Below are 129,119 nucleotides of genomic sequence, written 5' to 3' on the forward strand. Positions count from 1 at the left end.
TGTACATAACTGTATCAAATAGGATCAGTTTGGGCTGAGATTAAAAAAGAAGAGCATATCCGAAAGGACAGGAGCTTCAACAGAAGTTAATTTGTCTTTCCTGTGACTGGACGCCGAGGCAAGACCCTCCGAGCTGGTAAGCGGTCCTTCCGGGCTGCTCCAACCTTCTCAGCTGGCAGCTGCCACTTTGTTATCCGAGGCTGTTGCTCATGGCCAAGCCATCCTGTTCACATTCTGGGCAGCAAGGAAAACGAGAGGAAGGATCACATGCCCCTCCAGGAGGACACATCCTGGAAATTGTACTGTCCACATTTAGCATTCACTTGGCATGTCGTCATAGGACTTCAGCTAGCTGCAAAGGATCCTAGGAAATGTAGTGTCTTCTGGGAGACCGTGTGCCTATTAGAGAATGCTACTGAAGGAAGTATGGACCCTGGGGTGCAAAAATGAGTGCACCTGTTAGGGGCATAATCAAATCTGGGGCTTTTGGGATAGAGTTCAAAGACCACTGCTATGGATTATATACCCTAGAAGTACATATAATTGATTGACGGTAGGAATGAAGGATTTTTTTTCCTCCCAACAACTTGCATCCATCCATCCTCCTACTGGCAAAACAGTATGGAGAATTTTGTGTGTGGGCTCTTCCCTCCCCCGTTCTCAGCCATGCAGTTGTGAGGGGGTTGGCTCACCAACTTCTCACACACCCTCGGCCAATAGGACTGATGCAGGTTGCTGGGAGTCAGGTCCAAGATTTCCATTCAACTCTTAGAAGGGAGGCAGTGGACATAAGGCTATTAGCACATGAGGTCTGGAGCCACCCAAACCCTCCTAGCACCCAGATGAGAGAGCACGGCCCCCATCTAGAGGAGAGGGGAGCCACGCCAGGAGAGGACCAAGGCTTGGTGACACCATTTTAGCTCCTATATCAAGCTCCATCTAAACACAACACGACTGTGACGAGGAGCCATCTTAGACCAGGTGCATGAGGTCAACCCCCTAGAACTGGCAGAGTAACTAGGTGGAAAGAGCCCAGGACAGGTGACTTCCTGGGGCAGAGGCCACAGTCTCTGGCTGGACATTTATGTGAAAGAGAAATCGATTTCCATCTTGTCACAGTGATTGTTCACTTAAGAGTCATTGTTTTAGCAGCCAGACTATAACCCAACTGGTACACATGTGTTATTTCACTTAATTTATTTTTAATGATCTTATTTAATCACCCAAGGAGCGGGTGTAGGGCGAGGATTTGGGCCCAGGACTGCCTGACTCAGGAGCCCAGGCTGCCAGTCATCACTTCAGTATTATTTGCTCTTGCAGCCACTCGGCTAACTCTCTTCCTTCCATGCTGAGCAGAGTCACAGCCCTTTACCCTGTGCAGCCATTGTCTCTTGCGTGTGGCTGCTTTGGAGCCAGAAGCCATGCTGTGCCCACTCACATCGCCCAGGTCTGGCTGCGCCCTGGTGCTCCATAAATGTAGATCCAGTAAATAGTAAATGGTGTTAGTGAGCTTCAGAACATATCTAGCAGGCTATTGGAGGATGAAATGAGATAAGGTTTGAGAAGAGGTTTTGAAAACTGCCCAGCAGCTGTAGTTAGCCCTTTTGTTAGGAAATCCCCCGTATCAGGGGCAGGAATGTGGCTGTTTCTGGTTCTGCCTTTTGGTGCCTTCCTCTGAGAAACAGGCCTTGGGGTCATGTCACTCTTAAGACTGCTCATATGCAGCTCCTGGTGCCCCCACCCCCATCCCAGGCGGGATTGCCCTCCTCGATGGCTTGACCAAGGGGTCAATTGGTCAGTGGTCCTTCCCAACAGCTGGGCACCATGGTCAAAATATGACTCGACAGTGTAGGCGAGGGGGCACGTTCTGTTCTACTTCCCAGATGGAGCCATGAGTTCTCTCCTTTTTGCCTCTGCACATGCTCTTCTCTCCCCAGTAGTCCAAAGTCCTCTCTCTTTTTTTTTTTTTAAGTTAATTTATTTATTTTGAGAGAGAGGGAGAGACAGAGAACCCCAAGCAGGCTCCACACAGTCAGTGGCAGAGCCCAACACGGGACTCGAACTCACAAACTGTGCGATCATGACCTCAGCCGAAACCAGGAGTCAGATGCTTAACCATCTGAGCCATCCAGGTGCCCCCAGAGTCCTCTCTCAAGGTCAGGCTCAAAGTCACCGGCTCTGTAGAAGTCTTCCAAGTTTGGCAGGGGCATTTAGGTGGTCTCTTCTCTTTCTTGCTGTGTCATTTTGTACTTAACTGTATTACAAGACATATCAAAATTTTTTTATTTTTTAAAATATTTTATTTATTTCTGAGAGAGAGAGATGGCGTGAGCAGGGGAGGGTCAGAAAGAGAGAGGGAGACAGAGACTCTGAAGCAGGCTCTAGGCTCTGAGCTAGCTGTCAGCACAGAGCCCGATGTGGGGCTCGAACCTACTAACCTACTAACTGTGAGATCATGACCTGAGCTGAAGTCAGACGCTTAACCAACTGAGCCACCCAGGCATCCTAAGTCATACCAAATTATATTGAAATTTGTACTTTTTTATAAACACACTTCATCATCCTTCCAAACTACCACCACTACCCCTCTTCAGTGAGATTTTCAAGGACGGAGACTTGTCTTACTCTCTTGATTCTCCAGCACCTACCTCAGTACCTGGCACCTGTTGATAATTTAATGAACACTTATTGAAAGGATTAGTGAGTAAACATGTGTCAGGGGGCTGAAAACCTGGTCCCTGGCATTAGACAAACTCATGTCCAAATCCCATTGACTAATTATACTCATTCATTCATACATGCTACCCATTCACTCATTTGAATTTTTATTGAGTACATATTATATTCCAGCCACCCTGCTCAACATTACCATAGAGGAGTCGGGAGGGACAGGGTCCCCACCTCACAAGCTTATATCTGAGGGAATGGTAGAGACTGAAAATAAAAAAGCACATCAGTAAGTAAACAAGTCTCTAATATATCCTTTGAAGGCAATGAACAGGGGGATTGTGAGTCCTGAAGAGTGGGAAGGAGATGGCCCTTTGGAGAGCTAGGGAGAACACGAGGAACAGCCACCAACAGAAAAAAGCTTCTGCTCTATCTAAGGCTTAGTTTCCTCATCTGGACATTGAGATAATAATAGGATCTGCTACATGGCTTTTGAGAAGCTTAAGTGCATTGAAACACTCAGCACAGAGCCAGGCACACAGGAAGCACTCAATTTCTTTTAGCTCTTATTGTCAGTTATGGGTCATGCGACAGAAGGGAAATGAGGGTGAGGCCGTGTGGCCCTCTGTAATTGCCACTTCCTTTCCCGAGTTCCCAAGCCATCTGTTAAATAACCCACATAAGAATGTTCCAGGGCACCAACGTCCATCTCTCCAGTCTACGGTCCCTAGAATCTCTTTAAAATGTGTGTACATTCCATTATTTAGAGAAAATAAACCAAAAGTAAAAACGTATGTGAGAGCCCTAGACAAAGGTAGTTCTTACTACTGTGTCGTTTCTCCATAATTTCCCCATGGTCTCTGGACACCTCGTGTTCTGGCTGGCAGCACACCCTCTGGTTTGCCAAGGACCTTCTTACAACAGGGCCCCCGAAACTAAGTGTGGAACTTGAAGCAAGCTCTGGGGCCAGGCCTGAGCCCCGCATACCCAGCCCCGCCTTACAACGAGGTAGTAAGTTCGTAGCAGAGGCAAGAGTAGAGGCAAGCAGACTGCCTCTCCTTCAGAACAGCCAGATTCACCTCCAGCGTCCTAGGTTCTGGCAGGCGAGCAAGGTTTTGCCGTGACTCCAGAACCAAGGCTGTCTTGCAAGGAAATTTCAAGACACTCACAAGGCTAGTCTTCCCGACCGGGCAGATGGGAGGATCTTGCATTTGTAACAGCAGCAGAGTTCTAGGAATCTCAGAGGCAAAAGGTTTCCTTGCAGTTCAAATTTTTCTGAACCTGTGATTTCTCTGATAAGAGGTTCATGTGTGTGTTTGTGTGTGTGTGTGTGTGTGTGTTGTGTACGCACATAGGTGTGTGTGCAAGAGAAGCAAAGAGTGCTGGCTTTATACTCTAAAGCCACTGACTTTTGGGGTGCCTGGGTGGCTCAGTCGGTTAGGCACCCGACTTCGGCTCAGGTCACGATCTCACAGTGTGTGAGTTCAAGTCCCGCATCAGGGTCGGTGCTGACAGCTTGGAGCCTGGAGCCTGCTTTGGATTCTCTCCCTCTCTCTGCCCTTCCCCTGCTCATGCTCTGTCTCTCTCAAAGATAAACATTAAAGAATAATAATAAGCCCACTGACTCTTGTAGATATGGTTATGTTATGTATACATGTTTTCAAGGCTGCCCTTAAATGGCAACATAAGCAGAAAGATAGATGCCAAGGAGTGTGGCGGCACAAGGGCTTAATTACAGGGACCTTTGTCCAACTAACATGCCAATAATTTGCCCAGCTGAATGATTCAGCAGTAATCCTGCCAGGTTCCCAAAAAAAGCTCATATCTGGGATGACGTAATGTCTCTCCAGCCCAATACAGCCATCGCTCCACGCCCACCGCCACACATTTACCGTCTCCTCTTAGGAGCCACAGTTCCATCTGTGGGCTCTTCACTCACCATCTGCATTGTGACAAATCTGTATTTTATTATTTAAATGGTATTACAATGTACAGCAATGCTAATCTAGCCCTTCGTGTTTAAAAATGCAATAGAAAAATGAAAACCGAACAGAATCCTAGCCTCTGGTGAGTTCTGTATCAGCAACTCGTGCCTCTAGAATGCCTCCCAGTATTTCAGATTGGATATTTGATCTGTGTATCCCATGAATATTTATACTTTAAGGCTAAGGGATTGGTTTAATTTATCGCTGGAAATTGAGGTGACTGTCTAGATTTGCTAAGTGGTACACGTTGCAGAGACCATGAAGGGCGAGAGACTCTGGTCCTACCCCAATGCACTTCGTGTGGGGCTGGAAGATACTTGTGCTTGCCTCCCTCAGATCCATCAATCTCCCCCTTCTTCCTGACCAGACAGGTGCTCAGAGAAGGCGCTCTTACCCTCATCTAAATTAATTTTGGTTTTCCTTGCTACTCCTGGCTAGGCATTGCATTCATTTTATTTCAACAAGAAATTAAAGGAGTCCTGCGGGGCGTGGCCGGGTGAGGGGTTGTGGGGTTCTGAGAAAGATTTCTTTCCAGATAAAAAAGATCCAATGAATAAGTAGCTTCCTTTGTTTTTGGCCCCTGGATGTTGTTATGATGCAAGGAACTCCTGCAGCCATCTTGCAGACGTGAGGGGAGGTAGCTGGAAAGATGACAGAAATGGTAAAAATCTGGATCCTTGATGATGTTGATAAGTCGATGATAAACCAACCCAGAGCTGCCTCCACTTTTAGACTTCTCGTTATATAAGATAATAAATCCTTTGTTATTTAAGCTGGTTGAATCAACGCTTTCTGTTACATAGAAGCTGAAAATGTCTTAACTATGTGAGGCAGTGACTTTCAAGCTTTTTGGTCATTAACCAAAGTGAGAAATATGTTTACGTGTAATGCATTCTAAAAGTTCCATTTTTTTTTTCTATTTAATTTTTAAAAATTCAGGTCATGACCCACTAAAGTAATTTCAAAACTCACTAGTGGGTCATGATTTCTGAGAACATTACAGACATAGGGCACATAGGCTAGTGTGATATAATGACGGCATCATGTGGTTAAGTGTCATAAAAGACCTACTAATACAGTGCTGATCACTTTGAACTCGGGGAAACAGGGAAGCTTTCGTGGAAGGACTAGACCTTGAAAAATACCTACACTTGAGGGTTTGAGGAATGACATGAGAGAAGACAAGTCAGTGAGAAGTGCAGACATGTTCCAACACCAGTGTGTCAGTGTGGGCAGAAGTTGATGTATGTGATTTGGAGAGTAGTGAGAAGTTAGGTCTGATTCTAGTTAGACAATGTGCAGCCTTGAATGGCAAGCACATGAGAGGCTGGATGAAGGTGTTCAGAAAGGGCGAGGTCTAAGGAAATCTAAAATGCTGGCAGTTGCAGCCTGGGTTGGGTCTGAAGCTCAAACTGGTGGAGTTTAAAGCTTGAGGCAAGTGACAAGGGCCTCCGCTGAGGGAGGTGAACCCCTGCTCTGTCACTTCATTCTGCCTGTACTCTCTAAAAACCCATTTTACGTGCTCTGTCTGTGAGCTGCTTTTGGTGATGCGCAAACAGTGAGCTGGCCTTTCTAAGAATTCAGCAGCCCCCACTTGGAACCGACAGTGTCCATATTGTGATTCTTCTAAAGAAAACCAACAGAGTGAGAAAGAGTGGTCCGTTTTCCATTTCAGAAAGGCCAACAACCCCCAACTTCTCATTGTTCTTCTGTGCCCACCTACTTGTCTTCTGATGAGTTCACATTTTGTTAGATCCCACCCCAGGTATTGGGGTGAGACTTGCTACTTGGCCCCTCTAGTGGAAAAAAAAAAATCACTGAAGGAGGATTGAAGGTGTTGGTTAAATTGGATGTTTGTGCTCTCTGTGAATTTTAATTACCTATGTCATTCCTTCCCCACTCTTTCCCTGAAAATCAAGAGTTGATTCTCATGATGGAAATTAATCAGAACTAGTCTGTGACTTCTCTTTTATTATACCCATAGACCTAAGGGATGGGCAAATCAGGGTGGAATTTTACCAGAAACCCAAATACTGTAGAATAGAACGAGATTATGGTAAATCTAAAGCAGAGTCAAGTTTATTCTTATCTTCCCACTTTTATATTAGTGATTGTTTTATAATGTATAAATCAAAAGGATCAGATTTCTAGAGCACTGTTTCTGTCTTGATATTTGACACTCTTCATGATTTGGGCAAAGACCCCTACATTTCTGCCCCAACTGGCTCCATACAAAAAATCACAACGAATACATACCCTTTGGGAGCACAAGGCAAGTTAACTGCTTCATTTGGAGTGAAGGACATTTTGATGATGAAAAGCACTAGCTTAGCTGCATTTGACCCCAGAGCATATGAAATTAAGTGATGAGTTAGCCTAATTACATTGATTAATTATCTTATCAACATCTTCAAGTGGTTATTCGGGCTTTTCTTTGTTGAACCTTTCAACACTTCATGTGTTAGAACTTCAAAATGGAGTTAATACGGTGAATAAATGTGTGAAGGAAAGAGAAGACAGGCGGAAGCTTTCCTCTCAAGTCCAAAACCACACTATCCATCTCCTCCTATCCAGTCCTGCTTGTGCTCCTGGCTTTCCTGCTTGTGCGCTGACACCTCCATCTTCTGGGGACCTAGGACCTTCGTGTCATCCCCGGTGCTGCCGGGCCTCACCGCCACTTGCAGCTGATCACCAGATTCTTTAACTTGTCTTGCTCCTCTCTGCTTTGACTGCTCTCACACTTAATTCAAGCGCTCAGCACTGAAATCTGCACTGGACAACTGGGCCAGCCTCTCGGAGTGGCCTTTCTGCTCCATTCCTCTCCCGTCTCAGTCTACCCCTTACTTGGCTACTGGGCTAACGTCCCAAATCCCGACTTCAAACTGGCTGCTCACTCCCTTGCACCACATTCCTCAGTGACTCCCCACCCAAGTCCAAACCTATTAACACAACATTCAAGACCCTTCAATACTGAGCCCCAGCACCTCATCGCAGGTTTTCTCCCACTATGTCTGGTTCACGGCCCAGAGTGAAGGGTAGAGGAGAAGCACCTTGTATTTCATCATGAAGAATTTATCATATTGTATTATAATTCCTTGGAGTCGGAAACTTCTTCTACACTCTAACCTTCAAGACTCTAACCCAGGGGCTGGGTTTTCACTATCAATGTCTACCATAGTGCCATGTACATGATCTGTATACAGTAAATATTAGTTGAATGAATCCAGATGTAATAAATACCTCAGGGTTTCTCATTTTAAACGGAATTTGCTTATCAATACCCTTTTAACTTTCTACTAACATCCTATTCAGGATGCACAAAACAGTAAGAGCTCATAATTCTACTGTAAGTCAAGACAATTGGAAAATCTACTGCCTGAATTTGGAGGAAATTTAGGGTAATTCTAAGTCTTACACGGCTGACTTGAGACTCAAAGTCAAGTACGGTACATACTCCATGACCTCAAATGATGCAGGCCTGTAATGCCAAAGATAGAAGCTAGACATTTTATTTCTCATTAGATTTTTGTCCTTTGGCTTAGAGGTCTAACATCTGGATTGCCCAAAATGTCAGAAATCCATTCTTCAATTACTTGGGCTCTTTGTTTCAAGACAGACCTTCATCCTTTCTTCCCAAGCTTACTAACAATTAGCTCTCACTTTCTGTATTTATTTAGACATTGCAAATCCCAGCTTAATAAATAAATTCCCAGAAAACAATAGATGGAAAGTTGTATATGTGTGTACATGATGGTAATGGGTGGTTGGGTATAGTCTGATGGTAGTTGTGCACTGGAAGAGTATAGTCCAACACATAGGGTGCCTTTGGGGATGACACATATAGGAAAAGTTCCGGTAACAGTATATTCTGGGGACTATGGTTTTATGTGTGTGTATGTGTGTGTGTGTGTGTGTGTGTGTACATGCATGCACATTTCATGTATTCCGAATGTCAACAATCCAGATACTAGATGTAAGAGAACATTCTGACTCAATCCTATAAAGCTGGACTAAAGGAGTAACTACTTTCTGGATATTAGAAATTGTACCAAGCTGTGCACATTATACTCTCTTCTAGTTGAAGACCTGAGAAAAGGATTCCACAAATGTCCAAATGGGCAGTGAAGGGGGTCAAGAGAAAGCCACGCTGTACCTCTTGACAACCAGTAGATCTGGACAGATCACTCTTCGTTGCAGGGTAAGTTCTAGAATACCTCAGATAAAGGAAATGCACTGTCATCCTGAAATCTTGAGGAGGAGCATAGCATTTCTGAAAACAATGTACTACAGGAACCAAAAGAGAATTTTAGAAAACTATTTTTGCATCTTTGTGAGGACAGAAGAAGACATGGCCTTTTTAAGCAGAAGATGATGAGGAAAGAGCAGGTTTAAATGAAATGAGGACAAAATTGAACCCAGGGCCACTGTGGGAAGACTGAAAATGCAAGGGCACGTGGTGAATGTGATGAGAGCAAAGTTAGTAGTGGGTCAGAGAGCACCTACTAGCTCCTGGGAGAAACAGAGGCAAGTTGAACAGATACAGTAAGCAGAGACTTCTCTCAAGGCTCCAGTTACCAGGTCACCATAAAAATCAAATGGACACAGAGCTTGCCTTCCTCAATGGTCCCTTCTGCCCCTTTTCCCCTTTTGCCTGATTCTCCTTTGGCACCTTTAACATTCCGTTGTTTGGAACTGCCGATGTAGCTGCCCCCCCCCACAGGAAGGTGGCATTCTCAGGGACAGGATTATGACCTCTTCATCTCTGGACGCCCAGAATCTAGCATAAATAATGTTTCTTGAGATGAATAATCAAGTGAATGAATGAAATGTGGCCAGACTGACCAACAACAAAAGTTGTTCTCCTTGGATTTGTCTGACAGTAACAGCTCAGCATCAAGGCCTCGAGAATCATCTGGTGTTGGTTTTCTGACCACACCTTCTAAGGTCTCCTTGGAGCCCGAAGTCCACTGTTACTGCAGATCTGGAATTACCTGGTATTTCCTGTTCACGTTTTTTTTCTTCGTGGACATTTATTGAAAAATGATTTCTAATAACTGACTTTAATAGCCTTTCCCCTGATTTAAAATCCCCTTTTTATATTAAAAAACACACACACACACAAAGAAAAAAGATGTCCTCTATAAGAGGTAGCTGCTGAGGCTCATCCCACTCCATGTTGATCTCAGCCACACCTATCCTGAGCACTTGGAACAGTGTTTGACATGGAACAGTATTTGTTCCATGGTAATCAGTATTTGTCAAATGGATGGTCATGAGCAAGTCCCACGGCCTCCACCGTGCTCAGCTGCCTCGGGCTGAGGGCAGGTGCTGTCCTGGTGATCACAAGCCCCCTCAGCAGCCCTCTGGGCTCACGGTCGGTCGTGGCTGTGTAACTCCAGGGAGCTACTACTGTGTTTCCACTCTCAGTACTGCCAGCACCCCGGGGCCTGTGGCCACGGGGGCACCTTCTGTAGCTGGAGTGGCCCCTAGGCCCTTAGGCCTGCAGGGCGTATACCATCTCCGAGCTTGAGAGTCCTGGTTTTCTGGAGTTCTCCATGCAGTGATGCTGAACCGCGCACCCTTTAGGAATGGAAAGAAAGCACCCCCCATTTTTTCTCATAAAGCATAGAAAGCAGATGGCTTTACCTACCTATGGCTTGGTTTCATGAAATTTTTAANAGCGCAGAGCCTGATGTGGGGCTGGAATCCACAAATTCTGAAATCATGACCTGAGCTGAAATCGAGTCATCCCTTAACCGACTGAGCCACGGCCTCCCAGGTGCTTTTAATATTTTGATTGGTGTTTGTTTTAAATGCTCTCCCACTGCCCATTTAATTGTGGTTTCACCTGAGGTGGTTGTCCGCTTCACTTTTTAAAATTTTTTTTAATGTTTATTTATTTCTGAGGGGGGAGGGGCAGAGAAATAGGGAAACACAGAATCCGAAGCAGGCTCCAGGCTCTGAGCTGTCAGCACAGAGCCTGACGCGGGACTCAAACCCACAAATGGTGAGATCATGACTTCAGCCGAAGTCAGATGCTTAACTGACTGAGCCACCCAGGTGCCCCTCTGCTTCACTTTAAAGGTGCAAAAGCGGAATGATTTGGAAAGAAGCTGAGCAGGAAGTCCCGCCCGCAGCAGGACACAAACCCCTGGGTTTCTTGTCTCTTCAGTGAATATAGCAGGTCTTTCCTGATGGCACCTGCGGGGGGAGAGTCCCTGAGTGGGAGCTTGTGTGGCGTTGGCGCCCTCTCCCATTCCCAGGGAAGAACTGGGTTTCATAGCCTGCACCCTGACACTCAGAGAATCTAAAGCCGTGAGGGGCCCCCAGTATCCAGTGGAAGCCCTGCCACCAGAAGGAACTCGTGGAAAGGCAGGTGGCTGTCTCTGCGTGCCCCAATCCCAGCCCCCAACCAGGGCACCCCCGTTTACTTGGCTCTGCCCACTGGGCCCCATGTGGCATTTCATTAGCTCACAGGTCACGGAGTCAGCACAAGCTAGAAAGCCACCCGAGGGCAGTCAAGGTGACAGTGCCCAGCAGTGGTCTTTCTCCCCGGCCTCCCCCCCCATTGCCATTCCCATAATGCCACTTTGTCACCACACCCAGAATCCGCAAGTTTTGCAGCCCTGCGTGGATTTAACCAAATTCATAGGAAATGATGCGTCGATCAGAATGGCAGTGTATTTGTCCTAACGGAGGGTGCTCCTTCTTGGGGACCAGGACCCTAGTCACCAGCATGGGGAGCCACCCCTGCCAATTCTTCCCAGTGTCCCAGCAGCCAGGAGGCCACGGGGGTCACCAGAAGGTTGCTGGGTGACACTGGTCTCGAAGGCAGGACAGCTGGGTTTGGTCAGTGGGATGTGGGCCAAGCTGAGATGAAGCCGGGGACTGGGATCTTCCTCCACAACAGAGGCCTCTCTCCGCCGCCTGGCTGCCAAACCCAGCCTGCTTCCTCTCCCCAATGGCGCCAACCAGGAGCTGCCCTGCGCCCACGGCCTGCTTCCTGCTCCATGGCCCAATTCCACTTCTTCCTTCCCGAAGGGACCTGACTTTGTCCGGGTTCTGCCCTCCTCCATGGAGGCCCAGGCGTCAAGGAGGTGAGTCCCGGGGCGCCTGGGTGGCTTAGTCGGTTAAGCGTCCAACTTTCACTTGGGTCATGATCTTGCGGTTCGTGGGTTCGAGCCCCACGTCAGGCTCTGTGCTGACTGCCAGCTCAGAGCCTGGAGCCTGTTTCAGATTCTGTATCTCCCTCTCTCTCTGACCCTCCCCTGCTCACGCTGTCTCTCTCTCTCTCCTAAAAATAAATAAAACATTTAAAAAAAAAAAAAGGAGGCGAGTCCCATTCTTGGCCCCACATGTGAATCTTGACCATCTAAAGAGCGGCTCTCATTCTGGTAGATCTGACACCCTCTTTTTATGGCAAACATTTTTACAACTTCCTCTTTACTACCCTGAAATGAAATCTGTAGGTAATATAGTCTATGTATAATTTCAGAAAATTCAATAACCAAATTATGAAGTGTTATGGATTAAAGGTGCCCCCCCAAATTCCTGTGTTGAAACCCTAGCCCCTAACCTAATGGAGTTAGGAGGTGGGGCCTTTGGAGGTGATTGGATCGTAAGGGTGGAGCTCTCTGGGATGGGATTAGTGCCCCTATAAAAGACACCCTGGAGAGTTCACTGTCCCTCTCTGCTTTGTAGGGATACAAAGAGAAAATGACCATCCCCCTCATCAGAACCTGATCTTGGTGCCTCCCTCATCTTGGGCTTCTAGCCTCCAGAGCTGGGAGAAATAAATCTCTCTTGTTGATAAGCCAACTGCCTGACCTAAATTGCAAAGTAGAATTTAAAAGGAAAATCACTGAAGCTGGGGGCGCCTGGGTGGCTCAGTCAATTGAGCGCTCTTGATTTTGGCTCAGGTCATGATCTCACAGTTAGTGGGATTGAGCCCAGCATTGGGCTCTGTGCTGACAGCATGGAGCCTGCTTGGGATTCTCTCCCTTTCTCTCTCTCTTCCTCTCTCCCTCTACCCCTTCCCCATTTACTCTTGCAGTCTCTCACTCAAAATAAATAAATACATTTTTAAAAAAGAAAGAAAGGAAAGGAAAAGATTTAGGGCACCCAGGTGGCTTGGTTGGTTAAGCATCTGATTCTTGATTTCAGCTCAGGTCATGATCTCACAGTTCATGAGATTGAGCCCCGAGACTGGTTGTGTGCTAACAGCTTGGAGCCTGCTTGGGATTCTCTCTCTCCCTCTTTCTCTGCACCACCCCCCCCAAACTGCCCATTCCTCTTTCTCAAAATACATAAACAAGCATTTTTTTAAAAAAGGAAAGTAATTGAGAATAAAACAGGATGTATTTCAACACACAAGTACACAGCAGGACCACACTAGAAGAAATAAATAACGGCTTTCTAGGGGCTGGGGTCCATCCCCAGAATCCTTCTGGATCTGACGGCTCCCCGTGCAGGACCACACAGGTTTCTTGTAGTGGAGACTCAAATTCCATGAATGGTGCTGGCATTGCTCATGTGATTTTCTAAGACAGTGAACAACTCTTGGAAAAGTTCTGAATAAAACAAAGCGCGGTGTTCCTTTGATGTACTCAGTAGCTGCTTTCCTGGAAAATACAATGTATTTTTAAAATGCTTTGGGTTTATAGATAAGAGAGGTTAGGTTTTAGCTCAGATAAGTTTGGACAGTTTTTTCCCCTGTGGGGAACGTTCAATGAGATGTTCAGAAATCATGTAGCTCACAAGCATGGGCTTGTCGCACGCACTGCAGGTCATTCACCACCTCTGGCCTGTACGTCTCCACGTGCTAATGGTCATGGCCCTCCCTGAATCATCATGACCATTGAAAATGCATGCCCCCCCCCCCATTGCTTCAACACCCCAGCTGAGAACCGCAGATCCAGGCACATCCTGATGCCCCCATTCCCCTTCCCTGTAATGAAGCAGGAGACAAATTCCACTGGGGGCCGCTGATACAAGGTGTTTCTACCTGATAAGAGAGACAGCAGTGCATAAATAGCCTGCAACCATCAGCGAGTTTGAGGAGAGTCAGCTTGAGGAAGAGGCCATCACACAGAGCAAAGCAGAGCAGAAAGGTGGAGAGAGGTGGGGTAGCCTGATGGCTTAAAATGAGCCACTCCATCAGCCAACCTCAGAACTGCACCGTCTCCATTCCTTTGGTATGTTCAGTAATTGTGCGAGCCGGTACAGTTGGGGTTTTCTATTATGACAACCAAATGCTTCTTTCTGATAAAAGCATTCATATGCTGGCTTTTTGAAGACCCCTTTTCTGGGCCCTATGTAGAGAATCTTGCTCCTTTCTTGGTTCTACCTTGAAGTGTGGTGGTTACGGAAGCTTCTGGATTCGCATTCCACCTTTGTTTTTATAGGCTGTGTAAATTTAGGCAAATCACTTCGTATTTTGAGGTCTCATTTCCTCGTCTGTAAAATAGAGACAATAGTTTTCTAACTCTGGGGACATAGGGATTAAATTAAATGAGTTAATATAAGAAAAGCATTTCAAACTGCCTCACACATCATTGATGCTGAATAGATGTTACTTATGATGAGAGTCTTTTTAGTATTTCCCTTAGATCTCTTTTGGCCAAGAAGGATAGAAATTCAATTCCAACTAATTCAAGCAAACAAAGAAAAGTTACTGGCAGCTGAGGGCACCGAGATGTCGTACAGAATCAGGAAGAACTGTTGAATCAAGACCCTGACGATGGAATGTGGAGCTTCTTCTAGAAGAGACAAGGCAGCTTCTGGTTGCTTGTAAGAATCACCCAGAGGGTTTTTAAAAGTCTCAAGGCCTAGGCTGCACTCAGACCAATTAACTAAAAATTTCTGGGGCTGGACCCAGACATCAGCGGGTGTAGAGCTCAGGTGATCCCAGTGTGTAGATTATTTCTTCATCGAACTTGCTGCTTCTCTCTGCCGGGTTCCATTTTACAGCAAGCTCTTCCCGCCATGGCCTCAGATGTCTACCCTCCCCTAATAGTCACGATAGAAAAAAGTAATTAAGGGGCGCCTGGGTGGCTTAGTCGGTTAAGCGTCCGACTTTCGCTTAGGTCATGATCTTGCGGTTCGTGGGTTCGAGCCCCGCGTCGGGCTCTGTGCTGACTGCCAGCTCAGAGCCTGGAGCCTATTTCAGAGTCTGTGTCTCCCTCTCTCTCTGACCCTCCCCTACTCACGCTGTCTCTCTCTCTCCTAGAAATAAATAAAAATAAATAAATAAATAAAAAGAAAAAGTAATTAACAAAGGTTCTTTCAGCATCTGCAGTGGATTTGTCCTGCTTTGCCCTCTTTTCCTTTTTTTCTTTTTTTCAATGTTTATTTATTTATTTTTGAGAGAAAGAGAAAGAGAGATCTTTCTCTCAAAGATGGCAGAGAGAGAGAGAGANGAAAAAAGTAATTAACAAAGGTTCTTTCTTTCAGCATCTGCAGTGGATTTGTCCTGCTTTGCTCTCTTTTCCTTTTTTTCTTTTTTTCAATGTATATTTATTTATTTTTGAGAGAAAGAGAAAGAGAGATCTTTCTCTCAAAGATGGCAGAGAGAGAGAGAGAGAGAGGGAGAGGGAATCTTGAGCTGTCAGCTCGGAGCCCAATTCCAGGCTCAAACTCACAAAGTGTGAGATCATGACCTGAGCTGACCTTAGATGAAATCAAGAGTCAGATAATTAACTGACTGAGACACCCAGGCGCTCCCCCCACCCCCACCCCCACTCATTCTGATCACTGTCACAGACGGCTGGGGTACAAGCCACCCCAGTGACCAGGAATCTTGATCGACAACACACCAGACGCATTTGGGATGAGACAGAGCAATTCCCTCAAAGATCTAAGAGAATCGAACAGGGGAAAATCGTATACACCATCTAATTAACTACAACTGGTTACACTTATCTTGGTTGATACAATGAATTGTCTGCATGTGTTGCTTCAGCCATTTTCCCTAATGGATAGGATTTGGGCTTGATGGGGTCTTTTCTTGCGTTGTCTTAGCCACTGCAAGTGACAGGTTATTGCATCACAGGGTCAACACCTGCTGGTCTCTTGGCTGCCTGGACAGGATTACAGGTCTCCCATTCCCTGGAGCCTCTTCACTGACTCCTTGTCACACCCACAGATGACTGATTTCATAGGTCACCTCTTGAATTCACTCAGGATAATCTTCTAACAATGCTGTCATAAACAGGTACTGACTACACAGTATTTCTATTCAAACTGAAAGTCAAATTTCCATTTCCTCCAACTTTTGACCCCTCCTTTCCTTTCCTTATCTTCAGGTTGAGGAGCTCTTGTGGGAAGGGACTTTTTTTTTTTTAACCGATTGGAAGGACACAAAATCTTCACTTCTGCTTATCAACTTGTTCTGAGTAGCACTTAGCAAATTCCCTTTTCTAAACTGGATGTCATTGGGAACAACAGAACATTCCCAACCTTCCAGTAAGTGAAGTGTTTAATCAGTCTGGGTGTAGTGTATTCGAGGAGAGAAACCACAGTAAATACCTGTGCGTTGGAAAATTAAAAAAAAAATTTTTTTACATTCATTTATTTTTGAGAGACAGAGTAAGACAGCATGAGCGGGGGAGGGGCAGAGGGAGGGAGACACAAAATCTGAAGCAGGCTCCAGACTCTGAGCTGTCAGCACAGAGCCTGATGTGGGGCTCGAACCCATGAGCAGTGAGATCATGACCTGAGCACCAGTCAGACACTCAACGGATTGAGCCACCCAGGTGCCCCAAGGAGAATTTTTAAACCAGTCTGAGTGTGGTGCATCTGAGGAGAGAAGCTACAGTAAATACCTATGTGTAATTAGCATAAACATCCCCTGTCGCACATATCTGCCTCTCCGGGGGTCTCCAGTGATTGGGGTTGATTTCTGTCCCCCAGCTGTTGCACACTTTCTGAATTCAGCTTTACTTTGGGTTTCACAAGGTTTTGGTTACACTCTGAGCTGTTAATTTTGATGGCTGTGTTTCCCAACCAGCTAAAGTCATTGCTGCAAAGTGACAGATGGATGATAGAGAAACGGCTGCAAGGTGGATGCAGGGGGAGCGAGGGACAGAGGGCCTTTGCCATTGCGTGCACTGCCTCTGGGGGCTTTTCTTATAAAGGGAATTTTGATCTCTTGGTTACTAAGTAGATGCCTCACTACTGATTATGTAGATACGTATTACGAAACCATTCTCTCCTGTTCGCACTTTGCATAGTTTCAGATGAAGCGAAAAGGGCCCCCAAGGGGGCTTTGCTCCACCACTAGATGGAGGAGCACCTTCACCCCTGCAGTTCTGGAGACCAGGGCCCAGGGAACAGGAAAAAGATCCTCCCCGCACTGGGCAGGAAGCCACCTGCCCCCAGCAGCAACGGTCACTGGTGGGGTCACACTCATTGTGTGCTTTACATTTTGAGATCTGATTCCTGTGTGAAGCCACAGCATCCTCTTTGGTGTTCTTTGAAAGTTCTGTGTTTTCCCAGCTGTTCCACAAACCTTTGTTGGCCAGGGCAGCCTTGCACATAGCTTTCCAAAATTACCAAGGCCATCGACATTCTTTCCACCCACAGTATCCGCACTGACCCCTCCACCATTTGTTAATGCAAATCCTTCCCCTTCGAACCAGTTTGTCTCACTTCCGCATATCACAAAGGCTGTGCGCACCACTCAGAGCACGAGTGGCACTGGAAAGGGGTCACCGGGCGCAGCCAGGATTAGTTTTCTCTATTCTTGAATTTCATATAAATAGAATCACACAATATGTGCTTTTCGTGTGTGGCTTCTTTTGATCAACACGTCGTCTGTGAGATCCAGCCGTGTTAAGCCCTTTTTATTCCATTATATAAATAGACCACAGTTTGTCAGTTCCCTTCTTGATGGATATTTGGGTTGTTTCCGGTTTTTGACTATTATAAATAAGGCTGCTATGAACATTTTTGTCCAAGGCCATTTCTGGATGTATGTACTGTACTCATTCTCTTGTATATATACGTAGGGGTAGATAGAATTGCTGGTCCTCGTAAGTGTGGGCTTAGCTTCATTAGAGACCTCCAGCTTTCCAAAGAGGTGGTTTTAATATGTTTATTCCTCACAACAACCTTAAGTGTTCGTCAGTCAGTTCACTGTTGCTTTTTGAGCACCTACTATGTGGCAAGCACTGTTCTAGATGCTGGGATATAGCTATGAGTAGACAGGCAAGGTCCCTGTCATTGAGACACATTCTCACGGGGTGGGGGGTAGTCAGGCAAGGTAACAGAAATAAACAAAGAAGGTAACTTCAGGTGCTTGAGAAATAGGGTGAGGTGATGGAGCACTAGGGAGGAGGGGCTGCTTCTGCTAAGGTATCAGGAAAGTTCTCTCTGAAGAGCTGAATCTGGGTCAATACCTGACCCATGGGTAGGGGTGCGGTGGGGTGTGGCCATGCAGACTTGGGGAAGAGTGCTAGAAGTAGAAGGAACAGCAAATACAGCTGCTCTGGGACAGGAAGAAGTGTGGTGGGTTTGAGGGAGAGAAAGGTCCGTGAGGCTGGCATGCAGACATTCATTCATCCAACAAGTCAATATATATTAAGCTTCTGTTCTGTGGCAGGCAGTGTTCTAGGCCCTGGAAATGTGGCAGTGACTAACTAAAAAAACAGACTGCTGTCATAGGACAAGAAGAAAAGAGCAGGAGGGAGGGTCTGGAGGAGAAAGCAGAGGCCAGGTTAAGTAGGAACTGGATAGATCATGGAGATGGTTTTATCTTGAAGCAGTAGAAAGCCACAGAAGAGTTGTAAGCAAGACATGATATGATCTAATGTTCAGGGATGGAGTAAGGGAAGTTTGTTAGAAGGCTGTGTGATCCGGGCAAAGACTGGGCTAAAACTCTGTCTGGGACAGTGGAAGCCATGAAACTGACCAGAATTCGGGATATGTTTGGGAGGTGGTGCCAGCAGGACTTAATGGAAGGTTGTTAGGGGGTGAGCCGAAAGAGGAATACAAGTTTCTAGACTCTTAGCCTCAGCAACAGGGTAGATGGTGGTACCATGCGCCGAAACTGTGAGGACTGGGGAAGGAAGGGATTTGATGAGGAAAAGCAAGAGTTCTGTTTTGCTAAATTTGAGATGCCAATGAAGGTTCAAGCGGAAATGTTCAAGAGGCAGGCGTTCACGAGATATAGTCTGAAGATCTAACTTTGAGAATCTTCAGTGTGTAGATGACTTTCAAAGGTCCAAGACTGAATGACAGCCCTACGAGGAGAATGTAGGCCAAGAAGGGGACTGAGAAAGAGTCTTGGAACCCATTTTACAGATGAAGTAACTGAGGCTCAGAGAAGTGAAGCAAATTGCCCAAGGTCACACAGTATGACAAAGTTAGTCTTATTTCAGAGTCTGCATACTTACCCACTTCCCTTTAATGCCTGAGGTTTCTCACTTCTGCCACTTAGATGCCACGTGACTTAACGTGAATCAGCCTTTCAGTGCCCCTGCTAGCTCATCTATAAGGTGGGGATAACAGTAATTATACATACCACCTAGGGCAGTATGAGTATCCAATAAATGAATAGAATGAAATCGCTTAGAACAATGGTTGGCACACAGTGGAGTTCGCTTGTATCGTTATGTAAGCCACAGCTAGGCACATGCAGGCCTGAGAGGTGCAAGAAGGTAACACGTTCCGAATCTGCTTGGCCAAGGGAAGCTGGCTCAAGACGCCATGGCCAGGAGGGCGTCAGGCTGGGTCAGAGGCAGGTAGAGCCGCCTCAGGTGGAAGGAACTCTTTTATACTTGGTCCAACAATCGGTCCCTGGGCAAGGATGGTCCCAGGCCATCTCCCTGGTGCAGGTGAGACAAGTTACTTTGGGGATCAGGTCAGTAACTTCGTGGGGGCAGGGCTGCAGGCAGAGGTCACAGTGACCCCTTTTAGGAGTAAAACCAAGCCTAAAGAATAGCCTTAGCCCCAAAAGTGTACAGAAGTGTATGCAGTAGCCCATCTTCATGCCTTCTATTCGGTCCTTGCTACCATTTGATGTCTAACCACATGTGGTGTAATAAATATATTTCATCTTTGTACTCAGTTCTTGGCACAAAGATCTTAAGACTCTTGGGATTTCCAGAGTGACAGGAATATCTCTGGGGCCCCTTTGGAGTACACCTGAGTTTATGCTAATGAGGTGGTTTAGCTTGGGGATGCTAGATCCCCTCGGGATGGGGAAGGTCTCCAGCAAGGCCCAGTGATTAGAATGTTGAACCTTCCAGCCCCACCCATGACCTCTGGGAAGAGGAGGGAAGGGGAGGGAAGGGGGTGTTGGTGGCTGCAGATTAAACTCTACTCAAGCTCTTGAGTAACAAGATTTGATGAGCTTCTGGTTGGTAAACACATCCATGTGCCAGAGGGGTGGCACACCCTACTTCCATGGGGACAGAAGCTCTGTGCTCCAGACCCTTCTAGGCCTCACCCTACAGACATCTCATCTGGCTGTTTATTTATATCCTTTATAATAAGTTGGTAAATGTAAGTAAGTGTTTCTCTGAGTTCTGCAAGCCACTCTAACAAATCAAACCTGAGGAGGATGTTGTGGGAGCCCCCCAATTTATAGCCAGTCAGAAGCCCAGGTGACACCTTGGACTAGCAAGTGACATCTGAAGCAGGGAGGAGTGAGCCCTTCACCTGAGGGATCTGACGCTCCCCACACTGTGGGGAGTGTCAGGATTGAGCCGGGTTGTAGGCACCTACTCAGTGTCCGCTGAAAATTGTAGAATTGCTTGGTAGTGTTGGAAAACATGCATTAGACCATGACTCAGGATTCCTCCAATAAGCACCTAGGCTGTAAAGGCTGAATCTGAAGGCAGGGGAAGAGAAAGACCTAGTGAATGTTGAATGTATTTTATGCGCATGGGGCAAACACCTGTTTTTTACCATCAACAGCGTCCCATGCCCCTACTCTTGGTAATGGCAGCCCTCTCTTCCTTGGAATTACCATCCCATCCCCCACCCAGTGTCATTCGTAGATCCCATTCCCTTGTCCTCAATGGTTGCCTAAAGGTTTAATGCATGATCCCAGGCACACTGATTGGAAAACTGTCCTTTGGCTTTACAGATATTGGGAGAGTAACCTTTCTTTCTCAGGGGATTCTGAGCTGCGATAACATAAGAATGGAACTGTCTGTACCCATACCTCCCTTTGCCCATCAGCCATTAGGAGAGAACAAAACCAGGTGAGAGCTTTTGGGGCTTTAAGTGAGCCTCTGGCTCAGGATGGGAGTCAACGCTTCACCTTCTGTTTGCTTAAGCTAGTTGGGTTCCTCACAACCATATAGGACCAACTAATTCATGTCCAGTTCCACTGGTGCTAATTTTCACAGTCTTAGCTGCGACTCTCCTGAAAGTAATTCAGCATTGTCATTTGGTTTCATTAATGACGAACCTAGAAGGTTGAAAGGTCCAGCCCAAGGTCTTATGGCATTAAACAAACTGACTTGTGGCGCACCTGGGTGGCTCAGTCGGTTAAGCAGCAGACTTCAGCTCAGGTCATGATCTCATGGTTTGTGGATTCAAGCACCGTGTCAGCTCCGACAGCATGGAGCCTGCTTCGGATCCTTTGTCTCCCTCTCTCTCTCCCTGCCCCTCCCCAGCTTCACACGCACATGCTCTCTCTCTCTAATAAACATTTATAAAACATTTTTAAAAAGTCTTGTGACTTAGAGTGTATGTGGTCTATTTTTAGTTTATCACCTGCCCTATAGACCTATCCATTTGCCCATATGGAGTCTAAAGTCCTCAGGGGGTTCCCGTAAGAAAGGAGGGTGATCAGACAGAGTGTTTAGAGACAAGAGAACACCAGACAGGCAGTGCTTTGCTTAGGGACCAGGACATCTGTAAACAAGGATATTGGGGCAAAGGAATCAAGTAACTCTCGGTTGATATCCTACTGGATGGGATCAGAGCAAACCATTGGATTTGGGTTTCTACAATTCTGGCCCCAGTAAAAGGGTCCAGTTGAATTATGGGACCCTGAAGGGTTTAGCAGATTTCCAGAATCTTATGGATTCCAATCTTCCTGGAGAGAGTAGATTACTGGTATTTGCTTCATTCATACATATGTATGTGTGTCCATAGGTATGTATGTACACACACACACACACACACACACACACACACACACACACACACACACGTTCCAGCCTCACATATTTCTCCAGAAAGGAAGATTTAAGGAAATGGTAAAAAACATCAGAGTTCCTTAAAGCCTTCTGGGGAATCATCTTCTGGACTTGGCCCCCTTTCCTCCTGTGAGATTTGCCTCTCAAAGCTCGAAATTCTTTTCACAGCTCCTGAGAAGGTGAAAGCCACCGGAGAACAGTCTTGTATTGTCTTGCTTGCCTTTGGGAGGCAAGGTGGGAAGATTGAGGAGCTGGAAGGCTGGGAAGGGGGGCCGGAGGGAGGGGGTCCATCCTCCCTGCACCGCCAATCTGGCAGGCCCAGGTTTTAAAAGCTCCAGAAAATGTAGCACTTGAAAATGTAGCCAGGAGAGAGTAGACCCAGGAGGCCCAGAACTAGAAGCAAATGTGGGTTTTCGGTGTTATTCTTGTCTTTGCTAGGCCAATCACTCCTCCTCTTGTTCTTGCTGCCTGGAGCGGAGATTTTAAAGGGTAACTCTCTCCTTGCTGAAGCCGAGCTATTGTCTGCCCAGGACTTCCTGTATGAAGGAGGGAATCAGGAGAGAGGACCAGGTCCCTATCTAGCCACCTCCCTACCAGAGCAGGCTCAGATTGAGTGTGTCCCCGGCGGGTGAGTGGCCCTTTCTCCACCACAGTTTCGCTGGTGGCACAATCAGCCTCTTAGAAGATGCTAATGAGATTCTGGTAGAGAGCTACAGAATCATCTGTGGCAGATGGTAGAAGGTTAGGTTTTGATTTCTCCTGTTCCACTGTTGTTTTTCTCTAAAAATGTGCTAACCAACGTGCAGCTTGCTTGTGCTTGATTTTGACAAAGCCACAAATTAATTTCTTCATCCCTTTCATCCATCCTTCCTCTAATCATAAATATCTTTTTAGAAATGAACGCAAATCACTCAGCTTCTTCCTGCTGCCCCTCCCCTGAAGTCTGTTTTTTTTTTTTTTACACCGAAGAAATCATTTAAATTCTCTCTGAACCTATGATGATAATATACACCAATGCTTTGAATGCCCCCTGGTAATATATAATTTCATTTTCTCACTGACTGGGGCAAGGCTCGGTTATCATGTTTGGGTTAATTTACACTCCCTCTATGGACAGATATAAAATCAAAAAACATCATAGGAGCCAACAAAGGGAATGCTACCATTTATTGAATACCTTCAATATTCCAGGCACCATGCTAAGTATTATATGGACAATATTTTAGCTACTCGTCACATTAATCCTATAAGGAGGCACTATTCTCATCCCCATTTTATAGGAGAGGAGACTGAGACTTGGAGAAAGAGACTTGTCCAAGATGGGATGGCCAGGAAGTGACAGAACTGGAATTCGAAGTCAGGGAGTGTCATCCAAAGCCAGTCCTTCCACTACCTTCTTCTGTTTGCCATGATGAATTTCAGTTGCACCAGTGCCGATGTTCTCTAGGACTCAGGGGCACTTTTCCTGATTTCAAACCCTTGTTTGGAGACCAGACATCAAGAGGTTTATTTACGGTGAGAGAGGCTGACATGACTTACAGAGGCATTGGCTTGGCCTCAAAGATGGAAGATGGACCCACCATTTTGCAAATGAGGAAATTAAGGTCCAGAGAGTATAATGTTTCCGTTATCTATTGCTATGTGACAAAGCACTCTAAAACTGAGCAGTTTAAGCCCTGAAACGATTTTATTGCTCCCAAATCTGTGGCCCAGGACTTTGGGCAGAGCTCAGCTGTGTGTCTCAGGACTGTCCCGTGTGGTGTCAGCCAGGCTGAGCAGACACCCGAGGGGCCTTGAAGCTGGCTGCTGGCTCCCTGCCCAGCTGGGTGGCCTGGACCTTACCTGGTGGCTCCAGCTCAGAGAATACAAGGCCTCAGGCCAGAACCAGAACAGCAATCCTTCTGTCTCCTCCCATTGGTCAAAGCCAGTCCCAGGGCCAGCACAGACCCAAGGGCATGGACTCTACCTTTGGATGAGAGGAGCAGCACATGCAAATAGAGATGGCCTGTGCATGGTGGCCTTTACAGACAACACCACACATGGTGACTTGTCAGTGGCAAATATCCAAGGGCGAGGCCAATATTATAGAAAATCTCACTGTGGCAGCTTTCCTGGAGGGGAAAAGATTCCCTTCAGAATCTGCATTCTATTTGGACCCCTTCAGCCTGAACAGGTAAATGTGAAAGGTATTTTAGTGGGGATGGGGGTTGTGACACTCATCGAATTCTGCGGGTGATGATGTTCTTGTGGGCCCGTGTTGAGTCCAGTGCCCACATCGTGCACTGGGGGGAAGGGAGTGGCACCTCCCCTGATCTGGGCAAAAGAAAGGGGATGGGGGTGTTTGCCCTACCAAGGCCACAGAAGTGATGTGTCCAAAGATGTTGCGGCGACTGCCAAGATGATCAGAGAAGAGAAAGCCCAGAATGTTCACCCAGTGAGCCTCTAACAAAAACCAGATGGGGGCACCTGGGTGGCTCAGTCGGTTAAGTGACCAACTCTTGATTTCGGCTCAAGTCATGATCTCAAAGTTCATGGGATTGAGCCCCTCGTCCGGCTCTTTGCTGACAGTGTAAAGCCTGCCTGGGATTCTCTCCTTCCCTCTCTGCTCTGTCTCTGTCTCTCTCTCTGCCCCTCCTCTGCTTGCACACACCCTTTCTCTTTCAAAACAAATACACATTAAAAAAACAAACAGACAGAAGGCCTAACCAAGAAGAATTGAATGAGAAAATAAAGGACTTTCAGGCCTTAACTAGCAGGGCATTTGCGATCATTTTGTAAAGCTCATCTACCCAGTTGAGGAAGGAGAAAACATAAAATCAAGGTCAAGTGTAGGCATATGTACCTGGGAAGGAAAAATAAAGTGGATTATGACCAGACGAAGAATAATTCAAACATAGCGACTGTTAGAGCAAGAGGGAACCTAAGAGATCAAAGTTCGTCCTAACCCCACTTTATGCATAACAAAATTGAGGCCCAAGAGAAAACAGAACTGAAGCGCCTATCTGGTCTCCCACAGCTTAGTCATCCTTGCATTGATAATGAGCACTTAGCAGGCACTGATTAAGCGGCAGGCGTTTTGCTGGGTGATGGAAACTGAGGGTCTAGGGGAGAAGGAGGTCAGGAAAAGCGATGATCACGGAATAATGCAGGGAACACTGGGCCAGCAATGCTCAGGGTGGACCGTGGGGGCCCCACACCTCAGCTCCAGGCTCCTTGCTCCCTTGATTCCCCCGGGCTCTGTGTAGAAGAAAGCTTGTTTTTAAAACTCCAGCCTACTGAGCTGCCTGCCCATTGGAGGTACGTCAGAGCCCTGCGCTTTAAAAGAAAGCGCCATTTTCCAATCTCATGTGCTTTAAGGAGAGAGCGTCCTAAATGTGCCTTGTACTTGGGCAGCTCCTAAGAGAGCACTCGCACATGTCGGGAATAGCACAAGGACACTGTCTGTGGTCACCACCACCAGTCCTGAGGGAGGCCATGAGATTTAATCCAGAGCCTCTGACTTCCGATGCCACACGAGACATGTTCTGGCTGGAGCCCCCCACCAGCATGCATGGAGGGCCCTTCACCAAGTCATAAAGTTGGTTTAAACAGGCTGTTTGACCTGATGGGAACCCAAGAGGTTTGGGAGGAAATGGCAAGTTGCTGGTGGCTTCTACCTTCCACAGACTTCAGTGTCCCCTCTCTTCCTCCAGAGGTTCCCAAAGGTTGCTGCCCCTTGGAGTCGTCCAAGGAGCTTGAAAAATCCCTGCGTGATTGTTTTCCACCTGTGTGATGGAGTGAGGGGAGCACAGACGTGGGTGTTCCTTTACTCTGCAAGCCTCTGGCTGCCCATCTCTGTCTCCAGTGGGAGAAATCACAATACCAAACACCTTCGGAGGGCAACAGCTGATCAGAGGGCTTTACAGAATTGCCTTCCTTAGTTCTCATGACCATCCTTTGAGCTAGCGATTATAACTCCATTTTACAGATGAAGAAACTGAGGCAGCGAGTTTAAGTCCGGGTGCCCGAGGTCACATGACTAGCAACAGGCTACAGCCTCGCACCGCCTCCAGGGAAAGCCTGCACACTTAACTCTGCCCAGCGGCAAGGAGACAGGGGGAAGTTCCCCAGGTATAGTCGTCTTCTCTCCTGGGTCCATCCCATTCCCACTCTGTCTCCTGGGATCCTGACCCTTGACGGCCACTGCTCTCCAGCCTTCTGTGACTCTCACCACCTGCTCAGATCACTCTTCCTGCTACCGCAAGCGTCTGCCTCCAGCAGGACTATTCTCCCAGGGACCCGGGGCTCTCATGGGGACCCTCCTTATCTCCTGTCCCTCCATCCCAGCCCCCTTCCTTTCTGCTCCCCACCCCCACCCGACGGAGGAGTTTTGGCTTCAGCCCAGCAGTCTTCCAATAAGGGCCCAGAGCAGGGAAGAGGGAGCCTGGAAGGTTCCTTCCTTTACTTGTCATTTCCTGGATGATTCTAACACGAGGGCCGACGGAGAGCTCAGCCATCCTCATAGAGCTGACCTTCCCTGACAGCTACCGGAGTGCCAGGTGCCTTCCATACATCATCTCATATCAAGCTTGCCAGCAACTTCCAAGGTCACCATCACACACCCCCATCTCAGGAGTAAAGAACTGGGGTCCATCTTCGCCAAGCTAGAGAGTGGCAGAGGTGAGATTTCAACCCCTGTCCATCTGCTCCACAGGCCACAATTTCACAAGAGAAAGGTAAAGGGACAAGGGGCGTTTACAGAAGTGTCTCGCAGCCCCAGACGTACCCCCCAGAGCGGCAGCCTCAGCATTACTGGGGAGCCTGTTAAAAATGCAGGCTCTCGGGCCCCACCCCACACCTACTGAATCCAAGCCTGCATTTTAACAAGATGCCAGGTGATTTCAATGCCTATTAAAGTTTGAGAAGCCCGCGCGTCTGGGCCCGTGGTCCGCCCTCCGCAGCCCTGGCTGAACACTAGAACCACCTGGGGAGCTTTGCAAAACGCTCCGGTCCCACCCCCGCGGTTCAGCTTTCCTAGGGCTGGGTGCAACTGAGGCATCAGAGGGCTTCGCGTCCATTTTATTCTGTGTTGAGCTCCCCAGGTGCTTCTAAGGGGCAGCAAACTTTGAGACGCCCGTCAGTAAGAAGGGAAAGGCTGAAGGCTGTGCAAGGTGGAAGCCACCGGCGACTCGCCGTCCCCTCCCAAACCACAGCGACGCAGTGAGGGAGGGGTGAGTGGTGGGCGGCCGGGGAGACCCAGTGCCGGGACAGGGACAATCTGGGTTTCCTTCCCGCCGGTGCGTGCGGCCGGGCAGACCCCGGCTGCGGAAGGACGAGGGATAGGAGACTCCTTCTCAAGAACCCGGACTGTCTGGACGCGGGGAGGCCGCTTCGGGTGAGTTTGTGGGGCCCCGGTCTGCGCCGAGAGCCCAGCGCCGGGCGAGCGGGGGGCAGTGAGCAGCGCGCGCAGGCGCAGAGCCTCGAGGCGCGGGACTGGGCGGCGGCTCCGGCTCCGCTGCGGCTGGGCGGGGACAAGTCNTGTCCGGCGCAGCCCGGGGCCTGGGCGCTAGCCTGCCAAAGCTGAGTCACGGCCGACTGCTGGGTGCTGGCCGCACGGCCCCCTCCCGGAAGAATGCGTTTCTTTCCTGAAGCTGGCTCCCCTAATGAGACCGAAGGGACAAAAGCCAGAGAGGTGGCTTCTCTTCTACAAAGCCCTTCACTCGCCCTGTCCAAGTCCATAACCAAGGTCACACCCCCATCCCCCTCAGCCCCGCAGCTCTCACACAGCCCCGAGCAGGATGCTCTCTCACACTGCCCCTGAGGATGCCGCCTCTAAGGGGATCATGACTTAGAAGCTCAGGGCAAAGCTTCTCGACAGATCTGTAGCGTCGTGGTTCAGGAAGGTTTCTCTGCGGCTGCTCCATGTCCCCACACCTGCCTGGGGTGTGGGGTCCAGGCTGAGTGGGTTGGCCGGGAGCCGTTTGGAGGACCTGTCAGAAATGCGCATCCCCCAGTCTTGTTTGCGGAGGATGAGATGAGTAGAACTGGGGAAAGTCATAGAAACTGCATTTTTGACAAGTACCCTAAATTCTTTTTAAAGCATGTGGTCGGTAGATTTCACTTGAGAGTGGCTGAGTTTGTAGAAGTTCCCCAGAACATAGATGTGTCAACCACAAATGGGCGTTGTTGAATAACGAAGTGCAGTTTGCCTGGGGAGATACAATTCGTGGTTGGCAGAGGTGGGAGTCAGGCCAGGGTCACAGAGCCCCCAAGCTTGTGTTTAGTTTCTAAGCCCAGGTCAAACCTAGCCAGCAGGGATTCCCAGGGAGCTTCTCAAGAACCTCCTTTCTTCTTTTGTGGGCTTGAATACCCTGAAATAAAAGGTTAGCTGGCAGTTTTACACCTCTTAGCTTTATCACGATGTCTTTCCAATTTGGTATGTGGATTTGGGAATACTGGAGCTTAAGTCCCCATCAGCCACTAACGCCACTAGCCCCCCGAAGAATCTGTTATGTCTAGACAGATGTCAGCTCAAATGGATTGTTAGATGATCTCTACTTTAAAGCTGCTAGTCTATCACAAAAAGATGAAAAATTTACAGAAAATTAGGCTGAGGAATAAATTTATCCCCTTGGTGGGCAAATGTTATCCTGTTAACAGCTCATAATGTNTGTATTTTCTAAAGTGAAGGCAGATGACCTTGGCTCAAATCTCAGCTTTCCCACTTATTAGCTGGTAATCTTGAGTAAGTTTCTAACTTCTTTGTGCCTCAGTTTCCTTAACTGCAAAATGTAGTTGTGAATATTTATTTAATACTTCCCGCTTCCAGGTATAAGATTTGCAAGTGTTATCTTGTGTATTTCCCATTTTACAAATGAGGAAACTGAAGCTCAGAAAGGTTAGATACCAAAGTCACCCCCTCTTGACATGTATTTTCTTCCTCCCTGTTGACCACATCTCTTCATTGCCTCCTTGCTCCTGACTGGCTGTCAGACAATAACTGTTCATGTTCTCATGGGTGCACTATAATGGCTAACACTTTTAAAAATTATTTTTATTTAACTTATTTTTTAAATTTACATCCAAGTTAGCATATAGTGCAACAATGACCTCAGGAGTAGATTCCTTAGGGCCCCTTACCCATTTAGCCCATCCCCCTCCCACAACCCCTCCAGTAACCCTCTGTTTGTTCTCCATATTTAAGAGTCTCTTATGTTTTTTCCCCTTTCTGTTTTTCAGTTATTTTGCTTCCCTTCCCTTATGTTCATCTGTTTTGTGTCTTAAAGTCCTCATGAGTGAAGTCATATGTTATTTGTCTTTCTCTAATTTTGCTTAGCATAATACCCTCTGGTTCCGTCCACATAGTTGCAAATGGCAAGATTTCATTCTTTTTGATTGCTGAGTAATACTCCATTGCATGTGTATACCACAGCTTCTTTATCTATTCATCCATTGATGGACAATTGGGCTCTTTCCATACTTTGGCTATTGTCGATAGCACTGCTATAAACATTGGGGTGCATGTGCTCCTTTGAACCAGCACACCCGTATCCCTTGGGTAAATACCTAGTAGTGCATTTGCTGGGTCAGAGCATAGTTCTATTTTTAATTTTTGGAGGAACCTCCATACTGCTTTCCAGAGAGGCCGCACCAGTTTGCATTCCCACCAGCTGGGCAGAAGAGATCCTCTTTCTCTGCATCCTCGCCAACATCTGTTGTTGCCTGAGTTGTTAATGTTAGCCATTCTGTCAGATGTGAAGTGGTATCGCATTGTGGTTTTGATTTGCATTTCCCTGATAATGAGTGATGTAGAGCATTTTTTCGTGTGTCAGTTGGCCATCTGGATGTCTTCTTTGAAGAAGTGTCTATTCATGTCTTTTGCCCATTTCTTAACTGGATTATTTGTGTTTTGGGTGTTGAGTTCAATAAGTTCTTTATAGATTTTGAATACTAACCCTTTATCTGATATGTCATTTGCAAATATCTTCTCCCATTCGCTGGTTGCCTTTTGGTTTTGCTGATTGTTTCCTTTACTGTGCAGAACCTCTTATTTTGAGGAGGTCCCAATAGTTCATTTTTGCTTTTGTTTCCCTTGCCTCCAGAGATGTGTTGAGTAAGAAGTTGCTCTGGCCAAGGTCAGAGAGGTTTTTGCCTGCTTTTTCCTCGAGGATTTTGATGGCTTCCTGTCTTATATTTAGGTCTTTCATCCATTTTGAGTTTATTTTTGTGTACGGTGTATGAAAGTGGTCCAGGTTCATTTTCCTGCATGTCACGGTCTAGTTTTCCCAGCACCACTTGCTGAAAAGACTGTCTTTATTCCATTGGATATTCTTTCCTGCTTTGTCAAAGATTAGTTGGCCATACCTTCGTGGGTCCATTTCTGGGTTCTCTATTCTGTTCCATTGATCTGAGTGTCTGTTTTTGTGCCAGTACCATACTGTCTTGATGATTACAGCTTTGTAATAAAGCTTGAAGTCTGGGATTGTGATGCATCCTGCTTTGGTTTTCTTTTTCGAGATTGCTTTGGCTGTTCGGGGTCTATTCTAGTTCCATATAAATTTTAGGATTGTTTGTTGTAGCTCTGTGAAGAATGCTGGTGTTATTTTGATAGTTATTGCATTGAACATGTAGATTGCTTTGGGTAGTGTTGACATTTTAACAAAATTTCTTCTTCCTATCCAGGAGCATGGAATGTTTTTCCTTTGTTGTGTGTCTTCTTTAATTTCTTTCATAAGCTTTCTATAGTTTTCAGTGTATGAATTTTTCACCTCTTGGGTTAGATTTATTCCTAGGTATTTTATGGTTTTTGGTGCAATTGTAAATGGGATCAACTCCTCGATTTCTCTTTTTGTTGCTTCTTTCTTGGTGTATAGGAATGCAATTGATTTCTGTGCATTGATTTTATATCCTACAACTTTTCTGAATTCATGAATCAGTTCTAGCAGTTTCTGGTGGAATCTTTTGGGTTGTCCATATACAGTATCATGTCATCTGTGAAGAGTGAAAGTGAAAGTTTGACACCCCCCCCTCCCCCCCGGCTGATTTGGATGCCTTTTATCTCTTTGTGTCGTCTGATTGCTGAAGCTAAGACTTCCAATACTATGTTGAATAACAGTGGTGAGGTGGGCATCCCTGACTTGTTCCTGACCTTAGGGGGAAAGCTCTCAGTTTTTCCCCATTGAGGATGATGGCTAACTTTTTTTTTTTTTTTTTGAGCAGTTACTATGTCCCTTAAACTAGTGTAAACACTTAAATTAATTAAATTCTTGCCACCCTCCACGAATGAGAATTGTCTTCATCTCCCTTTCTCAGGATAGGAAACTGAAACAGAGATATTTGAGATCACACTGCCAGGAAGGGGCAAAGCCAGAACTTCTGTGCAGTGCTCTGGTTTCCAGGTCTGGGTACCAAACTGCTATACTGTGCTGCCAGTTACATGTATTACATGCGAGAGGAGGGAGGCTCCCCACCAATGCAGTGATGCGGGTTGTTTTCCTTCCCATCGGCACTGTGCTTCCAGGTGCAAAGTCTCCTTCTACCGAACACTGGTGACTCTGCTGGGCCTTTTAAAATTGGTGTTTATATAGGACAGCTTAGAGGGGCTTTGGAAAAGACTTGAGTACAAGCCAGCATTGAACCCCCTCCTGATTACCTGCAGGCAGGCTTCTACAGAGGCCCATCCAGAGCAAGGGAGGGACACTGCTGTGGCTCCCTGCCCAGGGGCGGGTAGTGCTATCTCAATGCAGGAATACGGTTTGCAGGCTCAGCCTCCACCCATCAGCTGCTCCCCAGCACGGCAGCCAGGCTGACCCTCTCATGTGTGGTCACTCTTATAACACTGAATTTGGGGGTGCATGCTAGGATATAGACATTAGGGGCAACTCTGGCGAGGTTTCAGATGTAAACAAGGAACATGGTATTGGGAACTGGAGAAAGGGTGATCCATTTTTTTTAAACTGTCTTTATTTTTATTTTTGAGAGACAGCATGAGCAGAGGAGGGGCAGAGAGAGAGAGGGAGACACAAAATCTGAAGCAGGCTCTAGTCTCTGAGCTGTCAGCATAGGGCCCAACGCGTGGCTCAAACTCCTAAACCGTGAGATCATGATCTGAGCTGCAGTCAGACGCCTAACCGACTGAGCCACCCAGGCGCCCCAAGGTGATCCTTGTTATAAAGTGGCAAAGGGCTTGGCTGAATTGTGTTCCAGTGTTTTGTGGAAGGTGACCGTTTTGAGCCGTGAAATTGAACATGTAGCTGAGGAGATCTCCGAGCAAAGTGGTGAGGGAGCCGCTTGGGATCACCTGAACCCTCCTAGAAAAATGCAAAAGGGGAGACGTGAATTAAAGAAGGAATTGTTAAGCAAAATGGAACCAGAGCATGGAGTTTTAGAAAATGTTCAGTCTTCCATAATTGGAAAAAAAAAATGAGAAAGAAGGGTGTGGCTGGCCAGCCGCTTGATAACACGGGGGCGTGAGCACAGATCTAACCCGCCAGCTCAGTGGAAGCTGGGAAAGTGATGGGGTTATAACAGCAAAGACACTGCCAGCGTGAACGGAAGGGAGCAAGAGAAAGCAGGACAGAATGAAGGCAAGTTCACAAACTTCTTGTATGCCACAGGACCAGAGGCTGCAAATGTGCCCTGCTCATCAGGGGAAAGGAAGAAGGATCCTAAAGGCAGTTGAGAGGTTGTTAGGCCATCACCTTGTAGGCCAGAAAGCCTTGAGGGAGCGTCCCTCCCCCAACAGGGCAGAGTGGCATAGGTGGGACCATTGCCCCAGGGGGTCTGGAAGGCAGAGCATTGAACCAAAGAGGATTATTCTTGAGCCTTAAAATCTAGTGGAATTTGCCTTGCTAACTTGTGGGCCTGCTTGAGATCCATTCCCCCCTCCTTTCCTACGTCTTCCTTTTGGAGCGAGAATGCCTGTTCTGTGTCAGTCCTGTCGGCGTATTTGGGAAATATGTAACTTTTATGGTTTCACAGGCTCACAGCTGGAGAAGAATGTGGCCTCAGAATGAACCATATCTTCAGTTGCCTGTATTGATTTAGATGGTATTTCGAGGAGACTTTCAACTGGAAACTTTAGAGTCGATGCTGGAACGAGGCAAGACTGGGATTGAATGGATGTGTTTTGCATGTGAGGACACAAACTCTCTGGACTGAATCGTGCCCCTCCCCCACCCTAAGCCCCTGTGACGGTATTTGGAGGTGCGGCCTTTGGGAGGTAGTTAGGGTTAGATGAGACTCCTGCCCTCAGCCCACGCACCCTCTCTCTGCCATGCGCGGGCACAACAAGAAGTGCGCCCTCTGCAAAGCAGGAAGCGGGTTCTCACCAGAGGTGGCCCTGCTAGCACCTTGATATTGGGCTTCTGGCCTCCAGAGCTGGAAGCAAATAAATCTCTGCTGCTCAGGTCACCCACTCTATGAGAGTTAGCAGCCCAAGCCCGCTCAGATAATTCTCAAAGTCCTCTTCTGAACATTTAAAACCCCCCACTTCTGGAGGCTGCAAGGATGCCTCTAACAGACTTGGGGAGAAGCTCTGCACAAATTGCTGGGGGGCAGGGGTGTGGAATGGAGAGAAAGGCACAAAGAATACTATTTCAGGGCAGGGCTTGATGGAGCTCTCCCAGGTCAGGCACGCTGCTGAGCTCCGCTCTGGCGCAACGCCGCCTCTGGCCCACAGGCACCAGGGACAGCTCTCCAGGCAGCTCTTACTCCTTGCTTTCCCAAACCTCCCTCCAAGGACACCCCCATCAAGGACGATCCAGTGCCCCACAAGCTGGGAAAACAACTGTGCTTCTGGACCCACGGTTTGCCTTTGCTTGGCTCTCTGCGGCCCGACCTCTCAGGAGAAAGACCTGCCCAACCCAGACTCCAGTCGCCCCTCCCGAGCTTCTCCCTGCCCATTCCCGAAGTCCATCCAGCATCCAGGCAGTGCCATCAATAAGAAGACCTCGTCTGAGTTTTGCTTCTTGTGGATAAACAGAAAGATGGCCCAAACCTGGGCAGCAGCTGGGGGAAGAGGAAGGGAAGGTAACTGACATCCATGAAGCCTCTGATAGATGCCTGTTGTTTTAGTCTCAGGCCACAGGGACCCCCACTGCACCCCGGGCAAACAGGCAGGGAGGGGTGAAGCTGCTTGCCCAAGATCACCAGCTAGAAAGGGGCAGAGTGGGCATGAGTGGAGACACAGCCCATCCCAAATGTACCCCCTGTCCCAACACTACACTGCCTTTAAGGACCTAGACCACTGGCATCCAGGCACTCGGCACCCTCCTCGCTGCTGCATCTGCAATGGGCTTCCAGCTCTAGAAAAAACACTGATGCCTGGGCCTCGCCCTGAGTTCCTCATTTCATGGTCTGGAGTTCAGCCTGGGTGTTGGGCTCTTAAAGATTTCCAGTGATTCTAGAGAAAAATGGAATTAAAGGGAATGGATGTCAGAAGCCGAGTGTCTGATGTTCATGACTCCTAGAAGGAGAGGGGAATGAAAGGCTCTCAATGAAGAAGGTCCAGAACCTTCCAGATCAGCTCACCAATAATTCAATATGTAAAACAGACCAATGTGGTTGAAATGGGAATGAATGAGACTTTTTCCAATTTGCCAGCAGTGCTTACCCTCATGCCCACCCTCCCCACAAAGTGTACATTGGAAACCATTGGAGGGGCACCTGGGTGGCTCAGTCAGTTAAGCGTCCTACTTCAGCTCAGGTCAGGATCTTGTGGTTCGTGAGTTCGAGCCCCGCATCGGGTGGGCTCTGTGCTGACAACTCGGAGCCTGGAGCCGGCTTCAGATTCTGTGTCTACCTCTCTCTCTGCCCCTCCCCTGCCCGTGCTCTGTCTCTCTTTCGCAAATAAATAGACATTAAAAAAAATTAAAAGAGAAAAACATTGGGAAAACTCATCCCCTCATAAATGGCTTGAAATGCCCCATCTGTAATGTGTAACATTAAGATGTTTACCTATTCCCCCACCCTCCCCTCAAAAAAAAAAAAAAAAAAAAGATTTCCAGTGATTCTAACATGTAACTAGGACTGAACTCCACTGTCCTCAAGATCACATTCCCTCCATCTGTAAAATGGGACATACAGGGTGTTGTAAGGCTGGACTGAGAGGCCCAGGAAGGGAGGCCTGGAGAGGGAAGGGACACCCTTGGCAAGGGGTATGGAAGCCCCTGTCCAGTGCCTGGTGTTAGGCCATGGATGGGTTTCCCTGCACAACCGCTTGGCAGCCTCCCCTAAATGGAGGGTACCCCACCTCCTTGCATCTGCCCAGTTCCTCACAGCCTATGGAACCCTTCACTCCGTGAGACCAAGGCGCTCACACTGTGGTCCTCAACCAAAGTCTGTTAAATAGGCGAGTGGATGATGTCCTTTGACCTTCACAACAGTTTTGAGAAGTAAACTGGAGAGAGCTCCTTACCTCCCCTGATTCCCTGCAGAAAGTGGGCAATCCAAAGTCGAGTCAAGGTTCTGACTTGACTTGTGTGTCCCAGGGACACAGTTAAGAGAACTTCTCAAAGCTTTTGTTTCTTCACTTCTAAAATGGGACTTTGTAATAATTCCTTTGTTGTAAGTCTATTCTGAAGAGCTGCTGAGACAATATATGGGGAAACCTTTTATATCAACTATTATTTGCTGAGGGAATTGAGATTTGGAGAGTCTGAGCGATTTGCCCAGCAGGCACACAGCTAGTAAATAGTGAAGCCAAAACTTGAACCTAGGACCAAAGAATCTCTGGGCTTTTGGCATTCCCCATACAGAAACACAGACCCACATGTACTTTAAAAGCAAAAACGAACACTCTGATAAGTACGTGGTTGTAGAGAGAGAGATTCAAGTATTTGGAGTCTTACGAGACCCTGGGGGGGTTTGGCCCCTAGTTGCAGTGAATTTTGCAGAAAGGCGGGGCTGGGCCTTGAGTAAAGGTTTTTGTTGGTGTGTTTTGAATGTTTTATGCATTTTTTGAGAGAGAGAGAGACAGAGGGTGAGACAGAGAGCTGGGGAGGGGCACAGAGTGAGGGAGACAGAATCCAAAGCAGGCTCCAGGGTCTGAGCTGTCAGCACAGAGCCTGACGCGGGGCTCAAACCCATGAACCCTGAAATCATGACCTGAGCCGAAGTTGAACACTGAGCCGACTGAGCCACCTGGGCGCCCCAGGTGAAGGTTTTCTTTATAGGAGGACCAGCCTGGAAGAAAATTCAAAGAAATGAGTAAGCAAAGGATTTTGTCCAAGGTGGAGAAGCTGAGAGAATACGGCAGAGGAAGAGGCGGTTGTGTGGGGAAAAGCCTTCTCCCCCTCTGGAGGGAGCTCTAAGCAAGTGGGGGCAGAGCCCCTGCCTCACAGCCCAGGACCGGCTGAGGAGGGGGATTAGAAGATCCTCAAAACCAAGCCTGCGCCAGGGGCCTGTCATCTGGTGTTAGCTCACCTGCATGCAAGCAATGGCCCTGAAGTCACACTAGGAACCCAGCCTTCCTGACCACCTGTCATGTGCCCTGTGATCACAGTACGATTAGGTTAGGACCTCATACCCCTCAGTGAGTGAGGCATTCTTTACCCCGTGACACAGGTGAGGCTCAGACACAGTAGGTCACTGGCTACTTCCCAGGGCCCCTCCCAGGGTCCGTCCTCTGTCGCACCCTGGCCGTTCCTCTCACGCAAGCCCAGAATCCACGTGTCTGCTCTCCCCCAGGCCCCCGGTGCAGTCTGGGACAGACTGTGCAGGGCAGCCCAGCGGGCAGCCTGGCATTACCTAATTGCTGGCCGGCTTCCTTTGTCACCTCATGTTTCCAAGCTGCCTGGTTCTGAAAGCCTCCACCTCAGACAGACAAATGAGACTCCGGCCTTGTTCTGCCGGAGCTCCAGCAAAAGGAAGAGATCAGAAGCTGTCGCCTTGATGGAGAAGCGGCCAGGATGCATACAAAGCACGGGGGGCAGCGGATGTCTTCAGCAGGCGACAAAGCCCAGGCCGGTGCCCTACTTACGGCTGTGACTTCCCTTATTGGGCTCTGCCTTCTGCTGTGAGGTGCCTGGGGTCAGCATTCTGGGCTTCGGGACTTGGTCTTCATCAGCCAGCCTCCCTAGGGAGCGGGCCCTTGTTAGAGCTGGCCCCAAGCAGCCTAAAAGCCTCTCCTACCTTCCCCAGGCAGATGTTTCTGGGGTCAGGGAAGAAGTGATCAAAGGAACGTACTCTGCTGCACAGCCTCAAGCAGGTGGGCCTTCGTGCCTGGGGGTTAGGCCAACCCCCGAAGCTGGTGCAGGGGACCCAGCTCAGAAACAGCATCATGCCCCCTATGGGCTCTGGCCAGAGGCTGCAGCATCTGCCCCGCAGAGAAAAGTCACTGGAGAGGCTGAGGGTAATCGGGCCTCACCCTGTCCTTGTCCTGGCCGGTAGGTGGGGCGGACTGACCACCCTGCTGTCCTCCCTGGACTTGGGCATCTCAAGGGCAGAAGCCAGGCCCACTGAACTTGGTATTTCCCAGCACAGGTTAGCCACGTACTGTTCTGATTAGGTATATTAGCTCATTAACCGTCACGTCAACCCTAGAAGATATTATTCCCATTTTTCAGACGGAGGAACTGATAGAAAGATCAAGCTCCTAAAGCTCATCAGTGGAAAGTCAGGATTTGAACTCAGGCAGTCTAACTGCAGAGTCTGTGTCCCTAACCATTACAATACAGTGACCCTCAGTGAACAAATCACGGATGAATGAATGAACAAAGCAATCTGTTCACGGCTTGTAGAGAGAATGACACAAAAGAAGCCCCCGGTTCAAAATTACTTCCTCTATGGACTGTTTCAGGGCCTGAATCTGCCATTGAAATACATACTTTTGAGCTTTAGCCTGTGATGGTCTTCAAAAACTGGCCCTAAGACACCGAGGCGATGGCAGTATTGGCCAAGCACTGGAGCCACCGGGAAGGCTAGGTGAGGACCGAGGCCTGGGAAGAAGTGCACGGAATGTGTGAGGAGGGAGACACAGGGAGGCGGGGGTTTCCGCGAACACCCTGCACTGTTGTCCGTCTTGTGGCGCCGAGGCGGGGCCCAGGCTGTGAAGCCTTGACGCTGGCTTCGAGTGGCTGTGCCATCCACCGGCTGTGCGGCCCTGTCTCCTCATCTGGCAGCGGGGTTGCTGATACCTATCTCATGGCTTATGACTAAATAAGTGACTATAGGCAAGATGCTCAACAAACAGGAGCTATGATACAAATTATAGCTTAAAAAATGTTAGTAACGATGGCCGACCTGTTCTACCCCCTCACACTGGGCTCTGCTCTCTATGTGGTGTCCCAGGCACTCTGGGCAAGGCCCTCCCTCGCTCGCCAGCCCTGCCGTCCTTCTCTTCAGTGTCTTTTGTTCTGGGGTGTCCCCGGCCCTCCCCTCTCCCACCTCTGTCCTGGCCTGGGCCCCCACTACCCGTCCCCCATCCCCAGCAAAGGATGGGTGGGTGAAGCTGCTGGAGCACCCACCCTTCCCAGTCTCCCCCAGTTTCCCCACAGTCGTCTAGTTCCAGCTCCTCGCCAGTTTGGATCCCCAGCTGCTCTTCGCTCCCCACCCCTATTTTTCTGACTTTGTTCTTGCCCGCGCTCCGGGCTGGCGCCCCGTGGCTCCAGCGAAGCGCTAGTTAAATTATGCAGCAGCTGTAGTGCAGAGCGCGCCGGCCACCCGTTCATCAAAGGCTCGTGCACAACACACCCCAGACACGGGATGAAGAAGGGCCTGGCCCCTGGGGGAGGGGGGAGGGCAGGACAGCAGGACGATTCCTGACACCGGAGAGGGAGGGTCCGCGGTCTTCTGTGTGTCCCGGGGTAACTCGCTGGTCTGTCACGCCAGGACGGAAGCCCGCAGTTCTCAACACACGGGAGCGGAGGAGGAGGGCAGTGAGGGTACCAGGCTGTTCGTGAAGACGCCCACGAAAGAGCCGGCAACCATCGCTCTGCTAAGGGCTAATGATGATAACCCGTGTTTAGGGAAAGAGTCCCAGTTGACGAAGCCTCTCTCATAAGCTCTGTCACTGGAACCTCACCACCACCCTATGAGGTAATGGGTAAACCTATTTTAGATGGGGCAGCTGAGGTCTGGAGGGGTTAAGTGATTCGCCCAGGGCCTAGGCCACAGGCCTGATCACCGAAAGCACTTTCCTATCACTTCTCCCTGTCCTTTCGCACCCTCCGTCCCTGACCCACCAGTGAGTCCTGGCTGGCCCCGGGGGCCGAGCAGGTTGGAGGAAACCACACAGCCATGCAGGCTGTGGCCAAGACCCACCCGGCCTCCAACCTCAGCCAGGCTGTCAACACACTCCTTCTCCGGTGCTTGGCTTGCCCTCTCTCTGTTCTCCTTTTTTTTTTTTTTTGTTTTTTTTTTTTTTTTTTTTTTTTNTTCTTTTTTTTTTTTTTTTTAATTTTTTTTTTTATGTTTTATTTATTTCTAGGAGAGAGAGAGAGAGACAGCGTGAGCAGGGGAGGGTCAGAGAGAGAGGGAATCACAGACTGAAACAGGCTCCAGGCTCTGAGCTGGCAGTCAGCACAGAGCCCGACGCGGGGCTCGAACCCACGAACCGCGAGATCATGACCTAAGCGAAAGTCGGACGCTTAACCGACTAAGCCACCCAGGCGCCCCTCTATGTTCTCCTTAAAAACAGCTCCAGACTGACCCTGCCCTCCTTCCGTGTCCCCTTCACACCCAGCGCATGACCTCTTTCCCTGTTACTCCAGAAGGTCGTGGCCCCGGGGCAGGAATAACCCTAAGTTCCGGCCCCCACCTGCCTCCACCCCACCTTTGTTTTCTTCTCTTCATCTTAGGGCCGCAGATACTCTTCCTGGTTGCGGCCTCCCCTCAGCCAACTCCTGGCCGCCCTCGGGCCCTGCGGCACCCTCCTCCGTGTCAGCAGCCAAACTTCCCTTCCGGATTTCCAGCCCCTTCCTCTGTACCCCTGTCCCTCGCCTGGGGACATGCTGTTGTCTCTCCCACCTTCCTCACCCCTGCATTTTTCACTCCACTTCCGCATCCAAACTAACTTCGTGGAAGGCCGTCTACACCGGCTCTGTCAACCTCCGCGCTACTGACGTGGTGGAGCAGATCACTGTGTGGGGACGGACCCGGGCAGGAGCCTGGGTTTGCGTGGACTGCAGGACGAAATACTGTAGACTGGGTGGCGGCTTCAACTTAGAGGTGCGTTTCTTAGAGGGCTGAGCTCGAGGCCTGGCGGAGTTTCTAGTGCGGGGCCTTCCTCCTCGCGCACAGACGGCCGGCCGTCACCGCGTCCCGGAATGCCTGTCCTCAGAGTGCTCAGAGAGAGGCCACCGACACTGTGGTGTCTCTTCTTGTAAGGACACTAATCCGGTCGTGAGGGCCCAACCCTCCGGAACTCATCTCACCCTAACTGCCTGCCGGGGCCTCCTCTCCAAACTCTACCACATGGGGGGCGGAGCTTCGGCCTGATGATTTGTGGGGACACGAGCCTCTGGCAGCGCTGGAAGACACTTAGCATCTACCCACGAGACATGCTTCCCGTTCAGTTTGGGAAGGTGCAAGGAACCTAGTTGCCAGCAGTGATGATTGTGACAACCTCCACCAATGGTGACAGCTGTTGACAAGTCCCAGTTGTGACAACTGGAAGTGTCTCCAGATCTTTCCAAACCTTCCGTAGAAGACAAAACCTGCCTCCTCATCCCCTGTTGGGAACCACTGGTCTACGCTATTTATTCTACAGTCTTATCTTCATTCACTTCTCAATTCACTTGTAATTCGGTTTCTATTTCTCCCCCATCCTACTGAAACCACTTTAGTAAGCATCCCCTATACCCTGCATGAGGCAATCGCTCGTGTCCCTAGCACTGGGCCATGCCACTGCCCTGGAAACCACCTCTCCTTGCTTCCAAAAGTCTCTACTCTGTGGGCTCCAGAGGAAGCCCCTGGTAGTCGCCCTGCTGACTCCAGCGTTTCTCTGACCTTCTCACAGTGAGAGCTCCGTTTCTACTACTAGACTGAGATGCTAGTTGCTCACTACTCAGCTACTTGAGGCTGGAACTGGTTAATGGCGTCTGAGGGAGAGTCTACCCGGGGGAGACCTTCACAGGGACCATTTACCTTCTGACAAAAAGGGAGGAGGGACAGAGAGAGAATGCCACACTGGTGGGAAAAAAATATGCCTGGAGTTGCTGCAGCCATTTTGCAAACATGAGGGAAAGCCCAAAGAGGATGACTAAACCATTGAACCGGCCTTGGAATTGCCTACTTACAGACGTCTTGTGAGAGAATTCATGTTCCTATGACCCAGTTAGTCAGCATTTTTGTTAGTCAGCTATTTGATTACTTACAACCACAAGTACCCCGACTGATCTGGCTTCCGAGACTCTACCCAGTCCTCGTTCTCATATTTTTTTGGTGGATCCTTTGCCACCTCCTCTTAGGTTTCCTCCTCCACCCCCTCCCTGACTCATCGCTCTTTCCAAGGCTTATGGTCCTCACTCCATCCTCTCTGTCATGTTGAGGGCATCCTAGCTGCCGATGACACAAATCTGAACCTAGCGCGGTCTCTTGAGCTTCAAAGGTTTCTGTCCAACTGCCCGCTAACACATAGTCACTTTGTTGTTTCTTTTGCTAGCTCTCATATCTCTGTCCCCCTCTTGATGTTGGGGCTTCCAGAGCTCATTCCTGGGACCTTTCCCCTTTCCTAGCTACACTTTCCGCCCAGGTTATCTTATCTGTTCATGTCATTTTAGATGACGTTTCTATGTTGAAGACCCTAGATTATGTGTAGAGCACAGAGCTCTCCATTGAGGTCTGGGTTTGAAAACGCAGCTGCCCGTTGACCGTCTGTGCTGGAATGGCCCTCAAAGCTGTCCCGCCCCCGCGCCGGGTGCTCAGTTCACCCTCCTTAGAAGCTGCTCCTCGCTGGCATGCTCCCCCTCCCAGCATGCCAGAACCCACGGGTTAGGCAAGATGCCTCCTTTCTCTCATCTTGCATATTCCAGGAACCACCGAGTCCCTCTGATTTTGCCTCCAAAACACCCGTCTGCTCCACCCCTTGTGTCCTGCACTGCCCAATTCTGGCCGCAGGTAGGATTGTAGCCCTCTCCCCATGACGCAGCACCCCTGCTCCCGCTTCTCTGTAGTCCGTCCTCCAGCCTGCAAGCAGAGTGATAGTTTTAACGTGCAAATCCTGCTCGGTCACTTTTCTGCTCAGAATTCTTCAGTAACTCACCATTCCCTTCTAGCCGTGGTTTTCAAACTATTTTCAGCAGAAAGTCTCCACCATACAGTAAAGAAGAGTAACCGTTGAAGTTAGGGAGGGACATCTGGAGACCCTCATAGATACTTAGTCTCCCCATCCCTTCCCCCAGTCCAAACCCACACTCGCATGCACATATGCACATGCATGCATACACCTGCACACACAAGTGCACACACGCACATACACACCACACACAAGTGCACATGCATGCATATACCTGCACACACAAGTGCACGTGCATGCATACACACCACACACAAGTGCACACACGTGTACACACCACACACAAGTACACACACGGACATGCATGCACACCACATACAAGTGCACATACATACACATATATAGCACACACAAGTGTGCGTGTGCACATGCATGCATACACATGCACACACAAGACGCACACACCTGCATATATACCACACAAGTGCAACACGCACATGCACACACCTCACACAAGTGCACACGTGCACATGTATGCATACACATGCACACATGCATGCACACACAGGCGCATGCATGCACACACATATGCACATGCACATATACACCTGCACACACAAGTGCACACACGCATGCATACACACCACACACAAGTGCACATGCATGCACATATGCACACGCACATGCACGCACATGCAAGTGAACATGCACACGTACACATATGCACACATGTGCATGCACACATATACACCAATTTCTATGTCACTTTTGTTCAGACTATAGATCCCATCTAGTCTGCCTTCCCTGGATGTACAGGAAGCACTACTACCACATCCCTGGTGATATCTAGCATCTGTTGCATACACTTGAATAACATGCAGCTCACTACTTTACATGATCCATTTCAGAACCATATTTTGAAAGTCAAAAAATTTCACCCGTTTTTGTGACTGCATGCAGTGCAGAGGCCTGTGTTCTCTGCAATTTGGTACAGCAAGGCGGGGCTCACCTGCCTCTGCATGACTTGGGCTTTCTACTACAATTCGTACTCGGGTGGAGGCTCAGAAGGGAATGCTTCCAAGCACGCAGTCCATCACCCTGATAGCGCTGTCTCAGCAGCCAGCTGCTGGAACATGTGTAGCCAGGTGGGACCGAACTGCTAGATGGTAGGACCAGACTAATACGAACAATGGAAACCAGCCCTCTTTTCAGGCTCCTGCTCACTCGGGGGCTCGGGCCACTCTGGACCAGTGGAAGGGGGGACACTGGCACGGACCGCTCCAGGTTCAGACCCCAGCTCGGCCATTTAAGAGGCATGTGACTGAGCTAGATAACCACTCCGAGCCTCAGTTTCCTTATCTGTGAAATGACTGTCATTAGGATGAGGACAATGTCAAATGCCAAATGTAGATTCTCAACAAATGGTGGTTTTTAGGGGGTGCCATACAATAGGCCTTCCTCATTCCTACCTGGGCTCAGAGCTAGGAGCTTCTGGATCTTGTGAATGAATGAATTCACCCCTTCTTCCTGCTCTGTAAGGTGGGGGTGGTTGTTTGACTAATGGGTGAGTTTGTGCATCCGTGGTATAGCCCCTCCTGGCCCCTTCTTTTAGACACCCACACGCTGGGGGCCGGCTGCCCAGGCAGCCTCAGCGTCCACAAGGGAAGGGAGGTCTGCCAGCTGGGGGGCAGTTCACTTGGGGGTGGGAAGGATTAGGACACCTCTTGTGGCCACTACATGTCAGCACTCGATCCAGAGAAATGTCTCTTGTTTGCATCCTGACACCCGGTAGTAGCTTTTAGCGAGGGGAGTTCAAGCAACAGGTGTGAGTGTATACAACGCGAATGTCAGGTGTCCCGGTGGCTCTGAGAACCTTTGATGCTGAGTGTGTTACATGTGACGTCAGAAGGGCAGGGGGCTGGCACGTAGGCGGCCGATAACAGCGGCTCTCTCTATTGCAAAGGAGCAGGAGGGGACCCGAAATGGGCCGAGGACAAAATCGGGCCCTGGCTTCCTCCTGGAAACGCTGTGGGGCCCAGTGGAAGAGGGAGCCAATTCGTGTAGAGTACTTAGCACACAGCCTGGCACAGAGTAAGTAAGTGCTAGCCTTTGAAGCTCGGTGGAACTCTTCTTGGAAAGAATAAAGGGATTATAAGTAGAGCTGAAGCCAACACAAAACATAAATCTGGTCATGGCGTCCCCGCTGCCAGTGCCTTCGGAGTCTTCCCTTGTGTCTTCGGAGTGAGGACAGACCCTGTGCACAGCTCGCAAGCCCACAGACCCTGGCTCACCGTCCCGGCCCCGCTGCTTGCTCATGCCAACCACGAGGCCTCATTTCAGTTCTTCCAGGAAGTGACCTCTGACCTTTCCTGGATCCCTGATGCTTATTCCCCCCACATCTGCCCCCCAAGGTCAGAAAGAGCAGCCCCCCAACCGGAAGCCCTCCAGTCAGCCGTGCCGCTGGGATTGTCACTCTCTGGGTAGAGCTAACTGTGGGAAAGCAGCCCCTGGGGAGAGGAGGGCCTTGCTTGGTTTCCTTGCTCCTGAGTGCCCACACCTGCATCCTCAGGGCTCCCTGTCCCCTGTTACCACGTGCCGGAGGGGAAGGGCAGCGGGCAGGGAGGCACAGTACCCTTCCCCGGAGAGGAGAGGAGAGTTGCTCTTTTAAGCCCAACAGCTGCACAGGTGCTCAAGGAGAGATTGGGCAGCACAGACACGTGCGTCCAAGATTTATGCCTTGCAAGGCCAGAGCTGGTACCCGAGGGGCCTGTCTTTGTGGCATGTCTGTGCCCCCTACGCCTGGTGACACGGCTCCGTTTGTTATTCAGGCTGAGAAGGAGCTGCAGGAGTCGTGGGAGGGCGAGGGCTGCTGTGACATGAGACAGCACCTGAGAATGGCTTTGGAAACAATAGGGAAGTGCGTTCCCGCTGTCAGGGCCGGGAAGCGCCGGGGAGAGCGCCCTGGGACTTACAGGCAGACCACGGAGAAAGGCAACGGCCTGGAGTGGCACTGCTCACCTGCTCATTTGCANCGGCTTTGGAAACAATAGGGAAGTGCGTTCCCGTTCCCGCTGTCAGGGCCGGGAAGCGCCGGGGAGAGCGCCCTGGGACTTACAGGCAGACCACGGAGAAAGGCAACGGCCTGGAGTGGCACTGCTCACCTGCTCATTTGCAGAATCCATTAGGTGAGTGCCTGGAATAATCCCCAGGCTTTCTCTGCCTGCCAGATTGGAAAACAAGACTGTTTTCTCTGAGAAATAATCATCAGTATTAATAGGAATTACCAGTGCTGACTTTATTAAGTATTGTGCCAACCACGTCACGTGCCTGGCCTCTGTAACGCTCACTACAACGCAGGGAGATAGGGACCGTTGTATACATGAAGAAACTGAGGTCCAGAGACACTAGATGACCTGCCCAAGGTCACACACAGCCAGGAGTGGCAAAGCCAGGAAGCAAACCTGGGCCGTCCCACCCCTGAGCACACGTTCCTCCTGTGTACCGAAGGACTTGTCCAAGGACGACTTGTCAAGAAGGGGTTAACTCGGCAGCCAAGTCCCATTAAGCCAGAGCATCTCAAACCTGGCCATGCTTTACTATCCAGGGGGACACAGGGATGCTTTGTAAATATAGTAACCAAGCCCCATCTTAGACCAGTGGAGTCAGAACCCTGGGGAGGGATGGGGTCTGGGCATGAACATTCTCTTTCTTTTTTTTTTTTTTTTAACAATTTTTTTAAGTTTATTTATTTTGAGAGAGAGAGAGCAAGCAGGGAGGGGCAGAGAGAGAGGGAGACAGAATCCCAAGCAGGCTCCACACTGTCAGCACAGAGCCCCATGCGGGGCTCAAACTCATGAGGCAGAGCTGTGAGATCATGACCTGAGCTGAAGTCAAGAGTCAGACGCTTAACCTACTGAGCCACCCAGACGCCTCTGGGCACGAACATCGTCTAAAAGCATCTCAGGTGGTTCCAGGATGGCCAAGGTTGGTCAGGAAGGGCGCTTGAAGCAAATGGGGGAGAAGAGCTGTCCATTTGGACCCGCTCTGTCCCTGCCTCTCTGAGCCAAGCCCCCCCTTTCCCCAGGACTGCGGAGTACAGGCCAGGAAGTCTGACTTTCACCCTGACCTTGGCACAACGCTGCCTCCTGGGACTGCTCAGAGGGTCCCTCCCGCCCGCTCTATGATTGACACCATCTACCCGTAGCTGAGCTTAACTAGCACAACCTCTGGGCCCAAGAGGAAAAGGAGCAAAAACGTTTTTTTTTTTTTTTTAATTGGGTCAAGAGAAAAACAGAATTATAAAAAATGCAAGTCATGGTTAGAACTCCGGTCGTTTTTCAGGCCGCTGCCGTGCTCTGCATCTCCCACGTGGGCGAGCCGGTGCTCCGGTGAGGGGTGGGAGCCCGGTGTATGATCTGTGTGCCAGCCACCATGCTGGTCGTGTTTGTGCATGAGCCCGGCCTGGCCTGGGGGACACCCCAGGAAGGAGGCTTTATTAGGGTCCTATGACAAATGAAGAGGCCGAAGTTCACTGTGATAAGCTAGCACAGGAGGAAAAGGCAGCCCGGGGCCAGCCTAAGTGGCTCTGCTTAGTGGTGTTTCCTGGGTGGTGAGAGGGGCTGCCAGGTCTCCCCTCCCCCATTGGCCTCTTTTGTCTCCTCTCCATGCTCTCCACAGGCTCCTAACATGGGCTCAGGGGACCCCAGACCTACAGATCTGGGCCCATCAATCAACACAGGCCGCCCACCGAGCCACTCCCCATCAAGGCCATCTTGAATGCTGGTTTGCTCTGTGTTCTTGAGAAATCAAGAGAGGACACTCAACGTCTCAGGCCTTCACGGGGTGGGTATGACGTCCCCAGGCCTGGGAGGGACGGCGTGTGAATTCTCTGAGAGTCCTCCATGTCCCTGACACAGCTGGAGCTCAGACTCTCCCCCCTCACCCCCGAGAAGACCTTCATGAAGAACTCCCTGTCCTGTCTGGCTCTCTGACCCGCTCTGCCACCAGCCTTCCCACGTCCCCCTGCATGCGGACAGGGTGGGAAAGGGAGGCCAGCTCTGGGGGGCTGGGGAGGAGTACTTGCAAGGTCACACACCGTGCCCTAGTCGTCATTGTCCTTCTTGCAGTAAAGAATACTCACTCTCTCATTCAGCTCACATTCTGGAGCCTCTGAGCTAAGTTAGGGGCTGGGGCTGCCCAAATACACAGCCCAGGGCTGGTGGAACTCACAGTTTTGTGAAGTAAGCAGAGTTACAGGTTGTTGAGCTATGGGCTGATTGCAGTACCAGAAGCACATCCAAAATCCAGCGTTAGCCCAGAGGAAGGCGTGATTAATTTTCGGGGGGAGAGGTGCCAAGTCAGGGGAGTCCAGGGAGACAGCTTTGAGCAACACATGACCTCTGAGCACACATGCCAAGCTCTCCCTCCTCTCTGGAGTCTGATCCTGCCATTTCGCCATTCCTGGTCTCCCCTTCTGGGGACGCAAACAGCAAGTCTCCTTGGTTTTTGTTTTTGGTGGGGTTTTTTTTGTGGTCCAGGGCCCCCTTCTCTCAACTGGGTTTTAAGTTCCTTAGGGCAGGGGCCATTTCTGGTATTTTCTCTCCCCCAGAGGGCTAAGACACTGCTGAGCATCCTGGAATGCTTAAGAAACATTGATACAGTGGGGTGCCTGGGTGGCTCGGTCGGTTGAGCATCAGACTTCAGCTCAGGTCATGATCTCGCCATTCTGTAGTTCGAGCCCCGCCTGGGGCTCTGTGCTGATAGCTCAGAGCCTGGAGCCTGCTTCTGATTCTGGGTCTCCCTCTCTCCTGGCCCCTCTCTGGCTCACACTCTGTCTCTCTCTCCTTCAAAAATAAATAAAGATAAAAAAAGAAACATTAACTGATCTAGTGACTGAATGGCTGTTGGAAATCTCAGACCTCGGAATTTGATAGCCAGTTCCGGGCAAGGCATGGGACAAACAGGGACACTGTGTTATTGTGATAGATACTTTCCATCAGAGGACCTGCAAAGCAGACCTTTACCCTGGAGGAAAGGCGGGTGAGGAAGGTGGCGACCAGCTTTTAAATTTCTCTTAAGCTGCCTTTCCATAATGCAATCTATGACCTAAGTGTAGTCAAACAGAGCTGTAAAATTAATTTCAAAGTCAAATATTGGGTTGAGGATTATGGGTTCTTTAGGGGTGATTAAAACTGCTGTTCTACTTCATAATAATAGAGGAGAGGAAGGAGTAAGACAGTATATTCTGTTCAAAGAGCAGAAAGGCCCAAAGAAGCAATATTTTCCCGACTGTGGTTTCTACTTTTAAGAGAGAAAAGGCAAGTGAACAAGCTGATACTGAAATTACCTTTTAATATTGATTTTGATCATGGTAACAAATATACCTTACTTGGGGCACCAGGTGGTTCAGTTGGTTTAGTGTCCGACTTCGGCTCAGGTCATGATCTCGCGGTCTGAGTTCGAGCCCTGCGTCTGTGCTGACAGCTCAGAGCCTGGAGCCTGCTTCGGATTCTGTGTCTCCCTCTCTCTCTGCCCCTCCCCTGCTCATGCTCTGTCTGTATGAAACTCAAAAATGAATAAACATTTATAAGTAAATAAACCTTATTTAAGCATCCAAAGGTATCACATTATTTTTTTTTTTTAGCAGAAAAGATCACCAGGATTTATTTATTTATGTTTTTAATGTTTTATTTATTTCTAGGAGAGAGAGAGACAGCGTGAGCAGGGGAGGGTCAGAGAGAGAGTCACAGACTGAAACAGGCTCCAGGCTCTGAGCTGGCAGTCGGCACAGAGCCTGACCCGGGGCTCAAACCCATGAACCGCGAGACCATGACCCAAGCGAAAGTTAGATGCTTAATCGACTAAGCCACCCAGGCGTCCCCCCCCTTTTTTTTTTTTAATAAAAAACAGAGACTCCCTTACCCCCCAGCCTGTTGCTCACCTGAGTCCATTTTCAGAGACAGGCATTCTCAACTCTTTTAGACATTTTCTGGTATTTTCCTCCACAGTTGCAAGTAATATATTTCTTGATTTTTCCCCATTTTAGACATATATTAACTTCCCACTATAGTAGAAGAGAATTTAATTTTTATATACACTTGCACACATTCACATTCATTCTCCAATGTAATATCCCACTTCCTGTGGATTCATTAAAACTCAGAATTTATGTTGATACGCCTCAGCAAATATTGTTAAATATTGTTCACAGATAAGACTCAGAGTCTGCTATGATTACATTTCCTTTCATGTACAATGTTTCCTTTTTCCCGGAGCTAATCACCTTGGTACATTTGGGCCAATTTTCAGGTGTCTCTCACTAAGTGGTCCGTCCTCTTGTTAAACTCTTCTCAATGGAAGCAAGGACATGAAAGGGCTATCGGGTCATTTGTCCTTGTGATGGCGTGAACGCAGGAGTTCAGTGTCCTCCAGCCTGCGGCCCCACCGTGAACTGACAGCTCTTCAGACCTCCTGAACCATGTTGCCCTGAACGTGATTGTCTTGGACTAGATGTTTCCCTGGGTCGCTCTTTCTTGGTTTACTTTCTTGTTTGGTTGAAGTACATCCTTTAAGTAGCTTCGTGAGAAAGGGTCCATGGAAAATGAATTTGCTGCGATTTTGCCTAGCTGAAAATATATCTTTGGCTTAGCCTCACATTCACGTTCTCACGGAAGTCATTTTCCTTCAGAATTTTACCAGCCTTCTCCACGGACTTCTAGTTTCCGGTGAGATTGTGAGAAATCTGAATGCTATTCTGATTCCTAATTTTTAATATTTTCCTCTGGAAGTTTTTATGATCATCTCTTTAACCCTGGTGTTGTCAAATTTTACCATAACTTATCTATTTTTTTTTTTTATTCAAATGCTCTGGGCAGTTGGTCCACATTTTTTGTCTTTTAAAATAATTTCCTCCTCTCCATTTTTTGCTCTGCTTTCTTTCTGGAATGCCAATAAATTTGGTGTTGGACTTCTTGCATCAATTCTCTGGTTTATCTTTTCTCTCCTATTCATCTCTGTCTTGTTCTATTTCCTGGGAGGCTTCTTCAACCTCACTGTTCAAACCTTCTGTTGAAATATTCATTTCTGTTATAAATGTCTTAATTTCTAAATGCGTTTTCATATTCTCTGAACGTTTCTGTTTTATCCTGTTCTCAATTCCTGGATGCAACATCTTCTAATTCTTCAAGTTTAGAAACTTTAGTTTGAAGCTGTCTTCCTTTTTCTGCATTAGTTCATCTATAAGATTTTCTGTATTTTTTAAAAATCTGTTTGCTTAATTAGATCTCTGGCGTTTGGCTTAGAGGCTTTCCTCAAAAGTCGAAGCTGCTTGTCTTTCTCTTCATATTTAAGAATGGTAACATTTGAAGCTACTTGGGTACTCTGGGTACATATTATAATTCTTTTTTTTTAAGTTTGTTTATTTTAGAGAGACAGTGTGGGGGGCCCTGGAGGGGTAGAGAGAGAGGGGGAGAGAAGATTTGAAGCTGTCTTTGCACAGACAGCCGCAAGACTGATGTGGGGCTCGAACCTATGAACTGCAAGATCATGCCCTGAGCTAAGTCCGATGCTCAACCAACTGAGCCACCCAGGTGCCCCTTGTTTTAATTCTCAACAGCTGGGGCTCTGGACTTAGCTAAACCTGTGTTCAAATTCTCTTTATTCTTTAGATCTGTGACATTGGGCACCTGCTCGACCCTCTGTCTGCCCGTTTCCTTCTACATTAGAGATGGAAATCACTGTAATGCTCAGGGTAGGGCACTGTGAGGCATTCTCAGGTGCTGGCCTGCACTTTCTGGACTCTAAGAGTGGGCGCCTCCTTAAGTCTTGCGCCCTAGGGTCCTGCTTGCCTCCCCCCTGTCCCAGCCCTCCTAACCTCATGGCTTCACAACCTCACGTCGTAACTTTGAGGATTGGGCAGGACGTAGCGCCTCCCATCTTGGGAGCTTGGCCCAGTGCTGGTCTGTGGTAAATGCTCTGTAACTATGAGCTGTTACTCCACATCAAAAGGTATAACATTTATTAATATGAAACATTTATTTAGTATCCACTGAGCATTTGGTGCCATGACTATGAAGTCAGAAGATTAAAACAGAGAAGAAAAAAGGAGAGCGGATTAAGAGAAATGAGGTGAAGAAAGCATTATGGTGATAAAAGTAGAGAAAACAAAAGGAAAATCAAGACCTAAGAAGGGCTAACCGAGCAGACAGAAGCCTGCGTAAAGCAAATTGATACAGACGCTGAAGCGGCAGCGGGCAGTTTCTAGGCAAAGAGAAATCCCTTCATTAGAATGAGGGATGAGTTAGTAAGAAAAATCTGGAATCCCTGTCGCTTCTGAAAAACAGAAGAGATTGATTTTTCGAGGCCTTCCTGAAGGAAGCAGAGCAGCCTCAGGCCTGAGAGAAAATGCTCTTTTATAATTTGTGTCCCCTTGATTTGAATACATGCCAGTCTTTGCTGCTGCTTTTCTGAATTTTAATTGATAATTGCTCTTCTGGGCCTCAAGGTGACTAGGTCCGCAGCAGGGCGCGTGTGTGGGTCTGACCAACAAATAAACAAACACTGCAGGTTACTTCCCTCCTTGAGATTATGGGGAATAAAATCTTTATGAAATAAAATCCTCTCCCTCCCCCCCCATCCCTGGACGCTCCCTCTTCCTCCCTCTCTCTCCCTCCAAGCGACAGCATGAAGTAGAAACCAGGGGAAACTTAGAAAAATAAAAGAGCCCATGGATGTTGTTTTCTCCTCCAAACCCATGGCTCTCCCCAGTTTAAGGACTCTGCTACTTGGACTCAGTTTGACTTACGTGCCCGAGGTGATTATCGGTAAATGTCTGTGGCTGTCCCAGCCCTCTGCTCCCATTTGGGCTTGAATGCTGGGGTGCGGCCTTCCTGGACACGGCTAGGGAACAGAAGTCAAGGGCGCAGGAAAGCTGAGACCAGGTGGAGAGAGGGAGAGAGCACCCCAGCCTGGCCCAGGAAGAGCCTGGGGGAACGGCAGAAGGGAGGGCTTCAGCACTTCCACCACCAAACACAAAGGAAGCATTTGATCCCAAACAATTTGAGCTTTCTGGAATCCCATTGTTTCTTTGTGCTTTGCTGGCATTTAGGGAAGTGACTGAAACACTCAGTCTTTTTTTTTTTTTTTAAGTTTGTTTATTTTTCAGAGAGAGAGGACAGGCCTGCAAATGGTGGGGAGGGGCAGAGAGAATCCCCAGCTGGCTCCCTGCTATCTACGCAGAGCCCACCATGGGGCTAGATCCCATGAGCCCTGAGATCATGACTTGAGCCTAAATCAAGAGTCGGGCAGGCACTCAACCTACGAGCCACCCAGGCGCCCCAACACCAAATCTATTTTAAAATAAAAGCCCTACTACAGGGGGTGAGGGAGGGTTTGCACAAAGGGAGCACTTGCATCTGAAGTAACACCAGTCAGTCTGCTCATAGCCTTTTCACTGTTCATGCTCAGTGTTGGGGGGAGGGGCAGGTGTGGCGTTGACAGAAGGCTGAGCTCGGGGGATTATTGTGTGACTGCCACAGTGCAAGAGAAGGGAGGGGGCCTATGTGTCCGTGCGGAGTTGTGACTGGCCATGGAGTTGAAGCTGGGTGAGGGGAACTCAAGAAGATGAGGGAGGTGAGGGACACTTGGAATGTGGTAAGATCAATGTCTTTACAGGTCCTGGTCCAGTTGCAAAGGGGTGGGAATTGGGATCCCAGAAGAAATGAGCAGGGCTGGGAAGTTAGGAAGAGGGTGAAGAAGAGATCACAGAGGCTTTGCAATTCTTTTTTTTTTTTTTAATGTTTATTTATGGGGAGAGGGGCCCAGAGAGAGTGGGACAGAGGATACGAATCAGGTTCTGTGCTGAGAGCATAGAGCCCAATGCAGGGCTCGAACTCACAAACCGGGAGATTATGACCTGAGCTAAAGTCAGACACTTAACCAACTGAACACCCAGGCACCCCCGAGGCTTTGTAGTTCTTAATGATGGGAAGGTCCAGCAGCTGTGAGGGAGAGGAAATCATGGAACAAGAAAGGGGGTTAGAAGGACCAAGTCTGTGGAGATTGAAATCAAGAATTGTCATTGAGGAAGTCATTGAGTGATGGAAGCAGGTGCTGAATGTGAAGAAATGAGGGGAGTGACCCAGGGCTCAGTGGATGGACACACCTAGGCGTGGTCTGATGGCATCAGCTTCTGCTCTAGGGGGTCTGACACCAAAAAGTCTTGCAGATGATCCTGATGGGTATAGCCTGGGGGTCAGAAGTCACACAGTTGTCTCCAAAGCTGGCTGTGGCCCTAGACCTGCACACACTCATTGCTCATCCAGTCCTTTTCTGAGTCACTCCACCAGCACCTCCTGAGGGTCCAGGATATGCCCCACACAGTGCTGGACACTCTGGGAAGGTCAGAGATGGAGACAAAGATGGGGCCTGGAGGAGCAGGGGAGAGGCTGAGCCCTTGCTGCTCCCAGGGCACTGCCCCCCCGCCCCGAGAGATGAGCTGCCTCCCCATCTCCGAAGGTGGGCGGTGAAGGAGCTTCTCTCCTCGACCCACACATGAGCACGCGCTCTCTCTCTCTCTCTCTTTCTCACTGCATTCAGGCATTCTATAAGAGAAGTCTGTTTAGATTTTGCACTTGAAACTGTACTTTGTGGCTTTCAGGAATACACACTAGATTTTCCCTTCTGCCTTTAGGCTTTTGAGTATGTGAGTATATTGTACATTTCACCCAAGCATCCAACAAAAACTTCACCTGATTAAAAACCAAAGAACCTGCCAGCAGGCTGGCCAGTTGTAACCTGAGTCAAACAGATGAGGGGCACACCTACTCCCTTCTCCCATCACCTTCCAGACCACCTTGCCAGGATTCCAAGAAACAATGTAGGCTTCCGGTCCAGCTTCCAAATTGGCCAGTACCCAGAAGCAGCAGCACATTTGAGGAAGAAAAGCATAAGCCATCCCCCTGTTGCAGAACCACTTGACATGCTCTTTCCTATGCATTTTCTGCCATCCAGGGACCTCGGCAGGGAGCCTTCCTGCCATCCAGCCTCATCCACTGCCACACACACACACACACACACCCACACACACAGAACACACACTCACACCTTTTATTTTAAGAGAGAGGTAAGTGGACCCAGACAGGGTGAGCTGTAAGGGGAGAAATTCCCCCTCAAGCTCCAGGTCACCAAAATGTACCCTCCACTCCAGGGACAGTAGAGATCCTCAGCTCAATGTGGCCAAAGGCACCCCAAAGTATTTTGTGGTCTGAAGGAAGCCTTCGATCACTGAAACTAAAGATTGTTTTTTTTTACTAGAAAGAATCTGAAGCACCTGGTCACATTTGCCATTTGATAGCTTAGGAACGTGGCTCTTGGAGAAATAGAATGACATTTCTATAGTTACACAAGTTGTAAGTGGCCTGGCCATGACTTGTACTGAGTTCGACTGACTCCTAGACTGACTCCTAACTCCCAAACAAGTGCTCTTTCCCCCTCCTGAACTATCACGACCAGACAGACAATAGCACGTGTGTGTGTGTGCATGCGTGAGCGCGCGCGCGCACACACACACACACACACACACACACACACACACACACACCTTGCTTCTCCTAGCTGGCTTCTTGACATTCAGTGCCTGGTCAACTTGGGGAAGACCTCATACAACCCCTGACTTCAGGACGGGGACTCAGGTACAGTGCAGTCTGGCTCTGTGACCCACAGAGGGTGGCAGGCCCTCCAGAGCCAAGGCCTTGTCGTGTTAGACATTCTGCGTGTGGTAGTCGGGTTCTTGCTGGGGTGGGCTCCCAGTTGAACAGTGGTCAGCCACTTTGTAAAGGACTTTTCCAGTCCTAAAGCTTCAGAGGAAATTCTGCGGAATTCTAGCCTTGGATTTAGCCAGCATTATCTGTGAGAACAAGGCTTGTCGCCATGATATTATGGGGAAAGTTCTCAGTAATGGATATAGATGTGACATTCAGGTTGCCGTAGAATCATCTGACGCACGGCACCCTGAACTGCAGCCAGATGTCTCCTATGACCCAGTGACAGGCCTCCAGAGTTCCAGAGAGGCCCTGTCACTCATGCCATTTTAGCCCCCACCCCCCATGAGAATTGAAAGGTGAGGACAGGAGCGAGATCGTTTGATGGCAGGATTTTTAGGGTTTGATGATGGGTCTGGTGTGGGGGCCATGGGGGGATAGAGTCAAAGTTGGTGGGGATAGAGTAAGAGTTCCCAGGCCCTGGCTGTGACGTGGCGTGGTAAGACACCGGCTGTGAGAAAGCCTTCCTACCACACAGGACCCGTCTCTAGGAACCGAGTCAAGCTTAGGTTAATTAAGGATTGCCTCCCCCTTCCTCCTCCCACGTTTGCTTTCGGGAAATGGCCCCAGCACCCCTGCAGTCGCTCACGCCAGAAGGCTGGGAGTTATTCTCAGCGCATCCACCCTCCCCACCCCCACATCCCATCCACATCCGATCTGGACCCTCTTCTCCATCCCCATCCGCCCCAAGCTCATCCGGCTCCTTTATTCCTACAATAGCTTGCCAGTTGGCTCCATTTTACCTCCCTCTGATCTGTCTGTCATGTTCCCACTGGAGAGACTTCTACAAGGCAAAGCATGCCCTGCCCGGGCTTACCTCGTCTGTGGCATGTCAATCGAGTGCTATCTGCCACACCTCAGCACTCCCTTCTCCCCTCCCAGGAATGCTCTTGCCTCTTCTTGTCACCCGAAAACAGGCAGCTGTTACAGACACCAGCAGGATTCTTGGGTGGGGGTGTGGGGAGGGACCGAGTAGGAAGTCTAACCTTGGGATTCCCTACTGGGGCTCCTACGATATCTCCACTTCGGGGGTTCCTGCCACGTCAGACTTAGCATGCCCCAAACCTCCCCTCAGTCCTACCCTGCACCGCACCCCAAGCCTGCCCTTCCTCTAGGTAAATAGCACCTCCATCAGGAGGTCAAGCAAGAAACCTGGCTGGCTGGCCCTCGTGCTCATTTCTCTCTTCACACCCCAGAATCCCCCCACACGTTTGTCCACTTCTCCCTGTCTCCACACACCGCCGCCCCGGCATCCAGGCCCGGGCCCCTGGGTGGCTTCTGGACACTTCCCCCTGCTTGCATCTTCCCCCCTGCTCACATGTTGGCCGAGGTCTTTTGTTTCTTTACAGTTTTAATTCCTCCTCTCCTGGAGGACCCAAAGGCACACACACACACATCTTTTTCTTAAATGATATATATACTACACACACAGCTCTGAAATTTCTTCTTCTTCTTCTTCTTCTTCTTTCTTCTTTCTTCCTTCTTCTTTCTTCCTTCTTCTTTCTTCTTTCTTCTTTCTTCTTCCTTCTTCCTCCTTCTCCTCCTCCTCCTCCTCCCNTTGACTCTGTATATTTCAGAGACTGGCCCCCTTCTGTACATAGAAGTCCCTTATCCCTACAGATGCCCAACAATGTTATGTGAATGACCAACATTTACTCATCCATGCCCTGTGATAGCAATGGGCTTACTCACTTACTGATACCTAGGGTCTTTTTAAATCTTTTGCAATGACACAAAGTGAATAATCTAGTATATGATGATTTTGAAGCATCTATATACAGGATAAATTCACAGAGACAAAGTCGCTGAGTCAAAGTAGTGCATTTTTGATTCTGATAAATATTGCCAAATCGCTCCTATACAAATGTATAACTCCACCAGGAAGATATGAGATTATCTGTTTCCCACACCTTTGCCAACACCATGTGTTTTCAAACTTTAATCTTTGCCAATCTGAGAGAATGATTTAAAAAAAAAAGCAGAAATCAAGTTATATTGCTCTCTTGCTTAAAACTCCTCAGTGGCTTTGGTTTTACATAGTGTCTGTGGGAAATCTTATCCCCTGTCCTGCTCCCCACCCCCCTCACTGCCCCCTGCCTCAGGCTCTAGCCTTATCTCTTTCCTCTGCCAGAGGGGCATATCTTCTTCTCTGTGCCAGAAGCACATCCGCTTCTTTTCAGTCCCTTAAAAATGCCAAGCCCATCAGCAACTCAGGCCCCTTGCACAAGCTTTTCCTGCCACCTGAGGCACCCTTGCCTGAATCTTCCAGGTCTCCATTGCTTCCTCCTTATGGGGGGGCTCTTTGACCACCTTTAAAAGTTGATATCCTCGCTGTTCCTTATTATTGCACACTGTTTCCTCCATATTATTTATCACAATCAGAATCACTTGTATGTTTACTTTTCTTCCCCACTAGACTTTAAATTTCACAGTGCCTGGCTCATACTGGGTGCATGCTCACTGAGAACATGTTGAAAGAATGTATGAATAAATAAATGACTGAACATTTCTCCCTGGACGTGCAGTGACATCAGGCTTTTCCCATATTCCCTCTCATCCCATTGTGTGTCTTCAAGACCTTGTGCTTCTAGAGCTGGAAGGCTCCCCAGCCTCCAGGTGGCTGTATTTCCCAGGTGTCTTCAGCCAGCTAACATCGTTCTTTCAGATCCTTCTGAAGGCAAGATGTGACTCACACCTAGGTCACAGCTGTCACAGGTGTGTCCACCGAAGCAGATTAGAGGCCCCATCAAAGACTTTCTCTAGCTGCCAAAGCAGATCTCAGGCTACAACATGCTCTCTCAGGAAAACAGACAGATCCCCGGGCTCGGGTGGGTTACTAAGATTTTTCAAGTGAAAAACCTGCATTGTACAGTGGGAAGCCAAGAGTCAAAGCAAGAGGCAAACTTCAGAAATCCCAAGTAACACTTTACATGAGAAACAGAAAGCATGTGAGTTCACGGAACACGAACTTTGGTATGGGTTGAGTTGTATCCACCCCCAAATCCACATGCCGAAGTCCTAACCCCAGAATGTGACTATACTTGGACATAGAGTTCTTCCGAAAGTAAGTTGAGGTTATACTAATGCGGAGTGGGATCTGATCCAGTGTGACTGGGGTCCTTACAAAAAGGAGAAATTTGGAGACAGATGCACATGGGTACAATGCCATTGGGAAGATGAAGACAGAGGAATGCAAAAGATAGCCTGCAAGCCACCAGATGCTCGAGGAGGGCATGGCACAGATTTTCTTTTGCATCCCTCAGAACGAACCAACCCTGCTGACATCTTGATCCTGAACTTCATGGCTCCAGAACAGCAAAACAATCCATTTCTGTTAAGTCACTCAGTTTGTGGTACTTTGTTACAGCAGCCCTGGAAAACTAGTCCAACCAGCGGTCATGTTAGGCTAACTTGGACGGCTGTGTTCTGTGTGCTCGAAGTAAATTTATCCATTTTGCCATCAAAATAACCTTAGTCACAAGCATTTCCTTGTTTGGGTGGTAGAAAGAGCATGTGGCTTGAGGTGGGGGCGAGGTCGTGGGGTGTAGCCCTAGTGCACATTTCTCATTCCAGCTTCGGTAAGGTAAGTGGCTGCACTAAATGATCTCTCCCTTCCCTCCCAGATGAATGCTCCATGGTCCTGTAGCTCCCACACCCTTTCCCCCTGTGGGCATGGTTACCACCAAACAGTTCTCAAAGCTTAGGGAGCTCGGGCCAAAAACCAGCAACTTAGATGTCAGAGGTAGGGCCGTGGAGGCTCTGCAGTGGGACAGTGGTACCTATTATCCTGCCCTTTCTATCCTTTCCCACTAACAGAAGTGACTTCTCGTTCCCATTTGTGTGGAATTCAGCTTTAAACCATCTCATAATGGCTTTGTCTACCTGGAGACCTCACCTGGGGACTCGGAGTCCCTTGGGAAACTGTGAAGGCATTCTTCAATATCACCATGACAATGGGGGGCTGTGGTTTGTCAGATTCATGGGCAAAAGCCAGGGGTGCTAAGGGTCCTACGGTGTGCAAGGAAAACTTAACAAAGTTCTGACCAAAAAATTCCCCCCGCCCAAATTTCAATGACTCCGAGAAATGCCCATAGGGTGGTATCGAGGAAAGAATATGGACCTTGGTGTCAGGCAATGTTTCAGTTACCTATTGTCATGTAACAAATCACCCTGAAACTTCATGGACATCACATAATAATCTTAATTATTCTCTCTCTCACAGTTCTGTGGGTTGGCATACCAGCTGGGTGTTTGCACTTGGCATCTCTCATGCAGTTGTAGTCAGATAGGGATTGGAGTCAGTTGAAGGCTCACTTGGGCTGGATATCCAAGAGGGCAGCTCACTCACACAGTTGGCAGTTGATGCTGGTTAAGTTGAAATGTTGACTCAAGTGCCTATATGGCCTCTATAGGGCTTAGGCTTCTCCTAGGATGAGGCTGCTTTCCAAGAGAGAGTACACTAGAGGAAATATCCCACAAGACCAAAGCAAGAGCTGCAAAGCTTCTGATGACCTAGACTTAGATGTCACCAAAAAATCACTCATGGCATTATATAGGTCAAAGCTGATGCAAGACCTGCCCAGACTCCAGGGGGTGGAGAACGAGACTCCAACTTTTGATGGAGGAATGGAAGAAGAACATGAGGGATTAGTCCATCTTTGAAAATACAATCTATCACAGAGGACTTGGCATCAGGTCCTGCCTCTACCACTTACTCTATCAACGACTTCCATTAAATCCTGAGTTTTAGTGTTTTCCTTGAAAGCATGGGAAAACAGGATAGCAAACTTGCTAGGGTGTCTTGAAAGCCTATGGAAACGATTGCTAGTTGTTACTGTGGTGTTTTCGTATTAGTAGGAACAACGGTCCCAGTTCTAGAAATTTTCCTAATGCTATGCATGTATCTGACACTTTGCTGACTTCATCACTGATGGATTTGAAAAGCACCCTAGGTGTGTGTTTGTGAGACCATCACTGGACCAACATAGGTCCAGTCTTCTTTGGATTTTTAATTCATTTTTATTTATATTTTATCAAAATATACCATCTGTGAAAGTCCCTTGACCGCCTTCCTACCTCATCTTCCTTTTGTTCCTCGTAGGCAATCACTTGCAACATTCATAGTTTTTTTCCCCTCTTTTTTGGTATTTACATTCATGTTTTTAGATAATAGGCACACACCTCACTCTCTCAGGTCATTTATTTTAAATATTTTCCAGTATAGCAAGTGAATATTTTAAATCATTCATCTCTCCACTTCCTGTGCGTTCTCTCTTTCCAACATAATTGTTTATCACTTTTTGGTTCAATCCACACACAGTGTTGTCATTATTATGATTATGTAAAATAAACGTTGTTCATTACTGAGCCAAGTAATGAACCAAGATTTTATTTTATTTTCTTCTCAATGTTTTCTTCTTTCTGGAGTTGATACATCCTTTATATTTTGCTTTTTTTGTTTGTTTTTCCTAAATATCTAACTCTTACAGTTCTGCAAGCTGATTCATTATACAATCCTTTTTACATCTCAAACCTATAGATAATCGGAATTTCTTAGAGAAATTTTTCTTGGAGTTCCCAATGCTCTGCTCTAACCTAAACTGGTTGGTTCCTAGGCCTACCCCATCACTGTCATTCTGGGACTTTCCTTCACCCGCATGTTGGAAATTCCCTTTTCCCTCTGCATTGTTGGATCACAAGCCTTCTTCCTCTTTCTTGGTTACTCCCTAATCATGGAGCACTCCCCACTGGCTTTCCAAGGAAGGGTACATCAGATGTAAACTTTGTTTTGTATTTTGTGTGTTTGAAAATGTTCTTGTTTTGTCTTCATACGTATTCAATAGTGTGGGTGGGAACAGAAATCTAGACTGAAAATAATTTTCCCTTGGGATCATGAAAGTATTTTTCCAATGTTTTCTAACTTCCAACGCTACTATTGAGAAGTCCAATCCTGTTCTGATTCTTCATCTTTTATACGTAACTTTTTAGTTGTCTCTTTGAAAACTCTTAAGACCTTTTTATTCCTAGAGTTCTGCAGTGTCACAATGGGGTATCTTGGTCTAGGTCCGTCTTTAACTCCTGTGCTCGGCTTGTTAGACAAGACTTGTGTCCTTCATCTCCAGAACATCTTTTTGTATTATTTCCTTGATAATTTCCTTACCATCGCTTTTCTCTATCTCTTTCTGAAACTACTTTTTGGCTGTTGAACCTCCTGAATTACCCCCCTAACCCTCTTTCTTACTCGTTGTTGTTCTTTTTGTTTGCTTCCAGGGAAATTTCTGTAACTCTTTCTCCCAACGCTGGTACAGGGTTTTTAAATTTTCGCTTCATATTTCTGATTTCCAAAAACTCTTTCTTGCTTTGATCATCCCTTTTTCATCACATCCTATGGATGCAGCATTTTCTCTTCTGACTCTAAAGATATCAAATATACTTATTTTCAGTTTCTGCTGTTCGTTCATCATTTCTGCTTCCTTCATAGATCCTTTTGTTTTCCTGTTTGATTATTATATTCTATGTCATGTTGGATGCTTTCCTCTCTGGTGATTATTGACTGTTACTCGGATTAGATTTAAGGAAGAGGCCCCAAAGAGCTGATTAAAGTTCTGCATATATGGGTGGGATTTATCGTAGGCTGCTCAGGGAGACAATGGCTTTCTCACCAGGAGCCTCCACATGTCAATATGTATAGGTCTTCTTCCTGGATTGGTTCAGTTTCTGCAGGAAAGAATCTTTCAGTCTCCCACCCTTGTTAGCCTTAGGCTCGGAGGGAGAAGAGGCAGGGGAGAAGGGCTCACTCAGTGTGCAAACTTTCACCTGACCCCAGCTTCCTCTGTATCTGATATTGGTAGCACAAAGTCTCTCTGATTCAGTTTTTCTGGAAAATAACTCTCCTGTCCTGTGCAGGGTGGGGAGTAGAGGTTGGGACCTGCAAGCCTATCTGCCTCTTGTAAATATTTCTAAATAATCTCTCTCTTTTCAGGCCCCACATCATCCCCTTTTACAGACTTGCCAAGGTTCGATGGGGCAGTAGCAAATTACTCCTCTTTGAGGTGTGCTACCCTGCCCCTGGTCCACTCAGTGTGGACTTCCCTCCTTCCTGCTAATTCCTTCACTGGTCCACTGTCTTTATGCACTACAGTTCAAGGTTATATTATGTCTCTCATCATGTGTGAAACCTTTGAGGAGGGGTTGGAACTTGCTCCACCCACCATCTTGAAGCCGATGGTCCTGGCAGCCCACAAGTCACTGTTGGGGAAACCTGCCTTTTGTGTAAACCTCAAATCAACAAATCCTTGTGAAGCATCTGGAAGGGCTCCAAACTCTAATGATAATAACAGCAGCAATAACAATGGCCATTTTTAGTAGCGCCGGCTATGTGCCACTTTGCATAAATTATCTTTAATCCTCACTACAACTTACAAAGCCAGTGTGATTATCCCCCATTTACACAAGAAGAAACTGAGGCCCAGCAAGCTTCAGTAACTTGGCCCAGTTTATCCCTTTGGGGGAATCGGGATTTGAATCCAGGTCTGTGTGTCTAACAACCAAAGCCTTACAAGTCCACCTCAAGTCACCCAGTGAGTGGCCCTTAAGTCTTGGGTATCAGGCCTGACCAACACACTAGTATGCTTCTGCGCATAAAGGGAAAGCTGGGGTGCAATCCCTTCATGGGGCAAGTAAGTCCCCACGGCATCCGTGTTCTGTTCAGCGGTTCTCATCTCGTGTGTGTTTGAGGCGAGCCCTTCAGGTGAGCAGGCCTTGGATCTGCCGTGTGCAGCCATGAGCTGATATGAAAAGAATCCAGTTCAATAGGAAGACTAATGAGACCAGCCGCCCTCCCCCTGCTTCGACTCCCGCTGATCTCTGAGCTGTGGCAGGAACAGGCGTAACCATGGTGATGGTGGCGGTGGTAGCCGGTGGCGGGGAGAGGTGGGCGTGGAGGAGAGGGAGCTGGGAAGAAGCTTCCTGCAGGGGATGGGAAGGGAGGGTTCCTNGGGCGGGGCTGCTCCCCCTAGGGGGCTGGGCTCCAGCCCGCCTAGCGCCCACCTGCCTTGCCGGCCTCCCCCGGGCTCCGTTCTCACCTCTTCCCCTGACTCACCACGCAGGTGACTCACAGCACCTGGGGTGTAAGCAGGGCAGAGGAGGCATGCGGAAGCCTAGGGCGCCCAGTGCACTCTGGGGTCAGAGTGGGAGTGAGGGGGGGCGGGGGCAGCATCTGGGAGGGGGGGGGAGAAGGCAGCATCTGGAGAAGGCAGCCCTGAGGGACCTGAGTTTCCCTTGGCCAGGGTTGGGAAGGTGACACTGAGGGCCCGCTCTCCTGGCGTCCTACCCCACCCTGCCCCCAGCCCCACCGTGTCATTGCTGGTCCATGAACCTGGGGTTATCCATGGCACTTTCTGGAACCAGAGGGTGAAGAGGCCTCTGGGCCCATGGCTCTCACTGGGCTGGGTGCCCCAATATATAGCCAGTGTCCCTGAACGCCAATCCCTTCTCCGGTCCCTCTGCAGGCTTCCCATCGCCTGCAGCATAAAGACAAGACTGAGAGCAGCTGACACACAGCCTTCCTCTGCAGCCCTGGCTCCTACCGCTGTCCCCTCCACGCTCTGCCCTAGGCCACACTGGCCCCCTTCCTTGCCCGGCAGTTTTCTCCTCAGGCCCTGCCTCTGTCCAGCCCCGCACTCCGTCCTTGCTTGTGCCCCTTCAGGAATCCTCCCAAACACCACTTCCTCAGGAACACCTGTCTTGGCCTCTCAGATCAGTCACTCTGCCCCCTATGCTCCCGTGAACCTCTTTGCAGCGTTCCTCACAGCCGCCATGTCTTCACAGGCTGTCTCCCCTTCCTGCTGCGCTGGAAGGGCCAGGGGACCGAAGGAAGCTGTCCTTAGGCACCGGGCCTCAGGGTGGGGGACCGGCCATTCAGCTCACATTTCAGGGCATCTGCTTGCTTTCCCACAACCACCGTCCTGGTTCCTATGTCACTGAGGATCATGTGCCCCTAGGGGCCACCAGCACGCCAGGGGCTTGTGAGAAAGGCCAGGAATGGCTTCTGGGACCAAGCGCCCCTAAATGCGGGTGGTGGGGCTTCCCGCTGGGGGAGATGAAGAAGAGTGGAGGTTTAAGAGGCCCTTCTCTGTCTGACATGGACAGAGAAGCTGGTACCTCTCAGCCCTGCAACCCCAGCCCCGATCCTTGCAAAGGGCTCCAGGCAGTGAGTCACCTCTGACAAACCCAGGCTAGAGGGATTTTGATAAGATAGAAGGAAGGGTATTAACACATGGCCCTTGGATATCGGGCAAGTCTGTTTTGTGGAAGGCCAAAGAACATCCTTTAGAAAGTGGGGGAGTTCCTGCTAGGGAAGAGAGGGGAGGCAGAGTAACTGAGTGCCTCCAACCGTATGCCCTTGAACTCATTCTCAAGGGGTTCTGAGTCAGTCCTACTAGAGAAAGGTGTCTAAAAACAATGTGAATCAAATGCATTCTCCAGCTGTATGACTTTGAGTAAGTCATTTTACTTCTCTGCCTGATAAACTGCCAACTCAGATGATCTATTGAGGACCTTTTCACTCTAATAAATATTTATGGATTCATTAAAATCCCCTTTGGCATGTACTTGAGTTTGAGTCTCAATTCTAGCATTCGTGTGTTTTCCACCTCCGTAAAACAGAGCCTAGTCACAGGGCTGTGTAGGCCTCCAGCCTGGTGCCCTAATCCTGGGAGGAAGGAGGTGGCAATTCTTTAGCTGCTGTTCCTCCCTTTCCTCAGCTTCCAATGAACGTGGAGTGGGCTACTCCGGGTGTTTGGAGACCGTATGTTATGTTTCTAAAAGGAAGCTCCTGGCTTATTAAGAATGATCCAGAGAGCCGGAAGATTGCTCCTTTACTCAGCCCGTGCTGGACCCAGAGGTCTTGGACCCACAGAGCGCTCGTATGTGAAACCTTGTTCCAGATGGACCAGTACAAGGTCAAGAGCCAGCAGAACTGAGGAGCCCATCTGAGCAGAGGAAAGGGAGTGGGAAGGGGTGCCCTGTTCCTAGGCCAGTCCATAAAAGCAGAGTCAAGACTAGAAGAGTTCTTAGAGGTGGCCTGCCCCACCCTCCTGGTGTGACATACAAGGAAACAGGTTCACAGAGGTGAGGTGAACCCCCAGGATCCTCCAGAGAGCAGGTGGTGGAGCTAACAAGAGCCCGGTTCTCCCGCCACCGGGGAGAGATTGCCTTTGGACTTTACCCATTACAAGTTCTTTTGAAGCATAGGGCCCTGCTCTTTTCCATCAAGGATTAACAGGGAACTAGGGTATAAAGTCCAGGGGGTTGGAGCTCATTTTCTGGCAGTGACTTCCTTCGTGCTTATGAACTTATACACACAGTATAGCAAAATGTAGGATTAGGTCAACAGTAGAGACTGTCTTATCAACCATGAAAGGTCATTTCTAACTCTTAAGTTCCTGTTTGATTAGTTTGTTTGTTTTTAATATTAGCCAAAGATAACCATTCATCTATGGACTTCTTGAGACTCAGACAGTGTGTCAAAGATCTCACTAAGTTGGCAATGGATCCTGTGACGAGAAGGAATATGGTGGTTGGTCAGGACCCAGCATGGGGCAGCCCACACATCTGCACCCCTGCCTCCCCTGCAGAGGCCCAGGGAAGGACCACCGCATGTGACTGACAAGAAGTGTTGAGTGTAGGGGTGCCTGGGTGGCTTAGTCGGTTGAGCGTCCGACTTTCGCTTAGGTNGTGTTGAGTGTAAATCTCCCAGGAATACCCTGAAATAAACCAGTGTCCAATGAAACCGTGGAGGAAGCTGAGTTAGACTGGGCAGAGTTTCCACTTTTTTTTTTTATCAGAGACCAGAGAAGGAGCCGCAGAGTTAGGGTTCTCCATCTCCTGGAGCAGGACTCTCTGGGTCCTCCTAGTCCTGTGATAGAAGTAAGTGGAAAAGTTGTATTTGTTGAGTCCTGAAGAATATGATGTGGTCTCCCAGGAAACAACCTCCAGCCCAGGGCAAGAGAAAGCCCACGACCCCACCCATGGGTAGCCCCATAAGCCTTGACTCACAAAACACAGGTAGTGCCCAGGGCGAAGAGTGGCAAGGAGATAAGGAAGAAGAAGATGGGGTCCTGGGGACTGGGGAGGAAGGATCACTCCTGTCAGAATGGATGGAGCTGCAAGTTGATGGCACAGCCTGTCAAAGGGAATTGAACATAGTGAGATTCTGTTCAAAAGAACTTCAGAGAAATTCCTAAGTTTCCTTCCAGGCTATGCTGAGACATGAGGACCATGTTGCCAACAGACCTTGGGGGACATGGAGCTGAGAAGAGGGGCACTAGGAGTGAACCAAATTGTAGAAGATAGAATGTCCCAGTTAAGAGCACACGCCCAGCAATAAGGCAGCCTGGGTTTGAAGCTCAGCTTGTGCATTTATTAGATGTATAACAGGTACTGGGGAGATGTCTAAGCCTTGGTTTTCTCACCTGAAAAAATTGGGACAAGGATACCCACCTAATGTTGATTAAATGATGTTAGACATATGAAGTACCTATCACAGCATCTGGTACATTAGAGTAAGTGCTTGTATTGGTTATCTGTTGCTGCATAACAAATTACCCCCAGACTTAGTGACTTTTTAAATTTTTTTTTAGTGTTTTTTTTATTTATTTCTGAGAGAGAGAGAGAGAGCGAGCAAGCATGAGCAGGGGAGGGTCAGAGAGAGAGGGAAACACATAATCCGCAACAGGCTCCAGGCTCTGAGCTGGCTGTCAGCACAGAGCCCGACGCGGGGCTCGAACCCACGAACTGCGAGATCATGCCCTGAGCCGAAGTCGATCGCTCAACCGACTGAGCCACCCAGGCACCCCTAGACTTAGTGACTTTAAACAACAAACATTTTCCTTATTTTATTATTTTTTTAATGTTTATTTATTTTTGAGAGAGACAGACAAAGTGCTACCAGGGGGAGGGGCAGAGAGAGAAGGAGACACAGAATCCGAAGCAGGCTTTAGGCTCTGACCTGTCAGCACAAAGCCCGACGTGGAGCTTGAACCCATGGACTGTGAGATCATGATCTGAGCTGAAGTTGGATGTTCAAGTGACTGAACCCTCCAGGTGCCCCACAATAAACATTTTCTATCTACAGCTGCAGCGGGTCAAGAAACTCGGCACAGGTTAGCTGGATGCTTCTGCTTCAAGGTTTCTCAAGAGATTGCAGTCAAGCAGTTGGCAAAGAGGTCTCATCTGCAGGCTGGGCTGTAGCAGGGAAGGGATACACCCAAGCTCACTGACATGGTCGTTAGCAGGCCTCAGGCCCTCAGTGTGTGGTCCTCTACATGGGCTGTCTCATGACATAGCAGCTGGCTTTCTACAGGGCACCCAATCCAAGAGAAAGCAACAGCAAGAAAGAAAGTGTTTAAGAAAGAAGCCACGGTCTTTGAATAGTCTAATCTCAGAAGGGTACCCTATTACTTCAGATATATTCTACTTACTCTATTCATTAGGTCAGTAGGTCCAATCCATGCTCAAAGAGAGAAGTTACACAGAGCAGAAAGATCAGAAGGCAGAGACTAAAGGCCATCTTAGGAAATGTCTACCACAGTGTTTAACATTACCTAGTTTTTATAATTCCTACTGTATATCTTATTTTCCAAATCATTCTCCAGTAATGCCACTACAAGTTTCCACTTCTATGTTTTGTTGCTGCTGTTCTTTATGCCAGAAAGTCATGCTTCCAAATATTTACACTTTCCAATCCTACCCATCTTTTAAGGCCAGACTCAAATGGTACTTCCGTGAAGCCTTGATTAACTGCCACCTTGTAAGAAGTAGTTGTTTTCTTCTCAGAAGTGCAAGGGGGAAGAGTTTGATGGGAGAAAGTGACAAAATACAGCTATTTTGTGCTCCAGATAAATACAATGACACTTGAATGAGAAGGGACAAGGTAACTCAAACACATCCCGTGTTCTTTTTCTCAAAAGCAAGCTATTGAGGGGCACTTGGGTGGCTCAGTCAGTTAAGTATCTGACTTGGGCTCAGGTCATGATCTCATGGTTCATGAGTTTGAGCCCTGTGTCAGGCTCTGTGCTGACAGCTCAGAGCCTGGAGCCTGCTTTTGATTCTGTCTCCCTGTCTCTCTACCCCACTTGTGTATGTGTGTGCGCACTCTCTCTCTCTCTCAAAAATAATAATAAAACATTTAAAAATAAATAAATAAAAACAGGCTATTGGTTTTGGCATTCTGGGTCATTGAGGGGATCGGCTCTGTTCGACTCTTGGAGAAAATGCTTTCATATTTCTGCTTGTTCTGGACTGGCCAAGCACTCACCTACCCGTTTGCTGACCCTTAGGACTAGGCTTTGCTAATAAAGGTGATGTGGATCAGAAAAATAAAGGCTCTTCTGTAGGTAGGCTCCAATAGCAATGTACAAACACAGAGTCTCCTACCTACTATGGAGATAAATCATTTGGGAAATAAATTGAACCATGGTGGTTTGTTCTCCCATGATTTCCCTTATAGGTTTGAAAATTCCATCTCCCAACAAGATTCTATTAGGCCTGAGCAGAGCCTTCTTCCACACCGGAAATATTCTTCTCTAATGAGTCTAGCCATCTCAGAAAGATGAACTGTCACAGGGTTTCCTTGGGGGTCATGGACTGCTAAGGAAGAGACAAAGCCAGTACAGTGACTGTGGCTTATGTGGAGTCGAGGATCCAAATGAATCCAATTCAGCCACAGCCTGGAAAAGAGGGACATCAGGTTAACTCAGGAAAAGGGAAGGAAACTCACATGTATTATCCAACTGCTGTAGGCCAGACCTGGCAGTTAATATTCATGGCCTTATTGAATCATCAGGAAAGACTGGGGAGTTAGGGGGTATTTCCCCCCATTTTACAGACAAGGAAACTGAGGTTCAGTGAGGTGAATTGGCCTGCCCCGGGTTATACCACCAGTAGAACCCAAGACTGCTTGACTTGATGCCTGTGTTTGTCCTATGATCCCCTCTTACAAATGATTGTGGAAGGACAAAGAGAAAGGCAGGGCTATAAGACAAGCTAACTAAAGCAACTCTAAAAACAGCTATTACAGACCAAACATAAAGTTGCATTTAGTTTGCCAAACTCCCAAATCGTAGCAAGGCTTCTCTTACTGTTCCTGAGCTGTGAAAAAAGCAGTCGTCTATAGTGACAACCTGGGGGAGAGGGCAGGAAAGAATGCTTAGTGTGATTATTAACATTACCCCGCCCCAGTCCTCGACCCCCCATTACCACTCCATCTTTATCAGAAGATACGTATTAAAAGTGATGACACACCAGAGACTTAGCAGGATGGAAAATCTAAATCTAATTATCAGCTTCCATTCTTATGTGAACCATCCCCTGCTCTCCTTACTCTTTCTTACTCCTACTGTCTATTCTTTTAAGATTGGACCCACCGTCCTGTCCCAAAGGAGATGTCTCCTCAAAGGAAGTAGAAGACTCAAGCCATGAGAAGACACAGGACTGATTCAAGTCTGCGGGGTAAGATCAACCTCAAATGGTTGCCAGTCTCTTTCTGCTCACCTCAACCTGATGATGTGGATTGATTTAAACATCTGCTGAATCTTTTGGGGGGTGTGGTTCTAGAGAAACCAGGAGCTCTAGAAGAGCCCACTCAAGACAAAAAGCCCACTCAAGCATTTGTCCTTTGCCCTGCTCAACAAATTAGCACAAATTCTCTGCCAACCACTGGGTTAATAGGTACAGTGGGACTCAAAAGTGTGGAGACTCAGACCCTGTCCTCAAAAGATCTAGAATTCTTTGAGAGAGATATAGTGTGCGAATGCTGCTTAAAAATAAGACCCCATGTTATAAATGCCATTAGAAAAATAGAATCAAGGGGCACCTGGGTGGCTCAGTTGGTTAAGCGCCTGACTTTGACTCAGGTCATGATCTCACGGCTCGTGGGTTCGANAAATAAGCCATTGCAGAAAGACGGATACTGTGTGGTTTCACTTGTATGAGGTACCTAAAGTAGTCAAATTCGTTGAGATGAAAAGTAGAATGGTGGTGGTCAGTAGAATGGGGAGCTGATGTTTAATGGGTACAGTTCCAGTTTTGCAAGATGAAAAAGTCCTGGAGATTGGTTGCACAACAATTTAATACACTTAACAGTATTGAACTGTACGCTTAAAAATGTTTAAGATGGTAAGATTTATGTTATGTGTATTTTACCAAGACTAGATATTAAAAAAAATCAACGGAAAAAATTGCTAGCGACCTGCAGAAAATGAAGCAATTGTACATGTAACTACAGATACCAAGGAAGTCTTCGTGGAAGAGGAGGCATTGGAACTGAGCCCCTTTTAGAATAGAGAGGCTAAAGCTGGACAGGAATAGGGCATTCCAGGTGAACAGAGCATCAGGAACAAAAGCACATCTTTAAAAAAATTTTTTCAGAAATTTCTCTCTTCCATTGCATCAACTCTTAACAGACATTTCCGCCATGATCAGACTGCTGGAGGCTGTATGACTCTCTCCTGTGACATCTCAGCAAGGCCAGGCTCTCCTGCCTTCTCCCTCCCTTCATCTCTCTCCCTCTTTCTGTGCAGGCCTCTTCCTGCCTCTTGTTCTCACTCTCTCTCTGGTGTCTTTTGAACCTTCTAAAATGAAATCCTTGACAAAGGTTTGCTCTCAGCCCAGAATTAACCTTCCTTGAGGTCTCTTTACTAACAGAAAATACCCAGAGAGAAAATACTCTCACACCTTTATTAATGGACCCGTTTTATTGCTCTTTTTTTTTCCCCTCCCTGGATACCAGAAGCTTAAGAAATGACCTCATCTCCTACACCAGGCAGGGCTCAGTTGTAAGAACAGTCTTTCTGACAGACACTTCCATTGCCAATTTTCCCTGATTAACTGCAGTTTTACAGAACAGCACTGCGATGGAGGAAAAGGGAGAGATGCAGATTTATACTTAATTCGTGAAGAGAGTCAAGAGAAGGGTGGGTTCCACCAAGAATTTCTCCATCTTTGGGAGGATTATTAAAATCACAGCTTATGATTCCCAGCATTGATCATGGAGATTTACGGCCGGCATCCTTTTGTGATGGGAATGGTAACCCGGCCCAGGGAAGGCATCTAGGGCTCCCGGGAGGAAGCCCTCCTGCACGGGCCCGCGGGATTCAGGACGGGCAGGCAGAAGGTTTATTTGCTCGGGGAAGAGTCGTGGAGCTCAGTCTTCCAGTCCCCAAAGTGCAGGCTCATGCAGTGGGAATGCACAAAACGTGCCTGGTAGAGCGAATCGAGGTGACCAGAAGTGAAACCCCGCTTCACTCTGCCCGGTGTGATTTGGAGAAGCTGCCAGATCTCCAGTCAGAAAACTGCTTGTTTTCGGTTCTCTGTCTTTTTATCCGGTCCTTCATTTTTCCATTGTTATCTTTCGTTCTGGTCGAGGAGGACCCGTGCCTTTTTTTGGCGGGAGAGGGGTGAATCGAGCCGCGGCCTGGGCATCACAGGGGTCATCACAGGCCCTGTCTTCTCTCCATGGTGTTTCCACTCTAGAGAATTCACGTTGCCCTTTTCCTCACCCCTTCAGCTCAGTCTAGACAGATCGTAAGTCATCCAATGCTGGAGAGAGAACAGAGATCAGTGTGAACATTTACTTTGTTGCCTTGATCACTTTGGAGTTGAGGGGGGAAATCCAAGTTAGGGACCATAGTCTTTCCCTGGTGTCCATTCAGTTCCATTAAAAATGATTACAAGTGGGGCTCCTTAACCCAGTCAGTTAAGCCTCCGATTTCAGCTCAGGTCATGATCTCGCAATTCATGAGTTCGAGCCCCACGTCCAGCTCTGTGCTGATAACTCAGAGCCTGGACCCTGCTTCAGATTCTGTGTCTCCCTCTCTCTCTGCTGCTCTCCTGCTCACACACTAGCTCTCTCTGTCTCTCAAAAATGAATAAATGTTAAAAAAAATTTTTTTTAATTATCACAGGAAAATCATGGCCTCTCAGCATTGGGAGAAATCTCAGGTATCATCTTAGCCTAGCCCTGCATGACACAAGAATTCTCCAGAAGCATCTCTTCCTGGCTCAAGCAGTCAGACATTTCCCTCATGGAGGGCGAACCCCTTTTAGGAGTGAACTAACTGTTGGAAAACTCTTCTTAGACTAAATGAAAGCTATAATCTGCTTATTTAATGGCGTCCACCCATAGACACCAGCACCTGGCATATATGTGTGTAGACCGACTAAATGACTGGCTGACCGACTGAGTCGATGATTCCACAGGGTAAACTGGCAGCAAGGAGGAGATCAAGGGCAGGAGAGAAAACAATTGCAGTGTGAGAAGTCGTGGGATGAGTAGAGAGTGAGGAGAAAAGAACCTTCATCTCTAAGGATTTGTTTTCTCCTTGGTGAGGAACAGAGGAGAAAGCCTAATTGTCCCAGTAAATGTTTCCATTCCCTCATATCTTCTAAACAAACCAACAGAAAGCGCCAACAATCTAATTTATAAGTAAATTACCTTTCACATTTGTGAAATGAATTAAATTACTTTTGATTAGTGAAAAGTTACTGAAGATATGTATTGCCAGCTTTCCTAAGTTACTTTCTCATGACTTCTCTCTCTCCCTCTTTCTCTATTTCTCTCTCTCTCTCTCTCTCTCTCTCACACACACACACACACACACACACACACACACACACACACACACACACACACACACACCAGAGCTTACAAATCACGGCCTGTCCTCAGAGCAAGCTAGCTAGATAAAACAGTGACTTTGCTTTAGCTCTGTCACCCTCCCCCGCCTTCTCTCCTCCTTAAACAGCTACCCCCTCCCCACCTTAATAGGGGAGGGCCGAGGGTCCTCCCCACCTCCCCCCACTCCCACACACCTATCCACGGTTCCGTGTTCTGGCAGGGCTCCCCAGCTAGAGTGGGAGCCTCCTCACTGGCAGCAGACGGGCAGCAAACGAGTGTTGCATCTTTCCTGCTGCTGTGTGGGAGGGTTGGGGAGGATTCCCAGGGTGCGGGCTGCAAGTGCTCCCCTAAATCTCAAAGTGAAGACGGCTCACGCAGGCTTGCACAGCTTCACATGGTGGTCCTGAACTTGGGCTCTAATATTCCAACATTTTCCCAGCCCATTTTCCTTCCCACCCCCTTGCACACTCTAGGATTCCCACCCTCCAGGCACCATACTGCGTTCTCTTCCCTGTACACGGGAGAGACATCTTCCCTTGCCAAGACGTCTCCCTGCAGGAGCCCATCCTTCAATACAGTCCCTTCTGGAGGTCACTGGAATACAGTGAACATGGCAGCAAAGGCTCTAAGGGTTGGTACGAAAGCTGCCACTTGTGTTCCGGATCCTTCCTGGATAGGTAAACTCCCCCCACTGCAGGACCCTCGTCGTCCAGTATCTGGGATTGGGATGTCATGGCCATCAGAGCCAAGTGAGATGGATAGTAGGCAACTGTACACCCTTCTCTGGCAGAAGGACAGCCAATCCAGATGATACCAGGCAGATCCTCCCAGTGTTTGGTAATTGAGCTACAAATAGACCCTTGGCTTTTTGCCTTTCATTTTGCAGATAATTGTAGTTATAACTCATCAAAAGTCTACAAGCCAGTCTCTGCACTAGTGCTGAGACACAAAATTCTCAATGTCAAAAGGATCCTAGATGTGAGTCAAGGTTATGGAGCTCCTACTATGAATCTGACCTTCTGCTGGCAGCTTTACTTCCATTCATCAAATACAGAATGTCTTTTTCAACCCTATGAATTGCAATTGGTCATTCCTGTCTGCCCTCTATCAGCTCTTTGGTAGACCAGATATCCGAGGAGAATTTTCATGTGGCTATATCTGCAGTTAGTGGGTGAGTGGGTGTCCTGCCTGTCTCTCTACTCAGACTGTGGGCTCCATGAGGGCAGGTCCCATTCATCCTAAATCCCTCTTGACCCCCAGCACAGACTCTCATACACAGGAGCTTAAAAAGGGCACATGCAGTGCAATTCCCATCTTTTGCTTTCCCTTCTGCTAGACCAAGAAACAGCCACATATCCTAAGCAACGGGAGTCTGGCCTCCGTAAGAATGGCTCCCATGTATAGAGGGGTTTTTATTCAAGAATCTGGGGCCACCTGAGTGGCTCAGTTGGTTAACTTCCAACTCTTGATCTCAGCTCAGGTCTTAATCTCAGGGTGGTGAGTTTAAGCCCTGCGCTGGGCATGAAGCCTACAAAAAAAAAAAAAAAGGGGGAAGGAGAAGCCTGGGTGGTTTGGTTGGTTAAGCATCTGACTTCAGCTCATGTCATGATCTCACAGGTCGTGGGTTCGAGCCCCTCATTGGGCTCTGTGCTGACAGCTCAGAGCCTGGAGCCTGCTTCCAATTCTGTGTCTCCCTCTCTCTCTGCCCCTCCCCTGCTCACTCTGTCTCTCTTTCTCTCTCAAAAATAAATAAACATTAAAAAAAGAAGAAGAATCAGGTGAGACACAGAGAAAAGAGCTAGAATGTGCTCCGGATGTCCTGTCAGAATGAGCACCCAACAATATGTAGGGGCCTAAGCCCAAGTCTTCCAGGCTTGTCCTCCTCTGTATGACCCTGGATTAATGGCAGGAAGCCACATGCTTCCTTTGGCCTAAGATGCCTGGAGCAGCATCTCTCCTCCCATTAAATGTTATCAGGATGGCAGCTAAACCTCTCTGATTTTGCTGGATAATTTCCATTTCAAGCGTTCTGTCCCATTGTTCCCATCCATTCATGTGTATGTGTCAGACTGTGCTATTTCCGGTTCAGAAAGCAGAGCTTGGAATTCCACTCTCCAAGAATCATTCTTTTGGCTAATCATACATCCACTATGATTGTCTGGGTTCCCCCTAAAGCGGAGACTGAGACAAGACACTGAGACAAGAACTCAGTTGCAAACTGTATTGGGAGGTACAAAAAAAAAAAAAAAACCCCAATGGAAATAGGGAGGAAGACAGCTAATAAAGGATCTGTGATCTAGCCAGCTACCAATGTGGGGTAGCTTAATCATTCAGGGAAACTTGGGCTTGTGTCAAATGCAGTGTTCAGAGATAGCTCCCCTGAGGCGCGTAGAGACCAGGCTGTTCTTCATCAGTGCTCATCCGTCACTGGTTGCAGGATGCTGCCTTGGGGCCACTCTCAACTTCTATCAGTTAGCAGGTGATGCTCCAGCGTGAGCAGAAGCCCCTAGGCAGCAAGACACGCAGGAGGTGGGAGCTGAAGCAGCATGTGTGGATTGCAAACAGCCAAGAGCCACTGTGGAGCCCTGGCCAAGTGCCCTTCACCTTCTTCCTTCTAGGAGACGCAACTGTAATTCACCTCTGAGGGGCTGTGGCTTGTCATGACTGAGAGCAAAGCCCTTTAAGAACAGGACCCAGGGGGCACCTGGGTGGCCCAGTTGGTTGTGTGTGACTTTGGCTCAGGTCATGATCTCACAGGCTCAGGTCATGATCTCACAGTTTGTGGGTTCAAGCCCCGGGTTGAGCTCTGTGCTGACAGCTAGCTCAGAGCCTGGAGACTGTCTTCAGATTCTGTATCTCCCTCTCTCTCTGACCTCCCTTGCTCATGCTGCCCCTCTCACCCTCAGAAATAAATAAAACATTTAAAAACTTTTTTTAAATAAATAAAGGAACAGGACCCAAGATATAAATTAGTGGCTAAAGAGATTGAAGAAAAAGATACTAAAAAATGTGGTGGGTATGCTCTAATGCCAGCTCTTCAGGCCTTCCAACTCTGCATGGTCCAGTCTGATTAGTCCAGCAGGGAGAGGAGGCAGAGAGCACAGGCTGTTTCTAACAGGTGGGTAGGTGAGCCCGACCCTGGCCAGAGGCCCATGGTCTTCCAGTTTCACTGGGACTTTACCAGAAGAAATCAGGAGGAATAAGGAGGAGTGGGATAAGTCAGGTACTCTTACCTATGGGGACCAAATACCTACTACAGGGCGGCCCTTCCCATTCACTATCTTATTCCAGACTTGTAACAAACTCTCAAGGTCAGCACATGACCCCTGAGATGGGAGTAGTGCCTGTTCAAATGGCTTCCTCTTCTTCTGGGCAATGATAATTTAGACCACAAGGTTTGGTGAGGGCTGCCAGTCATGGTCTTCCATCAATCTAGCCACAGAGACTACTTCAGCTACTGTTCACTGTGGTTTTCTGGATAAGTATACTAAAGCTCAGAAAGGTTAGGTAACAGGCCTGAACCACATACCTCCCTAGTGCTAGGGCTAGAGACCCTCCATGTCTGTCTGGCTCTGAAGCCATTGCTCTGGGTCCTCTGGTCAGTTTTAGTAACAGCACATGGGTTAGTGCCAATGGTGAGCCAGTGCCGGCTTTTATTTGCACAAGACCAACATTAATATTACACAATTTTGCAAGCCAGTTAACATCCTGTTGTTAGCTTGGGAGTATTTACACCACAGAAATTGGCAAACGATACAAAAATCAGGGCTTCCTTCCACCTGTTGTTAACTATTAAACACCTACATCTTGGAAATTCATGTCTTCTCTGGGCCCAAAAGGGACAGTATCAGTGTCCCTTCGATGTCCCACCAGATGCCTGGTACCTACCAGATGTCTGAGCCTGGTAAGAGATGCCCCCAGAAAGTCACAGGTACTTGGTTGGGCCTTCCTCAGCCTGTATCAGGGGCAAGAACAGAGCTCCTTCTGCTTTTGATCTTACACAGCTTGCCTTAGCTTGAGACTCACAGTGAGTGTGCTGCCCGACTTGGCAATGGTGCGATCCCGGCATCCAGGCCCGCCTCACCCAGGAAAGGGAAGAGTTTTAGGTATGAGCACCCCCAACTTGCTTGTGGAGTCTTCCACAGAGAAAGGAGGAGAGAAGTTTCTTCCTATGGGACAAGTGGGGAACAAGGGTGTCACGGGCATGAGCACACCTTCCTCTGGTTTGTCCTCATCACCCTTGGGCTGAGGTAGTCACAGCCCTTATTTCTAAGATCAGACCTTCTTGTGTCATTTTTGGCTGTGGTCAATGACACATTAAAAAAAATTTTTTTAATGTTATATTTATATCTGAGAGAGAGCGAGCGAGCGAGTGAGCAGGGGAGGGTTAGAGAGAGAGGGAGACACAGAATCTGAAAAAGGCTCCAGGTTCTGAGCTAGCTGTGAGCACAGAGTCCGATGCAGGGCTTGAACCCACAAACCATAAGATCATGACCTGAGCCGAAGTCGGATGCTCAACTGACTGAGCCGCCCAGGCGCCCCGATGACACATTTTTAAGGAACAGACATTACTATCCTCAAAACAACATCCGAAAACAGATATTCTACCGTGTGTGTGTGTGTGTGTGTGTGTGTGTGTGTGGTTGAGTTTTGGTTGTTGTTTTTCCCAGACTTGGGAGAGTCCTCCAGAAAAGCAAAAGTGGGAGACTTCTGTGGACTTTGAACAGAAACCAGGACAAAACAGAGGGGCAGAGAGGTCTCCAGTTCCAAAATAGAAACTGGGGGAGATGGGCTAATACCTCCTGGTCACGAGGGTCCTCACAGAAGAAACAATTTCCAAAGCTAACAACGTTTCTCTAAATGCCTGCCTGACAGCTTGGCCAAAATCCAGTTCAAAAAGCCATTTGAAAATTTTAAGGCAACAACTTAGATAATTGTATTCAGAACTAGAAATAAGTGACCTTGGGCTAAAACTTCTCCAACCCAGTGGAACGATTTAAATGCACGTGTTAGTGCTGATATTTAATCCACTACCAGCACCCAAGACAGCAGAACAATCCTTCCTTTCAAACTTTTTCAGCCTCCTCCCCTCACAGAACCTTCCAAGGCTGAGCAATTTGGACTTTAAAATGCTAGCTTTTCTTGCTTATTCTCGCCCAGTAAAGTGCTGCAAGGGTCTGAGTACCACCTCCTGCTTCCACCCTAGCAGCTGTGGATTGTGTGGACGACATCAACGTGGCAGGGACTGTATAAACCCCTCATGTTAAAATCTAAAATTAAATGGCTGGGCACCACTCTGCCTTTTGATTTGGCTCAAAGAATAGGAGCCTAATGCTTTCTTTAGTTTCCAGGTGCACTCAGGCTGCAGGGCACCTCTGGGGGAATGGGCTTCCACAGGTGTCAGGCCTCAGGTATATGAAAAGCCTTTGAAATGAGGCCACATGGCGGCTCTTGGTCACATCTGAGCCATTGCTCTCCAATTCTGGGAGGGCATCCTCAAAATGTGCGTTCCTCTCGTCTATCTGACTACCTGATGCTTGGGCCCAGTCTGTCCTCACGATGCATGCTAGGGTGCTGAACCATGTCCTCTGGGGGCATGTTCAATATCTGTTACATTTCTCAACCTTTTCTTTGGTTCTAAGTTTTCAGAGGTGTTGTTTGACTTCTTCACATATGTGAACGCAAAGTTCGCACCTTCCACGCTGACTTATCACCCTCTGCAACATCTCCATCACAGTTCTTAAGGGACATTATTGAGAACCTTTGGACTTTTGAAGTCTTTTACCAAGATAATTTTTTATAAAAAAAAAAATTTCCATGTCTCATTGCCAACTTGAATAAATAACACCATATTTTTTTACTTTAAATTTTTACTCTATATACAATATACACATATTTTGCTATAAATGCATGTTCCTGCCTAATTTAAGCCTTTAAAAACTCAAATCAATTGCTTATTAATATGTATAACGTGTTCAGGCTATGGACTAGATAGGGAATAAAAGAAAATGTCTGTTATTTGGGCTCAAGGAACATAAAATCTTGTTGGGGGAATAATAGCAGAATAGTAGATACAGTGCGAGGGTACATGGGCAGTGGCAGACAGGGACAATCAGCCAAGAACAGGTTTATTTCTTTTTTATTTTCATTTTTTTAGTGTTCAGTTATTATTGAGAGACAGAGCAGAAGCACGGGAAGGACAGAGAGAGGGGGAGACACAGAATCCAAGGCTGAGCTGTCAGCACAGAGCCTGATACGGGGTTCAAACTCCCAAACCATGAGATCATGACCTGAGCCGAAGTCGGACGCTTAACCAAGTGAGCCGCCCAGGCACCCCAGCCCAAGAACTAGTTTATAACCCTGACATCTCCAGGAAAACAGGATTTCCACCACAACACTGGCCCACCATAGAGGATGGATGACAGCCAGATTCTTAACCAGCAACCATTTCATAAACAGAACTGGAATGACCCCTAGAAGGACAAGTGAAAAACCTTCTATAAAGAGCCTTGTGGAAAACATGAACTGATCCTTTTACCAGATCCTACTTTGAGAACCTCTGGCCCCTGCATTTCCAGGATGAGACCAGAGAGACCCATGTTGCTCACAGAAAAAGCAGAGACTTCACTCATCTTGTGTGTATCCTATTCTATGGCAATAAGGTTTTGAATGTCTCTTACCTACGTCGAAGGGGTTCATTTGACCAAAGCTTGCTTAAGTCATTAGAAGGTATCAGCTGCCCCCATTCTCATCCCAATACCATACCAGTCTACATCTGATGGTTGGCAGGCACATTATCTGGGAGAGAGGGAAGAGCAAATTTTGTCCCCAGTTCTACCTTGGAGGTCATCCTCCTATAAGATCTCTGCAAGTTCAGACACATAGCAACAGCCAGGCCCGCGGAGATGCAAAGACGGCCTTGCGCTAGCTTTATTTGCCCCTTTGGCAGTAAGGCTTTCCCTTGGGTCTTCTCCTATGACCAGATTCAGTCAATCAGGTGAATCCCAAATTATACAAATCCAGTTGATGCGATTTGGAGGGAAGGAAAAAGCAAAAACACTTTATGGTAAAGGAGAGAATATATTTATCATCTCGCTTAATGTGTGATAACATTTAGAGGATCTGATGCTGGAAGAAAAGGGGGAAATTATTCAAAATAATTTTGAAGCCCTATCCTTTCTTCTAAATGAGGAGTCCTGAGTAAGTCCCCTGTTTTATCTGAAGTCAACCCCAACCTGGGGAGCCTGGGCGGCCCAGTCAGGTAAGTGTCCAACTTCAGCTCAAGTCATGATCTCACAGTTTGTGAGTTTGAGCCTCCCCCTCAGGCTCCGTGCTCAAGCTCAGAGCCTGGAGCCTGTTTCAGATTCTGTGTCTCCCTCTCTCTCTGCCCTCCACCTACTTACACTCTGCCTCTCTGTCTCTTTCAAAAATAAATAAATGTTAAAAAAATTGAAGTCAACCCCAACTTGCTGATTTATGTATCATCTTGATCAGGTTCTCGCAGTTCTATTCAAGGTTCTAGTAGTTCTGCTTATAAACTGCGATGACTTTGGCCAAATTGCTTGACCTTTGTGGCACTGTTTTCTTACTCTAAAAGTGAAGTTGTGATCTCAAGGTTCCCTTCCAGTTCTTAAAATCTACAATTCTGTGACTGTGCTGCACAGAGATAGATTTGCCCTCAAAGAATCATTTCTGGGGGTATTAATCCTCAGCATCCCAAGAAATGTGCGGAGCCCCAAACACTAGGCTGGGACAGAATACTTTCCCAGGAAACCTAAAGAGTTTTCCAGAACCACCAGGGTGATCCACTCCAACCAGCCTTTCCAGTCACACTTGACCCAGAAAGAGCCACACCATCTGCAGGGATGAGTAACTCTAAAAAAGTAGGGCAGTGATGAAGAGTAGGTGCAGCTGGATGAAATTTCAAGAAGCAAAGGCCGACTGACAAGCCGACAGTGGAATGCCATGCTGTCAGCGTGTGATTCTTGCAACGATTGGGTCTCTGGACCCCAGTTGTTCCCCAAACCTAGCCTTGCCCCAGCCCATGAAGATTGTAAAGGTGAGGCTGCAAGGATGAGCAGAGCAAAGGGAGGGGGAGGTGCATTAGTGTGTTACCTCGACACTTACCTGAGCCCTGAATGAGGTGTTGCTTGTGCAACCGGTAACCAGCCCAGTGCCTCTCCCTTGTGCCATGTACAGTATGGGCTCCCCTACCCTGCCCGCTGGGCCTGCAGGGTGTGTCAGAGAGGGGGAAACAACTCTGGGATCCGGAAGATGGCTCACCACCAGGTGAATACTGTACGCAGACACTGCCCTGGCCTCAGGCCCCCTGGGGGTTCTGCTGTGTCAGGGATCCAGTGCTGCAGTCCTTTTGTCTTTCAAATGAGAGGTGACAGGCCACCCAAGAAGGGACAGCATAGCATGGGACTGGGGAGTGCTAGATGGCAGGTACCTTTTGCCTGTATCCGTGAAGCTTGAGAGTCGAAGATGCTGGCAGCTCTGGGAGCTCCGACTTAGTGACCTGGTATCACGGGCACTTTCATGACTTGCTCTGTAACATTTCCTGTTCCAGAAAGCAAAAGGAACTTCCTCTGTTCAACAGGGGAAACAGGCACTGCTCACCTTGGGTATAGAGATTCTGTCCTGTTTCACACATTAGAGGACAGTGGCACCTAGGGGATCACACACACACACACACACACACACACACACACACACACACACACACACGCGCGCGCGCGCGTGCACACACGTACCCTGGAGCCAGCTCGTGCTGTGACTGAAGAACCCCAGGCTTTCCAGCCCAGCAGTGGGACCGCACTGTGCTTTCTGTCCTGGGCCACAATGGGTGGAATCAGAGGGACCAAGTGCTGAAGAAAATGTCCCGGTTTGGCATTAAAGTTGCTGAAGCTGCTGCTGTACCCACACAGGGGACTTTAGCCTCTGCCAGGGCAGTCGGAGCTCAAAACCCCCTCTAGTATCCCAACCCTTGTGGGATCTCTGAGCAGGAGTCTCTGGTAACTCCACACCACCCCGTACATTCCCGAACAGGAATGAACTTCATACCTGTCCTCGGGCTACAGTTGCCCCTGCAGGGAAAGGCTGATTGGGTGGGGCCCTCCGAGGAGGCTCCCCAAAGAACACCTGCTCTGAGAAATGCTAAGGATGACTCACCACATGGCACTCTTCCCTCGGACTCAGCCCAGACTGTGCCCAACCTGCCGGCGGGGCTTGGAGTGTTGTAGAGTCATAAACCAAGAGGTGAGTCACAAACCAAGAGGCTGACCATCTACACTCCTGGGGGACCCAAGACTTCCTCAGAAAAAGGCAGGCAGAACTCACTTCTATTCACCTTCCCTCCTTCTGGCCTCTGTTTGCCCATGGTGATGATGGCAAATGCCAGGGGATGCACGAATATGCTTTTTCACTATTTCCAAACTGTTGTTGAAAATTTCTAGGCCATGTTCAGCAAAAAGAGCTAACTTGAGAAGGCTGCACAGTCTATCAGTGTAGGTGATCAAATTATGCAGCCAATAATCTAAATCTGCACATTCAATATGGAAGCCACTGGCTACATGTGACAAGTTAAATAAAATTAATTAAAATTTAGAATTCAGTCCCCCAGTTATACCAGCCACATTTCAAGGGCTCTGTAGCTACGTGCGAGTATAATAATGAACACCACCACTATATATTCCATCATCACAGATTTTCTCTTGGACAGAGCTGATCTAAATACATAACAAGTGTTAGATGTCCACTTAACCATGCATTCATTTGTTTACTCAGCAAGTATTTATGGAGGGTCAGCCATATGTTAGCACCTGTGGGGGAACAAAGATGAAAAACAGGTGGTCGCTGCACCCCAGGAGTTTGTACTGATTGGGAGTCCATATGTGTAATCAAAGCCACAGACTTTTCCATCCAGGGAATGAAACTAGCTACACAGGAGTGAACAGAATTCTTACAAGAAGCCAGCTTTAGGGAAGAAAAGCAGAAGAGAGAGTGAGTCGACCTGGTTGGACTTGAGCTTATAAATATTTCATCAACATCTGCAGCAGATATGCGTGCAGTGAGTTAGCTTAGACCTGAGTGACAGGTGTCACCGTCAGAGAGCAATTAAACCAAGAAAAGGGAAGCTCAGACTCAACCCCCTCCCAGGAGAACCTCCTGATTCTGCCCTGTAAAGAGGACAATTTTGCGAACACAGCTGGTCCAAGAGAGGGCCATTTTCTCAGGCAATCATGTCCCAACCAAAGGGCTTGTGTGGGTTAATTTTGCCGTTCACCTCCTGGAATTCTTGAACACTGTGCTTCCCCCCACACTTCTGAGAAAGCGGTGAGCAACCAGCTGGCTCTTTCTCCAGCCCAGCTGTTCCTTGTTTGAAGGATTTTCGCTGAGTGATTTTTAAATGTTTTTACAAGGTGCTCAAATTGGGCAGCCGCATTTGATCTGCATAAAGTACAGAGTCTGGACAAGCGATCACAAAGCACCAAGAGTGACCAGTTCTCAAGAACTTCTCAGCAAGGTCATCTTTGGGAGGGAATGCCCAAGGAAGAAAAACTTCAGAAAATAAGGGGCAGACAGTGGCTTTATGAAGTAGAAATACTATCCGAACATGACCACTTGAGTAGGGAAAAAAAGCACATGGGGAAATGCAGAAACCCCAATCCAAGCCCCCAGAAGGAGGGGGGGATGTTATTTTCAACCTTGTGGGAGTTCTAAGAACTTACAACTGGGTGATGTGGTGCCCCTGCCCTCTAAAGACACATATGAATGTGTTTGGGGGGAATATTTCTTACCGCTGAGGATTCACTGGAGATGGTGTGAGTCATCAGACCGGGTGCTGGGTTCTTCTGGCAGCCAGGCTACAGGAGTCTTCTGAAAGAAAGACTATGGAAACAGGAAATGATCTTTTAATTGTAATATTTTGAATAGGGTACACATTTGCATGATTTGAAATTCAAAAAATATGAAAAGGTTCACAGTGAAAAGTCTCCTCCTCACACCTACCCCCATCTGCCTGGTTCCCAAACCTCTCTCACCTCTACTTGGGCAATCATTTTGCACCTCCCCCAATTCCTTTATGTTTTTACAAGAGAATGCAAATACATAGGCTCCTTTCTCCTCCCCCACGTTATACGCAAAATGCACCACCTATTTATGCTGGCTTATCTTTTTCTTAACTGTCTTATAACTGTCTTAAATATCTTGGAAGCCTTCCCTGTCATGAGCACATCTCATTCTTTTTCTCAGTTGCATGCTATTCTATTGTATGGAATCTATCCTCACCATCTACTCAATGGTACCTGATTGATGGGCACTGACCAGCTCCCTATATTTCACCATTACAACAGTGCTATAATTAATAACCCTGAATATGCATTACTTCACATGTGTACAAGTATATCTCTATAGTCAAATTTCAGAAATAGAGCTCAAGGTATAAGCAATTACAACTAGGATAGATATCGTCAAATCACCCTCCACTGAGTTGTGCTAATTTACCTTCTGCCAGCAGTGGTTGATATTGCTACCAGAATGTGTTATCAAATTCTGAGATTTTTGCTTACATAATAGGTGAAAATGGGATCTAAGTAGAGAATTAATGTGCATTTCTTTTATGATGAGATTGATCATCTTTTATACATTAAAGAGCCATTTGTATTTCCTTTTCTGTGACCTGTCTAATATCTTTTGCACCTGCTTCTCTGGAGTTACTGGCTATTTTTAAAAGTCAGTTTATTAATTTTTAAAATCAACTTTCTTATCAATTTCAAGTTCTTTATTTATCAAGGATACTAGCCCTTTGTAAAATGAGGAACAATGAAAAAACACAGAGCTAACTCTCTTGCTCAAAGATGTTTGGGTGAGTTCCCATAAAATCCTTGACAAGGCAAGGCCTTCCATCCCTACCCCTCATGCTCTCCCCCACCCCACCTTACCCATCACCTCAGGTCACCCCAGGTTTCTAGCTTTCCCTCTCTCACTTGATTTTCTTCCTTAGGGCCTTTGTATTAGTTTTTTCCTCTTCCTGGAATGAAATTTCCCCTTTACCCTCCTGGTAACTTCCTGCTAACCTTCTCAAGGCCTATGTCACTTCTCACTGGAAAGAGCAAGTGGGGCGGAGGCGGGGGGAGTGGCTCCTGGGTGGCTCAGTCCGTTGAGTTTCTGACTCTTGATTTCAGCTCAGGTCATGATCTCACATTCCGTGGGATCAAGTCCTGGGTTGGGCACTGTGCTGACAGTGTGGAGCCTGCTTGGGATTCTCTCTCTTCCTCTCTCTCTCTGCCTCTTTCTCTCTGTCCCTCCTTCTCTCTCTCTCTCAATATAAAGAAATAAACTTTTTAAAAAAACCAGCAAGTGGGGACAAAAAAGAGTGACAACTTGAAACTATGAGTGTCTTCCCCCAAATCTTAGTGCACTGAGGGGAGAACCAGACTCCCATGAAGCAGTGCAAGTCAGGAAGTGGCGGTCCGGCAGAGACACCGCGAGAGGCAAAGCTGTGTGAGACCCCGGGCTGGGGGTGGCGGACTGAGGAAGCTTCTATAGAACAGGAACTATGGAGAGTGGTCCTGGGAGAGGCAAATCCTGATGGGGCATGAGGCCTGGGCCTGTGTGTTCAGGGGGTTATACTTCCAGAAGGGAACAGAGGACAGAGAACTGAGAACTGGAAAAGACAGGGAGTGTGAATACCAGGGATGCAAAGTGGGGCTACAGCGTCTTGCAGAAGGTTATAAGAAGAGAGATGTCATTCAGCGGGAAACCTAGGACACTGACCTCAAAGTGCCTGTTTTCCCAGGAACCTACAGAAAGAAAGAGTGAGTCATGTCTTCTCCATTGGCAAGGGAAGTAAGGAAAAAAAATTTTTTTTAAGTTTTATTTATTTTTGAGAGCGAGAGAGAGACAGCGTGAGCAGGGGAGGGTCAGAGAGAGAGGGAGACACAGAATCCGAAGCAGGCTCCAGGCTCTGAGCTGTCAGCACAGAGCCCGACACGGGGCTCAAACCCATGAACCATGAGATCATGACATGAGCTGAAGTTGGACACTCAACCAAATGAGCCACCCAGGCGCCCCGGGAAAAAATTTTAAAAGTCTGAATTTAGGGGCGCCTGGGTGGCTCGGCTGGATAAAGCATCTGACTTTACCTCAGGTCATGATCTCATGGTCTGTGGGTTCGGGCCCTGCATTGGGCTCTATGCTGACAGCTTGGAGTTTGGATCCTGCTTCAGATTCTGTGTCTCCCTTTCTCCCTCTCCTCTGCCTCTCTCCTGCTTGTACTCTCTCTCTCAAAAATAAATAAACGTTAAAAAATTATATAAAACGAAAAGTCCCAATTTAGAGCAGCCAGAGATGGAAAGAGAAATGGGAAAGCCTGGGAAGAGACTCATGAAATGCTTCAACCCTAAACCACACAGTGGAAATCCCACCTGACTGTGTACCCAGATTCAACCCCCTGTGGGAAGAGAACTTCGTGCCTTTCAAGGTGGCCTCCTGGAGGTGTTCTGCTCCAGGGCAAGGAAGTTGGATGATTGGTGGGTGTCACCAGAAAAGGAAAGGGACCAGATTCATCTTTTCAAGAGGGACATCTCTAGCCAGTCTCCCAAGTGATGCTCGCAGGTAGCCAGGAAAAGTCACAATAAGAACTCAGAGGTGGGGTGGCTGAGTGGCACAGTCAGTTAAGCATCTGACTCTTGATCTCAGCTGAGGTTATGATCTCATAGTTCATGAGTTCAAGCCCCACATCAGGCTCTGTGCTGATGGCATGGAGCCTTCTTGGGATTCTGTCTCTCCTCTCTGCCCCTCCACTGCTTGTGTGTGCTCTTTCTCTCTCTTAAAATAAATAAATAAACTTTAAAAAAAAAAATAAAGAACTCAAAGGCACCTACCTTCTGGTAGGGAATAGCCCTAGGAGCAGCAGTTTAACACAGCCCACTCTGAGGCTCCTCCAGACACTCTTTTTCTTACATTCGCTCCGTACATGTTTTTTGGATACATACCATGTCCCAGGTACTTCACTGTGAACTGTAATGGTGATTAAAACACCAGCCTGTCCTAGTCACTGTAGTCTAACAGGAGAGATGAACATGTACGAAGGCCAGTGTCATGTGTGCTCTGCTGGAAATGAGCACTGGAGTTTGGGGCAGTGCAGAGAGGGGCCTGGCCCAGGTTTGGGGTGTCATGAAGACTTCCTAGCAAAAACAACTCCTAAGTCAACCAGGATCCCTCAAAGAATGGCTTCCCCACAGGAGGCCCCTGAGAGCATCTGTCCCAGGTTAGGGAAGTGAGCTCTCCTGGGGGTTAGAAGGAGCCTCAAAGTGACATACTTGACTTCCAGGTAAAGGAGGAGATGTTAGGGAATCAAACTGAGAGATGAATGCTTTCTTCCTTCTGATTATTCTGACCCAGACAGTCAAATTCCTGCACAACTTATACCTCAAGAAGTAATGTCTATGCAAATTCTAAGCCAAGAACAGAAGCTGTGCTTGACAAAACCCTTTCTCCCTCTTTTGTGGCTGACTTTTGTATTAGCTCTTAGCATTTCCTGACACCATCTTCTACACTGATTTCTCCCCTTGCCCGTCCCCCACCTCCTCCAACTCCTTTAAGGGTCTCAGATCTTGCCAGTAATCTGATTGAGTATTTATGTAGTCTGGACACAGCGAGGCTGCTTTGACCTGCATTGAGGACTGAAGATCATGGGCATGTGGCCCTCAGGGCTCTCTCTTGGTTGTTGGTCCCCAAATTTGCCCCAGCCCAGGGTTCCCCAGGAGCCCTCAGGGGGAAGGTAAAACTCTTCATTCAGAGTTTTGGCTTCCACTGGACACTAGTACAGACCTGCGAATTTCCAATGGGGCAGGGGAAAGAGCTCTGCTAAGTACTTTAGCTCTTATTTAAGCCCAGAGAGTCGGTCTTTATTCTTTATTGTGACCAGTGAGCAGAAGCAAGAAGTCAGCAAACCTTCCGTAGGGCCAGTGCATGTAACAAGAAAGTGGACATGAGTTGGAACTTCTCTTTTTCCCATTGCAACTTAGAATTCCCAAAGCCTGGCTGCCTGTTCTCTTTCATCACAGGAAGCAATGAGATGGCAGGGGAGGGGGGCATGTGGCTCATTCTCGCTCTGACAAGCACATACCTCCACCAAGATGCGAAATAAGGAAAACACCCTTGGACTTGCTGCCAGAACCTTCAATGAGAAATGAAGGCCAGTCCAGAAATTTGTACTGATTTATCTCTATTACAGAGGGTCTGGGGTAATAGTAAGCTGACTGCTTTGCTGTTGTCTTATCTTCTCAGCCTCACTATAAAAAGAATGCTCCTACCATGGCTGCATCCGGACAGAACCTTCTAGGTCAGCTAGCTGCGGGGCAGCATCAGGCAACTTGGTTCCTAAAAGGACAAGTAGCTTTTTGCCACAGAAGCGCCTGTTTCCCCAACATCTTAGAGAAGTAATAGACCAGCTTCAAGAGTATAGGTCAGAGTTGATAAATATAGCGTAGCTAAGTTTCTCTCTCCTTCTTTCTGTTCCTCTCTCACAACAGACATTAGAACTAATCAATTATATATATTTTTTGCTTCTGAAAATATGTACCATGCTGAGAGCTATAGCTGCTGATACAGATTCTCGGGCTGCAGAGAAAGTGAAGGGAGGGATGTTGCTCTCCTTTCCTGGGAAGGTTAAGTTTTATAGTTAACAAAGTCTAAAGGGGTCCTTTGCTGACACTTTATAATTAGGAGTTCACATGAGTTCTTTTTTTTTTCTCATGGGGAGAAAAAACCAGTAGCCCTGAGCTACTGGTTCCCTGTGAGCATCACGGCAGGCAAGAGCGGGTATGGGCCCAGGAGACACTTTCATGTGCCAGGAAGAGCCTACAAGACAGCACTGAGCAATGTTGGAGATAGGAATGCAAGCAGATACCTCATCTCTGAGGTCAGTCCCTGTCTCCCTCAGCAGCTGCTCCCAAAGGACCAGGGCTACAGCCTGGAAGAAGACACAGACGACCAACTGCTCAGGCTTGAAGTCTCTTTGGTGATTCTTGGTGCCCAGAAAGGCTGGAGAAGAAAATAACTCCCACCATCCTCCTCTTACATTGCTTCATTCATTCATTTGTTTATTCACTGAGTCACCAGCACTTCCTGTGGCTCTATCTTTGGCGAGGCAGGAGGACTTAGATGTGAGGGTATTAGCACAGATCCCTGCCTCTGAATTTTCTAACTGTCCCCAGCCAGCTCCCCCTCAGTGCTCAGGCATGCATTGCTCTGGATGTGGACCAATAGAGAGACAGACACAGCACCATTGAGATTGGAAGGCAAGGCCAGGCTTCCCATCTGCTAGAAACTAGGGTGCCAAAAACCAAGGTCCTAGCAGGGACTTTTTGGGGTGATGGGTCATTTCTGTATCTTGGTTGTGGAGGTAATTACATGATTATATGCTTTGTTAAAACACACAGATGTGGACCCTAAAAAGAGTGAATCTTGCTTTATGTAAATTATTACCTTAAGAATAAAGAAAATATTAATATGTAGTGGGAAAAATACAAAAAATATGTACAATCTGATATTATTTAGGTAAAAACATTTTTTAATTTTTTTAATGTTTATTTATTTTTGAGAAAGAGAGCATAAGCAAGGGAGGGGCTGAGAGAGAGAAAGGGAAACAGAATCCAAAGCAGACTCCAGGCTCTAAGCTGTCAGTACAGACACTGACGCAGGGCTTGAACTCATGAACCATGAGATCATGACCTGAGCCAAAGTTGGAGGCTCAACTGACTGAACCACCCAGGTGCCCCTATGTAAAAATTTTTAAATATAAAATAATAGAATATAATTTTTACAGTTTTTGATAAAGAGAGAGAAAGAATCCTTGGCAGCCTCCACAGTCATCATAAAGCCCACATAGGATTTGATCCCACGACTGATTGTGAGATCATGACCTGAGCTGAAATCAAGAGTCGGGCACTCAACCAACCAAGCCACCCAGGCACCCCTAGAATATACTCTTTAAATGCATAAACAAGTTATAACAAAACAGAAATCTTTGGGGCACCTGGGTGGCTCATTTGGTTAAGTGTCCAACTTTAGCTCAGATCATGATCTCACCATTTGTGAGTTCAAGCCCTGCATCGGGCTCTGTGCTGACAGCTCAGCATCGGATTCTGTGTCTCCCTCTCTCTCTGCCCCTCCCCTGCTCACGCTCTGTCTCTCTGTGTCTCAAAAATAAATAAAAAACAAATCTTTGAGGGACTGATGAACACTAGCTTCAGCATCGTCCTTACTTACAGAAGCTGAGGATAGCAGAGGTACTGGGCTCTATCTATAATGATGAATTTATTTTATTTTTAAAAAGAGAAGGATCTGAAATAAGTATGACAAAATGTTAAGACCTGTTTAATCTTGGTAGTGGGCACAAAGGTATATTATTTTCTGATCTTTCTGTAGGTTAAAATGACTTATAAAAAAAACTGAAGATGTTTCAAAACCACACACGTGCGCACGCGCGCGCACACACACACACACACACACACACACACACACACACACACACGGCCCTAAATGCCTCTGGTTCTAAACAAGAGATTTGGAAGTTAGCGGCAAATAAGTAACAGTGAAAATGAAAGCAAGAGAGTCAGCCACTGGGGCACTCCCACGTTACCAGGCAGCGGCTGTAGGAAGGGGCATGGAGGAAGTGGCATCTGAGCCTTCTTTCCAGGGAAGAAGCCCAGAAGTGGCAAACCGTAGAGTCCCCAGGGTCCTTGTAGGACCCGCGAACAGCTGGCAGAATTTCCCACATCCTGCGGTGTACAGAAACAACACAGTATCTCCCACACCCCGGGAGGGGCATAGTAGGAGCTGAGACAAACAAGACCTGAGAGGAAGAGGGCCCCCAGCTATGTATGCTACCCTCAGAACAGATGCCAAAAATAGATACTTGGGTGAGTTCTAGAAAAGTGAAGAATTTTTTATTACCAGCCCCTTTAAGCTTGTATCCTTAGAACTTGGCTAAATTTAGGCTGGGTCAGCCAAGCCCCTGCTCTTGAGGGCCCGCGGTCTGTCTGGGAGACAGAGAAGCAGGGAAACCATATCCGCTGAGGATAGGATGCCTTCAGTGGAAAGGGGTCCTAAGGCTCCTGGTACAGGATCTGGTTTTTGTGAGACTCCGCCATCCCTCCTTGATCCTATCATCCCACGCCAGCTTTGTGAGATAATACAGGTGCAGGAAAGGATGCTGTTTTGTGTGATTTGTTTTGCTATTTCTAGTTTCCACTAGCTGCTGGCTCCGCTAGTAGGTTATAGACCCCTTGAAATATAGATGCCTTTGGCCCTTGGGGAAGGAGGCCAGGCAGGCTAGGACAGCACCCAGGCCAGATCCCCTCTGCCCAGTGTCCAAATGGGAAGGAAGGGAGGGAGGGAAGGGAGGGAGGGAGGAAGGAAGAAGGTAGGAAGAAGGATGACCACCTGAATCCAGCCCTAACTAGGCTACAAACCAGTCAAGCATCAGCGCAGTGCCTTGGGCAGGGTGCTGCGTGCCAGACGAAGATTTCCTTACAGTCTCCTGCTTAGTAATTGATCCCCAAGTATGGGTAGCACAAGGCTCCTGTGCTAATCAAGGAGGCACAGAGGCAGAGCCTGAGAGAAGCGGAGACAGGTAGCTGCCACCCAAGGCTTGTCCCCCATAGCTGTCTGGGAGCAACATGCCCAGAAAGCCGAACGGGCCATTCTTCCAGAGCTTTGGAAGTTGGCTGCTGGTGGCAGGATGTTAGCAGGCTTGGGCAGTTCTCTCCACTCCCCAGCCCCACAAAGAGCTGTGCCTGGACCCCCCTTCTGAGGTGCCCTTCCCTAGAGAGCTCCATTCGGTTAGAGGGGCTGTGAGTTGGTCCAGAGCAGCGAAAGGCAAAGGGATATGTGGCCAGGCCCCCTAGTATAAGAAAGCCTGAATCTGATAGTAAGAGGTCTTTTTGGACAGCTTTATTTGTCCACGGATTTGGAGTCAGGGGCCTGTGGGCTGGGGTGTGCCGAAGGAAGTGACATATGCAAATGAGTCACATGCCTGCCCTGCGGAGACTGACAGCTTTATTATGCAGTACCCAAACCTCCCAGGGCCTGTGTATAAAGAGGCCTGGAGTCTTCTCTTGGCTTTTGGCAACCATCCAGCTCACTCAAGCGTGACTTAGCACAGAAATGGGGTTTGACTTTAAAAAGGCTCCTTGTGATGGTAACCTTGCTGCCAAGACAGGCTCGGGGGTGAATGAGCGGTGCGCACATTTGACTTCCTTGGTCACAGCCTTTCTTCTCTGTAGCGCCGTGGCCTGACAAGTCGGTTTAAATACACAGCGTCGCGAGGCTCTGTGCTCACTCGGCCTAATGCTGGGCTGGATTCCAGACATGCTTGTACAGCTGCCAGCTCCCCCGCCCCCCCCATCCCTCCCGCCAGGCACCTGGCTTTACTCCAGGGTCATGGGCACCTCAGATTTAGACAAATGGATATCTTGATGGTCTCCAAGCTATTGTCCTGTAGGAATCATATATCAATACATCTAAAACCAAAATCATGAATTAACACCCCAACTGGTCTCTTCACCTGTTTTCTCTATTTTCACGAATGGTGCCACTATCCACCCAGGCGCCCCCGCCCAGGTCTCGTCTTCTCCCTTAATTCCTAATGCTTCCTCTCTCTGCAACATGGCGTTGGTCTCCAAGTTTGTCTATGGGGCCTCTAAATATCTCAGATAAGGGCAGCGGGGCGCCTGGGTGGCTCAGTCAGTTAAGCGTCCGACTTCAGCTCAGGTCATGATCTCACAGTTCGTGGGTTGAGCCCTGCGTCGGGCTCTGTGCTGACAGCTCAGAGCCTGGGGCCTGCTTTGGATCCTGTGTCTCCTTCTCTCTCTGCCCCTCCCCTGTTTGTGCTCTGTCTTTCTCGCTCTCAAAAATAATAAACATTTAAAAAAAATTTTTAACTAACTAAAAATAAAATAAAATATTTCTCAGATATATTCAATGCTCCCCCTTCTCACCACTCCTGCCTTGTGGCTGCCGTCTTTCCTCTGGGCTCCTAACCTAGGCAAGCTCCCCTTCCCCCATCCTTCGCAACACCATCTAATCCTGTCCTTGTCCAACCTTCATTGGTTCCTATTCACTGGAGGATGAAGTCTGAAGCGTGGTAGTCAGAGAGAGCTCGATTTGAATGCATTCTGCCACTTGCAACCCCATGACGTTGGGCAAGTCAGCCTGTAAAATGAGAGTAATAGCAGCAGTGAGGCTTAAGTGAGATAACGTATCTAAGTGACATAGGTCAATATCCAGTTCCTACCAAGTACCAGAAATGCTAACCTTTGTGACTGTCGCTATTCACATCCTGGCTTCTCCCTCCCCGTCCCTCTTTATCTCCTGGCCAGGGGGCCATATCCTACCCAACCACACACATTCCCTACACATGTCCTACTACCTCATGTGTTTGTACCTTTGCCTATAGCATTCCCCCCCCACGAAATGACCTTTATCTCCTTATCTAGCTAACGACTTGCTACTCATTCCTAAAGCCCCATCTCAAACATTACCTTCCTTGAGATGGTCCTCATGCTCTCATCTTAGCATTTTCTTAACATTCGTCACTCTCTTATAACCTGTCACCTTGAAATAGTCTCATGTGCGCCTCTCTCTTCATACAGCGAGCACTCTAGGAACAGAGAAAAGTACCCATTCATTCATTCATTCATTCAATAACAGGCACGTGGTATTTCTCACAGGCCAGGCATGGCACTGGGCACAGCGGACACAGAAAGGCATTAGACACTATCTCTATTCATCAGGGTGCTTAATGGCCAACAGTAGCGGCCACTATTTTATTTTGGAAAGAGTTTTATTCCAGAGGATTGCATAGCTCACAGAATCTTGGGAAGGGCCAGGGTCAGGCTTGGTGTCTATACAGGCGGCAGCAATGCAGCTAGGAACTGTGGACTGAGAAAAATGACCAACTACACTAAGACAATGTTCTAGTCGGAGACACCATAATGTCAGCTACCCTGTGCTGGGGGCTGGATTTTAGAAACTCGCCTGTACCTGCCCCCAGAGAATCAGATATCACCACCAAGGTTGCCAGATCTCTTCAGTTTTTGCTTCTATTTAAAGTCTCATACAGGGGCGTCTGGGTGGCCCAGTCGGTTAAGCTCCTGACTTTGACTCAGGTCATGATCTCACAGTTCATAGGTTCAAGCCCTGCGTCCAGCTCTGTGCTGACAGCTTGGAGCCTGAAGCCTGCTTTGGCTTCTATGTCTCCCTTTCTCTCTGCCCCTCCCCCTGCTTGTACTCTATCTGTCTCTCTCTCAAAAATAAATAAACATTAAAAAAAAGTCTCATACAGGTTTATCTCCTTGATGGAACTTACATTACCTTTCTATATCCCAGCTGCCAGGCAGTCTTGTAAATGCAGTTTTTAGCTTTCCAACTACACAGGAAAATATGCTATGAAGGGTTTGCAATGAGTGTGGAGTGAGCCAAACTACAATATCCTGGCTTTTAAAGAGCTCTGGCTTAGGGAGAGAGCCAGGCAAGCAAACAGATGTTACAATGTTATCAGTGTAGGGGGGAGGAGGGGGGAGCCTGGGAGCCTGAAGAGCAGTCCCCAAGCCAGGTGAGGGAGTCCTGTGTACAAGAGAAAGCTCCGTATGCCAAGTTTTAAAGGCTTGCATTTTATCCTGAAGGCGTGGGGTAGTCACTGAGTGCTAGGAAACAGGTGAGTGATGTGGTCATGTTTTCGTGCTAGAAAGATGAGACTGGATTGGAGAGGAGCAAGGCTGGAGAGGAAAAGGCCAGTTAGGAGAGCACCGCAGGCATCTGGGTAAGATGGCGATGATCTGAACCCAAGAGACAGCGATAGGGCTAGAAAAGAAGGACCAAGACGGAAAATGGTTTAGACTCAGCGACAGACTGACCACTGGAAGTCCTTGGCCAAATCCTGGTTCGGGTGGTGGGGTCGATTGTGATACCTCTGCTTTTTTTCTGGCCCTCTTACCTATGTGGTTTTGGGGAAAATACCCTTTTAGGAAACCATGAGATTGTGAGGAAATTACCTCCTCACCTATGCAAGTAGACATGTAGCCAGGCTGTCCGATCAGAGCCCACCACCCTCGGACACCGAGGTGGGTTCAGGTGTGGTCATGTGACCCAATCTGTGCCAGGCAGTAAGGAAGATACCCAAGCTTTGCTGGACCCGTCGCAGGGAAGATGGTGTGTTTCCGTGAGGTTGACAAGTTGATACAAGAAACTCTAGGGCATCCAGGGGCCGTTTGTCTATTGGGTATGTCTAATTGAATATCAAGGTGCAGGATGTCACCAGGAGGTGGACTGGCTAACGAAGAGGGGACATGAGTCACCCAGAGTGATGTACTCTGCATCTCCTGCACCCATAGCAACACCTGCATGTAGTGAGCACCTGACATACATTTAATGAATGAGGAAATGAAGCCTTTAAAATATGTATTTATAGGGGCGCCTGGGTGGCTCAGTCAGTTGGGTGGCCAACTTCAGCTCAGGTCATGATCTCACGGTCCATGGGTTCGAGCCTCGCGTCAGGCTCTGTGCTGTCGGCTCAGAGCCTGGAGCCTGCTTCAGATTCTGTGTCTCCCTCTCTCTCTGCCCCTCCCCTGCTCAAGCTCTGTCTCTCTCTGTCTCAAAAGTAAAATAAACATTAAAAAAAATTAAAACTAAAATAAAATGTGTATTTATAAATACGGTATGGTACTTCCACTATATCATATCATTTATTTTTTTTTAATTTTTGTTTAAATAGTTTATTGTCAAGTTGGTTTCCATATAACACCCAGTGCTCATCCCCACAGATGCCCTATCATATCATTTAAAAACTCAAACCTTGAGGGACACCTGGGTAGCTCAGTCGGTTAAACGTCTGACTTTGGTTCAGGTCATGATCTCACCGTTGGTGAGTTCAAGCCCCACATCAGGTTCTGTGCTGACAGCAGGAAGCCTGTTTTAGATCCTTGTCCCCCTCTCTCTCTGCCCCTCCCCCACTCCTCTCTCTCTCTCTCTCTCTCTCTCTCTCTCTCTCTCTTTACCTCTCTATATCTACCTCTACCTCTTCCTCAAATATAAACATTTATAAAAAAAAGTCAAACCTTGAGATTTAAAAAAATCTATCAAGTGGATTTATTGGATATGCAGAAATGTAAGAACAGGTGGTTTCCAGGTTTTCTTGAGGGCAGGGAGAGAGGATGACACTGGGCATATTGTTTTATATCGCACAGTGATTTCCTGCAAATGGTTGAAGACATAGATGAATAATAGTAAACATATCACAATACTAAATACTGTATTCAACTAGATCCCCAATGCCTTTCCTTCAAATGATTGCTGCCATAAAAATTAATCAGTGTAACAGCAGGACTCATTTTTCAAAGTTGTGGAAGCCTGTTTTCTAGGTGCTGGTGCACCCAGACAGTGGGTGTTATTAAGTTGCAAAGACAACAAAGACACCATAAATTAAATTGCTACTTTAATCAAGTAGGGATCGAACATCTCATAAGATATGTAATACATTTTGCTTAACATCGCAAAATTATTAATGAAGAATTAACCATAATTAATCCACAGCTTTCGGTTTGCCTGTGTGCTATGGAGCAGAATTAAACGTCTAGCCCCGGTCCTTCCCCAGTGCCCCTTCCTCTGGCCAACAAAGGATACGAGCAATCAGGAGAACTTGCAAACCTGGCCATGGGTAGTTAATTTCCTTTCCATTTCTCCGCTCCTACCAGGAACCAACACATGTTTTGAGCTTTAATGAAACAAATTACCCAGAAGGTATCAGCAACACGTTTCTCTCGCAGGCTGGGAATTTGAGGGCACTGCTGGTTGGTGGCTTTTGTCCTGCTGGGCTGTTGGGGAATTGAGGGGAGAGGACCCCTGAAGAGAGAGAAGAGGGCGGAGTGCTTGCACTTGTCTCCTGCCTAAGCCACGGTAATAAACAAGCCAGGCAGGAAGGCACCCCCAACCCNGGCTGCCGCTCTTCTTAGCAGGGCCACACCTCTCTAGTCCCCTGAGCCTGACAGAGGCGGTGTTTGCTGAAAGGAAGCCTGAGTACTTGGGTAAATGGGAGCATTTCTTGTATCAAAGGATGAAGAAATAGTCACACCCACGCAAGCAGGCACTTTCAGATCCCATGGGAAATTCTGAGCAAGGCTATTCCGCCTAACCCCTATCCCTCTGTCTGCAAGGCAGGGCTGCCACAGGGGTGATTTGCAGCAGCAGGGGTTTGGGCAGAGAGGGGTGGTGCCCCATGGCAGCAGGTATTTTGCTAACCAGATGCCACCCCTCTCTCCTCCCCCATTTCCTTTCTGGCCCTGTCTGCTTTCCTCCTCTTAGACACCCTCTGTCACACGGTCCTCCGTCTGGGTCACACACCCTTCCCCTTGTTCAGGAGAAAACGCTGTACTATTTTAGAGCGACCTTGCTGAGAGCAGACAGAAAGAAAGGAGGAATAGGTATAAGAAGGGACTAGAATACCAACCAGAACAGGTGCTGAGTTAACGTTTGTTGAATGACTGATATACAGAAAAGCATCTAGATAACTCATAGAGCCAAAGGAACGTTGAAAGTAATATAGAAAAAACCGGATTGTTCTTTCCCCACTCTTCCATCCGATGCTACCCTTCCACTGGCTTCTCTGGACTTTCCCATCCGCACAGAAATTGCGGACCTCGACATGCTGCCTTCACCTAGCTAAGCCCCAAAATGATTAAATAAACCACATATCGGGATGAGGGCTGGTTTTGTAGGTGAGAAACCCAGACCACTGCCTTGTTGAGGTCCTTGAGGTCTGAAGAGCTGCATTGTATCTAACCTCATGAAAGCCACAGCTCACAAGGCTAAAAAAGACCCACCTGGTCCGATCCTTTTTGGTCAACTCAGACCAGAAGTAGCTGTCAGTACTAAAATGAATAATACTACTATTGTCTTTGAGCAGACCTACAATTTGGCATGCATTTCTTTAAATTCTTTTATTCAGTTATACACAACTGTATACACCCCACTGCACAGCTGGGCACACTGAGGTTCAGGGAGATTAGAGGAAGGACTCATCCAGACGACACACGGAGCGCTGGCAGTGCCATGATTTGAACCCAGATCTGTCTCCTTCCCTACTGTGCAGGGTGATACCCCACATGGAGAGGAGCGAGCCTTCATGTACTTTGGCTATTGGCTGTCGCCAAAGGATACAAAGTATTCAACTCCTGCATTTTAGAAGTCAAAGCCGATCACTTTTCCTACAGGCCAGCTTTCCTCTTAAGAGAGTCCCATTTTGGGGCGCCTGGGTGGCTCAGTCAGTTAAGCCTCCGACTTCGGCTCAGGTGATGATCTCAGTTTCTGGGTTCGAGCCCCACGTCGGGCTCTGTGCTGACAGCTCGGAGCCTGGAGCTGCTTCAGATTCTGTGTCTCCCTCTCTCTGTCCCTCTCCTACTTGTGCTCTGTCTCTCTCTCAAAAATAAACATTAAAAAAAATTAAAAAAAAAAAAAAAGAGAGTCCCATTTTGCCTGTTACAGAGACAGATGTCCCCACAGAAAACCCTGGTGACCCATTAAAATGTTATGAAAACCGCCTCTGGCCAGACCAGTGGGAGCCAAGATGAGAACACAAGGTACATCCTCTGGTGATTTAAGGAGGTGTTGGCTTCCCAGCCTGGTGGGGCCGGTACAGGTACAAATGCTATTAGGCAAAGCCACAGAAATAACAGACTGAATTAAGCTTTAATCTCTAAACCATTGTAAGGATAATGAGTGCTCTTTATAATACTTGCCAGAAGTAAGAGCAGGGAAGAAAACATTGGAAAAGGCCACAGCTTCAGTTTCTCCCTCTGCAAACTGTGATGGTAGTACCCACCAAGGCCCTGCGCCCCCAGAAGGCTGGAATAAAAATGCTCCACAATTAATGAAGAGGAAACAGATTTAGAAACAGGCCCGCTTTCCCAATGGGTCTACCAGCCTCCGGCTCATAGTTGACTGTTGACCCTGATGACCACAAGAACCATGCCCTGCCCGGAGGCAGACTCTCCTCCACATTTTCCCCGGAGGCTGGAAGTCCAGCTCACTTATATAACAGGCTTCAAGGCAACACTTGTCTTTAAGCAGGAGGGACTCTGGATTATTCCCATTTCTGTGGCTTCCATGGTAGGCATTCCCAGCTCTCTGGGAATCTGGTGAACCACCCGAATGTGTCTGCCAAGCCTCTCTCTTCTGGGTATATTTGATTCATTGTTGTCCAGAGGGCCCGATGGGTAGCGTTCACCCATCACACTGGGCTGCTGTGCTTGGGAAGCAGAGGACCAATGGGGGTAACTGGGTACAGCTTCTGCCTTTCTCTTGTTCCTGTCCTCACTTCTGCTTTTGCTCAGAGGAAGAGACATTTACCTGCGGAACCGCGAGGAAGTCCACAGAAAGTGCCCAGGGAAGACATAACTGTCCCAGCCACCATCAACATTCATGTACAAACACCCATTTGGGTGTCTGTTTTCAGTTCCTTGGTGTATATATCGAGGAGTGGAAATTGCTGAGTCGTATGGCTACCATTTATACGTAATGTCCAGAATAAGTAAATGCATGGAGATAGTAAGCAGATTGGTGGTCACCAGGGGCTGGAGGGAAAGGGCAATAGGGAGGAACAGCTAATGGGTACTGGGTTGCTTTTGAGGAGACGGACATGTTTGGGAGCTTAATAGAGGTGGTAGTGGCACGACACTGTGAATGTACTAAATGCCCCTGAACTGTACATTTTTAAGATGGCTAAAAATTTAGGTTATATAAATTTCACCTCAAGAATTATTTATTTATTTATTTATTTTTTGAGAGAGAGAGATAAAGCATGAGCAGGGGAGGGGCAGAGAGAGAGGGAGACACAGAATCCAAAGCAGGTTCCAGGCTCCAAGCTGTCAGCACAGAGCCCGACGCGGGGCTTGAACTCACCAACCGTGAGATCATGACCCAAGCAGAAGTCGAACGTTTAACTACCTGAGCCACCCAGGTGCCCCAAGAATAATTTTTTTTTTTTTTTTTAAAAAGCACCTCTGTTATCCAAGACCTGCCTTCCTAGGGAAGCACAGTAGGAGATAAAAGCAACTGAGAGCTTGGGAAGCTCAGACACCTTGACGCTGAGTGCAGTTGTGGCGCAGTCATATTTTATGGGGAAAAGGAGGTGGTCCAGTACCTTCAGATTCATGAAAGACAACGATCTTCGTATGGTCATTATTACCATGGGTGTTTCTTAAGATACAGTAAGCTCTTGACATTGCTTTCACAAACAGTATTCATAGTCCTACAGCAACACTCTAGACAGTTCTTATGAACCTCAAGGTTGGAACCACTGGGTTAGACTGAAAGAAGGTGAAAAGGCAAGTGTATGATGAACATGTTTGATCCTTCCAAATATGGCATCTTAAAGATAAAAAGAGGGAGGGGTCAGGCATGGCGACTCTCATTAATAACACTGAATTGCATATTGCAAGTTGCTAAGAAACGTGGATGGAACTCGAGGGCGTTATGCTAAGTGAAATAAGTCAGGCAGAGAAGGACAGATACCACAGGTTTTCACTCACATGTGGAACATGAGAAACTTAACAGAGGACCATGGGGAGGGGAGGGGGAAAATAGTTGGGGAGAGGGAGGGAGGCAAACCATGAGAGACTCTTGAATAACTGAGAACAAACTGAGGGCTGATGGGAGTGGGGGAGAGGGGAAGGGGAGAGATGGGCATGGAGGAGGGCACTTGTTGGGATGAGCACTGGGTGTTATATGAAAACCAACTTGACAATGAGCTGTAAAAGAAAAAAAAGCAGAAGAAAGTTGCTAAGAGCAAATATCAAAAGTTCTCATCACAAGAAAAAAAATTCTGTAACTCTGTGCAGGGATGGAATTTAACTAGATTTACTAGGGTGATCATTTCCCAACATATACAAATATTGAATTATTATGTCATATACCTGAAACTAATATGTTGTAAATCAATTATGTCTCAATAAGCAAGTAAGCAAAACTTTCCAAAAATATACAGCAGAACACATCAACAAATGGGAAAACATACCATCTTTTCTGACAAGATGATGCAATGTCATTTTCCTCTCTGTATCAGAAGTATGCTGATCTTCTTAATTTGATTTTTAAATCTAGTGTGATGTCAGTAAAGCTGTGCATAATTAAAAAAAAAAAGGAGGGTAGGAAATTTTGAAAATGTTCCTCCTCGTTTGTAGGGTTTAGGCCCATTCTGTGTACATATTAAAACTCTATAATATAATATTAATACAAGTTCATAGGTTTATTTGTTATGTCATCTCACTTGGGGGAGATTGAGAGAGGTTGGATTCTGTTAAAGGATTATTTTTAATTAAAAATGGTAAAATCATGATTCTCATATAGATATAAGATGATCACATGTCAAAGGTTTTATTAAACTTATTCATTGATGGGGCAACTGAGTGGCTCAGTTGGTTGAGCATCTGACTTTGGCTCAGGTCATGATCTCGTGGTTTATGGGTTCGAGCCCCACGTCAGGCTATGTGCTGACAGCTCAGAGCCTGAAGCCTGCTTCAGATTCTGTGTCTCCCTCTCTCTCTGCCCCTCCCTTACTCATACTCTGTCTCTGTCTCTCAAAAATAAATAAACATACAAAATTTTTTTTAAAAAACTTGTTAATTGACAAGGGAGAACTTGATTAGCTGCCACCGGGTCATAGTCCCTCTTCTCTTGCATGGGTGTTGTACTTCTCTGCTCAGCCAGCAGACCCCTCCTGACCCCTAGCTGGGTCGGGACCATTATTCCTTTCCTGACACTTTCTTAGACTCAGATGCTTCCTCTCCATGAACCCTACTGAGCTGGTGGATGGGATGGCCCTTGGCTGGGGTGAAATTACAATCATCAGCTTGAAACAAAGAGATCGATACTACTGACCCACTATGAGCTATCTGTATCCATGCTCAAAGCCAGCTTTGCTCTGAGCTGGAAACTACAAGGTCTGGAGGGAGATCAAAGGGAGAGAGAAGGAGCATGGGGCTGAGCATTGCACCCTTGAGAAGGTTGCTATCTAGGCTACGAAAGTGGAGGCCACTCTGTGTTAGTTAGGAATCTCCAGAGAAACAGAATCAATGGAATGTGCACATATATAGAGAGATTTATTTTAAGAAATTAGCTCATATGATTATGGCTGTTTGGCAAGTCCAGTACCTGCAGGATGGGCCAGACGGCTGGAGACATCGGGCTGAGTCAAAGTTGTGGTTCAAGTCTGAAGGCCATCTGCTGCAGAATTTATTCTTGCTTGGGGCTGCCTAGCCTTTTGTTCTATTCAGGCCTCCATCTGATTGCATGAGACCTACCCACGTATGAGGAGCAGTCTGCTTTATTCAAAAGTCCACTGATGTAAATATAAAGTTCATCTAAAAACATCCCCATGAACACATCTACAGCCATGTTTGATGACTTATCTGGTCACGTTAGCAGAAGTTGACATGTGCTAACACCCACAAGCCATTACACATTCTCAGGACCATAGCCTGGGTCTCAGGAGTCAATGGGTCACTGGTCCCAATGCTGAGACTCTGCTGGAGAACAAGGCTAGTGCTGAGAGAAGGGGAAGGGAAATGTGGCTTCAGAGTGGCCAAACAGAAGGGTAGGGAAAACCAAGCCCAGCCATATTACTTCCCTGTCCAGCCCTCTACCTCTTGCCCCCTGTTCCCTAGAGAAGATTTGCTACCTGTCCAACCTCCAGGCTTATCAAGCCATTTCTATTGAGCTCATAAAATGAGCCAAGACAGCTCATCATGGCCTTGTTCAGCCAGACCATTCTTGTGAGGACCCAGCAAGAAGCCTGGAAAATCTGAACGTTCTCCACTTAACTGCTGGGGCACCCTGTGATGGCTTCACAGGTTTATCGTCAACCCGTGGTTGCAGGGGGAGAGTGCTGGGACCTGGCGGCAATGTGCTGTGGGACAGCATAGATGAAGAAGTTCACCCGCCCTGGAAACACTGGTTTCTCTTTATCTATGTTGGGGCTTCAGGCCCTTGGTAGTGGATTGAATAATGCCCCCCCCCCCAAAGATATGCTCATGCCCTAATCTCTAGAACCTATGAATATGACCTTATGGGGAAAAGGGGCCTTTTCGGGTATAATTAAATCTAGGATCTTGGGATAGGATCATCTTGATTACCTAGGTGGGCCCTAGATCCAATAACAAGTTTCCTTGTAAGAGAGAGGCAGGGGGGCATTGGAGTCTAAGAAGGAGGCCATGTAAAGATGGAGGCAGAGACTGTTGTTCTGGGGTCACAAGTCAGAGTATGCCTGGAATGACTGGAAGCCAGAAGAGGAAAAGTTTACTCCCCTAGAGCCTTCGGACACCTATTTCCACTTTCTGGCCTCTGGAACTGGGAGAGAATTAATTGTTGTTTTAAGCTGCCAGGTTTTGGGGTGATTCGTTATAGAGTAGCCCCAGGAAACTAATATATCCTGCTGGTGGCCCTTAGAATTTGAGGCACTGTGGATCAAGCTAACAAACACTCACATGCTGCCTGAAATGAGGCACACCCAGCGTCCTGGCCACAGAGAAGCTGTGATAACAGGCATCTGTGTGTGAATTCATCCCCCTCATGTCTCTTTATGGAGAACCAACCACATGCAAGGCATTATGTTGGGTCCTGATGATCAGAGGATGACCCAAACATCCTGCGAGGGGCAGCTTCATAGCTGATTGCCCCTGCGTCCCTTGACCTGACCAGTTCTTTTTTAGAAATTATTATTTTTTTAATATTTATTTATTTTTGAGAGAGACAGAGACAGAGTGTGAGCAGAGGAGGGGTAGAGATAGAGGGAGACACAGAATCTGAAGCAGGCTCCAGGCTCCGAAGCATCAGCACCGAGCCGGATGCAGGGCTCGAACTCATGAACCGTGAGATCATGACCTGAGCCCAAGTCAAGAGTCAGAAGCTCAACCTACCGAGCCACCCAGGTGCCCTCCCCTAGTCATTTCTTATCAACAAACAAACTATCCCACAGTGAGCTGTGCTCTGTACAGTCCCCATGCAGGAACCCTTCTTGAGCCTGTACTGCCCCTCTGACACAGGCTGTACTCCCTCCCCTGGCTCCCTACCCCAGGCCCTATTTCCACTCAACACCTTTTCTTCCCTGGCCTGTCCCGTGGTGAGTCCCTTGTGGGAATTGGGGTTACGAGCCCCAGCATGGATCACACTGCCTAAATGTGGTCCCCGACCTCTCCATTTACTAGCTGAGTAAACGTCAGCAAGTATTTACGACAGGTACAGCTCATTTTATTGTGCTTAGCTGTATTGTACTTGTCAACTATCACAGTTCTTACAAAGTGAAGGTTCGTGGCCACCCTGCGATGAGCAGATCTATCGATGCCACTTCTCCAACAGCATTTGCTCCCTATGCCTCTGGGTCGCAGTGAGGTAATTCTTGCAGCATTTCAAACTTTCTCATTATCATTATATTTGTTATGGGGATTTATGATCAGTGATTACAGTTTGCTAATAGCTCAGATGTGGTAACATTTTTTAACAATAAAGCATTTCTAAATTAAGGTATGTACATTGTTTTTAGACATAACACTATTGCACACTTAATAAACCACAGCACGGTGTTTACATAATTTTGTATGCGCTGGGAAACCAAAAAATTCATTTGACTCTCTTTATTGCAGCGCTCGCTTTATTGCAGTGGTCTGGAGCCAAGCCACAATATCCCTGAGATATGCTTGTACTTGCCTAGCCCTCAACTATACTTGAATTAGCTTCAATTTCCTCATCTATAAAATGGGGATGATGGCGCCTGGCTCATAGGGTATTGAATGGATTAAATGTTCAATGCTCAATAAATAGCAGCTGTTACTATTTTTATAGTACTGGTCCCTTTGCTTAGTTGTCCTCTGTCTCTCATCCAGAGGACTGGGGTCCCTTCTGGTCTAACCTGGAAAGTTTTCTTTCTCTGATAGAGCCAGGAAGACATCTTTCAGAATGTGTGAGGACAATTGGCAATGAAGAGAAAAACCTGGCAGAAAGCACATGGCAAAGAGGAGAGAGGGGCCTTCAGTCTGACTCAACAGTGTGCCTGCCTGGATTTTCAAAGAAAGGAAGTGGCAGCAGTGAAGAGGGGTGTCAGGGTCCATGACTCCACTGGTCTCCTTCACACTCAGAACCACTCTGCTACACAACTCTGGGGCCCATTAGAACTACACTGGTGTGGTGTGGCAGCCCCTTCATGGCAACCCGTTCCTCTGACGAACAGGTGGAAGGAGAATGAGAATTTGGACTTTCAGATGCTACTTCCCCCTTACCTGAGTCCTGAGTTTTCAATTCATTAAAATGGCAATAGGTATGCAAACAAGCTCTTGTAGGTACATGTTCATAGCATTACCGTTCACCATAGCCAAAGGTGAAAATAACCCAAATAACCTTCCACAGATGAATGGATAAACAAATTGTGACATATACATTGATTGGAGTCTGATTCAGCCATGAACAGGAGTGAAGCACTGGCACATGCCACAACTTGGATGCAACTCAAAAACATTATGCTAAACGAAAGAAGCCGGCAGGTGCCTGGGTGGCTCAGTCCGTTGAGACTCTGACTTTGGCTCAGGTCATGATCTCATGGTTCCTGGGTTCGAGCCCTGCATCAGGCTTTCTGCTGTCAGGACAGAGCCCATTTCAGATCCTCTGTCTCCCTTTCTCTCTGTTCCTCTGCTGCTTGTGCTCGTGCGTGCTCTCGCTCTCTCTCTCTCTCTCTCTCAAAAATAAATAAACATTAAAAAAGAAAGAAAGAAGGGACAACTGGGTGGCTCAGTTGGTTAAGCATCTGATTTCAGCTCAGGTCATTATCTCGCAGCAGTTCATGGGTTCAAGCCCCACACAGCGCTATGCGCTCATGGTGCTGATGGCGCAGAGCCTGCTTCGATCCTCTGTCCCCTTCCCTCTCTGCTCCCCCCATACTCTCTCTCTCTCAAAAATAAACATTAAAAAAATAAATAATAAAAATAGAAAGAAGCCAGACACCAATGGTCACATACTGTACGATTCCATGTATGTGAAACACCTAAAATAGGTATTTCCATAAAGATAAAAAGCAGATTGGTGGTTGCCAGGGATGGGAAAGGGGAAAATGAGGAGTAAGTGCTTACTGGGTACAGGGTTTCCTTTTGGGATGATGAAAATGTATTGAACTTTTTTAGATAGTTGCACAACATAATGTACTAAATGGCACTAATTATTCACTTTAAAATGGTTACTTTTGGGGACACCTGGGTGGTTCAGTCTGCTAAGCGTCTGACTTCAGCTCAGGTCATGATCTCACAGTTCATGAGTTCGAGCCCTGTTGCACCTGCTTCGGATCCTCTGCCCTCCTACCCGCCCCTCCTCCTCTCTCTCTCTCTCTCACATACACACAATTAAAAAGAATTAAAATGGTTAGTTTTTTGTTGTGTGAATTTCACCTCTATTATTTTTTTTTTTTTAATGACACATAACCTTCCCACATGAAAGAATCCTGAACGATTCTGAAAGAGCCTGAAGACCATCAGGTCTATCTTCTCCCCAAGTCTGGTTCTAGGATCTTTGCTTACTGCTGTAGCGGGGAAGAGAAAGATGCTGTAGATTTGGAGCCAGCGCAACAACTCATCCTTCAGGGGGTGTACTTAGAAAAGAGCGAATCAAAAAGACAGGTCCAGTCCTCTCCAGAAGATGTATTTGATTTCCAAGGCAATTTGTTCTAGGTTTTGGTATCTTTCTTGCATTCAATTAATGCTTCCATTCCAGAAATATTAGTGTCTTTTAATACCTCCCCCACACCAACTGTAAGATCTTACAGCAGCTTTCTGGATTTGGGGCGAATCTCATATTCCTTCAGAACATGATTGGCCAGAAACTTGGGCATCCCCGCCTAACATACGGAGAGAAAACCGCTCCTCTCACTGCCGTATCAGTTCTCTGAACAGTCTTCCCAAAAGATACTGCTAGTAGCAATTATGCAAATGTGTGGACAAGGTAGGGTTACATTTGGAAGAACTACTGGTACATCAGATGAACAAATGCCAGAATGGATGGATGGGTGACTATGGATGACTCCCCTGTGCCTCTCAGTTGGAATCTTCCCTCTCATTTATCAATCACTGTAGTCACTCCAGGGTTGGGTTGGCAGTTTATCAATGTTGGGAATCTAGGCTCTTTCTAGATTATATCTGCTAACATTAGGATGTTGTCCTTATCTTCAATGTCCAAAATGGCTCAGCACATCCACGCTCCGGCCCTATAGGAGAAGGGAAGCAGGAGCAGTGGAGGACAAACCCGTTTCCTTTCAGGAACATGGCCTGGGAATTGCACACGTCACTGCTGCTGATATCCCATTACCCAGAATCAAGTTGTTCTGTCACACCTGGCTGCAAGGAAGGCTGGTCTTATGCCCTGGTTAGTCTCCTATCATTATAGAAGAAGGGGAGAATGGATCCTGAAGGGGACAGCTAGGACTCAGCCCCACCGTCCAACTAACGGTCCTCTTTCACTCGTATCTCCAGTCCCTTTGCTGTCATTTGAAACAGTGGGCTTGTGGGGCGCCTGGGTGGCTCAGTCGGTTAAGCGTTCAACTTCGGCTCAGGTCATGATCTTGAGCTTCACGGAGCCCCATGTCCAGCTCTGTGCTGACAGCCCAGAATTTAGAGCCTGCTTTGGATTCTACATCTCCTTCTCTCTCTACCCCTCCCCTGTTCATTCTCTGTTTCTTTCTCTCTCTCTCAAAAAATGAATAAACATTTTAAAAATTAAAATAAAAAAATAAATCAGTGAGTTTGTGCCCCACCTCTGAGCCTTTATTCATGGTCTGCCCTAACATGGAAGCATCTGTTCACTTCTCCACACCCATATTACCTTCACTGCCCCCTCAGCCTCGTCTCCTCCCTTCCTGACAACCTTCCCTGACAACCGCAGCCCTCAATGACTTTCCAAGGCATCCCTTGACCTTTATGTTTTCAGTGTATATGATGTTCTATAGAGCTGAGGCTTAATTTCAGAACCAGACAGCACATTTCTTGCGAACATATATTTTTCTTGTATCTTCCTTGGTCTCTAGCTCAGTCCTGAGCACACATATGTATTTAACAATTATGCTCTGAAATGAATGGTGTTTGATTAGAATGACATGCTCAACAATTTAGGACAATATTTTTATTCTCCTTTAATTACAGTATTTTTCACCTAAGTGGTCTGTATATAATTATATACATAATTTTAAATAAATAAATACACATTTATTTACTTATGTAAGTATATATAGAGTATANAATTTATACACACACAAATACACACATATGCAACTCAAGAAACAAGGTTTATTCTTATTTAGTTTTCTTATTCTATTGCTTTATGGACAACTTTTATCAATACCTGCACTGTTTCAAAAATTAAATAGGATAAGCAGAACCTGAGCATTTAGGACAGCACCGGGCACACAGCCAGCAATAAATAAATGCTAAGATTGAAAAAAAAGTCAAGGGCAGAGTATAAACGTAAACTGAGTTAAAACTTACTGTAAGAGCAAGGATTCTGCTATTAGACCCTGGTCTGAACTTTAGTGCTTCTCTTTATTCACAGTTTTATGGAGTATTAAGTGAATTGACTCATTGTGCTTGTCAATGATCTCTCAGTTCCATGCACACCCTTTATACTTTGATCTGTAATACTGTTGGCTTAGATTCTGAAAGTGAGATTTTCTAGATTCCCTTGATAGCTGATTTCCAGTTAGAGTCCGCAATTGGGAGGCACAACTGGGAGATTGGGAGGCAGGAGGAGAAAGGAAGGGTCTCCTTTCCTCTTTTCACCCTCCTTAGGACAGCTACAACTCTAACCAGAGTCATGCCACTTCCTAGAGGCTCTGTCACCAGCCACACAGTGCCCTTTGGCAGCCTTGGTACCAGGTGCATGATGGTCCTACAGCAGCCCAACAACCAAGATGGTGGCCCTTCCTGTACATTTCTAGGTTATACCTCTTTCCTTTTGTTTCCCCCAGCCCTAAATTGCTCCCTGTATTTACCAACCTCACTGCTTTCTTTTGGATATTCCAATACGTGTGAAATCCATTCACTATAGTAAATACCCCCTGGTTAAAATACCTATCATAATTTCTTCCTAATGGTATTTTGATTGATATAGCATGCAATATGCTTAATGCCTTTCATCTTCTCAACAAATGTTAGTTCTCCCCTAGGTGATTCCATCTTCTGTGTTAAAAGAAAATGCATAATAGTAGTGAAGAGATATTAATTGTATTTTTAAAATTATCATTTCTTTTCAGAGTTCTTGAGCTTTCTCCAAGAGCTCCCAATATTCCACAAAGACCAGTAGTTCTCGGCCCTAAGTATGAATTAGAGTCAACTGCGGAATCTTTAAAAATGCAGATGCTCAGGCCCACCTCGTACCTGAATTTCAAGGAATAGTTGTGTGCATTCTGAAGAAGTTCTCCAGGTAATTATTTGTGCTGAAGTTTGAGGACCTCAGGTTTAGATACTCAGTATATAGTATATTAATGATTCCATAATGCCTCATAATTGATAAAATTTTACCTGCTTATTGGTATCTCAATAAACGTTGTTTGATTATGGCCTTGACACTTTATCCCAATAACCAGTTGAGTAGTCCTTTGGTTCAGTGGCATCAAGTTAAAACCAACCTTGAGCTGGTTTACTGCCATGATACTAGATATTTCTTGGCTCCATTTCAGGTGTGAGGGTTAGTGCAAACTACCATGGGTGGTAAGTGACAGAATCAGGGCTTAGCCCTGGTTGAAATCGGGGAAAGCACCAAGGAAAATTAACTTTCCAACACTCTAGTCTTATACTACTGGGATATAACTGAAGCCCAGGATGGGGGAGCCTAAAAGAGAACTAAAGAGAATGGTTATTATGAAATCTGGTCCTTTGCAATTATTGTTGTTCCAAGTTAGATGTAGTCTCACTAATGGGCTTCCAAATTCCATCTCAATGGAGAAATCCACAGCAACCAGCAAAGTGTAAGGAGAGAAGGCAGAGCCAGGGAGAAGTTAGTGTAATAAGCTGGTGACTGGAAATAACATGACTTTATTTATATTTTGACAAATAAATCAGAGCTTACATTTCCAAATAGTAAAGTTCCCCCCCCCCCAACCATGATACCATGGTTCACTATATCTTAAAATTATCCCTAGTGGCTGCTGCAGGTTTTTATAAAAAATTCTCTCTGGCCTCAAATCTTCCTCCATGAGTGGATTTGATGATTTGGAAACAACTGAAGTCATTTGGAAGTAAATCTGGTGACGAAGGTATGTGAACAAGATGGGAAACGCTATTTGGTCAGACTTGGCTGTAACCAAAAGAAACCAGGACTTGGGGGGTGGGGGGCGGTTGGGGAATGCAAGCTAATCATGAGTAGAGTTTTCAAAGAGAATTGCAAGCACTTTAGATAGTGTTTGGAAGAAGTAACAGTCTTCCAAAGATGACTATTTTATTTTTTTCTGGTTTATTTTTGAGAGACAGAGACAGAGACAGAACATGAGCAGGGGAGGGGCAAAGAGACAGGGAGACACAGAACCCAAAGCAGGCTCCTGGCTCTGAGCTGTCAGCACAGAGCCCGACACGGGGCTCAAACCCATGAACTGTGAGATCGTGATCTGAGCTGAAGTTGGACCACAACCAATTGAGCTACCCAGGCACCCCATAAAGATGACTATTTTTTTTATTATTTTTTTAATGTTTTATTTATTCCTTGGAGAGAGAGAGAGAGAGAGACAGCGTGAGCAGGGGAGGGTCAGAGAGAGAGGGAGTCACAGACTGAAACAAGTTCCAGGCTCTGAGCTGGCAGCACAGAGCCCGACGCGGGGCTCGACCCCACGAACCGTGAGGTCATGACCTAAGCGAAAGTCGGACGCTTAGCCAACTAAGCCACCCAGGCGCCCCTAAAGATGACTGTTTTAAAGGATGGCTCTCATCATGAGTAAGTTGATCGTGTGTGTGTGTGTGTGTGTGTGTGTGTGTTTAATCAACCTAACTTGATAATATATTTATAGAAGTTGTTCTCAATTCTGTCTCATATGAAGATCCCCAGCTGTCCAGGGAATTCTTCCCTATCTCCCATGACCTAAGACAATGAGTTTGTCTCAAAAAGACATGGATTCTGGAAAAAGATTACTGTGCAAATCTGGCCTAAACTACTTCCTTTCTCTGAAATCTTAAGCAAGTTGCTTGATCTCACTGCACTTTAGTTTTCTTATGTATATAATGAACAGAATAATACCCCAATGGAGTAATTGGGAGGATTAAGGGAACTAATGTATGCAAGTGCCTAGCAGAGTGCCTTGGTCCAGATCAGATATTCAATAAATGGTTACTATTATTAATGCAAATGTTATTTTTTTCCAGTTTTAATTTTAATTCAGTTATTTAAATAGTGTTATATTAGTGTCATGTATACAATATAGTGATTCAAAAAATTCAATATATCCCTCAGTGCTCATCATGACAAGTGCACTCCTTAATCCCCATCACTTATTTCACCCATCCCCCACCCACTTCCCCTCTGGTAACCATCACTTTGTTCTCTACAGTTAAAAGTCTGTTTCTTGGTTTCTCTCTCTCTCTCTCTCTCTCTCTCTTTCTCTCTCCTTTCACACATTAGGTTTGTTTCTTAAATTCTACGTATGAGTGAAATCATATGGCATGTCTTTCTCTGACTTACTTATTTCACTTAGCATTATACTCTCTAGCTCCATCCATATTGTTGCAAATGGCAAGATTTCACTCTTTTTTGTGGTTGAATAATATCATTATATGTATTATATAAAACTTCCTCTTTGTCTGTTCATCAATCAGTGGATACTTGGGCTGCTTCCATATCTTGGCTATTGTAAATAATGCTGCTATAAACATAGGGGGTGTATGTATCCCTTTGAATTAGTGTTTTCATATTCTTTGGGTAAATAACCAGTAGTGCACTTGCTGAGTTGTAGGATAGTTCTATTTTTAACTTTTTGAGGAAGATCCATAATATTTTCCACAGTGGTAGCAGCAGTTTGCATTCCCACAAACCCTGCAAGAGGGTTCCCCTTTCTCCACATCCCTACCAACACCCATTGTTTCTTGTATCATTGATTTTAGTCATTCTGATACGTGTGAGGTGATATCTCATTGTAGTTTTTATTTGCATATTTCTAATGGTAAGTGATGATGAGCATCTTTTCATGTGTCTGTTGGCCATCTGTATGTCTTCTTTGGAGAAATGTCTGTTCATGTCTTTCGCCAATTTTTAAATTGGATTATTCGTTTTTTTGGGGGGTATATGAACATAATTATTATCATCAATGTATAGCTGTGGTATCAAGACTCTCCTCAATCATTTCTCCAATGTAGAGAGACTGATCATGTCTATTTATATGAACCAGACAGCCAAGCCTGGAGAAGCCCGTGATGAGTTCTATGCAGAGAAGGGAGGAGTCAATGATAGCGTAATGGAATATTTTCCTCTTCTTTTGGTCCACTTATGGGATCCTGCAAAATGGGAAAATTGTGTCATCTCAATGTGCATTAGTGTTAGAATGTTAATACAAAGATATTTAACCAATATTATTGGAGTGCAGTCTTTTGCATACTCCAGATAGCTGAAGTTTTCCCCATTGAGAAACAACACTTTTCCCAAAATATTAATCATCTGGCAGAAAAGCATTCAAAAACATACCATTCACCCCTCTACTTTTTAAAGCAAAAGGACATGATTTAACTTTTTTGTTATAAGCCACGGCAATCATTATGAACATCTATGGCAGTGTGGAGACGTGGCTCAGGGCTGGGCCTACTCTTTGTTTTTTCGGACTTCCCCTTCCTTGATGTTAGGCATTCTCTGGGCATGACAGGCTTGAGATGCAACACGTCCATCAACTTTGGAAACAGGCAGATACTCAGAAATCATCAGTGTTCAGGACAGTGACCACATACTACTTAGGGACATAGATTCGTTAATAGGCAGACCTGAAATGAGACCCTACTTCAGCCGTGCAATCTTGAGCAAATCACTGAACTGAACCTCAGTTTCTTCATCTGTTCAATGAGGATAAAAATAGTACCTAGCTCATAGGGGAGTCGTGAGTCTCCAGTGGGAAAATAGACATAAAGTGCTTAGTATAGCACTGGACAGATATCAAAAGCTCAATAAACATTCCCTACTACCATTATTATTACTACTAGCAAGTGAGGCCTCCAAGACACTCTGACTTCCCTACTGCGACACTCATAAACACCCAGTCTTTGTGTTTTTCCTTCCATCTGTTAAATAAGACTGATAAAAGGAGTCGTCTGAACAGCCAGTGACTAAAGCCCTCTTGAATTTTCCCCCCACAATCTGGTCAAATTCCCAGATAAGAGATTTCAGCCAAAGGAGAATTTCCAATAATTCTGTCAAAAGGCAATCATTCTCATAAGGGCCAAGTTTCTTACACAGCCTGAATAGCCACCCGAACTGGCTGTATCTGCACCTCTGAGCTGTGCAGGCAGACACACAAGAGCAGGAGTGCACTCTGGGGATCAAACACCAAGTCACCGGGCCATGGCTGGTGATCCTTGGTGGCAGAAGGTGGGAGGAGAGGCAGGAAGCCCCCAGAGCCTCCCATCTGGCACTATTCATGGCACTAAGAGAAATGTCATCCACAGCACTGGCAACTGCCTATCTGGTGAGGATTCGGGACACTGCAGCTCTCCAAGCAGTTATTTTCTATCTTCTGTATCCCACAGGGGTTAATTCACATCCTCAGTGGTGTACTATTCTAGCTCTTCCACCACTGGGGAATATAATTTAAGGTCGCTCTGGAGTTACAGGAAGGCAACAACAACAGCTTCAGGCTTTGTGCAGTACAGATCAGGAGCTGTTAGGCTGGTCTCAGTCTGCGCCTCACAACATTCCAGCCCCGTGAGGAAACCAGCAACCAGCACTGGAATCAGCAAAGTGTTTTCACCAAGCACATGCCACTGGGTTAGGGCTTCAGTCTCTATACTAACTTCCTGGCAAACAGTCGCTTCTCCCAGGGACTCCTGCCTTGAAATGATATTCCCAGGATAAGTGCCAGATTGGAGACCACCTGATAATGTTTTATACTTTATACCCCCAGGCCTCTTCTCTCTCCATCAACTCGCCACAATCTCCTTACATATCAGCAGTTGGACCTCACTTTATACAGCATTGCTTTCTCATAAAGTTGGGAATATCTATAAAGCAAGTCATATTTTAAATGCAAGAGCTGACCTTGAAATTGTGTTAGTTTTCTACTGCTGCATAATAAATTATCCCCTCAACATTTGTGATAACACAATAATAAATATTTGTTATCCTCACAATATCTGTGGGTCAGGAATTCAGGGCTGCCTTAGCTGGGCGGTCCTGACTTGGGGTCTCTCCTGAGATTAGAGTCATGATGTTGACTAGGGCCGCCGTCTCCTGGAGAGCCTGCTTCAAACAAAGATGGCTGCCTCACACAGCCAGCAGGTTGGTACAGTCATTGGTGGCCTCATTGTCTTCCCACATAGGCCTCTCAGGCAATTTGAATGTCTTCACAATGCCCCTAACTTCCCCTAGAGTGAGTAACCCAAGAGAGAGAGCCAGGTGAAAGCTGTCCTTTCTATGACTGTCTTAGAAGTCACATCTTCTTTTTTGGAAGGGAGTCAGTCACTCAGCTCGGGAGGGAGTTCACTTGACTTTTGAAGTGAGCCATGTCACAGTATTAATGAGCACATTTTAAAGCCACCAGAAACATTTAGGAGTGAATCATTTGCTCATTTAACAAATATTTATTGAGTACCTACTATGTGCCCACACTGTTCTAGAAAGTTGGGATACATCCTGGACAAAACAGAGCAAAGTGTCTGCCTGACCTTGTCAGATTGAATTCCAATGGAGAGACATAAAATAAACAACAAGCATAATAAGTACATTTTGTGCAGTGTGCTGTGGATTTGAGTGCTCTGGCAAAAAAGGGATCTAGGGAAGAGGGCTCCAGAATCCTAGAGTCAGGTTACAATTCTTTTTAACTTTATTTTGAGAGAGAGAGAGAGAAGGAGGGGCAGAAAGAGGAAAAGAGAGAGAATCACAAGGAGGCTCCACACTGTCAGCACAGAGCCTGATGTGGGACTTGAACTCACGAACCACGAGATCATGACCTGAGCTGAAATCAAGAGTCAGACACTCAATCAACTGAGCCAGCCAGGCACCCCAAGTCAGGTTACATTTTAAATAGAGTCATCAGACTCATTCTCACTGAGAAGACAGAGTGAGGAAGACAATGATTTGGAGACCATGGGTAATGGGACCATGTTGTACATGGCCTCATCGTCCACCATATGACCATAGAACCCATGTGAATCCTGGTGGTTGTCACCCTGCTCCCTCACAGGTACATGGACGGAGAGAGAAGTTTCACTGAAGCCCATGAGAACTACCAGCATTCCCTTCCCCTAGAGTACATAGGAAAGGGTGTTCTTGTGGCCATCGCCAGCTGCAGGTGACCTTTGTGTCCATTCAGAGGGAGCTTCTGTGCCACCTCGAGATAAACTGCAGGCACCATCTGCATATAACACTGTGCATCCGGGGGGGAAGACAAGTGAGTCATTCAGCCCTTTAGAGATCACGTTCGGAGGAGCAGCGCTTTTGCAGTGCTGAATGTGTACTTTTAGTGCTGAACTTGATAATGGTGTTTCTACAACTGAAGGCAAGCTCCAGACCACACCCAATAGAAGCCACCCGGCCCAGGGAATGGCAGAATTCTGAAGTTTTCTGAATCATGAGGGAGGAAACAGGAAGACGACATTCCAGGCTTGCATGTGGCCAAAAGGGGGTCAGCACACTACTGGCCACGTAGAGTCTTGCAGGAGCCCCTTGCCAACAGAGTGCCTTGGGCTGGAGGAGCCAGGGATGAAGTAGTGCAGGGCCGGGTGCCAGAGGATTCAATGGGAGCACCCGGTTCTAATTCAGCCATCCAGGCCGGCAAGACGAGGCTCAGGGCAGGTGGAAGGCAGGGAGTATTTGCACAGAGATGTGTGAGCCCTATTCAAGGGGCAGTTATGACTTTGAGACGATGGGGACTAACACACTGAGATGTAGGCAGCCCCTCAGTCTCCCATGCAACAAACCCCATGGAGAGGGACCCTATCCCGAGGGAAGACCGAGGTGCACAAGAAGGCATTGGGTCAGGGTTTGAGGGAGACCTGTACATGTAGCAAGAGGTGGTTCTCTGACAGGGTCATCAGTCTAGCCCAGATGACCTTGCCCAAAGATGGCTGTGAGGAAAGAATGAAAGAGAAAGCTGAGCCCCTGGAAGTACCATAGGCACTCAGTGCTTACCGCGTCAGTAGGCAACAAGCATGAGAACATGAAGGAGCTCCCTGAGTGTCAGAACAATCATCTATGGCCACGTCTAAAGTCCATGGAGGCTGACAGGGTCCTAGGGTGCAGATGTTGAGTTATACATTTGTTCTTTCTTAGAGGGTGATCGTTGAATGGTTAAAAGGCAGAGACTGGGTGGGGGTAGACACAGCCGGGTTTGTATCTTGGTGATGCCATTTACTGTGTCAGAGAAGTCTTTTTGTTTCTCGATAGCCCCAGTTTCCTCACCTGTCAACCTCACACAGCTACTGAGAGATAAATGAGAAAATATGTCACATGATTCCCAGCGTATAGAAGTGTCCACAAATAGCTGCTATTTTTATTGTTACTATTTTTTATGAATGTTGTGGACAGCCACTGTGGGGGCTTTGTTTGGTTTTGTTGCCCAGCACCTCTTCCTTTGGAGATATTGACCTATCCCACCCCCATGCACTTGGTGGTGGTGTGCAGCTAATCCTAGGATTCAGACAGGGATGGGCAAGTGACCAATCAAATTCTCTCTCCCAGGGATTGGAACCCTAAGTGCCTTCAGGCAGGAAAGCAGTTAGAGCTGAGTCATCCTGTGACAGGGAATTTCCTGGAGTGGCTCCTGCTATCATCCCTCCCTGGGTCTGTAATCCAACTTGTGCTTCCAGTGCCTGAGCTTGGCCAGTCTCCCTGTAGTGACCCCCCTCTTACAGCCGAGTATCCCTTCTGACAAAGCAGCCACAGGGTGGGTGGGACATCTCTACGTAGATGGCTATTGGAATGGCTGTGTGGAGACACAGAGACTGGGAAAGAGGATGTGACCTTCCCACTTCCTCCCTTCCCTTTTCAGTTCAGGCCATCTCTGTCCCCTGCCCTCTCTTGTTTTGATTTACTTTTTAAAAAAAAAAATTTATGTTTTATTTTTTTCTGAGAGAGAGAGAGAGAGACAGCGTGAACAGGGGAGGGTCAGAGAGAGAGGGAGGCGCAGAATCTGAAACAGGCTCCAGCCTCTGAGCTGGCTGTCAGCACAGAGCCTGACGTGGGGCTCGAGCCCATGAACCGTGAGATCATGACCTGAGCCGAAGTCGGACACTTAACCGACTAAGCCACCCAGGTGCCTCTACTTTTTTTTTTTTTTTAAATCAGGATAATATATGTACTTAAATGTGATCAGATAGTGAATAGAGTTGGGTAGCCATCTGGAAAAGATGAAGCTGGGTCACTATATGAGAATAAATTCTAAATGGATTCAAGATCTAAATGCAGAAAATTAAAAAGAAAACAAAAACTTAAAGCCACTAGGAGAAAACTTAGATGAATTACTTTTTAATCTTGGTGTGAGAGGATCCTGCTAATTATGACTCAACATCCAGAATCTATCAAAGAAAATATTTTAATTTTTTTAATGTTTATTTTTGAGAAAGAGAGTGCGAGCAAGGGAAGGACAGAGAGGGGAACAGAAGATCTGAAGTGGGCTCCACACTGACAGCAGCAAGCCCAATGCGGGGCTCAAACCCATTAAACATGAGATCATGACCTGAGCGCAAGTCAGACACTCAACTAACTGAGCCACCTAGACACCCCTATCAAAGAAAATATTTCTAAATATTACTACATATTAGTCAAAACCTTAGCAGAAAATAATAGCAAAGACAATTAACAAACTGAAAAATAAAATTGCAACAAAAAGGATTAAACTCCCTCAAATGTAAAGAACTCCTACAAATCAAGAAGAAAAAGATACAAAAAAATTATTATTTGGACAAAAGACATAATTAGAGTATTCAGGAAAAAAAGATTTATACATGGCCCTTGAACATTGAAAAGATTCTTAACCTTACTCATAATCAGAGCAGGTTAACACCCATCAGACTGAAAAAAACTCAAAATTTGACAACATATTCTTCTGACGAGACTGTGGGAAAATAACCACTTTCACACAATCCTGGTGGGAGAATAAGATGCCACAAAGCCTATGGAGAGCAATTAGGCATTATCTATCAATAGCACAAATGGAATTGTCCTCTGACCTCTGCAAAGTCATCCCACAGCTTATCTGCACACAAGTGAAATAACATATGTATACAGTTATTCATTTCAGCATTGTTGGTATTAGCAGAACATTGGAAACACCCCCAATGACTAGTTTTTTAAAAAGCCAAAAGTTTGCTTTAAAAAAATCCATCCAGAGTGTCTGAGTAGTTCAGTTGGTTAAGTATCCAACTTTGGCTCAGGTCATGATCTCACAGTTTGTGGGTTTGAGCCCCAAGTTGTGCTCTGTGCTGACAGCTCAGAGACCTGGAGCCTGCTTCAGATTCTGAGGCTCCCTCTCCTTCTGCCCCTCCCCCGCTCATGCTCTCAAAATAAAGGTTAAAAAAATTTTTTTTAATTCATTCCATGTTCTACTCTACCCTCACCCCCAATTCTCTATTACCAGAAGCTTTAAAATATGTTAATTGATTTTTCAGATATTCATCTATAAATTTCTCTTTTAAAATGCTTATATTATTGGGGCGCCTGGGTGGCTCAGTCAGCTAGGCTTCCGACTCTTCATTTCAGCTCAGATCATGATTTCACGGTCGTGAGATCAAGTCCCACATTGAAATCTGTACTGAGCATGGGGCCTGCTTGAGATTCCCTATCTCCTGCTCCCTCTGCCCCTCCCCCAATTGTATTTATGCATGCATATGCGCTCTCTCTCTCTCTCTCTCTCTTTCCCCCCCTCCTCAAAAATAAATGATGTTTACAATGCTCATATTACTTCTCACTTTTCAATTTAAGCATGAACTACTGATTTTCTACTATAGAAGAGAAGTACTTGGCTCTATCATATATCCTCTACTCCTAATGCACACACAGAACTATTCACCATTCACCTTCATTTTTCCAAATGGTTACATTACAATTTTTTGTTAAATTCATATTTAATATTTGAGTATTATGACATGCAAATATTGCTTATGATTGAAACATAGGTACAGATTCATTAACATTCCTTTCTTAAACATTTTAAATTTTACCCTGGCGTTAATAATTGCCTTGCTTTTCACTTGACCACCTCATTTTTATTTGACCATTTTTTAGTGTATTTGTCAACAATTCATCCCCCAAATATTCCATGCATCGTATATGAGATCCTCTATCAATTCCATTTTTTGCCTAGAATGTTTCCATTCATTCTTTTGTTCTATGCACTTGTTTCCCTCTAGTCTTGCTGAATAGCAGCCATCTTCAAACCTGTCTTTACTATCATCCTGAGAATTTCCTTTGCTCACTCTATCTCATGTGTTGGATCCATTCATCCATGTGGTCTGGATCCCAAGTCTCCTAGATTGGCTCACTCATTTCAGTGAAGTACATTCTCTAGTAAATCCTCAAGAAAGAATAAATGGAAAAAAATTGAGATCCCACATGTCTGAAAATGTTTTCAGTATAGTTTCACATTTAGCATTAGTTTGGCTTTATAGATCGGTTCAGAAATACTTTTTCCAAATGTTCCATTTCCTTCCAGCATCCAGCGTTACTGTTGAGAAATCTGATGCTATCCCGTTTCTAGTCCTTTGTTGTGGTTTATTTCTTCTCTCAGGAAGCCTCTCTGGAATCTTCTCTTAATACCCAGTGTCCTGAAATTTCATGATGATGTTCCTTGATGTGAGGTTTTCTTTTACAATCATTATTTATTGTGTTTGGGCCCCCTCATAGGATTTCTTGTATTATTTCTTCGGACATTTTCTTTCCTCAGTTTTCTCTGTTCTCTCTCTGACTATACTCTCAGTTGAATGTGAAACTCTTGAATCAATACTCTGTTTCATACTGTTTCTCTCCTACTTTCCAAATATGTATTTTCTATTTCCTTTCTATGAGATTTCATCAATTTCATCTACTATTCTTTCTACTGAATGTTACTCTATCATGTTATCCCATGGCCATCATTGCACTGTTAATTTGAGTGCCCTTTCTCATTCTCTGATTTTTATAGGATCCTGTTCTTGTTTCATAAATTGATGGTGCTTTTGATTATTTCTGCCCCGTGACGTTTTTCCTGCTTCCTTCAGGTTCCTTTCTTTTCATTTGGTTTCTGTCTTTCATTCAATCTATCTTCCATGTTAAATGTAAGTCTCTAGTCATTCTCAAGTGTTAGAGTCTTCCAACTCCTAAATCCAGTCTCCCTTTTCAGGCTGTTTTTCAGACTGTTGATTTTAAAATAACTACATATGCAATATATAAATATATTCTCATTATCAAAAATTCAAACAGTATAAAAGTATCCTGAGAAAAAATGTATAAGTCCCCATACACTCTCACTCCTGTTCCCAAAGATATTCACCAACAATAGTTTGGTGTGCCAAGATATTTTCTACCATAGAGTCTAGATATGGTGTGTGGGGGTGTTTTAATTTTGTCTTGGGGCTACAAGTTATTTAATTTTTGAATTGGCTACCTGACATTTGAACATTAGGAGATCATATAAAACTTCAGATTCCTAAACTCTCTCTAAAAAATTGGGAATTCTGCAACACTGGACCCACACAGTCATATTAGGAAGGGCCATCTTTTCTACAGTTCTACTAGTCCCCATTTGACCTGTGCCCACTCATATTACTTGTCTGGCTCCTTTAAGCATCGGAGTTAGTAGTGCCTAGGTTAAGTGATGCCTAGGTTGTTGGTGTGCACTCTGGAAGTAGTAACCCATCCATCAGGTAACAGAATAGTCCACCAGATGACAGGAAGATCTGTCACATAGGAAAACATAGAGAGGAAAGGCCTCCTCTTAGAATGGCCTGGAAAAGAGTGGGCTGGAGTGGACTGGTCACCAGGTCAGTGTTACTGTTGGACATAAAAGGTAGGATGGCTCATTAACTGCTAATCCCTGAGTATTTCTTCTACTTACCTTCCCCAATACAGATTCCATGGCTGCAAAATACACTTTCTGATTCCTAGGTAGAAGAATATGTACAAACTGGAGGGCAGATGAAGCAGGAAACATCAGACATGTTGATCTCCCAAGAGAAGAGGACACTCAGTATGAGCTGTCTGTCACCATGACCATTACATCATGAATGACTGCCACTTACCCTCACATAGTTGGTTACCAAGGCAGACTCCTCACACTTTCTCCAGTCAAGGGGAGGACCCACTGTGCCATTTTTCCCTAAGCAGCATCCCTGTGCATCAAATGTGAGGAGGCTTTTGGTACATGTAGCTCTGATTTCTCTACACAATCCTATCTATTTAACCTGGTACGTAGCCTCACACCCAGTCATCCAAGGCAAATCACGATTTAATCCAAGATGAATGGTAAAGAATACAGACTTTATGAACCGTTTTTTGTTTTGTTTTTTTTTTTTATTAAAAAGAGTTAAAGAGAATCTAGTACACTCATTTCTATGGGCGGATACTTAGCTATAAGTATACAGGAGCCAATGGTTTGTGTGAACGGAGGTTGAGAGCATTGACTTGGGAAGCGGCCTGGCCTGAGACTGTGCTGCTGCTCTCCCAGCTGGATCCCTGGCTGGGAAGGACCCAGCCTGTGGGTTTACATTTTGGGCAATATCAATAAAGCGAGTGGACTAAGATCTGGAAATGAGGTGAGACTTGGGACATAGTAGATGGCCCGCGTTGGCTACACCTGCAGCACACGGAGATTGTACCCAAAAGAGTGATCTGCAATGCTTGGTTAGAGAAGGGACTGGGGCACCACCATTTTTTCCCCCACAACCACCAAGGTGGGACCTCAGGGAGCAGCCAGTGGGACTCAGTGGAGGCTAAGACCTGCCTATACCAAAGCACGTCCATCCCTGCTAGAGACCTGGGTTTTTTTGGGTTTTTTTTTACCAGAACCTCAGGGCAAGACCAACATGGATGCACTGCCATGATTAATTCTAGATCAATTCTTTCTATTCAGATATATTTTCCCTTGTCCCATTCGTATCCCTTCCCTCTGCTGGACTGGGCATTCTGGTCACTGGTTTGCTTAAACAGTCACATTTAATCCTTTCTCTAGATGTATATTCCACACCTCCACCGCTACCTTTCTATCTCTCTCTCTCTCTGGAGTAATCAGACTATATAGTTTCTCTGAGTAACATTACCTTCATTTCTTTCTCCTCACCTCTTACCATATTCTCCTCTTTCTCTCTCTGAATTAAGCCTTTTAGTCTCTCTGCCTGGTCATTTCTCTTCCAATTTTGCTTCCTCCCCGCCCTGTCATTTCTCTCTTTGTATATGCTCTTCCATCAGCACTGCATACAACCGGCTCTTTATTTGTAGCTGGGAATTCTGGTTTTATGCTTTTAGACTGTCCTTTGTCTTTTGGGTTCTTTTCTTTTTTCTTTTCTTTTTTTTTTTTTTCTCTCTTTTTTTTTTTTTCCTTTTTTCTTTTTATTTTTCCCTTTTGGTTTGCTTGTTTGTTGGATTTGTCTATGTATTTGTGTGGCTTTGTTCCCTGTGTGTTTGTCTGTCTGTTTTCTTTTCCAGGGCTACCTCAAAAAAACAAGCCAAAGTACACATGGTGGAGAGTCTGAAATACCACTATGAGTAGGGAAATAAAATAACCAAAGTCTCAACAAGAGAGACCAAGAGACACCGTTAAGAGAACACTTCCTGAACAAACAGGCCCTGGGCAGTCAATGAGCCTTCTTTAATACAGCAGTACTCGCAGATGCAGAGCGCATAACAAGCTTTTCAAACTAACAAGAGACAGAAAGCTAGCCAAAATGACAAAACAGAGAACTCTCCTCTAAAGAAATTCCAGGAAGAAATGACATCTAAAAAACAGATATAAGCAACATAACTGAACAAGAGTTTAAAACAATAGTCATAAAATTAATCGCTGGGCTTGAAAAAGGCATGGAAGACATCAGAAAAACTATTGCTACAAAGACTATGGAGCTTAAAAATAGTTGTGATGAATTTAAAAATGCTATAAATGAGGCACATACTAAAATTGAGGCATCCAATGCACAGATTGAAGAGGCAGAGAGAAAAGGTGAATTAGAAGACACAATTATAGAAAAAGAGGAAGCCGAGAAAAAGAGAGATAAACTGATCCAGGAACACGAAAGGAGAGTTTGAGAACTGAGTGATAAAATCAAACAGAACAATATCCATATCATAGGAATTCCAGAAAAGGAAGAGAGAGGGAAAGGCACTGAAGGAGTCCTTGCACAAATTATAGCTGTGAACTTCCCCAATCTGGGGAAGGAAACAGACACTGAAATTCAAGAGGCACAGAGAACTCCCCTCAGATGTAACTTGAACTGATCTTCTGCACAACATATCATAGTGAGACTGGCAAAATATAAGGACAAAGAGAGAATTCTGAAAGCAGCTAGGGATAAAAGGGCCCTAACGTATAAAGGGAGACCTATCAGAGTAGTTACAGACCTATCTACTGAAACTCAGCAGGCCAGAAAGGAATGGCAGGAAATCTTCAATGTGACGAACAGAAAAAGTATGCAGCCAAGAATCCTCTATCCAGCAAGCCTGTCATTCAGAATAGAAGGAGAGATAAAAGTCTTCCCAAGTAAACAAAAATTGAAAGAATTCGTCACCACTAAACCAGCCCTACAAGAAACCCTGGGGAGAACTCTATGAGGGAACTGTTGCAAGGAACTCAAGGTACCAGAGACACCACCACAAGCATGAATCCTACAAAGAACACAATGACTCTAAACCCATTATTTTTCAATAATAGCACTGAATGTAAATGGACTAAATGCTCCAATCAAAAGACATAGGGTAGAAGAATGGATAAAAAAACAAGATCCATCTATTTTCTGTCTACAAGAGACTCATTTTAGATCTGAGGACACCTTCAGATTAAAAGTAAGAGGATGGAGAAATATCTATCATGCTACTGGAAGTCAAAAGCTATAAGAATACATGATGTATTTGTCAGCAGAAGAAAACATCTCTGGCCCAATTTAATTCACTGCTGTACAGATAAATTTTAGTGTTCCTTCTTTAAATATCACAGGTGCATGGGGTGTTTTGGGGGAAATAGATTGGCCAGAACTCATCATTTGTCTACAGAACACAGAGCAAAGGGCCTTGACTTCTGCCAGTCTCCAGTCTAGTAAAGGTCTCATGGGACATTTTTCACAGAAGGGCACTATGACCCCTGTTTTTGTCACTGTCATCTCCTTGCCCCACCTCCAACCTTTTTTCCTCTTTTCCACCAGCCTCACTCCCAAGGGTCCTCTAAGCATTCCCCAGTAAGCCCTTGCTCTGAAACCTGTACAGAGATCATAGAAACATTATTATACCCGCAGTTAATGTTTATTTTCTTGCTTCCAATGAGATCCAGCCTTTCCTCCACTAAATTGTTTCACTGTACTGTACTTGAGAAATGACAGGGTCATCTTTGGTCAAATTTTCACCCCAAGCAGAAATAAGGGGGCATCTAATGGGGAATACAGATGTAATGATCCAGGCTCCCTCCATAGACACTATTTTAGGACGCAGACAGGGAGAAAAGACAGAGGGGAGTAAGGAGGCAAATTCTATGATATTTCTCTTTCTACTTTCCCAAATTAAATGTATTCCTGCCTTTGCTTTCATCTAACACTACCACCATAATTTCTCTTGGATGCTTCCCATTATCGCATAGGAAAACAAAATTCTGCACCACGATTGAATCTAAATACCAAAATCATTTAAGATACCCTACTCCTGGGACACACAGCAGAATGTAATAAGTTTCTCAAAATGTGACCTAATTATAACCATCCTTTTAAGTTTTATTTCCCACTGGGACCTAATGTCTGCAGTTAAAAATAATTTTTGAAACAGGTCCATGTTGCCACAAAACTTTTCAGAGTCACTTAAATGTTATCCATGTACCCAATTTATTTTTCTCCTCTGTTCCTGTGTGATAAAAGCCAGACGTCCAGGAGGGACAGGAGGCCAAGCCGGGAGAGAACATGCTGGGCCAGAATTTTCACAGTGGAAGCCTTCCCATGTGACTGAATGGGGCGTCAGGTTACCACTGTTTCACTGACACCCCGTGTGCACCAATGACCCCGTATCATGGGGCCTTGAATGCCAATCAATAGTCAGCCTTTCTCTTCCCATGCCCCCATGAATACCACTCTCCTATGCTTTGAGCGTCATTCTCATTTGTTGCCCCAATGGTCTTTGAGATGCCTAAGCCTTGATTCCCCTCCATCCCCATGGTCCAAAAGGTTCACTCCCACCTTCCTATGTGCATTCAGTAAATCTCCATTTAGAGGCAATCCTGTCTTCCAGAACAGCACAAACCCACCCTCTGGCTGGCCAGAATCCCACTGCTTTATTTGCACTGACTCTGATAGACCTGGCTTCTAACCGTGGGGTTTTCTAAGGACACTTTCAGAAGCTGCTGCTTTTTCAGGGTCTCCATTTCACTCTCTCGTGAAAGGAACAAAAGACAATTGAAAAATGTCTGATCTGAGGCCACACAGGTTCAACACACATGTTCTGAAGTCAGACAGACCTGGGCTTGGATTTTAGCTCCTCTGCCCATGCGCCGCCACACATGTGCTTGACTCCCCACATCTCAGCTTCCTCATCTGTGAAGCGAGGATGATAAAAGAAAGACTGTATAAGGTTCTTGTGAGGAATAAAAGGAATATAGAATGTGAAGCAGCTATCACAGAGCCTAGAGTGTGGCCGACGCTCAGCAGATATGAGCTATTATTATTAGAGCATTTGAAAAAAATCACTTCTTCCAGCTAAGATAATGCCATTAGTGCAGATGCTATTTCTGCTTGTCAGAGGTTGCCAGAAAGAGTCAAGCCAAAGATGGCGAGAAACTAAATTACCTTAGTCTCTGGATGCTCTCCTGTTCTGATTCCAGCTCACAGGAGAGGCAAACAGCTAAGCAGAGGATGCCATGGTGAGAACCCACAAGCAGAGACATGCCATTTCCAGGAGATTTCCCAACCTGGGAAGGAATAGCTGAGCTTTAATACGACCTGATACATTTTAATTTTTTTAATGTTTCTTTATTTTTGAGAGATAGAGACAGAGTGTGAGCAAGGTGGGCATGGGGAGGGGCAGAGAGAGAGGGAGAACATGAAGCAGGCTCCAGGCTCTGAGCTGTCGGCACAGAGCCCGTCGCGGGGCTCAAACCCACAAGCCGCACGCAAGACCATGACCTGAGCCGAAGTCCTATGCTTCACCGACTGAGCCACCCAGGCGCCCTGAATTTTTAATTTCAGATATGTACATTTATTCTGTGCTAAATGGTACCCTGGAGCCCTCATTGTTGGGGGTAGGGATGACCAGTTGAGTGGTGAGCGAAGCTGGATATAAAATGCCAAGTCTGATGTTGGGAGCTTTTATAAAATGATACAGACACACACTGAGAGCCCCCCACCCGTTTGTGGCCAAACGCACCGCAGGCTTCTACAGAGAGAAACTAGAAGAAAAGAAACAAACAAAGCACATTGCTGGCTGGGAGCAACGAAGAACAGGCAGGCAAAAACCGAAAGCTGCAGGAGGCACTGCTTGGCAATGACTCCAAATGGGACCAGGAGGCGGGAGGAGCAATGGAGAAGGGGGGTGAGAAACCCACCCGCTCCCCTGCTGTGTTTCCCCGCTAAGCTGGGTGCTGTGAGGGCCGGGGATCCAGACTCCACACACAGCTTCCGGCAGCATTTCTGGCGGACGTACAAGGAGATGGCTGATTTAGTGTATGATTATGGAGCTCACGTGTACGACAAGTGAAATGGGAATAGGAGACCTCCCATGAAATAGTAATACACAGTATTAATAATATTGAACTACCCTTGCCAGCAAGGAGCGGCTGGTGGATACCCAGACCTTCTTATCCCTTCTTCACTGTTTCTCAGAAGGTTCCGCAGGGCAGAAACGCATTCCTTTACATTCCCTTTATTGGCTTGCCTCCCTTCCATGCCTCACTCCCTCACCTCTGATCACCTGCTGTATTCATTTACTCGGCTGTCATAACAAATTACAACAGACTCAGTGGCTTAAAATGACAGAAGTACACTTGCTCCATCTTCTAGAGACCCCACGAGTCCACGGTTGAGATGGTGGTAGGACTGGGCTCCCTCTGAAGGTTCTAGAGGAGAATCCTCCTTTGCCTTTTCCAGCTTCTAGCAGCTCCAGGTGTTCTTGGCTTATGGTTGCCTCACTCCCATCTCTGCTTCCGTCTCCATGTGGCTTTCTCCTCCTCCACATTTTCTCCTCTTCTGAGGACACTGGTCATTGGATTTAGGACTCACCCAGGTAATCCAGGATGATTTCACATCTTGAGATCTTTATGTTAATCACATCTGCAAAGACTCTTTTTTCCAAATGTCCCGTTCATAGGTTGGTGAGGCATAGGACACCAACATGTCTTTTTGAGGCCACCATTTTACCACCACACCTGCCAAATAAACAACTCACATTCATCTCAGGCTTTGCTTTTGGTAGAACTCAAACAAAACAAGCAGCACAAGAAATGTGGATTTTCTAGTCCATACCCCTACTCCCAGGCAGATCTCATAGGAAACATAGGAAACAAATAGCTCACGAAGCTTATCAGACTTCAAAACCATACCCCCAGGCTTTTACACACAGTACATGACACATAGTAGGACTCAAAAAATACCTGTTGAACGAATAATAAAGTCTCACTATCAGATTCCTAGGTAGAGAATGAACTTTGGGGTTTTTCTTAACTCTTTTCCAACACTTTATTGAGGCATAATTTATATACCACAAAATTTACCCACTGCAAGTTTCCAATGTGATAAATTTTAGTAAAATTATAGAGTTGTGCAGTCATCGCCACAAACCAGTTTTAGAACATTTCCATCACTCCAGAAAATTCTCTCAGACTTGTTTGCAGCCCAGCCCTAAGCAACCACTGATCTGCATTTTCTTTTCTCTTTGGGGATGGTTCACATAAAGGAAATTACATAATATGTAGTCTCCTGCTCCTAGCTTCCTTCCCATAGCATTATGTTTTTTGAGGTTGATCTACCTAGTAACATATATCACTAGTTCAGTCTTTGTTGCTGACTTGTATTCCACTGAATAGATATGCCACATTTTGTTTAACCCTTAACAATTAGTGGACATTTGGATCGGTTCCAGTTTGGAACTATTATAGATAATGTCATAAACATTCACATACAAATCTAAGTATAGTCATATGTTTTCATTTCTCTTGAGTAAATACCCAAGAGTGAAATCTAACCTTCTGCTCTGAAATTTTTCAAATCTATAGAAAAGTTGCAAGAACGGTACATTCTAGTACATTCTTCAGCTCGATTCGCAACTGGCAACATCATGCCATATTTGCTTTATCTCTGTAAGATACTTTTAAGTACTATTTGACAAAAAGTTGCAGACATCATGACATATTACCCCTAAATACTTCGCCTCCTAATAATAAAGCCATTCTCCTACATACCCACAATACCACTGTCACAGCTAAGACTATTTTCCCCAACTATTTTCAATTTTTCAAAACTACAAAAAAAGTTGAAAGAATAATACACTGAAGTGAACCTTGACTTTGCCACCATTTCCCACATTGTTGCTTTGACCCTTCTCTCTCAAATCTTCTCACTGTGCAGCGCCTGAAATATTTGTACTTGGGCCATTCTTGGTGCATGGCCATGGAATACTCCCGACTTGTCACACTCTTGCTCCTCCATTGTTTATTCCCGGGTGTATTCAGAGCTGGTTTCACAAGACTCCAAGGTGCCTTGAGCGTCTTGTCCTGGGGGATATTGCAAAATCCTCAAAACTTCCCTCGCCTCCTCCTAGACTTGGCTCACATGTCAGTTTCTCAATGAAGCCTATCGTTCCCAGTGCTAAAATTCTCAACCCGTCTTTTCCCTTCACCAGTAGCCCCTAACCCCACTTACTCTGTTGTAACTCTTCCCCCAAAGTAGGGATCACCTTTTAACATAATGTAGAATTTTTGTTTTTGCTGTATTTATCCACTGCCTCCCTCCACTACAACACAAGCTCTACCAGGGCAGAGATGATCTTTTGTTGTTCACTGCTGTATCCCCAGACCCGATTACAGTACCTGAGAGATCAGTCCGTACTCATGGAAGGACTGGCTGGATGATGCATGTGCATGTATGCATGGCTGTGCCTCCTGCAGCCCATCAGGAGGACCAGGGACCACCTGACCCCGTCCCAGTCGTCCCCCACGGGCAGTGAGGGTAGGAAAGGATCCCGAGTTTAGCCTCCATGAAGGCTTCAGAAAACCACCAACCCTTAAAAACTGCAACATCAAAAACCACC

The 129,119-nt window shown here is 46.8% G+C and overlaps 3 long non-coding RNA genes across 4 annotated transcripts; 1 reads left to right on the forward strand and 2 right to left on the reverse strand.

Moving 5' to 3' along the window:
- Positions 1 to 26,317: 26,317 nt before the first annotated feature.
- On the forward strand, positions 26,318 to 109,791 carry LOC144218307 (uncharacterized). 2 transcript variants are annotated; one of them, XR_013331107.1, is made up of 4 exons: positions 26,318 to 26,464; positions 69,194 to 69,289; positions 108,796 to 108,965; positions 109,684 to 109,791. It is a non-coding gene; the product is annotated as an uncharacterized LOC144218307 (long non-coding RNA). The 2 variants fall into 2 exon arrangements; XR_013331108.1 differs by lacking the exon at positions 26,318 to 26,464 and adding an exon at positions 27,098 to 27,179.
- On the reverse strand, positions 48,357 to 51,904 carry LOC144218351 (uncharacterized). Its single transcript, XR_013331129.1, has 3 exons — positions 51,763 to 51,904; positions 48,901 to 49,023; positions 48,357 to 48,514 (listed from the first exon to the last, which is right to left on the reverse strand). It is a non-coding gene; the product is annotated as an uncharacterized LOC144218351 (long non-coding RNA).
- Positions 109,792 to 111,648: 1,857 nt separating the features above from the next.
- LOC144218395 (uncharacterized) lies at positions 111,649 to 120,931 on the reverse strand. The gene is made up of 2 exons (XR_013331148.1): positions 120,754 to 120,931; positions 111,649 to 112,018 (listed from the first exon to the last, which is right to left on the reverse strand). It is a non-coding gene; the product is annotated as an uncharacterized LOC144218395 (long non-coding RNA).
- Between the last annotated feature and the right edge of the window lie 8,188 nt (positions 120,932 to 129,119).

Source organism: Crocuta crocuta, unplaced genomic scaffold, assembly GCF_008692635.1.
Source record: "Crocuta crocuta isolate KB4526 unplaced genomic scaffold, BGI_CrCroc_1.0 scaffold39, whole genome shotgun sequence".
In the NCBI taxonomy this organism is placed as follows: domain Eukaryota; kingdom Metazoa; phylum Chordata; class Mammalia; order Carnivora; family Hyaenidae; genus Crocuta; species Crocuta crocuta.